The following is a 105000-nucleotide window of genomic DNA, read 5'->3' as shown; positions in this document are numbered from 1 at the left end:
ATATGATATAAGAATTGTCACTCTAGCTTTAAAAATGAACCCGCTACAGCCTATGAAAGACAGTAATATCAGCCGCAGAGAAAAAATGGCACACATCAAGGAGCAAAGGGGTATTTGCTTGCAAACACCCCCCCCCTTCCGCAACATGCCTGTTCCCCTATATTCAGGCTACAGTGGGCTATTCCACTTCATGTCATTTGACTTTAGCTTTTTTTAGCAACTGCATCAGTATAATAATAATAATAATCAATAATCATCATCATCACCCTCATCATCATCATAAATAATAATATCAGCAAAGCTATCTATGTAGCTACTTTGCTCAGCCTAAAGGTATAAAATGGATGGATTCAAAAGGGAAAGGTTTGGGATTCCAGGGGCCTGGGGGCCCCAAATCAATAAGTCTGTTACTGCTCCCGCTACCACACAGATTGTAGGCAGCTGATTGAACCTTGAGTAAAGGAGCCATCCAGTTAGGGCTGGGCGATATATCGAATATACTCGATGTATCGCGGCTTGTGCCACGTGAGATGTAGAAATGACTATATCGCGAACATTCGAGTATAATTGTGACGCATTGTTTATAACTTAAACCGCCGGCATGACTCGCTTCACGTTTCCTCTTGTCAGCTCTCCCTCTCAAGGGAGAGCTCATGTCACACTCAAAAGGGAGGGGGAATCACATGGATACGTTAAACGCGTCAAACCGCGTCAGACACACCCGTCCTTAACCTATGTGCGATTCGAAATCACGCGTCCGCACCATAGACTGGCAAAACATGGCCGCCCGCAGTGTGGCTGTTGAGAGTTTCAAATTATAACAAAACAACCACTATTGCTATTTGCAATACATGTCCCGCAAGGTTTCTGAGATTAGGGGAAAGTCTGAGCTGGCGTTACGCTAAACCAAACATGGGGAGGAGGCAGCGGATTTGTTTTGGCGTTAACGTTAGCTGTTGTGATGATGACTAACGGGGCTAACGTTAGCTAGCTGGTTAGGCTACCTAGTTGCAGGGCAGCGCTCCACAAGCTTGTTGTGACCAAAACCCCCGCATTTAAAGCATTTCATACTCCCAGAGCTGGCGTAAACCATAGAGAACCTCATGCATTAGCCTACTCAAAATGAAACGTCCAGGGTTTGTGTCTCCAAAAGGAACTAACGCTAACGTTACATGCAAGCTAACGTAGCTAGCTAGCTGCGGGGCAGTCATGATCTATTAAGGAAAACGAATGCGCAAGTGAACATCACATATGCTACGTGTATTTTCTTTAATCTAGACTAGAACTAGAGGCATCATTCTTCAGTCAAAAGTGAAACGACACAGATATGATGGCGTATAGTGAGGCTTTCCATGCCTCACTATAGAACTGGCCCCAATGCAAAATTCACATCTTATGTTGCCGTCATGCCAATAAGAGTCTAAATTTATTTTTTTATGTTTTATCTGCAGACTAAGCAGCTAGGCTTTCGGTTCTATAAAAGCCATTATTTTTTGTATTGACTATTGAGTGATACACTTTACTAAAACAAGCATATTATATCAGAAGTGTTGTTTGTGTTCACAGTGATGTCAGATTTGCTTAGGTCAGAGCTATGGAATATTAAATCATCTTTGCTCACTACATCTGCCCTTTCTTCTTTTTTACCCCAGGTGTGCATAAAATACTGGTTAAGAACTTATGGAAAAGTCATGGAAATCCATTGGTCAAAATGTGTATGAACCCTGAAGGGTTAAATTGAGCATTTATGAGAGATTTCAAAAATATCGAGATATATATCGTGTATCGCGATATAGCCAAAAAACATCGCGATATTCTTTAGAGGCCATATCGCCCAGCCCTACATCCAGTCATCACTTTGCCACTTTTCTAATATAAAACAAATCTAACAAATCCCACACCATTGTAGAAGCGTGATGCTGCTATCTATATGCAAATGTCTCACGAAAAGCTACAGTAGCTCAGTAACCTACATAAGAGACGTTTGTTGATAACACTGAACCAACAGACTTGTGTCATTAGGTATCTATTGAGTAATCGAGTCACGTTTTCAATAAGTTACAAAGAAGCTTTCTGCCATTCAATTCATGCCATCTCCAGCAGCCTCACACAGCAGGAATAATTGTCTTCCACAACAGTTATTTCATACTCAGTGATGTGATCTCATGAGGGTCGGGACAGGGGGATCCACACGCTGAATGATGTGCATGCCCTTCATGAGTAGTGGTCCCACACGCTGAATGATGTGCATGCCCTTCATGAGTAGTGGTCGAGAGGGGGATCCACACGCTGAATGATGTGCATGCCCTTCATGAGTAGTGGTCGAGAGGGGGATCCACACGCTGAATGATGTGCATGCCCTTCATGAGTAGTGGTCGAGAGGGGGATCCACACGCTGAATGATGTGCATGCCCTTCATGAGTAGTGGTCGAGAGGGGGATCCACACGCTGAATGATGTGCATGCCCTTCATGAGTAGTGGTCGAGAGGGGGATCCACACGCTGAATGGTGTGCATGCCCTTCATGAGTAGTGGTCGAGAGGGGGATCCACACGCTGAATGGTGTGCATGCCCTTCATGAGTAGTGGTCGGGACAGGGGGATCCACACGCTGAATGATGTGCATGCCCTTCATGAGTAGTGGTCGGGACAGGGGGATCCACACGCTGAATGATGTGCATGCCCTTCATGAGTAGTGGTCGGGACAGGGGGATCCACACGCTGAATGATGTGCATGCCCTTCATGAGTAGTGGTCGGGACAGGGGGATCCACACGCTGAATGATGTGCATGCCCTTCATGAGTAGTGGTCGGGACAGGGGGATCCACACGCTGAATGATGTGCATGCCCTTCATGAGTAGTGGTCGGGACAGGGGGATCCACACGCTGAATGATGTGCATGCCCTTCATGAGTAGTGGTCGGGACAGGGGGATCCACACGCTGAATGATGTGCATGCCCTTCATGAGGACAGGAGGATCCACACGCTGAATGATGTGCATGCCCTTCATGAGTAGTGGTCGGGACAGGGGGATCCACACGCTGAATGATGTGCATGCCCTTCATGAGTAGTGGTCGGGACAGGGGGATCCACACGCTGAATGATGTGCATGCCCTTCATGAGTAGTGGTCGGGACAGGGGGATCCACACGCTGAATGATGTGCATGCCCTTCATGAGTAGTGGTCGGGACAGGGGGATCCACACGCTGAATGATGTGCATGCCCTTCATGAGTAGTGGTCGGGACAGGGGGATCCACACGCTGAATGATGTGCATGCCCTTCATGAGTAGTGGTCGGGACAGGGGGATCCACACGCTGAATGATGTGCATGCCCTTCATGAGTAGTGGTCGGGACAGGGGGATCCACACGCTGAATGATGTGCATGCCCTTCATGAGTAGTGGTCGGGACAGGGGGATCCACACGCTGAATGATGTGCATGCCCTTCATGAGGACAGGAGGATCCACACGCTGAATGATGTGCATGCCCTTCATGAGTAGTGGTCCCACACGCTGAATGATGTGCATGCCCTTCATGAGTAGTGGTCCCACACGCTGAATGATGTGCATGCCCTTCATGAGTAGTGGTCCCACACGCTGAATGATGTGCATGCCCTTCATGAGTAGTGGTCCCACACGCTGAATGATGTGCATGCCCTTCATGAGTAGTGGTCGAGCAGCTGCTGTATTTGGCCTTGATTTTCCTACTAGAAATCAAGCGTGAGTGAACATCTTACATATCTGACATCTTACATTTCCCAAACACATTGGCTCAACACAAGGAGATGCATAATGCTAACTGGGCACATAGTTAATATACTTTGATATTCCTGCCAAAGCCTTGAAAATAAAAGTAATCTTGGACACTACAATGGAACTGATACAACTCCAAAAAGATGATACACTTATTTCAGTATCAAAGTCTCAGTTTTGAGCATTTCTGATCCTCTCAATATTAAAATCTACTTTATGCTTGATGTGATTTGCTTGGAGGCGAAAGGCAACGGTATTTTGTAGGTATTGTTTTGCAGGTATCCTCCCTCCCACAGCAATAACAAACCATCATTGAAATAGCAGATTATTACCAACAGCAAAACTTTGATATTATCTCTCTGTGTGAAATATGTGTGATGCAAACAGGAATGTCATCTGAATATTGACACGTGGGAGCAAACCGTTTTCAATTTTCAATTGCAAGTTGTTGTTCTCAAGCGATTGGTGAAAATGAACATGGTGAGATTCGGCGAGAGAAACAGATAGTTGAAGTGTGAACGGTTCGAGGGTGCAGAGATAACAAAACAAGACGCAGCTGATCCAGATGAAAAATGACAGCAGAGTGGAAACTGTTTCAAGTTTCCTCCTGAGAATAAATTGCCATGTTTGTCTGACAAACTGACAAAGACGCCAAAATGCATTGATTTTCAAAAGCCTCCTGTATTGTTCCTTGTAAACATGACACAGACATGACATAAGAGGAGACATTTCAAAAGGTGTTTCAGCTGCATAAAACAGCTGCATTGATCACTGTTAACTGAAGAACTAATGATGCTCAAGCCGTTACTGAAGAACTAATGATGCTAAAGCCGTTACTGAAGAACTAATGATGCTCAAGCCGTTACTGAAGAACTAATGATGCTCAAGCCGTTACTGAAGAACTAATGATGCTAAAGCCGTTACTGAAGAACTAGTCTCGCTGGCCAGCCTCCTCTCCCTTCCGTCCGAGGAGTCTCGCAGCTCTAGGGACCCCCAGGGGTCCTTGAGTGGGTTCCAGGGGGACCCCAGCAAAAAGGAGAATCATTTATTTTCACTATAATTCCATCCATAAGTAACACAATGACAGAATGTATGACTGTTTTAGTCATGGGTTTCATACACTTTCTGTAAAAAAAAAACATCTGAACACAAAGATTCATGGTCTAAATTGTGTCAGTTGAGGAGAGCTGTCCTTGATGTTAAAAAAAAAAGTTTGAGAACCACTGAATTAACACACCCAGCTACTCCCTGTGATGCTCCCTATGACCAACAGCTTGCATGTATTTCTGCAGACAGCAAGCTCATGTTCTCATAGGCTCAGACTGTCAGGAAGCAGTTATTCGTGGAGCAGCTGATAAGATGCTGTGTGGCTTGCAGAGACAAGGCATGCTATGAGGTCTTGTGAGTTATTTCAATACACCGTGAAACTTCAAATTAAATGCCTGATCTCAAATAACAATAGCCTGCCTCTTACAGCCGGGGAGATCTCGCTATTGACAGATAAACACCTGTCTCTGTATAACGCCTGTCAAAAGATTCTATATGCTACTGGCAATATAGCAGCTTGCACAGCCATCAAAACACGCACCGTGCTGCCATGATATGATCACTGCAACTTTCTATAGGGGACCTTCTGCCAATATGAGCAGAATATGAACATGAGCTTATAGCTGTCGCATCTCCATTTTAATGCTTGTCTCCAGTAATAGGCCGTTCGCCCTGCTGCTGCACACAGCTCTGTCGTCCCCCCCCCCCCCCCCCCCCAGCACAGAGCACTTTCTTTTATTAATATTGTCCAAATGGCACCAAATCCGACACTGCATGTCTGTGGGTACCCAGCAACACACCCGCCAAGTGTGAAGCTGATCGGAGCAGAAAGATATGCGCTGGACACACACACACACACACACACACACACACACACACACACACACACACACACACACACACACACACACAACAGAATCACATCAGAGATTCCTTCCTTTATAGAGCTCAACAGTCACGTGGCATTACGTGACGTCAATGTTCCCGAAGAGTATTTCCCATATTGCAGAATATTGTGTAAAAGGCTCATATTTTCAAACCACAGGTAGGCATACATCACTTTCATACAAGTCCAGCAGCATAGTGAAATCTTTGGCAATGAACTGTAGCATATTTGCAGCCATCATCACCATCCATCCATCTTCAACTGCTTCTCCAGGGTCGGGTCGTGGAGGTAGCAGTTCCAGCAGAGGACCCCAAACTTCTCTTTCCCAGGCCACATTAGCCAGCTCTGACGGGGACCGCGAGGCGTTCCCAGGCCAGCGTGGAGATAATCTCGTCACCTAGCCCCTCGGTCTGCCCCGTGGTCTCCTCCCAGCTGGACGTGCCTGGAACACCTCCCTAGGGAGGTGACCAGGTGGCATCCTTACCAGATGCCTGAAGCACCTCAACTGGCTCCTTTCTATGTGAAGGAGCAGCGGCTCTACTCCGAGTCCCTCACAGATGACTGAGCTTCTCACCTTATCACTAAGGGATAAGCAGGCTTGGGAAGTAACTGATTACATGTAATCCGTTTACTGTAATCAGGATACAAAAAAGTTAACTGTAATCCCTTACAGTTACAGATTTTTTTTTTAATCAAGATTACATTTACTGTACATTCAGTAAAAAAGGATTACAATTTAAAATACATTCGTGGTATATTCTATTTATTGTATATTGTGTATTTATCCAAGTGGGTGTGCACTGTAAATATTGACTCCTATTGTCTACTTTATGTTTGATATCATGGTGCAAAAACTTCAAGGAAAAAACATGGTTGAAAAAGCACTTCCTCCCACCGAGGCATTTATGATCCGTGCTGCAACCAAGTGATCATCATGTTACATTGTACAGTGATAATGATGATGAACTTGTTTTGACTGAATAGGTGTTTCAGTTCTCAGCCCTGGTAGCCGGTGCTGCTTTATCTCGCTCAACACAACACATTTTCTTGAAATTAATTCAAATTAATCGTTTTTGGAAAAATGTCCTCCTGAAGGAGCATGCCCCCGGACCACAGTGGTCAAATGCTGGAAATGTGTTCAAAAGCAATCAAAAAGTGATGGAAAGTAATCAGTTACATTACTTTTATATTGAGACACTTGGATTACATTACTCATTACAATCCCCCGCCCCCGATTTCCCCCCATTTTCTCCCCAATAGAGAGACAAAGTGAAACGTCACTTCCTGCTTTCTCCCTGTACCAGCGCTGAATAAATTATGAATGGCAGTGAACGGAGAATAACATTACTTTTTTATCCTGTTTGAATTGTGCCACAGGGTGCCAACGTAGATTTTGTCAATTTAAAACATAACTTTGCATGTAAAGAAAGTCGCCGTTTGTCGTCAAACTGAAACGTAGGGGTTAGTTTCATATAAAAACTACATACCGTATTTCCGCTATTAGTGGCCCCTATTCAATTACAGGCCTCTGCTCTAATATAGGACGGGGGGGCCGGCCTGCGCGGACAAATAAAGGCCCCTCCCTCAATACAGGCCGGGTCAAAAAAAACAAAAAATGAAGGAGCAAAAACTACGGTGAATACGGTTCTGTAAATTTCCCATAACACAACGCATCTACCGTGTGACGTAACCGGACGTAACGCAGAGACCAAATGAACCAGACGAAAGTTTGACGTTAAGTTTAAAGAGAGCGTTGTGCAATACCGTATGCAGCGGAACATTTGGTACAGTGTGATGTGGAATCAGCCCTTCAAGCAGAGCCTGCACGATGCCTACGACGAGTGGATAGCTGGGGACGCAGATAAACAGTACACAGCTGGAGGTGGAAACCTAAAAGCGCCTGCTCGACGCCTGCTTGTGGACTGGGTGATCGCCGCCTGGGACAAGCTGGACAAGGATCTGATCAAAAAGTCCTTCCAAGTTTGTGGACAGTCTGTGAAAACTGACGGGAGTCAAGACAACCTCATCCACTGCTTCAAGCAGGCACAGCCCTGCGCCGCTGAGGCTCTCGCCCAGCTGCGTTAGCGGGACCAGGAGAACAGACAGGCAGCCGAGGATGAGGAAGATGAAGAGGAACTGGTCAACAATGAACTTGTTGTTCTGAATGATGAGGACGCGGAGGATCCCGACATACTAGATGAGGAGGAGGAGAATACTGAGTGAGTGAGTGACCAATATTATTTGCGTTGTTTGGTTTTATGCAATATTTTGCAATAAAAGTCATGAAAATAAAGGAGTATGTCCATGAGAGTTTAATATTAAGAAATAAAGGCCTCACTCGAATACAGGCCTCTGCTCTAATATAGGACGGGGGCTCTCTGCGGCTCAGTAAATAAAGACCCCGGTTACTATTAGCGGAAATACGGTAGCTCGAGGGAAGCTCGTGGCATGTCGCCGGTCTTCAGCTTTGCCGGTAGAGAAAGTGACGTCACTTAGGTGACAGTGTATGTACCGGTAGTCATTCTGATTTATAACTTCAACAGTTTGGCGACAAACTGCGACTTTCTTGACATGCAAAGTTATGTTTTAAATTGACAAAATTAGCGTTGGCACCCCGTCGCACAATTCAAACGGGATCAAAAAAGTAACGTTATGCTCTGTTCAGCGCCATTCATATTTTTTCAGCGGCTGGTACAGGGAGAAAAGCAGGAAGTGACGTTCACTTTGCCTCTCTATTGTACTTGGCCAATTTCCCCCTGCTGCCCCGGTCGCTGCTCCACCCTCTGCCGATCTGGGAAAAGCCGTAGAATAGCACCATGCTTCCTCCAACACATGCGCAGTTGCCAGCTGCTTCTTTTCACCTGACAGCGGGGAGTGGCAGGACGTAGCACATGGGAGGATCACGCTCTTCCCACCAGTTCCCTTCCGCCCCGACCAGGCGCCCCGACCGACCAGAGGAGGCGCTAGTGCAGCGACCAGGACACACCCCCAATCCAGCTGCCCACCCGCAGACACAGCCAATCCTGCCTGTATGGATGCCCGACCAAGCCAGAGGGGTGCGAACCTGCGACCCTCGTGTTGGTAGGCAGGGAATCTACCGCACTGATTAAAATTTTTAACAGGTAATTAGTAATTGTATCAGATTACATTTTTAAAGTTACCCTCCCAACCCTGGGGATAAGTCTACGCTTGTATCCACAATCTTGTTTTTGTCGGTCATGACCCACCTTTCATCACCATAGAGTAGGAACAAAGATCGACCGGTAGATCGAGAGCTTTGCCTTCTGACTCAGCTCTCTTTTCTCCACAACGGTGCATCATCAAACCATCATCATCATCCTCATGCAGCCATCACCTTTTTCTAATACACAAATATTTGTACATTTATCTTGTTTACAGATGTTTCATAAAAGTAGTGAGGTAAAGAGCAAAAAGTGCTTTGCTCTGAGATCAATCAGTCAAGCCCATAGATAGATGTACCGGTAACTGCTCTGCCTATAGCCAAACATCTCTGTGTGCTTTCCAAGCTGGAGCTTCTCACTCGGCCCTGTGCATCCCAGATACATCCAGCGTGGCGGCGTGGCCCATCTGCAGCTCACCTGCAGGTTAGGGCCATTTGAACTGCAGACACTTATCAGATGGTGTTATCTGGGGGCTGCCATGTCCAGACCAGCACTGGGTACACACAGGACCTGATAAGGGGCATAAATGGCAGCTGGTTGGTCGTGTTTTTCCTCACCCCAATGGACCAGAGCATTTGGCAAGCCATGACCCCACGGGGGGAGAACGGCTGCGTGAGGGGGATAAAGAGGGCTCTGGACGTATTTGCTTTGGTCTGGGACGATGTGTAATAATGCATCTGTGCCGGCTCACCAGGAGGAAATAATGGAGATCGTTTCAGGGATGATACAGCTCCCAGTTGTGCCAGAAACCAGAATTTCTGATTCACCTCTCATAAAAACACGATTTCAGACGGACAAGCCCGTCTTTATTGTCACACGATTACAATCAACACATGCACGGAGGGCCACAACACACACATGCTGACGGTGGCCGGTGAAATTTGTCCTCTGCATTTAACCCATTGTACTCATTGTAATTCTACAGAATGCCCGCTACTTATGGATACAGCCAGGCCAGAAAAGGTGATATAGAAAACGGAAACATATACTGTTTAAGGCTGCCACGATTAGTCGACTAGTCGCGACTACGTCGACGATTTAAATCGTCGCCGACGAATTTGGTAGTCGACGTAATCGCATGTTTGTTTTGGAGCTGAAAAAAAGAAAAAAACGTTTGTTTTGTTTCCGCAAAGCTGCTGCCTGCGATGGCCTCACTGGCTGGCTTGGCATCCAGGCGTCTCCGTCCTGTCTTTGATGGACATGCGCAGTACCCATCATCCGGGGAAAATGTGACATCACCGTGACCGGAAAAACAACAAGCAGCTCCCAGTGCTTCTCCACAGAAAAAATGTCTAGCCGTCCTCATACTAAGTCCAAAGTGTGGGAGCATCTCACCCACAATAATGTGAAGTGCAAAATCTGCTAAATAAGCTGAACTCGCTTATCATGGCAGCACGAGTATGATGCGCGAGCATCTCAAAAGGAAGCACGTTGTGGCGAATGCAGATGAAGGCTAATTAGCTTGTTAGCTCACTGGCAACCGCAACGTTAAGTTTGAGCTGCTAACGTTAGCTAATGGCTAACGATATTAACGTTAAAAGCCTGCTGTATCGTTGTCATCATAGCAACGTTAAGCTCATGTGTTGCTGACGGGAATACTGGAAACCTCATTTTACTCCGCAGTTTGCACTCTACTACTTACGACATTTAAAAATGTGTTTGATGCCTGAGAAGACTGAAACAATTTATTTTTGTTGATATTTTGGTTGCAGTGAATAGTTTTTGGTTCCATTTCCATTCCACGTAGTAGTGCCCTAATTTTATTTTGCATTATTCATTCAATGGATAGTACATATTTCATTGCACTATATGTTTTCAATTTCAATGTGTACTATTTTGCAGTTTTGCAATTTGCACTATATTACATTTATTACATGCAAGTACATTGATGCCAGAAATAAATATGCTGCTACATGCTCTAAACTTTAAAGTTCATGAAAATATTATTTTTGAGTGAATTATCATCATTAATTGTCTTTATTTTTATTTGGCACATGCTTAAAACAACTTGAAGCTAAATTTAGAAGCTGATGATAGCTAAATCAGAGCGATTGAGTAATTGTGCGATATGATCCGATTAGTCGACTAATCGTTGAAATAGTCGGTGACTAGTCGACTATCAAAATAATCGTTTGTGGCAGCCCTAATACTGTTGGGTGTACCATTGAGTGTAATGTTACAACTAAAAGAGAAATGTGAAAATGGAATTGCTAAATTCAGATTACTAGCACATTAACTATCTTGTCTTTTGTCCTTGCCCCATGCTGAAGCTTTCCAAATTGATAAGAGCCTGTTCAATCTAAACAAAAAACACTTAGTGTTGGTTGTTTTCTTACTTTGGTGGCTAGCTAGCTGGCAGGCAAGCTAACTTAGTATGGTAATGTTAATATAGAAAATATTAGCATACTAGCCTAATAGGTACAAACCACCTAATGTTAGCTACTGCAACTCAGATGTGTTAAAGGGATAGTTTGGTTTGTTTGAAGTGGGGTCCTATCAGCTAGTTCGATACACTAACTTAATTAGGTACAGTGTTCTGGAGGCTGGGCGCATTGTGGAACGAGACCGTGCACTCAGTGCAGCAGCCAAACCAGCCTTTTCTCTGTAAGTACGGGAGGTCAACAACTAAAACGTAAATGTCTTCCGTTTGCCACATTTAAAATGGTAAACTCTGTTTCTATCATATTGTGTGCAAAAGGCAATACATTTGGTTTCCCAGGAGATGACAAACACTCTTGTGCTCAATTGTTTGGCTTTCACAGTGGCACACTCCAAAAACTGTTGACAATAGTTTCTCATTTAAATGTAAAATAACATGCAGGTGGTGCATGATCCCAGTCTCCTTGGGCTATAGAATGTTTGCTGTTGAATGATCAAAGCATGATAAAGCGGAGAAACAGTTTTCAAAGAAATTCAAACTGATGGAAAATATATGTGCGGAATATACAGTATGTATAATATATGTATGGAGCAGGAATAGCTGGATGTGTACACTGAAATTCATGTCAATCAAACTTACAGTTTGGGAGACATGGCTATATTAAGATGTATGTAATTGTAGTGCCCACTCTTGGACAATATCAGTGTGGAAATGCATAGGTAAGATGTGTCATTCCCGCAAGTTCTGCTAAAATTGGGCCAGTGGTGTCCGGAATACACCAGACAGATGAGCAAACCAAGGGCTGCCCACTGGAACCAATCAGTGGAGTTTTGTAACTGCCTGGCCACTTGTGATATGCATCATTGAGCTGATGCTGATTGAGATGTGTCACAGCATGGTGGACACTCCAATAAGACAGAAACACATCCTCATACGTTCTGCAGTGAAGGAGACCTGGGAGCCTCAGCAGCTGTGTAGTGCTATCTAGAGAAGTGGGGGAACGCACCTATATGGGGAACACCTGCACACGCACAGGTCCCAACAAAGCGCCCTCCCCCCCCCCCCCCCCCCCCCCCCGCACGCACACACGCTAACGTTCACGCAGCCTATTCATTAATTAATCGTTCCGGGCGGGCAATCGCTTATATCAACGAATTAAATGAGCAAACTCAAGGATTCCTCAAGTGCTGCAAACCACTGTCACTGACACACGACTAACTTGTGTCCTCTATAAACACTGCAGAAGCCCGTGACATTTGCAGCTCTGAAACTAAAATAAAACAGCAGAGCAGACTCAGTTATCAACACAAACAGCTAAACAATCTCTCAACCAGCGATCACACAAGTTGCACAACTGGCATCTGGCGATGCAAATTGCAATGGGGTGATTAACGCTAACTTTTGATTCAACCGCGTTGAAAAGAAACACGCTTTTAACATTGTTTCTTCATGCTTGTAAACGTACCTTTTTAGCAGCTGGTCCGAAAAATTAAAGGATGTTTGGCTGCCTTTTTCATCTTTACTTGTTATAGTGAGGTAGCCTACTGGTGGAAAAAAATATATTTTGATGCTGAAAAAGCCAGTATGTTTCAGTATAGCTTTTATTAAACTGAGGTTTCCCCCGCGCTGTAGCTAGTTAAGGTGGAATGTTTCCTTTTCCTTCAAGCCACGAGTTGATGCTGTGTGAATCATTCAGCCCACCTTAAATATAGTTAAGGTGGAATGTTTCCTTTTCCTTCAAGCCACGAGTTGATGCTGTGTGAATCAGTCAGCCCACCTTAAATATAGTTAAGGTGGAATGTTTCCTTCTTTCTTCAAGCCGCGAGTTGATGCTGTGTGAATAATTCAGCCCACCTTAAATATAGGACGAATGACAACGTTGTCAAGTTCACTCGTTTTATTGGCTCGACATGCACACACACACTGACACACACAAAACACCCCTTGGAGAAGTATGGGAACGGCGTTCCCACGCGTTCTGCCGGGACTACACCTATGAGCCTCAGTTGCCATGTTGGCATACAGTCCATTTCACTTTGATCAAGACACTAAGCGGTGGAGAGTTGTGCGCGCTGAGTAATCCATTTGTTACCTCTGTTGTTTCCAGTGAAATCAACAAAGTTGTTTTAAGGTCTGTTGCATTTGGTTCCATCTCACTATATAAGTCTGTAGTCTGGCTTTCATGATAATTCGTAATGTATACTAAATTACTCGTGAGCCTCAGTTTACACAACACATGACATGATGACATGACATGACACGACATGACACGACATGACATGACAAGACAACACATGACATGACATGACATGACATGACATGACAAGACAACACATGACTTGACAAGACAAGAGAAGACAATGACATGACATGACATGACATGACAAGACAAGACAAGACAAGACAGGACAAGTCTCATACAGAATTCATAATGCAAAACTTTGCTTGGAACATGATGTATGCATCCGTTTTGTTCATATTATGCATGATGAGTCTCGACTTATTCTGTGTAGGTGGATTTTTGTTGTTATTAAAAAAAAAATAGCCTCCATGAAAATTGTTACAAAAGATAATAACATCTCTCAGGGACCCAACACAGTAAATAACTTCCACAAAGTTCATTTCACGTCCATCTTCACCTGATAGCTAGTGACAATTGAAAAGCAAGAAGAGAACCTCAGCTGAACTCCACCAAACTTCTGAGCTATAAATAACATTTGTCCGAATATCTTATGGTTAAAAAAAACAGATGGCCAAAGTCAAATCTTGGCTTGGGGTGGTTATTGCAGTCAATAAAATCAATGCCTTTCATTGAAACAGCAACAACCTCCAGTCCAATGGTCCTTCTTCTTCTGCATATTCTGATGTGAAAAGGTCTACCTCTCGTGCAGAGGGGTCGTGAGCCCGGGGATGGCCAGCTAATGGTAAATGGCCTGCATTTACGTATAGTGCTTTTATCCAAAGTGCTTTTACAATGAGTACATTCACCCATTCACACAGACATCCATACACCGATGGTGGCACAGCCATCGGGAGCAATTTGAGGTTCAGTATCTTGCCCAAGGACACTTAGACATGCAAACTCACTGAAGGAGCCGGGGATCGAACCACCGGCCTGGGGAGTGAGAAGGGGTTGGATATTCTGCAGCATTTAAAAAGCTCAAGCTTTCCCCTACTTTCTGAGGGACTGTAGCACCATAATGCACATATATTACATTTTCAGGAAATGATTACATTATTGGGTGCTACAAAAAATATAGAATTGGAAAAATGACAGCAAAGATGATATAACCAACATACATTTACTAGTATTGTTGACATCAAGATGAAGATGATTTAATTCTGTGTCATTCCTTTGGTATGATGCATGTTTCCCTTCATTTCCCTCTGGAGAGTTTTAGGATGCAGTTTTAATATTTTCTGCTTAGATTGCGTTTCAGAGGCAGCACAACTCAACAGCCAGAGTGGGAGTGTATTGGCTGACTGGCACATTAAAGAGAGTTTACTGACAAGGTAAATGTTGGCCTTATAAATTAATCATAACAAGTAAACAAAGTGAGATTGCACTGCAATGAATTTGCATTCAACTTCCTCTTCTATTCATTGTGCTGCATTCGAATAAAGAGGGGAGATGCAGCTGTAGAACGAGACTCCCCTCTAGTGGAGAGCAGACCTCACTGCAGGCTTGACTTCCCTTCATGCTGCTGAGTTGACCTGAGGCCAGATACATTTACTCATCCAGCAGTCAGATTACCGGAGGTAATTTATGGTTCAGTGAGTGTTGAGTATTGTTCAATAAAGGGAAATCAGAAGGGCTCGTTCAACATGTTTCACACAAAAGCTCATTTGTGATTGACTGGACTGTAGCCTACTTAAGCTGTGTTCACACCGAGATATTTATTTTTCGCTCTGTCGCTTGATTCAACCCTTTGGAATCGCTCTGTCGCTCTGTTTAAATCGCTCATCAACAGGCACACGAAATGACGGACATGTGGGGGATATAACGTTACGCAATGTCATGCTGTTTGTCCACTACGAGCCACCGTCATTGTTTACAAGCTAAGCCTATCAGCGTGCTCCTAATGCGAGCTGCATACCGGTAGTACAGACTTCACTTCATGTCAGCTGTCAGCCTGTCAATGCAGTTTGTTGCCACACAATAAACCAGCGGTTTGTTCCAAGCCAGAGTGATCCTTGACTCGCTCTCACACGGCAGCCAATCAGTGTTGAACAGCGAGCGACTGATGCCAGCGTATTTTCGCTCGAGTTGGGATATTTCATCTTGAGCGACGAGCGTATTTTCTCCCTGTCGCTCTGTCTCTGCCGCTCGGACGCCCAGCGATTATTCTCCCAGGCGAATATACGCTCAATCGCTCGTTTGCATTGACTTTGTATGTAAACTCGACGCCAGCGACAAACTTTAATAGGTCGGTGTGAATGCACCTTTAGTAGAGAGTTACAGGGAAAGGAAAGAGGAGATGACAATCACAAAACGGTTTAAATCACAAGCCAAACTCCAATCTGCAAGTTTATGAGCCTTTGGCAAATACACAAACAACAATTTATTTATTTATGTATTACTTTGTTTGCTCTCAGTTGTTTTGTTCTCACATCAATGTAGCCCAGTGGTTCCCAACCTTTTTACACCAAGTACCACCTGAGAAAGTAGTTGGCTCTCCAAGTACCACCATATGACCGACGTTAAAATACAGTCTATTCAGCTATGCACAGTTCACGCAGGAGGCAAATTTATTCCAACCTGCAGCCTATGTGCAACCTGCAGCAGCTGCACTTGTGCTGGGTTGACTGCTGTCTTCACCTCCTTGTGCTTCATCGTTGCTGCTCTCCTCTACTACAGCTCTTTTACGATTCCCTCCCGTTTTGATCCACTTTAGCATCCCTCCTCGTCTTTGTTCACCACTTGTGTAACCATGCGGGGCGGGCAGGTAATTGTGCATGCGCAACAGGTATAGTGTCCGTCAGAAACAAATATTTGTTTCTAAATCTCAAGACAACAAAATAAACCTCAATTTCAATGATCACAAGTTTATTTTCATTCGTAGTATTATTTTGATAGATAAACATGTTTTACAATTGATTTTAAAGTTGGGTTTATTTCATAATTTAAACATTGGGATTCCAGGGATCAAGTACCACCAGCAGGTACCACCTACCTTGAGAAACACTGCCAATAATATTAATAATTATGATTATTATTTCACTTTCACATGTTTGAAAACTACTACTAATGACCACCATGGATTTTGCACAAAAACTAAAAAAAAAAAAAAAAAAAAAAAAAAAATTCACAGAGCCTTCCAAGTACCACCAGCAGGGGGCGCAAGTACCACCTACGGTACGCGTACCGTAGGTTGGGAACGACTGATGTAGCCAATTAAAGCACTTTGTATTTTAATTGGATTTGTATTTTAAGTGCTAGGCCTATAAATAAATAAACTTAACTTAAGTAATCTTCAGTAGCCTACTCTAGGTACGTTTTATCATTATAATCAATATGTATAATATATTTATTACATATTCATTATTTATGTGCTTCAGAGTGATTACAAAATAAGTCGGATGCAATGGTAAAACAATGTGATAATGTTTTTGTGCTCTGATTGCTGCTCCAATGAGCTTCCCCTATTTATATAAATATATTATATTTTCTGTGTGTGTTTGTGTGTGTGTGTGTGGGGGGGGGGGGGGGTTGAGGCTAGGGCTGGGCGATATGACCAAAATCTCATATCCCGATATAAGTCATTTCATATCCCGATACCGATATATATCACGATATAGCATATTTTCTGTAAATTCAATCGACAGTTTATATAAAGTGATCACATGGCCATTTATTTATGTAGCAGTTGAAGCAGTTAAAATGTTGTCAAACCTCACAAAGGATCCATGCATTCAGAATACAGATAAGCATGGCTATTCTTTACAACATAGTAAAAAGGCAGTGGAGCACATCCCACACAATAAAGCAGGTGCAGGAACCAAAAACAGTCAAATGTAAAAGAAGGAAGAAGGTCCGGCGCACACTGAGCTCCCCTTTACCTTTTAATTATTTAATTAATTGTTGCTGGATGGATAATTAAAAGGTAAACAGGAGCTCAGTGTGCGGACCTTCTTCCTTCTTTTATATTCTTTACAACACAAATAATAATTAGTTGCAGGGCAGTAGTAGAATGAAACACAAACTGAACCACACCACCAGTTCCATTTTCAAAGATTACATTAGAGCAAAACGGGTAGAATAAAAGTGATTTAGTCTATAGTTCAGTCCAGTTCTCTCAGTTTGTTTATAAAGGAACAAAAATGCTCCACTCCGGGATTTCACGGTTATGCCTACCCCACACTACAGGATAATTTGCAAGATTATGGCCAAGATTCCCCCCTCCCGATTTTCTCGGGGGTGCTCCCGATTTGAAGCGCGTCGGGCAGATAATCTTCCCAAATGATCCTGTAGTGTGTGGGGTTCAAAGATTCACAATCGGGAAGACTGCCTCTTCCCGATTGTGAATCGGGCATATCTAACATGTTAGATATTTACAACCCGACAGGCGATTGCATCTTGAGCAGAGAGCCAGTAGTAGCTGCGTTTTCATTACAGTTTTTCGCAAAATAATCTGGTCCGCGTCCGCTCGCAGCCCCGCACAGAAACAAAGAACGAGGAAATTGTCATCGAGGTGAAATACCCGTGCGTCTTTGAACAGGACGGAAAACTAAATGCTATACTGCAAAGCATGTAGCCTACAACAAGCGCTTAGGTCTCAGCTTCCCGCATCGGCGAGTGTCCGCACGGAAAAGTGAGTCAAATCAGCAGACGCGCCCCTCCACAAGACACCTGTGCAGACGGTTTTCGCCTGGCCGTGCACAGTAGGCCTACACCCCGAATGGACGCGGCTGTCCGCGCAAATATTAGTTAAACAAATCCTTTCAGTGCAAATGCATTATAAAAACAAAAAATAAAATTTGTTTAGAAAACGAAATGACACTACTACACCCGGTGCGCACACTGAATAGGCATTTTAAAAGTTAACGTTGAGCCCTGCTTCCAAGGTGAATCTTCAGCATAATCTTCTAGTGTGTGGGGTTGCGTTTGAACAGACGCGATTGTGTGTGTGTCCCAAGATTGAAATGTTAAAAAATCGGCTCTCTCTGTCCTGTAGTGTGTGGGCTCTCAAGATTTTTATAATCTTCAAGGATTTGAAAATCCTGTAGTGTGGGGTAAGCATTATCCAACCAACACAATTCTTAAACCCAGGGAAAGCTATAAGCTAAAGCTAACGATAGACGTTTTGTTGTCGGCCCTCAATGGATTTCCTTGGGATGATGAGAGGATGGGAGGAGATGTTTTGCCAGGTTTAACATTAGGACAGGCTAAAATATTATGCTGTGTGTGGTAGTTGAAACATAGCTTCAAGTTGATGTTTATTTATGTCTGTAGTTGAAACAAAAACATAAATACTGTAGGCTACATAAATGGAAATGGTCATTAATATCTACTTTTAGAAATGATATAGGCTGAAATCAAATCACTGTGCATAATTGTGAAAGTGTCTTTATTGACAGATGAAAAGGTTGTTATTTGCCCTTTGTCACCAGCTGCTGAGTAAATATATGTGTAACTAACATGTATCTACTTGGCGCAAAAAAGGTTGGGAACCCCTGTGTTACATAACTGGACAGTCATGTAATTCAGGTTACAGCGCAAAAAAACACGTTTTGGTATCACTAACCAAATCGATATTGAAATTAATCAAATCGGAATCGAATCGGGATTAATCGATTCGCAACCTTGTGAATCGGAATCGAATCGATTCTTGAAATTTGAACCAATACCCAGGTCTAATTACAGTTACTAATCAAACCATTTTACTTGCAGCATTACCTGCATTATTCTTCAACTATCTCTGCGCCTTTTCATGCAGTTGCCAACTTGCTAGCTGGAGCCGGGTTGCAGCATTTTGTAGGTTAGCACGCACACTAGCCTAGCCGTTAGCTACTCACTAGCCTATTCACCTAAACATGCGTCGCACACTATGAGTAGAAGATGGTAGAAGGGAGCAAAACAAACACTGCTACTGTACACTGCACACGTGTACAGTACCTGCGTGACGTACGTCACCATAATACGTACGTCGCCATAACAACAACACATTGTTTCTCAACAGCTGGCCGGCTTGCCTATCTCCTTCAGTATGTAGGCTAGGCTAGGCTACTCATCTCATCTGCAGAATGAAATGTTCAACAGCTTGCTGCCTCATCTGCTGCTCATATTGGGCACATTCTTGTCAAATATTTATTTGATATTAACACCAAAGTAAAACCAGAAATCCCAACATCGCAGGTGTTGCTCCATGGTTTGTGTTTTGCGGATTCACTTGTGTTGTTCAGTCAGCCTAGTGTCCTCTAGAGAGAGAGTGGCGTCAGCGGAGGACCAAAATGCGAGACTCATTAGCCAATGAACAGCCAGGAATGGGTCTCAAGTCTAGCAGAAAGGGCCCTCAGATTTTGAGATACCCCTACCCGAGGTAGAACAAATGCCAACAATGTTTTTTCTTATCTTTAGGGTCTCCCATTATCAGATGAGTGACTGTTTCGACCATGTGACATTGTTCAGAAAGTTTGGTGCTTGTGACAAATTGCTGTGTGAAAGTGAACCAGACCAAATGAAAAGTGAAACAATGTTGCAACTTCACCCCCCGAAGCGCACCGAGTCCACCAGCTTATTATGTGCAAGAGACCACACACACACACACACACACACACACACACACACAAAAACGTTTAGTTTAGGCCATGTCCACACGGAGACGACTTTAGGTGTATCCGCTAAAGTTTTTTGTCATATAGCCGTTTCGTCCAGATGGAACCGCGTTCTGGGACTATACGTTCTGGCCGTATACGCTAATTTTTCAAAACGGGTCCCAGAGTGATTAAATCTGAAGACGCCACCCTTGCATTTCCGTGTTTACAACCCATACGCATCTTTCCTGAAACGATGACGCCATAGCCCCACCTCTCTCCACCAGCAACAATAACAATCATGGCAGTAACGTTCGTGCTACAGCAGTGGGGATCTTGCAGCAAAATATAATGCTCCTCTATTACCACCGTCAGCAACAAGTGGACACGGAGAACAGCGTGTAGCCTACAACATCCTCAGGGCTCCACACAGCTGACTCTTCCCATCCACCCCTCCCCTCCCTTCATCGGATATTTCCCAGAAGGCTTAGCGGCGGCTACATTTTTACAATAACACAAACAAAATCAGGCTTAAGGTGTTAGATAGAAATTATATTTATTTTTAATACAACATGCAATTCTGGAATATTTTAATATTGGACAAAATGAAATGAAATGAAATCTAAACCCTGAGTGTAACCAACATACTTTCTTGCCCTATATATAGCCCTCGTAAATACAACGTGAATAGGGAAGTGAGAGGTTTGAGGAACATGCGGTTGCACTGTGATGTCTGTGATATCCGCTCGTGTCCACTCCAACAAGACTTTAGCTTACTTGACGCGACTTTTTCCAATAAAAACACATTTATGCCATGAGTTTATATAATGTATATTTATGTTGCATCATTTAGCCTGTGCTGTGATGTGCAGGAGCGGCCAATATGCTGGGATGTGTTTGCAACATGTCTAAAGATCATGGAAGTGGATGATATCAGGAATGTCACCGATAGTTAACGTTCTATATTGTAGGCTACAGGGAGACCATCAGCCCTGCTGAACAGCTCTGCATTTGCCTGTATACTGTAGGTTTCATCATTTTATTCATCGACATGGCAAACCTCCCCGCAAAGCCAAGGGTTTAAGCTGCTGCTACAGTGAGATACACATTATAGACTGTGCGTGCCTAGAGGTTGTATGCCATTATTGACGAGATTGTCTTTCTCTGTTATTCTACAGCGGTTTCAGTGGTTTCATGTGGATACACACATTTCTTGAAACGTTTCCATGTTTATGGAAAACTTTTCTGAAACGAAAAAAAAAAAGATAGCTTCCGTCTCCGTGTGGACATGGCCTTAGTTTATTTCGGATGAAAATACAAAAAGAACATCACAAATTACATTTATAGTAAAAACATTTTAAAAATGGTGCACATTATGTAAATCGAAGAAAACAATGATCCAAGGATAGCCCAGTAAAGTAGCTTAAAGTTGCGAACTAGAAGCCTACTTATTTCCACTGGGGTCCTTTCTGCCAATATGGCTGATATCACCCCAAATTGTTACATAAATAAGAATATGGCAGGTTTTTCATTACCTAAGTAAGTTGAAGTAGTTTCTTATGATGCTCAGTGAATGTGTACATTCTGAAAAGCTTTTATGTCAGCATCTATCTGCCAGTGGGCCATCATGATAAGAGTAGGTATAATAATGTGTTAATTCCACTACAGGAGAGACTCCATGGCTCTGAAATTAGGTGGAACAAATTTGCATATATATCGCCATCGGCAATCAGCCAAAAGGCCAAAAAGCAGACAGGGCGGCCCAGGGCGGGGTTACAGGATGTGGTGAGGTGCGGCGTACTCGGCCATGTTGGACAGTCCATGTGCCACACAGCAGCTGAGCCCTCTGCGTGGCGTCCTCATACTGCAGGCCTCGTGCCACTCGTTGGTGCTCTGGTCGTAGCGCTCCACCTTATTGGAGGGTTTGAAGCCTCTGTAGCAGCCTCCGCACACGAACAGCTGGTCGTCCATCACCTCAATGCCAAAGTAGCTGCATGGATTCAGCATGTCGGGCACGGCGCTCCACGTGTTGGTTAGCGGCTCGTAGGCCTCGGCGCTGCGCAGGTGGTTGGGGTGGTCATAGCCGCCCACTGCGTAGACGCGCTGTCTGTAGGCGATGACGCCCAAGCCGCAGCGCCTGCTGCTCATGGGGGCGATCTTCATCCACTGGTTGGTGTCTGGGTTGTAGCACTCAGCTGTGTTCAGGCTCCTCTTCCCATCGTAACCACCACAGATGTACACCTTGCCGTTGAGTACTGTGGCGCTGGCCTCGTTCCTCTCCTCATTCATGGGTGGGAGCAGAGTCCACTTGTCAGTCTGAGGATCATAGCACTCGGCACTGTTGAGACGGACGTTTTCATTGTAGCCTCCCATGGCATAGATACTGCCATTCAGTACTGCCACGCTGACATAGCCCCGGCGATTATGCATGGCCGCCACATCGTGCCAAGTACGGGTACAGAGGTCAAACTTCCGCACGCTGCTGAGACTGCTAAAACTGCTGTTGTAGCCGTAGCCGTAGCCGCCAACACAGTAGACAACGCCATTTAGGAAAGCGGTGCCGTGGCAAGCCCGGTGAGACTCAAGTTCAACGTTTGGTACGTTGACCCAGAGCTCGGCACGGGGATCGTATACCTCAATGCTATTTGTTAGCGCGCCACTGTCACTGAAGCCTCCAATGACCAACAGGATGGCATGAGGCAGGCGTGGGCGAGTCAGAGGGTTGGAGGGTCTGTTGGTGATGACATCATACATGGCCCTCTCTGCATCGAGGATGATCGCCTCACACTCGGCGTTGTCTTTAACCAGACTGTTGTTCTTCACCTGGTTGATGAAGTAGTCGGTGGTCATCAAGCCCAGGCGGATCTTAGGCAGCAGCACAGACATGTGACCTTCACGCTCCTCGGGCGAGTGGGCGATCCAGCGGAGGACGGCCTCGAACGCCGTGCTCTCCTGTCTCACGTTCAGATCGTCTCGTGCCAGGATGTCCGTCAGCTGCTCCAGAGAGAGTTCCAGGAACTCTTCAGAGGCTGTGGCGATCTGCTCAAAGTGCTCCAGGATGAAGAGAAAGGCCTTGCTCCTCAGGTCCGGGCAGTAGTACAAGTCTACAAACTTAAAGATGCCGATGCAGTTCTCCGGGCAGAGCCGCACCTCCAGGAACTCACAGCAGGAGCGGATGACCCCCATGATGCCGAGGTAGTCTGCTGCTATCAACAGCTCCTCCACGTTGTCCTCGGTCACCGGGACAGAGCCGGTGTAGGCGTACTCTATGAGGAGACGCATCATGTCTGCTGACACGGGGCCGGCGATGTCGTAGATGTTGTCCTGGGACGTCCAGCCATGGGTGAAGAGAGCGTGGAAGTATTGGCTGTAGTGGCAGAGGAGAGCCTTGGCGGTGTTGAATTCCACATCATCCACTCTGATCACCACGTCACACACTGATCCCTCCAGATGCAGCTCATCTGATGACCCTTCGTCTTGTTTGTTCATTTTGTTCAACTAACCTGGATGAACACCTTATACCTTCAACAGTACCTATGATTTACTCAAATATTTGGAGTCTGCGTGAGTTTTGTCCTTCTCCTGGAGCTGGCACCAGCTTGCCGGTCCTACTTATAGCCTCTGATGGGAAGGATTTATGACATCACTGATGATGTCACAATGTATATGATGTCATCAGTGATGTGATAAATCACTGATGATGTCACTGTTTAGGGATCACTGATTTATGATGTCATAGACATTGTGACATCATCAGTGATGTCATAAATCCTACTGAGGCACTGTGTGTGTGTGTGTGTGTGTGTGTGTGTGTGTGTGCGCCTGTGAGTGCGCGCGTGTGTGTCTGTAACTTTCTCATTGGACCTCTCTGGTTCTGTCTGCCTCATGTAATTTCCTAATCAAAACATTTCTTTCAGGGGATGCATAACTACCCGTCCAACCCTAGAACCTAAGATCATTTTTTAAGCAATAAACCTTTTTCACAGGAGCCATGTTGTGTCTAAAAGGCAGGAAGTAATACAGGTGCAAGCAGAAAATTAATGAGGGTCCAATTCATTTACTGTAGGTGTTTCAGTGCTTGACCCTCATTAATGTCAAACTAGGGGGTTTTCATGATTCTGAATCATTTGTTTTACCACTCCTTGTCATGAAAATGGCCACGCCCACTTTTCCTGCTCGCCCTGAACAATCTTTTTCTGTGAAAATAATTATTTACATGTTGAAAATCATCTTTTCAATGGTTTTTGGCCTACAATGCTGCACAGTACATGCTCTCTGCTACACAGTACATGCTCTCTGCTGCACAGTACATGCTCTCTGCTGCACAGTACATGCTCTCTGCTGCACAGTACTTGGTCTCTGTGACTACAATGCTGCACAGTACATGGGTCTCTGTGACTACAATGCTGCACAGTACATGGTCTCTGTGACTACAATGCTGCACAGTACATGGGTCTCTGTGACTACAATGCTGCACAGTACATGGTCTCTGTGACTACAATACTGCACAGTACATGGTCTATGTGACTACAATGCTGCACAGTACATGGTCTCTGTGACTACAATGCTGCACAGTACATGGTCTCTGTGACTACAATGCTGCACAGTACATGGTTTCTGTGACTACAATGCTGCACAGTACATGGTATCTCTGTGACTACAATGCTGCACAGTACATGGTCTCTGTGACTACAATGCTGCACAGTACATGGTCTCTCTGTGATGCTGCACAGTACATGGTCTCTGTGACTATAATGCTGCACAGTACATGGTCTCTGTGACTACAATGCTGCACAGTACATGGTCTCTCTGTGATGCTGCACAGTACATGGTCTCTGACTATAATGCTGCACAGTACATGGTCTCTCTGTGACTACAATGCTGCACAGTACATGGTGTCTGTGACTACAATGCTGCACAGTACATGGTCTCTGTGACTACAATGCTGCACAGTACATGGTGTCTGTGACTACAATGCTGCACAGTACATGGGTCTCTGTGACTACAATGCTGCACAGTACATGGTCTCTGTGACTATAATACTGCACAGTACATGGTCTCTGTGACTACAATGCTGCACAGTACATGGTCTCTGTAACTACAATGCTGCACAGTACATGGTGTCTGTGACTACAATGCTCCACAGTACATGGTCTCTGTGACTACAATGCTGCACAGTACATGGTCTCTCTGTGATGCTGCACAGTACATCGTCTCTGTGACTATAATACTGCACAGTACATGGTCTCTGTGACTACAATGCTGCACAGTACATGGTCTCTCTGTGATGCTGCACAGTACATGGTCTCTGTGACTACAATGCTGCACAGTACATGGTGTCTGTGACTACAATGCTGCACAGTACATGGTGTCTGTGACTACAATGCTGCACAGTACATGGTCTCTGTGACTACAATGCTGCACAGTACATGGTCTCTGTGACTACAATGCTGCACAGTACATGGTCTATGTGACTACAATGCTGCACAGTACATGGTCTCTCTGTGACTACAATGCTGCACAGTACATGGTCTCTCTGTGACTACAATGCTGCACAGTACATGGTCTCTGTGACTACAATGCTGCACAGTACATGGTCTCTGTGACTACAATGCTGCACAGTACATGGTGTCTGTGACTACAATGCTGCACAGTACATGGTGTCTGTGACTACAATGCTGCACAGTACATGGTGTCTGTGACCACAATGCTGCACAGTACATGGTCTCTGTAACTACAATGCTGCACAGTACATGGTGTCTGTGACTACAATGCTCCACAGTACATGGTCTCTGTGACTACAATGCTGCACAGTACATGGTCTCTGTGACTACAATGCTGCACAGTACATGGTCTCTGTGACTACAATGCTGCACAGTACATGGTCTCTGTGACTACAATGCTGCACAGTACATGGTCTCTGTGACTACAATGCTGCACAGTACATGGTCTCTCTGTGACTACAATGCTGCACAGTACATGGTCTCTGTGACTACAATGCTGCACAGTACATGGTCTCTGTGACTACAATGCTGCACAGTACATGGTCTCTGTGACTACAATGCTGCACAGTACATGGTCTCTGTGACTACAATGCTGCACAGTACATGGTCTCTGTGACTACAATCCTGCACAGTACATGGTCTCTCTGTGACTACAATGCTGCACAGTACATGGTCTCTGTGACTACAATGCTGCACAGTACATGGTCTCTCTGTGACTACAATGCTGCACAGTACATGGTCTCTCTGTGACTACAATGCTGCACAGTACATGGTCTCTGTGACTACAATGCTGCACAGTACATGGTCTCTGTGACTACAATGCTGCACAGTACATGGTCTCTCTGTGACTACAATGATGCACAGTACATGGTCTCTGTGACTACAATGATGCACAGTACATGGTCTCGAGGCATATGTCATTTGTCATTATGCCTCCGCCGTCCATCTGTCTGATGTTCGTTAACGCGATATCTGAGGAACGCCTTGACAGAATTTCATCAAATTTGCCTCAAACGTCGACTTGGACTCTAGGATGAACTGATTAGATTTTGGTGGTCATAGGTCAAAGTTCAAGGTCACTGTGACCTCACGACCGCTCATTTCATGCTCATTAATGAGATATCTCAGGAACACCTTGACGGAATTTCATCCAATTTTCCTCAAACGTCCACTTGGACTCAAATTTGGCTCAAACGTCGACTTGGACTCAAGGATGAACTACTTCGATTTTGGTGCTCAAAGGACAAAGGTTAAGGTCACTGTGACCTCACTAATGCCATTTTCAAGCTTGTTAACATGATATCTCAAGAACGCCTCCACGGACTTTCTTCCAATTTGCCTCAAACATCCACCTGGACTCAAGGATGAACTGATTAGATTTTGGTGGTCAAAGGTCACAAATGTCATTTTCAAGCTCGGTAACGCCAAAGTCTGGACAGACATGCATGTCAACTGCTCACTTGTTGGCGGAGGCATATATCTGCGGTGCGGTCGTTCCAGTTTGAATTAATGCAGTGTTAAATAAGATCTATTGCTATTTTGACTAATCTTGTACATTTGATTTATTAAAGATAACAAACAGGTTCATGCACCATAGTATTTCATCAAACCACCTGACTTGACATAATCAGTTATGATTTGCAGCTATGATCCTATAGACAATAGGTTACATACTGTAAACACAGATGGAACTGAATGAATGTGAGTCCTTGTGAGTCCTGAGTGTTAGCAAGTAGGTTGGTTAAACTCACTCTCCCAGTATAAAGGCACGTTAATCAGCTCCGCCAAGAGAGCTAGGGTGCAGTGGTTAGCGTGCGTCCGTCCAGCAAGCCGAAGGTCGGCAGTTCGAATCCACTCCTGGGCAAGCTCTTAACATGGGTTGCTGCAATTACCACCAACACAACACTGTTTGATGCCGTGAACCCGGATGCCCAGTGGGTTTGAGTTTGGTGGGAGTGAGTTTAGGGAGTGAGTGTAACCAAATGAATGCGAGTCCTCGTGAGTCGCAAGTGTTAGCGAGTAGGTTGGTTAAACTCACTCCCGAGTATAAAGGCACTTTAATCAGCTCCGCTTTGGTGCAGTGGTTAGTGTGTCTGTCCCTCAAGCCGAAAAGCTTCCAAATTATATAGATATGAATCTAAAAATAAAGTATGCTCCAAGCAGAAAGTGTAAAGACGAATGAATTGTGAAATGAAAAATGAATAGGAACACAGTGATTGGAATAAGAGTCAAATTGAAACAACTCGAAAAATCATTTCACAAATCCATTTATAGGTTCAGTGATTTATTAATTATGTAAAGGCAGAATAATAAAATGGAAGTATAAACTGACCGATTGAAAGAACATTTTCTTTTGAGCAGCATTTTTTATTACATATTTTTAATTAATGAATCACTTGATCAAATGTTTTTAAACATATCCATTAATTAATCAGTTATTAATCACTGAACCAGTCTATTAGCTCAGGTCACTGGAGCCTCCATAGGGCACGAGTGTGTGTCTGCGTGTGCATCCTGGTGTTCGGGGTGAATGAGTGCATAGCGTGCGTGTGTGTTTGTATCAACACGTGCTGGTTTGTATTCTCCTCGATACACACCTACTGAAAGTGACAGGGACTTCTCACAATCTCAGCAGCATTGTTTTGCACATAATCTTTGTTGTTATCTTCAAAGCTGAGAGAGCTCAAGGATACAAAACAGTGCTTGCGTTGCACAACAGCTGGTAGCATCGGTGCAAATGAACCGAAAAAGGCAGCAAAAGATCGATATAAAAATAATGACCAATATTCTTTGTTTCTGTGCATGAATAGTTTGGTTCACATGTAAAATGCTTTGTCGAGGTTTGCTCTCAGTGTGTTTGATTTGATGTTGTTTCATGCTGCAGAAGAAGGAAGTCATTCAGGGGTTAAGAAATACAATGTGGTTTACAAAGAAATGTATAGAATATATTTTACAGATCACGTTTGCATTAAATTCCTGTTTGAAGACAAGTGAAGACAGTGTGCTTCTAAGTGCATCTACTCCACCTATGCACCTGCCACAAGACTTCTCAGGTTTGCAAGAGACTTTGGATGACTTTCAGCCATGAAATTGACTCAACGTGTTCATGTCGGAAAATGAAACATTGTTAAATTGATCGCATCTTTTGTCATTTTTCAGCACACCAAAGAAGACAGGGCATTCTAGTCACATGGAGTCCATCTGAGCTGTGCCTTCGCAAGCAGGGTGGGGATGCTGGGACTATTGGCCTTGCTGAGGACTTCATAGGGATTCTGTCCAAATCACTGATGATGTCACAATGTCAACAGCGACATCACAATGTGACATCAGTGACTCCATAACATATTGTGACATCATCTGTGATTTATGCAAATAAATGCAAATAAGAGTATTGCAGGAATTATTATTCTGAAGGGCTGTATGAAGTGGGTGTCGGACTATTATTCTGAAGGGTTTATGACATCACTGATGATGTCACAATGTCTATGACATCATCAGTGTCTGAGACATCATCAGTGATTTATGACATCACTTTATGATTTGTGATATCACAATTTCAACAGTGTAAGGACAAATACACATCTTAAAGCAGGGGGGGTGGTGTGTGAAGGATTCTGGTCAAAATCTCCACATTTGAGTTATGATGTGTTATTCACTGTGGCACTTCCCACTCACGTTTTGGATTGATTAGAAAAACAACAATTCCAATCCATTGCCAGGTGCCACAGTAGGAGTGTCTGTTTCCTTCCTGTCATTCATATGAAATGACAGCAATTTGCAGTGTGGAGTTCTTATCATTTTGCTTCCCAGTCAATGAGCTCATTGTGGGACTTAGAGTCAAGTCAAGTCAAGTTTATTTGTATAGCACATTTCATACACAGAGGCAATTCAAAGTGCTCCACATAAAATGGTTGACAGGAAAATAAAAGAATAAGTGGAGTGGATGAAACTCCTCTGCCAACAAGTGTTGTGCTCATAATCGTGATGATGCCTTAAAGATCTTTCTGCAGAAAACAGGAGTTTCCTTCAATGTTTTATGCAGCCCCTTCTCTTTCCTTGAGGAACTGATATGGGTCAGTTAAGCAGAAAGTCAGGATTGAAGATATGCCCTGTGGACTTTTGGAACCCAATCCTTCCTCCCTGTACATTCAGAGCATTTTGGGGTAAGCCACATCTACTGTATTTCTTCCTTACAGCAATGTCTTGATGTTGAGCACCTCTTTGTCTCATTCTCCAGTTCAGGCCCGTGGGAAGTGGTTTGAAGTGGTGGGTGCTGTGAAAATGACGTTCAAAATACAAAATAAACGGTAGGCCACTAGGCTACCGCTACACACTGTTATGGGTGGTAGTATAGCACCACCCAGTGGATGTTAAACAACATTACGTGAGTCATGTCGCTCCCAGCAACTGACAACTAGAGCTCCTGCACGTTCAAGTACACAGGTGTCTGGTCTCGTCTTTATAGCACTACACCACCACGAACCCAAACAAACACACGTAACGTCGGGTACTGGCTCATGGAACCAGATTTACATAATAAACGAAAACGATTATGAGAAAACTGCTACAGATGCTGTCGTACTCGCAAATCACAAGTAGGCTACACACACACACACACACACCTCTTTTCTCGCGTCTTTACGCATGGTTACACAGTGCAGTAGGAAGGCTATATCTAGACAGCTCATGTGCATTTAGACATACAGTAAATTAAACTGCACGGCGGCAGTGAATGAAAAAATGTCTTACCTTATGCTGATAAAACTCCAAATGTGCGCTTTCGCTCTGGAGTGACACTGATGAAATCTTCAATCATGCCTCGAATGTCCAGCTTTTCCAGGACGTCTCTGTGAACATGGAGTAGGGTCAGGTGAGTCAGCCTCTCCTGGGACATGGTGCTCCTCAGCCAGGTTTTAAGAGAAACTTCTCTCTGAAGAAGCGACGGACAGGCACAGGCAGAGTTTTATGAGTTTCTCTACTTCTCCAAAGAGCTCTGGTTTGTGGATGGAGTTTTGAGAGATCTGAGGCGACATCCTGAACCCTCTTATTATAACATAAGGCCCATCATCACTCCCTCTGAACACGTCTCCCAACATCTGAAGATGAAGTTTCAGTCGGGCTGGGTCAAACTCCACGGGGGGAGGGGGAGAGAGAGACTGTGTCCAGTACTGTACGCAATCTACGCATGCAAAACAAAACACGCTGTCTGTCTCTTCACTGTAGTGTAGCCACTTCCATTTATCAAACCACCGAGCTTGAAAAGAACGCTTCAATGCTTCGTCTCCAAAACGCCTGGCAGGAAATGCATGGTGGCTTGGCTGACACAGTGTTAACGTGCTCGTTACTTCAGCATTTCTTCCTGCTGCAGCTCAGCTGCCACACTTCAAGTGGCCCGCCTTGTTTTTCGACAGCCGACAGGAACAGAACCGAACAGAACTAGGCCATATTGTGACTAGCATTTTCGTTTACTTCCGTTCCCACGGCAGGGGCACTACACACTTTTTTCTCCATAAAAGAGATCTATAGGTAGAAAGTACAAATAAAAAAGTTCTACTCGTGTTATCCTGCAGTATTTTTATAATCAGTGGTCAAAGACGGCACTATTTCTTACTAGGCGTACTAATCTGTGCAAGGGGAGTGGTGTGGTTTTGGTCACGTGGACCAATCGCGTAGCCGCTTTATTCCCTTGCCGTAATAATATTAGAGCCATGGCGACCACCAGTTCAAGCAGCGAAGAGGGGAAAAAGAAACCAAAACAGCGGAAAAAAGTGCGTAAAAGCCGGGAATCAAAGGACTCCAAACGATGCTATATGCACTTTTTGTCAGTACAGAATGAGGACGTGCAGGATTTTACCCAGACAAGGTGGGACACTTACAGGTCTGTCGTCAAACAGTGGCTTTGTCTGGACGGCGATAGTAAAGTTATCGCTGAAACTTTTAAACATTGCGTGGACGTGGATTTTGACCATGTTCCCGAGGACGCTGGATTTCACGCGACGTGTTACCGTCGCTTTATTTGTAAAAGACGTTTGGGTTTGGCTGAGAAACGCTGCACACAGATGGTGCAGGGGGAAGAAGAAGAAGAACCAGATGCAGCCGCAGCCTCAGACAGCATCGGCCCCGACGGAGCCACGTCTGAAACCCCCCGAAAGAAACTTCGGTCTCGGACAGGTTGCCCGTCCGTTCTGCTGGCCCTGTCCTTCCAGCCATCTGCATCATTTGTAAAAAGGTGGACAAATATATTACTGTTGGTGGAAAACGGAAGAAGGATCAACTTTCACAAGCAGAGACAGTGTCTGCAGGTAAGCGACCCCCCCCTCTTTCTCTCTATCTCACACACACACACACACACACACACACACACACACACACACACACACACACACACACACACACAGGACTGAAAAACATGGAACAAGGAAGTGTGCAGATAGACAGGCAGAAAAGGCGGTGGTCTTGTGATGTAGTTGATTTATATATTATATTATATTACTTATCATTGATAAAAAAAAATGTGTATCTACAGAACAGAGACTGAAAATCCAACTGCTGATTGATTCACTACTTTATTAGCTAACCCTAACCCAGGAATGCATGGAGGTCAAGGGGGCAGGTCACAAGTGCCAGCTGGCCCATTGTTCACTGTGTTATTTACAGCCCCCAAACCAACACACACACACACACACACACACACACACACACACACACACACACACACACACACACACACACACACACACACACACACACACACACACACACACACACACACACACACACACACACACACACAGAGAGAGGGAGCATTTTCTTTTATTGCCTTGATCTCCTTGCCCCCCCCCCACCTCTTTTTTCTTGTAATAACAATACAATGGATAAAAGATACAAAAACAAATGTCACCCACTTTTTTTTAATTATAAAATGTGTGATTTGACAGTAAAGCTGATTATAACTTTTTTTTGTTTTCAGGCCAGTTGCGGAAGGCTGCTGAGAAGAAGGAAGACTCTAGCGTTCTTTTGCATATCAAAGACAAAGACTGTGTGTCTCTGGAAGTGCGTTACCACAGGTCCTGTTACAGAGAATACACAAGGTCCTTGTCAAAGTCTACGGCAACACATACTGCAACCACAGATGAAGTGTGAGTTATTACATTGCATTAACACTGCACATTTCAAAAGTAAGGCTTTGACCTACAACAAATACTATTTTGTCTGTCTTTAGATACAATGTTGACAGCAGACCTCTTTGCACATGTTAAGTATTTTTTTGTCTGCGTGTGTGTGTTTTCAGAAATGAACAACCCTTTGCTGCCAGCTACAAGATATTCTGCGAACGAGTCATCCGTCAAAGGATTATCGATAAACAAGAAATCCTGAAATGAACCAACTAAGGAAGAAGTTCATAGACATCGTTAAGAAGAATGAGGATATTGATGCTTCAGACTACAGGTAACTGTGTCCTTGACAGTTCAGTAAACAAAAAAGAACCTCTTTCATACTGAAAAGTTTCCATTTTATTGATTTATTCGCTCACAAGAAAGGCTGACAGTATGTTTAAATGTATTTGTTTCTCATTGTGAAAAAAATCCCTTTATTTATACATTTGTGCTCGTCTTTTTCTATATTTTCATTTTGCAGGCAGGATAAACTGAAAAAGCGGTTGGCCCGTGATTTCCCCCAGCTGGTGTTTCACAGCCCTGCAACGCGCAACATCTCCGAACTGGTTTTTGTTGAAACATTATCAGCAGATACACTGTTAGACAGGCTACCGCATCCATCAGACACGACAACAACTGAGTCAACCGAGGTAAGCCAAGCTGAAAGTGACAATGAACACACATCTGGACAAACTACAGAGCACACAAGGACACTGTACAGTGCAGGACTGATATTGAAGAGACTTGTGAATGAAACTCCCGGGATGAAATGCCCCTGGCCTCCCACAGCAGAGGATTTGAATGTTTCTGACGCAAAATCTGTTGTGACAGTTGAACTATTCAATGTGATTTCCTGGATTATAGGTGCAACAGAGGAACCAACACTAGACCATTATGTTGATATTCCTGAAGATGTGAACCTAAAAGTTTTATCTGTTTGTCAAGACATTGTGTATCTTGCTTCTAAAGGTCGGAAGCAGAAGCCTAAGTCACTGTGTCTTGGTCTAACTGTTCGCCATTTAACAGGTTCATCCAATGTTCTGTCACTACTGAACAGATTAGGACACTGTGCTTCATGGAACACAGTTGTCAGTCTAGACACTAGCCTAGCGTCACTACAACTTCTAGAGGGCAGAGACAAAATCCCTAAGGGGTTCTCAAAGAAGGCACCAACCATACTGGTGTGGGATAACATCGATTTTGGGGAGGAGACACTGTCAGGTCGTGGAACTACTCACCATACAAATGGCATTATGGTACAAAGTTCTGTTGTTGAAACAATGTCTAGACCAGACAGACAGCCACTGCCGAAGTCAGTTTACACATTCAAAGCACCTCCTAGCATCCCGCTACAACACTATCCACAGACTAAAAGACAAGGGCCACAGAACTTGCTTCAGGATGAAAGTGTTCCATTGCAGGTGGAAACGTACAGGTTGAAGGGGTTCCTCTGCCTTTCCGACATGCTGCCACTCCGAACGTTAACTTCCATTATTGCCAAAACAGAACTGGCATATGTTTTAGTGAAGAACACAGATGCTGAAGCATGTACAGTACCAGGCTGGACAGGTTTCCACACAATGCTACAAAGTGATGCCACTCTACCTAAGTCAGCACTGTATTATCTTCCAGTCATTGAGGCTTCACCGACAGAGATGTCAACAGTTAACACTATTCTGAAGCGAAGTGTTGAACTTGCTGATCAGCTAGAACTGGACCATGTAGTGTTAGTTTTTGACCAAGCTATATATGCCAAAGCTCAGCAAATCCGCTGGAAAGATGATGAGTTGACAAAGCGTCTTGTGGTTAGACTAGGTGAGTTTCATACATGCATGTCCTTCCTAGGCATTTTAGCCATCATCTGCCAAAAACGTGAACGATGCAAGGTACAAATCATTTTGTACGGCATCATCAGCTTTGCCAGAACTGTCCATTCCCCCAACAAGTGATGCTCTCCACCAACATTGCAAAAGGGCAAACTACCAAGCAGCAGTGATGAGACGTTCTCTGACTAGTAGGATGTGTGCTCCTTCACCCATTGGCAATGGATGGGGCATGGAGGATGGGGAGTTAACAGTAACATGGATGACTAGAAATCCTGCCCCTGATAGTGTGTTGCAGGTAGTCCACTGTAATTGTAAAAAAAGCAAATGTGAAACTGGAAGATGTTCATGCATGTCTGCAAAACTGTCTTGCACTGATTTATGTCACTGCCAGGACTGTGAAAATGTGTCAAAGGAAACAGAAGAAAGAGGTACATGGGATGATGACTCTGATGAAAGTGATAGGGATGAGTAACCCAACATGTTACTATGTAGGCCTACTACTTGTTTTGTTCAAGAATTATTAAATTGTTAAAGAATTGCCACACTGCCTACATCCAGTTAAATGCAATGCATAAATGCAAACAGCACAGACTACTTACACAGCCAACAGAAGGTTTTATTGTGATGCATTTGTATGCTATTTTGTATTTTCATAATTTCCTTGGCGGGGGGGGGGTGTATAAGTGACAGATGCTGTGACACTTTGTGGTACTTGAATAAATGTTTCATACCATATGTTGTAATAATTCTGACCTCTAGTACTTTAATTTTTAGTCTTGTCCATTTTTTGCATTATTCCAATTTAGGGGGCGTGGTAACATTTTGATAGATTTTCTGCCATTTTGGTCCAAGGTGCCCTGATTTTCTTTTCTACCTTTCATTACACAGTAGGTTGAGACATTTTCTATGTATGAAACATAAGCTTTTGGCACAATTTACTGTGGAGGTTTCATTGTACTGTGTGGCAAACACTTAAGTTGAAGCATATTCTTTAACAAATATGCTACATTTCATGATCTAAATTCACATATGAGTAAACTAAAGGCACCAATACTTGTTTCAGATGTTAAGTATATGCATTTTAGCATTTATGACATTTGAGAAAGATTTTGTGTTGCCAAAAACACATTTTACAAGCAAAAACAGCAGCACAAGATTTTCGTTTTTTGGTTATAAACTGTTTATACATTTCTGGCTTGTGACAAAATACTGCAGGATATTATGAGTAGAACTTTTAACCCAAAGTCCAGAAGGGTATTGTCTATGAAAAAATGCATTGAATGAGTAGTGCCCATGACATGGGAACGAAACTCATTTTCTAAGCACTTTTTCATGGGTCCCAACACGGCCTAAACACAGAACAGGAAGTGTCGTGAAACGTGAAACGTAAAATAGGAATAATTTCTTTAAACTGAACTACTTAAACCCATTATTAGCCACTTACTGAAGTCAAAATATTGTTAGAATGTGAACATAACCAACAAAAATGTAATGAAACTTTTTTTTAATGATTTATTTTATTTTTTATTTGTAAACGTGCATCCAGCATCCACCAGAGGGTGCTGTAGCACCCCAAGCACCCCTACTCCCCACAGGGGTTCCTCTGCCTTTCCGACATGCTGCCACTCCGAACGTTAACTTCCATTATTCGGACTGGCGGTCGTTCACCTTAGAAGCCGCAATGCCGACCTTAGGTTTAGGCGTGGGGGTGGGAGAGGTTAGGTTTTGGGTTAGGGTCTGGGGGAGGTTAGGTTTAGGCATGGGGGGAGGTTAGGTTTGGCGTGGGGGCTGGGAGAGGTTAGTGAAAAACGGGGAATATAGACCGGACCCCCTTTCTGAGTGCCGATATTTCGGAGTGGCAGAACGTCGGAGTGGCAGCACGTCGGAGTGGCAGCATGTAACCCTTCCCACGGCCGGTTACATGCTGCCACTCCGACGTGCTGCCACTCCGACGTTCTGCCACTCCGAAATATCGGCATTCCGAAAGGGGGTCTATATTCCCCGTTTTTCACTAACCTCTCCCAGCCCCCACGCCAAACCTAACCTCCCCCCATGCCTAAACCTAACCTCCCCCAGACCCTAACCCAAAACCTAACCTCTCCCACCCCCACGCCTAAACCTAAGGTCGGCATTGCGGCTTCTAAGGTGAACGACCGCCAGTCCGAATAATGGAAGTTAACGTTCGGAGTGGCAGCATGTCGGAAAGGCAGAGGAACCCCCCACGGCCTTGCTCCAGTTCACATAACAGACAGGAGTGCTGCTGTGTGCTTTGGCTCGATCTTCATGTTGACCCTGAACTGCTTAAAGGCCTCACTCAGCCTGCAGGTGCCTTCACTGACCACACCTGGCATATGACTGAAGAAACTGGGAAGTGAAATTAATACAATTTGTTAAGTCCAGCTAATTCAATTGAGCAGCTAGACTCAAGAGGCTATAACAATAGGCCCCTTTTGACCGCATGGTACATTTCAAAACGCCTCACCTCACCTTTTTTGGCTTTGCATTGGTCAGAGGGAATCGACGCTAACGGTAGCTAGCTACCAGTTTAGTTTATCCTCTTGCGTGTCGGATTTCCCAAACTCTCCAGTGTTCTCAGCAGTCTTTTGTCTTGCTGCCTTCAGCCTATTCTGAAATAACATCTGTCTCCTTGCAAAGGTCTTTAAAGACACACCAAGGATGAATGCCATCAAAATTAGGCTTCAGTTGCAGAGAAAGGCAGTTCGAACAAATTATCTTTAAGGAACGAGGAAAATGCTAAATATCAAGTTTCATTGATATGCAAAATAGTAAAGGTTTCTCTCTCAAGTGCCCTCTCTCTTGCTGTCTCAGCTCTTCATGTGCACCAGCACTTTATGCTTCTGACCCTCATAAGCCCTCACTGTAATTCTTCACAAAGGACCAAGAATCTCTATAGCACTTAACAAACGAATGCTAGTGGAACTCTAATTCCAATATGGAGGTAACTTGTAGGGGTGAGCTATAAACCTTGCATTTAATTCTGATAGAAATTATATGGATTCAATGACTGGACTAGGAATGTGTTATACTAAGATGAGGAAAGTTTGACACAATTAACATTAATGCAAACGTAAAGCTGTAAATGTGTCTTTTTATTTGTAAACAAATGATAAAAAAAAGAAACATCATCCATAGAGAAATAACAATTGGGGGGAAACAAGCTTTGTGGAAATATTTCTGAGAGCAAACGTATTGTGGGAAGCCAGAGTCTGTCAGTCTGATGACTAATATGACTCTAGGAGAGATGGCCGATATGTCGCTGTAGAGCGGACGCCCCGCCCCTTCCGTCATTGTTTACAGTCCGACGACATCTCAATGCAGCTATTTATTATTATGATTATGATTATGATTATTATTATTATTATTATTATTAGCCAAAATGTCATCTGGATCTACAATCGATCAGCTCCAACTCCATTCTCGCATCAATTGGACTGTAAACAATAACCATGGCGCACGGAAGCTGAAGTCTTGATGTGGCTATCCACTATGCAGCAGAAACCCCAAAATATCGTCCGTCTGTCCCAGAGTCATTGGTCGTCAGACTGATAGACTGGGTGCCCAGATTCACGTATTGTTAGCTTTATAAAAATAGAAGAGCATTGGCATCTCATGAAGTTACTGTACAGATAGATAATTTACAATAATACAATAATCACGATAATCTGATGAATTAGTTAATTATTGATGATGACATTATGGGTCTGGTTGGACGGAGAATTTCCAATAACCAAAGACTCAGATCCAGGTGCCAGTGATGGGGTCATTTTACTTTCACTTCATTCATTAGAAAATGTAAATAGGCACAAGCATTACCACACAATTACTTTTCAAATCCATTGGATTAATACACTGACGAAAATTTTAGACCAAAGGTGTTTTCAATTTCAAGATATATTCAAGGTATTTTGTACATATTTGTACATATTTACTGAATGCACAAATGCACACACAAATGCAACAACATGTTTTCGCACATGCATCAAGTGCATACATATGCACAGATGCACATGCACTCCCAGAAACAAACATAAATACACACTCTGAAATATACAAACAGACATTGTTCCATGGAGAGGGGAAAGGAGGGTGTGGTTCCCCCAGCAGAGTGGATTGAATGAGCTCTTGCACTCTTCCAAGTGGAATAAAAGCCATCATTTCAAATCCTGCTAATCCATAATCCTACTGGTCCTTCATCGGCCCCATTAGTCCAACTGCAAGCCCTGGCCGACAATGCATAGGTCCGGGTGTGATGCAGAGCGTGGTGTAGCTCTGAGATCTGATTGGATAGTCCACAGTTCATCCATCATGGTTGGTTCATCCTCCAGCCTATGAGAATGAAGGGAAGATGTGGTCATGACGAGAGATTAGGGAGGTGGGCCGGGCCAGGTGAATCTGTGCCTGTTAGTGTGCGTCAACAAGATTAACCAGCTCTCAAGTAAGATGGTAGTTATGATGAGCTGTTTTCAGCATAATGGAACATAAGATATTAGATGTTCAAACCCCTCATTTTAGATTAGGAACACTCATTTGGGGAAATTCATCTGAAGTCAAATTTATTGTAGGTTTGATGAGCTGAATAATAATCAGATGAATAACTGTCACACAGTCAATTGAAAAAGGCAAACCCTAATCTGATTCCTGTGAGAAGGGAGAGTGTTTGTTACTGATTATAAATTGGTGCAGTATTACTGAAAACATCAGCCGATCCAGTACATTGTGAAGATTTACTGAGATTATCATTATTGTGACCAAAAGCTCTTGATTTCACTTGAGTTAAAAAGTCAAGACATGACATCATGACAATCAAATAACAACATTTTCAAATCAGTGCGGTCTCAGTAAATATTACAAACAAGATATTTGTGGCAACTGGCAACTATGTTTGTGTATACATATAGTCATGTCACAGTCATGTTAACCACACAGATTTTGTTATGTGTACTATAAATTTAGTCAGATGGATTAATTTTATGTGACATTATCTATTCACCTTTGTAGCTATGATCGATCAAGGCTTTGATTGATTTATCTCAATGTTTTGGGAAAAATGAACAGTGTCTGCCTAGATAATTTTGACAAAAAACAAGTACAAACAAAAATAAGTCATGTGTATTTTTGTCAGCCATTTTTTGAGAGACAGAGAGCAAAACAGTGAGATTATTAGAGTGGCCATGAATCATTTTCTGAGTGAACTGTGAACAGCCTAACAGATCATTATGAACCTGTGTAGTATTTATCTTCCGCTGCAGATTGTTTGAATGGGATACTTTATCATAGAAAACTCACCCTTGTGTATTTATTGCTGGCTCACTCCCACAAGTCTGAGCCACTGAGACGCGAGGTGATCGTGGAGGCATACTCTGGCTGGGCCTTCGCTCTGAATGGCTGCGGCGGATGAAAGGTCGAGGAGATACTGATACAACAGATACAGGAAACCTGCCACGATTCCCCCAGGGACGTGGGAGGACAGAGACCCCCGTAGAGGTCCATGCTTGGGGGGGTCGGGGCTGGGCTTCAAACAGAGATGGAGATGCAGGGCAGAAAACAGAACGTGCATTACTGATCAACCGAGAAATAGATGATTCTTCACTGCTGTTCTCTCTTGACCACCGTTGTACTTTCGGTGATGCTGGTGGAGACGGTGCCTTGAAAGAGTAGGAGGAGGCTGAACCTGAGTTGAAAATGTTGTGCCTTGCAACAGGTGGGCTAGGTAGTCTCCTCTGCACTGCTGGTGAGGTGGGGAGTTTCCGGCTAATAGGGGGACTGGTTGAACAGGTAGAAGTAGAAGAAGAAGTAGAAGTAGACGTAGGCTGCCTTCTGAAGGTGAGGGGACTGGGAAGTCTTCGGTGTAACCTGCTTGGAGTAGAAGGTGTGGATGGTAGCATCCGTGCCTTAGACATCGGTGGGGTGGCAGGTGGTTGGCTACTGACTGCTGAAGAAGGAGGCACTGTAGACACTGTAGTGTTAGGTCCAGCCACTGGAGGGCCTCCACCATCTTGTTCCTTTGTTGAGTCTGCTCGACTGGGAGATGGTAGGTGTATGACCTTTCTGGCTTGCTTGTAGAGAGAGACGGCCTTTTGTTTTTCTGGATCGATCTCTGGCTGAACATCTGGTGGGTTGCTCTTTGACTGAGCAGAAGTGTCTCGTTGGTCAGCCCTATGGGAAATGACCTTGGAACCTTGTGGCAGACTCCCTTTGCTTGGCAGCACTGACACAGACTGAACAGAGGCCCTCAGTCGCTGGCGTTGCGATACCACAGCCCTCTTTGTAAGAGGTGACATTCCCCCTTTTGTAGTCCCATCATTTGCTACACCAGCTGGAGGACTCTGGGCACCTTCAAAGGAATTGTCCAGTAATACTTCCGGTGGAGGTGGAGGAAGACTATCCACATCTAAATCATCGGTTTTGTCAGATGATGTGGATTCACGTCTACAGCTGCTTATCCCAGCACTAAGCACGGCTTCTACATTTCCTAAACCAGGTAACACAGGAACACCACACTTCCGCACACCTTTGAGAGGCCCCAAAAGCCTGTGACCCTCTTGTTCCTCTATACTTTGACTGAACGTGTCGATCAGTTTTTTGACCGAATTCCTGCCTCTGGAAAGGCCTGAAGATGGCCGTGATGATAAAGGAGGGCTCGGGGGTGGGGTGGCTCTCATAGGTCCCTTGGATGTTTTCTTATTTCGCTTTTTCTTATCTTCCATATCACCGGTCACATCCTGTTCTTTACTGCTGCGCCCCATAAGGCCTGCCTTGTCTTTAACTGGTTGAGGATTGTTGTTCCTCTCTAGCGACGGGCATATACGATTTATTGCTGGGGATTGTGCTGGAGAGTTTCCTTGTGTTTGTTTAGATGTAATGATTGCAGTGTTTCCTCCTGGCCTGCCTTTGCTCATCCTATCTAGCCGCTGACTTAAGGCCTTCTGGGTTCTTTCCAATTCAAGCAGAGTGGGATCTTCAGCTTTGCTCCGCAGAGACTCCGCTGAGCGAGAGCGGGAGGTCTTCTTCACTACCCGCTGAAGAGGTGCTGCTGTCTGAGGTCTCTTTGGGGCTTGTTCCTCATCTGTCCATTGGCGTCTACTGGTTTTTGGGCTGTCCATTCTTTTGGCTTTGCCACTAGCATGCAGCGACGGGACAAACTGTATCCTGCCACTTATAGCGTCTTTCATTTTCAAAGTCATTTCTACATTTCGAGGGTTCTCTATGCGCTTCGATGGTAGGCGTCGATGCTGTTGGTCAGGCTGAACAGGCGAAGAATGTGAGCGCATTCTAAATCCCACGGGCGTGTCTCCGGCGCCTCCAACCATCTCATCATCATCGTAATCTTCCTCACCATCATCTAAGGAGACTGATCCCAGCAGTGACTCTGAGTCTTTTTGTTCCTGAGCCATGAGGGTGCATGTAGAATCAATTGAGTTGAGGGAGACACTAGGACTCATTTGGCCTGTAAGCTTTCGCCTTGAGGCTCCTTGCCTCATATGCATGCTGTTGTATCCCAGGGGACTACAAGGAGTGGTTCTATTTGTACCGGTGGACTCACAACTCTCTCGTCTATGGCGTCTTTCAGATCCAGCGAGGGATTCACTTTCAGCCCCTATACCACTGTCCTCACTGAAGAGAGCAGAATCCTCTGGCCCAGGCTTCCGTAGCGAGGCACTTTCAATGCGAGTCAAGAGTCGCATTAGCCTGGTCTCTACTGCATGCTTGACTTTGAGTTTCTCCTCTAAAAGCTCTGAGACGGAGGCAAAGTACTCCACTGCCTCCTCCAAAGCAGAGTCCCCTATTCCGCCCACAGTCTGGCCCACATTCCACATTCTCTGTGTGGTATATTGAAGCAGCTGCTGCAACAAATCCGGCGGGGGCTCAAAATGAACAGAGCCAGACTTCAGAGGTGGAGAAGATGAGAGGTTTTTCATTTGGCTTGGCCAAGTAAGATGTTCTCCATATTCTTTCAGAAGTTTATCTCCTTCATCTGCCATTTCTTCCAGCCCCCGAATGATTCCCTCATAGCGTAGAGTCATGAAAGCAACCATAGGCTGCACAGACACCTGAGTTTCGGTTGCTTGCTCCAAAAGTCCTAGTAGAATGTCATATTTATTTATGCTAGGATTCAAAAAGGCATAAGCGGCTTGGTGAGCCTTTACCAAAGGTTCTGGGAAGTCCACTTTCTCCTCTGAGAGTGGGGCTTTCTTTTCCTTCTCTTTCTTTTTCACAGGTTTAATACCTCTATTATTTTTCTTTGGCTTCCTGCCAGACTTTTTGTCTGTCATATCCTGCTTGTGCCCATGTTTCTCTTTTACCTGTGTCACTGTGTTGTTGTCGTCCATTCCTTGACTTCCCAATTTATCCAAGTTGACCACCTCTGCGGCCAGCTCAGATGCAGAAGATATCTTTTTTTGCTGTGTCAAATGAGCCTCCCTTTGCAATGAGTGGGTTTGCCCGGGTGCCTTCCTCTCCTTTGTATCCCCATGTGTTGATGTGGCATCCCGGCTTCCTCCGTCTTCAGATGGAGACTCTCTTGGACCTTCTTGGGTCGCAGGCAGTAGCATTCTGCTCCTCCTGAAGGAACCCTGAATCCCCAAATGATTACCCTTAGATGGTGAGCAGCCCATTTCAGATGCGTCAAATAGTTGATGTTTATGTCCTCTTAGTCCCACCAATACAGCAGTGGAGAATGTGCCATAAATGATTCAAAAACAAAGGCCAGGGTGGCTGAGGTTGTCGAGTCTAACAAGCTAAAGAGTTTCATGAGCACGATACCTAAAACAAAATATTGATAAATCCAAAAAGGCCAAATAAATCCACAGACGAGTGGTCATTATGATATAGTTCCTGGTCGCGTGCTCTGAGACACTTTCTTCTCTGTATACCTCGCAAAGGACAAGCAGCTGAAAGGATTAGTGAGGCTTTGAGCTGTGCACATATGTCACGTTAAAGCACACCTCACCTACTGGTAAGACCCTAAGCTCATTTAGCTAATGAGGGCTTTTTATAGCCTGCACAACTATATCTCCCTATTTAGACCTTTGGACCATTTACTGCCAAAAGCAAAACATTGAACAACAGAAATATTGTTCAACATACTGTATACATTCAGTAATGACATTGAAAGTGTTTCCGGTAGTTGTTACAGTAGTTCAAATGTATTATTTTCCCTGTAGAGAACATTCTCCAATACTTGCCCTTTCAAAGTTAAGCTATCATCAACCGTTTGGAGTAATAAAGGGAAGAATCATTACATCATCATTCACAGATTGACAGACATATACTGTAAAAGAGAGAAGAAGAGCATGAATGAGAGAGAGAAAGGAAAATCGACATATAATTATACATTGGCTAGTTATGATGAATATATCTTTGTTATTGTGACATGATTTCACATGGATGACATAAAGCAACAAAAAAAAAAGTCCTGTAAAATATCAGAATCATTATCCACTTTCCACTTTATATATATCTATATCTATATATCTATATCTATCATATATATATATACATATATATATATATATATATATATATATATATATATATATATATATATATATATATATATATATATATATATATATATACATATATATATATATATATATATATATATATATATATATATGTGTGTGTGTGTGTGTGTGTGTGTGTGTGTGTGTGTGTGTGTGTGTGTTGTGCAGACAGCAGTGTCTGTGCAAGATATTAATGTCTGAGTATCATACCCTGCACTGAAAGTGGAGAATGTGTATGGATAATGCAAGTGTGATGATAATATGAATGAGTAGAGTTAGGAAAAAATACAATTATGTTGTTGTTGTTGTTGTTGTTGTTGTTGTTGTTGTTGTTGTTGTTGTTGTTTGCAAATCCCAGAGACATGGTGACTATACTATTGTATAACCTGCCGGCTGATTACTGAAGACCTCAATCAACAGGTAAAGCCATCATCCATAATACACAATTAAAATGCTTCACAGTCATTGAAAGACAGTCACAGTTCTCATCAGAATTTTCTAAATAAAATCAATATTGACATATCCTATACTTACTTCCAAAATTGTAATAAAAAAATACATGTATAAGGGGAAATCTATAAATGAAAATAAAACTGTAGTCTATAACAATACACCAACAAAATCTATTTATTTGGCAAGGGAACAGAAGTTAGAATTACACTTGCGTACAAGCACAAAAGGTATGTTGAATGCTGTTTTACATTACTAGCTCGCCCTGCAGCCTGTCATGGCCTCGCCTGCACTATTGGCATGCACGGGTGTGTGTGTGGGTTACATCCATCGTCTTATGACATCACTGATGACATCATCAGTGTCTTATGACATCACTGATGACATCATCCATCATCAGTGACTTATGCACAATGCACAATTGCTCAAGTGACATCACTGATGACATCACTTATTACATGATCAGTGATTTATGACATCATCAGTGGGTATATAGTTAGATTCCAGTGTTGAAATTAAGAGAGATTAAGGTCAACACACACACACACACACACACACACACACACACACACACACACACACACACACACACCTTCTTTTTGCATGCAGCTGTTAGGCCAGGTTGTGTATTCTATTATTTTGCAGGCATGTTGTTCCATTGTGATTCTCAGAAGAGACAGAATGGAGACAAAGACCATCTGGCCTTACGCTGGAAGGCCCTAGTGAAAGTATAAAAGGAAGAAGGTTTCACGTTCCGTCACCTTTGTTCAATGTACTTTTGTTGGAATAAAACAAGTTATTGCTACATAAGCTAACTTTAGCTTAGGATATCATGGTGCTACACGTTAATGAGAGCTATCTGGCTTAAACATTCAGTTTTTTTAAGCTGTTAGAAATGCTCTATCATGTGCATTTTGATTTGATTTTATTTGATTTTATTTTATTTTATTTGACGGTTACAAATTGAAATACAGTGTACTAAACAAAGTACAGACACGGATCTCAAGGAATAACATCAAGGATAAAGCACAATAAAGTCAAGACTTATTTCCATTGTGGTCCTTGGTCTAAAACAGGTAGATATAAAAAACAACAACTACAAAAACATGAAATAATTAACAGAAGCATTCAATACAGTATGATTTATGCAATGAGAGATAAAAAACATACATATCAAAATACACAAAAGAAGCTGTACATCAGAGCTTAGGCAAGGACTTGTTCAAGAAGCCACAATTTTACCTTCTTCTTGAAAACACCTTGGCTGCTTGTACACTTTAAGTGGAGGGGCAACATGTTCCAATTTTTAGCCCAGATAAATTTAAAAGAGCACTTACCTAGGTTTGTTTTAAAGCCAGGTAGACGTAAGTCAGCAGTACTGGCTCTAGTGTTGTGGGAGTGTGTATCTCCACTCCTCTGAAAGTGATTGCTAAGATATTCAGGGACTCTGTTGTTATAGATGTTATGGACAATGTTAAGTTGGAGCTGGACATATCTAGCATCCATTTTCTTCAGGAACTGAACAGCTGGAACTCAATTGTGGACTAGCACCTTAAAGGGACTTTGTTCGCACCCTTTGCCTAATTTGGGCAGATGGAAAGATGCCAATATTCCTTAATTTGTTTACTTTTTGGAGTGTTGAATCAGAGTCTGTGGGAAGGTCTAGAATGACTTGTCCAAAAACAGCAGAATTAATGGTCATTACTGAATTACGTGATGTAATCACCAAACCGTCCAAAGAGATATCTGACAGTACTTTGTCCATGCTGGTGCCTGAGAAGATGCGTATATTATTCAGGTAAGCCTGCCTACTTACGTCTTCCTTTTTCTTGCAGAGGATCATGTAGCATTTGGGGGAAAAATGACAGAAAATGATGCCAAAGTTGCAGACAACAATGGCACACGCCTGGACAACTGAGCGCTGCTGAATTTTGGTCACATATATAGGGATAAAACAGATCCAGACAAAAAGATAAATGATCATACTGAGGTTGATATAGCATGTTTCATTGAAGCGTTGGGGAACCCTTCTACCTTTGACGGCAAGGATGAAGCAGACGGCAGCAAGAAGAGCAATGTAACTTAGCATCATGCCAAAGCCCCAGTTAGATCCTTCATTGCACTGTAATTCAATGTCCATGGTTTGTCTCTTGATGCGCTCCTCAAGCTTTGGAGAATCAAAGATCAACCACAAGATGCAGATAAGCCCTTGAATGGCTGTACCACAGACAATGATGGCACGGGGTTTATAAAATTTGTCCAGCATATACTGCTGATTTCTGTCCATAAGGAATGCAAGGAATGTACGAAAAGCTTTGACTAAGATGCAAGAGACAGTCAGTGTGAAGCCAAGTCCATACATGCTTTGACGAAATCTGCAAATGTGATCGTTGGGCCTGCCGACAAACAAGACTACTGCACCAAAGCTCACCACCAGCCCAGCTATCATTGCATAACAGAGTTTTCCACCTGCAACTTTGAAAACCACACTTTGACGACCATATAGAAAAACAATCAGAACACAAAATAGCAGCATACATCCTATCCCAGTAACAACAAGCAAGGAAATAGCAAATGGTTCATCCCATCTGAAGTAGGTTTCTGTCCTTGGCCGACATTCAGTCCAACCTCTCAAAGACCAGGTTCCATTTGGACATATCAGGCAGTGTTGAAGGTCTGTACAAAAGATGTTTATATATGAGAGCCAACATTTTCATCTGCATGCAAAAAGACAGAACACGAAGCAGCAAAGAATGGAAAAGACTCACTTGAAACATTGGTATATGTTCCCTCTTCACACTCGCTACAGTTGTAGCAGCAGTATATCATGGAGATTTTCTTTGATGTTCCAGGGGGGCAGGATTCAGAGCATTTTGACTCAGGAATCTAACAAAAACATTTTTATTTTATTAACTTTTATCAAATCCCACTGTAACATGAAATGGAAGCAGGCATTACCTTACCGTTTTGTTTGGAGTTCCCCATTCTATACTTGCGGCATGGATCTCCACGACACTTTTCATCACGTTATACTCTCCAATAACTTCAAAATGCCTCCCATCTCTCCTCCTCACCCAGTTGATCAAGTCATAGCCATTTGCAAAGTTACCATTTTCATCAAAGAAAAACTGCCTTTTCTCAAGGGTGAAATTAACCTTCTTCAGTTCTTGGAGAAGCTGAAACAAATTAGAGCGTAAGTGGCACATCAAATGTCATTAAAATAGACTTGTACAATCTAGAACTGAATATGTAAATTGTAATTATAAGAAACAACTTACTTTCCAAGGTGGAAAGTTTCTCTCTCCTGAACAAATAGAGTGATTGCATTTGAGAAGAGCTCGTAGGGCATAAGCAATTGACCATGCAGCCACGCCATGCCATGCCATGCCCAAATCTACCACATGTGTCAGAAAATCATCGTTTGCTTTCTGAGGGTCAGGCAGCTTGCAGGCAAACTCTGATTTCAACTTCAGAGAGTCTGGCAAATGACACTCGACAGCAGGTTTCCTATTGAGGCAGTCCGTGTGTTTTTGTACATCTGGAGAACACCCAAACCTGATGTCTTTGTACTCCTCAATGAACCTATTGACCGCACCTGGGCCTGCTGTAAGATTGTTTAGGAATTGCTTGAACCCTGGGTTTGGACCTGACATGAACCTAAACCCAAAGATATCTCCAATCATATTGATCCCTTTCATTGTAGCCAAACGGTGAGACGTGGACCAGGAATCGCTGGCAATCCAGGTCCTGGAGATCCCCTTCCTCATCATCACCTCAAACAGCTTTTCAACCAGCTCCCGCTTCAGGATGAGCAGGACCACCTGGGCTTTAGAGGACTGGATTTGCTGTGCTACCTCTTGGATCTGCTGTTCGCTGCCACTGTGGCCCAGGTAATGAGGAAGGACTTTGTGAAAGGCAGCACACACATTTACATCTTGAGCATCTTTTAGGAAACTCTGGAGAGCCGTCCTCCCATACTCATCATCCCCTGACACCACACCCACCCAGTTCCACCCAAAGTGTGCTATGAGCTGGGCCATGGCCCGGGTCTGGTGTACATCACTAGGTATGGTGCGCAAGAAGGATGGGAAACGTATCTTATCATCAAGAGTTGCTGCAGACGATGTGGTGCTTATCTGCAAGGAAGAAGAAAGTGTGAAGACTTGTGGTTGGTTCATCTAATTTGTACGTTGCTTACACAAAATGCAATTACAATGTCGTATATGCTCACCTGAGGGACCAGATTGAGAGCCAGAAGCCTGGCCACAGCAATGGATACTTCTGAGTAAGTTCCCCCGATGATGGCCTTCACTAATGGGCGCTCTATAAGGTCACACTGGACTGAAATGGTATTGTTGATGGATAACAGGTGCACAACACTTTGGATGGCCTTGATTGGATCTGAGCATGTATCACAGATAACATACCCAAGGTGAATGCCAGGAAGAAAGCCAGATTCATTGATTGTATCAATAGTGTGGATGATAGCCAAGGTCCGCACGAATGATCGTAAATCAAACCTAGATGGAGGGGGGGGAAATCAATTAGAATTGACAGTATTTCGTAACAGTGTTTCTCTCTAGTGGTTTATATCCACAAACTATGAGAGCCCTCTCAGAGAGCTCTTATCTTAGCCTACAATTCCTTAGCAAGGAGTCCCAGTTTAGGATTGCCTGGGGCCAGACACTCCACGGAGTTGAGTTTGGCTGCTCTTGGTCTGGCCTCGATCATGGCTTTTTTCTGGTTTCACCAGCGATTCACCAATCAGCGTCGAGGGGGACTAACGATTGACCAATCAGCGTTAATAAACAGCCCAATGGGCGGGACTAAGCTGTTGTCAAGACTGCACCGAGGTTAATAACAAATATGGCTTTGGCCACTGCCTGCTATCGAGGCCGATTTGAACTGATTAAAAGTACCAATTACTTTCAAATCCGAAGGGCACACTGCTTGGAGGGAATTCTTTCAAAGGGGAGATGTATTTCTTTTCCGTCTGCCTGACTGGAGTAACAAGATTCAGGCCGATCGATATATTGGCAGTGGTGGCCCAACGGTTAGAGAAGCGAGCTCATGACCGGAAGGTTGTCGGTTCAATCCTCGGGACCGACAGGATAAATCTGGGGGGTGGGGAAAGTGAAAAGGCAGTGCTTGCCCCTCCCTCATTACCACCACTGAGGTGCCCTTGAGCAAGGCCCTTAACCCCAACCGCTCCAGTGGAGCTGCTCAGTGGCCAGCAGGTCAGACTGTGGTTGTACTGGTCAGCTTCCAGGTATGAATGTGTGTGTGAATGTGAACAGGGCACTCCTGAAAAAGAGAGCATTGCTCTCAGTGAGACTCCTCTGAATAAATAAAGGTTTATATATATATATATACATATATATATATACAGTATATATATATATATATATACCGGTATATATAGTCTCTAGTGATTGGTTGGAATTGCCCTGGGGGGGATCGTTACATCTCTATATCTATATCATAGCTGCTGTTGTGTCAGTGCATAATGCGACCAGCAGGGGGAATTAAATACTGTAGGTAACGTCACAATAAAAGGCTGTGAAGGAGCTGTGATTGTTCGTGTCATTGTTCTACTACAGTATGTGGTTGCATAAACCTAAATTGTCACTGCTACACTGTTTGGTGTTGCTAAATATCCCAACATTGTGATAACTTTATAACTGAACAAAGAATTCATAACAATAACAATAACAATAGCATTAATGTGTCTTTTCTGTAGCTTTCAGCCATTTCTCCTCTCCTGAAGAAACTCCTAAGCAACTAAAAGTCCTCCTCTCTACTCTGAACAGTTTTCCACCTTAGTGCTCTCTTAAGGGCTAAGGTGCTTTGTGAATAGCTTTTATCTTTCTATTAGACAAAAATCATTATCACTCTCATAGTTTCTAATTGGCTTTGTAGATACAGCCCCAGGACTAAATGTGATATTAATTTAAATCTGTGATCATTTAAAGAATAGGAGACTTACGCCACAATCACACTTGCCAATAAAGCTGTCAAATACATTTATATCTGCAGGATAGTCTAGGCTTTTACATACAGTATGTCATATCAATTATCATTATGGAATCTAGTCCAGAAATAACCAAATTGATTTGTTTGTGAAAATAACTGAAATTGGTGTATCTTCCCTATCAATAGAGTCCTGCAGGGAAGGATTTTTGTAGGCTTAACCAGAAATCGCCACCATTTTGGTTCATCAGGAGAAAAGTCTATGGGGTTTTGGAATGAGGATTTCACTTAAATGCATAAAATAAGGTCTGTGGTTAACAAAAGTTTATGGGAACGTGAATTTGGGTTCAGCAGGATAATCTTTACAAATCACTTTTATGCCTTTTGAAGCGTTTTCTAAAAATCACATTTGTGTAGATTATCCTGCTGATCCCATTCACGCTCCCATAAACTTTTGTTAACCACAGACCTTATTTTATGCATATAAGTGAAATCCCCATTCTAAAACCCCATTCACTTTTCCCCTGACGAACCACCCGGAAGTATACTTCCGGACTCATTCCTGCGGTGCTCTATAGCAGTGGTCCCCAACCACTGGGCCGCGGACCGGTACCGGGCCGCAACGCATTTGGTGCCGGTCCAGCCGTTTTTTTTTTTATATATAAACATAGGCTATAATATTAAAGGCTGTGTGTGGTAGTTGAAACATAGTTTCAAGTTGACATTTATTTATGTCTGTAGTTTAAACAAAAACATAAATACTGTAGGCTACATAAATGGAAATGTTTGATCATTAATATCTACTTTTAGAAATGATATAGGGTGAAATCAAATCACTGTGCATAATTGTGAAAGTATCTTTATTGACAGATGAAAAGGCAGTTATTTACCCATTGTCACCACCTGGTGAGTAAATATATATGTAACTAAAACCATTAAAATTGACAACCGGTCCGCGACTTTTTTCCCATGTATCTACCGGCCCTTGACACAAACAAGGTTGGGAACCCCTGCTCTATAGTATAGAGTATATAGTATAGAGCAAGAGCACTAGCCTATAGAGTCTATAGGCTAGTATCAGAATACAAGGTACAGTGTTGTAGGCTACTTTTTGCCACTGCTCCTGTACCTTTCGTTCTCTATACAATAGGCTACATTGGGTATAAACGTTGAAGTATGAACTGGTATCAACTTACTCTGTGCAGTTGAATCTCCCTGGCTGGATTCGCTTGTCCAGGGTCTCCACTTTAGCATGGCAGGGGCTTAACACTCCAATTACAATGTCCCCTGGACTTCTTGCCCCACATGTAGACTCAGAGTAATCACAGGAGGACCCCAAGTCCAAGAGAAGACTGACAATAAGTATGTGCCACTTCACCCAAGGTAACATTATCTCGATTCACTCTGTCCTCTCACTATAAAACCCGCCCGTTCCACTCCCCCTGCTCCCTGGTTATCCGATCCTCTCCGCACTCACCGCACCCAACTTAGATCAGCCGAAAGAACCTGGAAGAAAACCCTCAACCCCATTCATCTCTCAGCCTACCACCTCACTCTTTCAAACTTCACCTCTGCAGTCTCCAAAGCAAAAACCTCTCTCTCATTTCAACAATTCAGTCCTCTGCCTCCAACCCCAGGAAACTTTTCTCCACTTTCTCCTCCCTCCTCAATCCCCCCTCCCCCCCCCCCCTCCCCCCTCACCGCAGATGACTTTCTAACCTTTTTCACTAAGAAAATTGCAGACATCAGCTCGTCCTTCCCCCCTCCTGTCCCTCACAACACGTCTCCTTTCTCAACTTCGAATACTTCATCCTCCCCTCTCAGTTTCCATTCCTTCTCTCCCCTCACCTCTGTAAAAGTACTACAACTGATCAATTCCCACCGTGCCACCTCCTGCCCCCTAGACCCCATCCCCTCCTCTCTTCTACAGTCTATCTCTCCTGACATATTGCCCTTCCTCACCACTCTCATCAACTCCTCTCTGTCCTCTGGTACTTTTCCGTCGGCCCTGAAAACTGCTAGGGTCCGACCCCTTCTCAAAAAACCATCCCTTGACCCCAACACCATCCACAACTACCGTCCCGTCTCTCTCCTATCCTTCATTTCCAAAACACTTGAACGCGCAGCCTCCGACCAACTATCTATCCATCTCTCCAACAACAACCTTTCCGATCCCCTACAATCCGGCTTCAAACCTGCTCACTCCACCGAAACTGCTCTCCTCTTGGTCACCAACGCCCTCCACTCTGCCAAAGCTTCATCCCTTTCCTCTGTTCTTATACTCCTTGACCTATCCGCTGCTTTCGACACCATCAACCATCATATTCTGCTTTCCACTCTCTCCGACTTGGGTATTACCGGCACTGCACTTTCCTGGTTCTCTTCTTATCTTTCTGAGCGCACTTTCCAGATGTCCTGGAGAGGGTCCCTTTCTAACCCCTGCACTCTTTCCACTGGTGTCCCCCAGGGCTCTGTTTTAGGTCCTTTCCTTTTCCTTCTATACATGAAATCACTTGGTCACATAATCTCATCCCATGGTTTCTCCTATCACTCTTATGCCGACGACACCCAACTTTACCTTTCCTTTCCCCCCTCTGACACTCTAATTGAAGCACGCATCTCTGCCTGTCTGAAAGACATTGGGGCCTGGATGGTTGCTCACCACCTCAAACTGAACTTAGAGAAAAAACAGAACTTCTCTTTCTCCCTGCCAAAGACTCTGACCGACCTCTCTATCACCATCAACAACTCCATAGTATCACCCTCCATAACAGCCAAGAACCTCGGAGTCATACTTGACAATCAATTATCCTTCTCCCCTTTCATTGCTGCCACCGCACGTTCCTGCCGCTTTGCCCTCTATAATATCAGAAAAATCCGTCCATTTCTCACCATAGAAGCATCACAACTCCTGGTTCAATCCCTTGTCATTCCCCGCCTTGATTACTGTAACGTTCTGCTTGCCGGTCTCCCTGCCTCCACTATCCAACCACTTCAACTCATTCAAAATGCTGCAGCCCGTTTGATTTTCAATCAAAACAAATTTTCCCATGTCACCCCCCTCTTCCGTCATCTACATTGGCTTCCCATCCTGGCTTGCCTTAAATTCAAGACCCTGGTTTTAGCCTACAAAGCAATCTACCAAACAGCCCCTCCATATTTACAGCCACTGGTCAGTTTCCAAACCTCCTACCGCTCCCTCCGCCCCTCCACTAGTGCAGGACGTCTCGCCCCTCCCTCCCTGCGCGGCCCTACAGGTGGCGCTCGCACAAGACTTTTTTCAGTTCTCGCCCCGACATGGTGGAATGAGCTCCCCCCTGCAGCTAGAATGGCCACATCTTTGCCCATATTTAAAAGAAAACTAAAAACTCATCTATTCACCATCCATTTTCCTATCTCTCCCTCTGCTGTTCATACACTGTAATAATCTGCACTCTTGATCACTTTTATCTATGCATATTTTTATCATGATCACATATTGTCTGTTTTAATCTATTTCCATTATTCTGCTATGTTTAATTGTGTGATGTATTTTAATCTGTTGTACGTCGCTTTGGATAAAAGCGTCTGCTAAATGACAATAAAGTAAAGTAAAAGTATTGTAACGGATCGGGTATCGTATTATGCAGGTAGCAAGCGTTTCTTTCACAGTGAGCCAAGAGGATATTGTCAACTTGCCAGTTCAAGCCTCTGTTTTATAGGCAGAGCTGCCGTCTTCACCACACCCTGCTCCTTATCAAGCCCAGTTCAATGGTGTGCAGATCAGGGGCTGTATCCACAAGTCATTGAAAATGTCTCCATAGGCCTCCAATCATTTTAAGAAAGTCGAACCTAATCGATACTAATTCCAGGACTGTATGCCTGCCATTCTCGTATCTCGAGAACCATAGGTTGCGTTGATGTCTCGTCATAGACGCTGGGGTAGCTGGCTGGGAGCGTGTTCAGGGTGGGGTAAATCCCCCGTTATAGTTAGCATTTAGCTGCTAGCCCAGCCCAGGCAGACACGATCGAAGATTTAACCCCCGCAGGAAACGCACATCTGAACAGACGTCTATGTACCTGCTCTAGAATCCCAAATCCTGTACTGTAGAGCCGCAGCACCGCCCATTGAGATATATGGGGGGTTTTACCCCACTCGCACACCAGCCGTAGTGGGCGTTCCCACACAGACCGACTGTATCTATTCGTTGTTTGTCCGATCGACTTCAAACTTGGTGCGTGTGCTGCTGGGAACCCGAGAAAGTGCAGTATCAAATTTTGTGCAGTTCGAACGGGGTGGGGGTGGGGGTGGGGGGGGTTGTGGCGGATGCTGGGGTTCAAGAGTGAGAGAGCATGATGTGAATGCAAGGGGGGAAGGGGAGGGAGGAGAATGGGCACTACACTACACTAGTAGTAAATGCACTACAATAGTAATAATCTTATATAATTGAAGATGTGGACTTTGTTTCAAGTTCTGTGTTCGGCCACATCTACACCGTTTTATGTGCGATCGGGCTGAAACCTTCAGGGTGTGTGTGACCTGACGGAACCGGATTTTTGATGTGATGTCATCAGTGATGTCATCAGTGATGATGTCATCAGTGATGATGTCAAAAGTGATGTTATAAGAGCGCATCAGTGATGCTGGTCTCATGCATTCATCACTCTCTATAGACGGCGAAGCTACATCATCATCATGTACTGGTCTAACAGAGCTGCCTACCCTGATGGTCCTACCTACTCCCCGGTCTGACGTGTGTCACTGTGATCAACGAACTGGCGTGCTCAACCCAACGTTTTAAAGGTGGTTACTGGGTGTGGGTGCCGATCCAAACATCTCAAAAATTAAATCAAAAACAGCACTCACAGATGTCTATAAAGTTTAGTAAAAGTGTGTCACTGTGATACATGTGAAGGAGAAAGGAGGTGTGATGAGTTCCATAACTTATGGGAACAAGGCTATGAGACTGTTTGAAGAGCAAGCCCCCATACAGGAGGGCAATCTAATCTGTCTGTCTGACCCAGAAATGGAGGAAGAGTTCATTGAGGATGATGATGATGAGACATACATCGATGATGATGAAATACATGAGGCAATTGATGTCTTTATTGATGATGCCTATGATCCATCCCAGAATTATTATGGGTATGGCTATGATTCAGAGGACACAGACCCCAATTGGGTGCCATAAAGTGTAGGGCAGGCAAGGCCACACAGCAGTCAAGCTGCGGGCAAGCTGTGAATGCGAGCAAGCTGTGAATGCGAGCTCCAGGACAGGCGAGGCCGCGCAGCGGGCGAGCCTAGGAATCGAGCGTGCTTAGCGCGCGAGATGCCTAGTAATTCCAAAATTCCCATAATATATGATAATCTGATCATTTTGTGACACTTATTAGTTGTAATTGATATACTAATATGGATCCTATGTCTGTCTGTTTATACATGTCTTCTCATAACGTCTTTGCAGCCAATCATGCATTCATGTCCCCTAGGACAGTGGTTCCCACTGTCCCCCCGGGGGGTCCCTGGGACACATGATGGGTGGGTCGCGAGATGATTTCCAGAATGTGCGAAATTGACCTAAATAATGTGTGAAGTACAGAATGTGTGTATGAAATACAATGTAAAAACTATTACAAACAGCATATTTTAACCATAATTGTTGTTTTGTTTGCTTTGTTTACTCTATTTAGTGCATGTGCACACAAACGTTTGTATGCTTCAACCACCTCCGGGGGTAGTGGGGTCGCGAGGCTGTGGCACCATTATTTTGGGGGTCGCGGGCTGAAAAGTTTGGAAACCCTTCCTTGCCCTATAGGACAAAGTGTAGGCCTACATAGAGTGCTGGAATTTCCTACCCAAGTATTATTATTATTTTACTGTTCCTTTACCTCAGTGGAAGACTTGGAAGTAGCCTACTTACTGGTGTAAAATCTACTTTAAAAGTAAAAAGCACCTCATTTAAAATGGAAAGTTGAATGTTGTGTTGTGATTTTTTACCTGAGATTTAAATCATCATCATCATCATCATCACCATCATAATTAAAATTGCCTAAGTGGGCAGGCGGTGTAATAGTCACGATTTTGCCGGCTGTGTCTGTTTGTGACATCATCAGTGATGTCAAAAATCAGAGGATTGTGATGTCATCAGTGATGTCACTTGAGCAATTGTGATGTCATCAGTGTCACTCGAGCAATTGTGATGTAATCAGTGATGTCATAAATCCTTCCTGGCTGAGGCTATAAGTGGTGGAAGATGCAAGGCAGCCAAGCCATAAGAAAAACCAGACGGTCAGGTGAACTCACATTTAAATGGTGAAATGAAATGTGAGTTCACGTGACCAGCTGGTTTACCCATGGATGGTTTAACCCTGTAGAACCCAGACATAGTAAAACATAAAAAAAAAATGTTTTTAAACCTTTCAGATGTTGTTGTAGGAGGCCTTTGGAGATGAGTGTTTGCAACAACAAAAAAATGTTTTTGTAAGGTTTTATGGAAATAATAATATTTATATAATATTTATAATAATATAATATTTGGGGAATGTATATGGGAGGGGGGAGGATAGGGGTCGCGAGCGGTCCACGTTTGGCGCGTATGTATGACTGCAAACCAGGGCGCGCGCTTGTCCTCCAGCGCGTTTTCAATCAAACGTCAGTTTCCCCGCTCAGAGGGGAATGAATGACTGCTTTATTTTCACTTTTCTCCTGTAGTCGTGGGGCCCGTCGCCATCGTCACACATCTTTTCCATATTGGGACGCTGTTGTTGTCCGTGACAGTCCGTCACTCGATAGTTGTTCTGCCTCTCAACGCCAAGTTAGTAACTTGTGACTGAAGTCAAAGGAGGATCTGCATTACAGACAGAGGTGAGCAGCACTGATCTCTATAATGTCAATGTTACCTCTGGCATCTAACAACGCTACAACTACTGTCCTGCTGTTACCATAGACCTGTTGATAGACAAGTTCACCGACGTCACTTACAAAAGCACACATGGCATGAAACAGCCTGAAACTCAGGCCGACCGCTGTTTTGCTAGCTAGCTAACTAGCTATTAGCTATCTGACAGCTGGGTGACGTGTGATGGTGGAGCAACAAGTCAGTGGTCGAATAAATATCCCTATCCTGACTTTAACGTTAGCAACACAAGTACAAGTACACAAGTTTGAATTGACCACAATACTTAAGTAAGGAGCAAAAGGAAAAAATGATTTTATTCAGAATGGCCCATTTCAGAATCATGTTATTGGACTATTAAATATCAAAAGAAACTAGGTTGGGGTTTGCAGCTACTATGGTTTTGCAATATATCAATATTAACGTTATATATTGATATCATGATATGAGACTATTATATAGATGGCATTCTGCATCGGCATTCCGTGTAAAAAAACAAAAAAACAAAAGATTTTTGGTCCATATTGCCCAGGCCTATTTGCAGCTAACTACTTTAGTATGATGTGTTATTAGTTTCTCCTCATCCCCCCCCCCCCCCCCCCCCCCCCTTCCTTTCTCTCTCCCTCCCATTTCCTTTCAGAACACACCGGGAGCCTTTTGAAGACCCGAGCTGAATCAGCATGATGAAACACCAACACACACACAGGTGGTGCCAGACCCCCCCCTCGGTCACTGTACGGATGAAGCCCAACACCGCACACTCCCTCCAAGTCCAGAGAAGTCTCCGGCTCAAAAGACCCAACGGCCAGGGTGCCCAGGGCCCACCGGGAAAGAGCCAGGCCAGGCAGCGTCCAGGTGAACTGTACCACGCCACCCAGACCTTGAGCCCCACTCTGGTCATCCAGCAGGAGGAGATGGCGGCCTTCTTCAGACTTTTTGGTGAAGAAAAACATAGCCCAAACTGCTGTTTTTCAGTTGCATTTAAGTGGCAACTGGCAAATATTCTGTTAATTTATGTTGTAAGCAGTGTAAAGAATTAGGGATGCACCGATATGAAAATGTTGGCCAATACCCGATAACCAAAATTAACATGGCTGTTGGCTGATAACTATATTTACAGATGTTGATAGGATCAGTATTAAAACTAGTTTCTATACTAAAATGTTGTACATACTAAATCATGGATTTACCGCATTGTTTCCTCTCAATATGAAAATGTTGGCCGATACCCATTAACCAATATTAACATTGCTATTTGTCATTGTTATTTTGCTCATTGGACGATATATTAAAAAATGACAAACGTCGGCCGATACCGATGTGATTGCGATATATATCGTGTATCCCTATAAAGAACATTAACTCTAATGTTGAAAAGTTGAAAAGTAGAAGTGGTAGGTTGAGTAACAGTGTTTGGTTGCAGATGATGACCTGATCCAAGACTTTCTCTGGATGGACCATTGCTGTAAGCTCACAGACAAGGTGAACTCATTATTTGGCTGAAAGTGCCAAAATATTTTGTGATGATTTTAATGCACTAACTTGTTGCCTCTCTGCCTCTTCCACACATCAGTACCTCCTAGCCATGACCTTTGTCTACTTCAAAAGGGCCCACTTCAGCATCAGTGAACACAACAGGATCAACTTTTTCATTGCACTGTAAGAAAAGCAAATCAAAAGTCGACCCATTAGACTACAAATGTACTGCTTTCACACCTTTTATGCTTATTTTACTTAATTTGTTTTTGTGTTGTGTAGCACAATAACATTAGTTTTGAATGAAAAGTGCTATATATTAATTAAATGCATTATTATAGAGCTCGACAGTGACCGCCCTTTTGAACGACTCCGGTTCCAGGAAGTGAATTTACCATTCATTCGATCATGGGGTTTCAGAAAATCCTTATATAGAGTCTTAAGCCTGGAACCAAGCCAACCAGCTACGAGATAAATCGTGACCATAAACATTCGATTCAGATAAAAAAAAATTGGAAATGAGGGGGGGGGGGGGGGGGTCAATAAAACCAGCTTTTTTCAATTTCTCTCCCCTGTGATTCATCTGGTAGCTGGTTGGCTTGGTTCCAGGCTTAACATTCTTTATGTAAGGATTTTCTCAAACGTCAATAGAGAAATTAATGGGAAATTCATTTCCTGGAACCGGAGCTGTGGAAAAGTGGGCAGTCACTGTTGAGCTCTATAATTACTGCTTTTATCATCAGTATTATTCAGCAGTTGCCCTATCTTCTGTTACATCAGAGTTTGTAGAAAATATTTTAACCCCAGAACCTGATATATTTGAGCTACAGCTACCTGGCCAACACCATGGAGGAGGATGAGGAGGAGAGCAAATTTGAGATCTTCCCCTGGGCGCTGGGCAAGAGCTGGCGGAAGCACTTTCCCCGCTTCCTCAAGCAGCGAGACCAGCTGTGGGCCCGCATCGACTACAGAGCTGCTGTCAGCAGACGCTGCTGCGAAGAGGTACTGTACACGCAAGTCGAAATGCCCATGGAGTTCAATAATAGCTCGTTGTAAGGGAATTTTCACAAGTGTTTTGATTGAGTTCTCGTAATACAGTGCGATTCATTGGTTTCCAGAGCCAGAAGCTCCATCTCCATCGTTGTGTATCTTTACGACAGGGATGTGATTTTTCATGCAGAGAACTCCCATAGTGTGAGCTTGCTTATCCTGATCACATCCATGTTTATCACACTGACATGCTGCATCTTTGTGATTGCCTGCCCCTGTCCTCCAGGTGATGGCCATCATGCCCTCCCACTTCGTGTGGCAGCGGGAGAGGGCGGAGCACCACGGCGGGGCCCTGCGGCACTATGGCGAGCGCGAGCGGGCCCGTGTGCCCCGCGGGCCCTCAGCGGACCCCGCCCCCTGTGCCCTCTGTGACCACGGCCCCAGCTTGAGGGTCTCTTCTCTCTCCAGTGGCTCCCCTGAGCAGACCTCCAGCTACGCCTTCTCGTTCCCGCTCGCCCTCTCTATGAAGTGCACCCCACCCAGGGCTGCGGCCTCGCGCAGGAAGGTTAAGAAGACCAAGGTGCAGCGCTCCTCTTGCGGCTGTGCAGAGGAGGTGCCCAGTAGGTATATCATATATATGACCAAACTGCTCTGAATCGACTTGGAAATCAGTGTAAACATTGAATCTACTTTTATTTGTCTAGCTCAGGGGTGTCAAACTCATTTGAGTTCACGGGCCACATGTGACCCAATTTAGTCTCAAGTGGGCCAGACAAAGAAAATCAATGCATAATAACCTATAAATATTAAAAACAACACATCCAAATGTTCCAGTTTCTTTTAGTGTAAAGAATTACAGGTACATTTTAAGAACATGTTTTCACACATTACAAGTGATGGCTAAAGGGTAGCCTACTGAACATAGTTGAGTTACCATTTAGTGATGAATACAGAAAACATGAATAGGCTACTTAATATTTAAATTGCTGATGAAACCTGCCTTAGCCTTTACAAGTGCATTACATTGGATTGAAGGAGTTCTCAGTGCAATTTTCACACTTTGCAAAGTCATCCTGTGATACTTAACTTGCGGCCCACGGGCCACATGCGGCCTGTGTGGCCCGTGATGGAATTGCAAACAATTTTTTTTTTTTTTTTACAGTGCACCTGAATGCAACATGCAAGATACCCGCTGAATAAGTGTCCAAATGTTCATGTCATTCTGGCCAATACTCCACTTCTGTTATAGCATTTCAGTCTGGAATATGGAATATCTTTCAATAATCTATGATTTAGCTGCTAAATTGTCAAATACCACCGTCTGCTTGCTACCCAGGCACTTATGTATGTACTTAACCTAACTAATTAACCTAACTATCCGGTGTGCACAACATTGTCAGACTAAACTCCCGCTGACACCCCAAAAACCTACAATCCGCTACAGAAAAATGTATATTGATTGTTTATTAACTGGCCCCTGGCCTTCTATCATTTCATGAAAGTGGCCCCCGGGCAAAGCAAGTTGAGTATCCCTGCTGTGGGCGGACCCTCTGGAGGGCTTGTTTTGGCCCCCGGGCTCAGGCTGTATGTTTGACACCTCTGATCTAGCATGAAGTTGATTTTTTTTTTTTACAAGGATGCTACTATCTGAGCTGCCAGCCACCCATTTGATTTCCATGCCCCTGGTGGGATCACACTCAAGTTTATTTCCATTATGTAGTTGCCACTTTATGTAGAGTGGAGAGACATTGTATTTACACTTGGCTGTAAATACAATGCTAAATGTGGCTCAGACCACATCACTTAAAAGTGATTGGATCTTCAATATGTCTTGGGTGCATTTACACCTGGATTTTATGCATTTTTCACATTACAATGTGATCACCCAAGATGCATGTTAGTGACATTAAAGGGCCTCCCCCGGGATCAGCTTTTTGCCTATTTTAAAATATCTGAAATGTATTCAGTGACTTTTTCCATGATTTGTTATCAGCTGTACACTAGGCTGCCCTTCGCAAACCATCTTTCGAAGCAAAAAGCTCATCTTATGTCAGTCAGACTTCCCCTCCAGTATGTCAATGATATCATTTGAGAGAAGATGGGGGAGAGAAGCACTTCTTCACCTGAAAATACATGTATCCAACTATCAATAACCATTATAAGCTTATGTAGTTTGGCTGTTTATCCTCACTTGGGGAATGATAGCTCACCTTTAAAAAAACACTGCTGTAGGTAACAACTTTCTTATATATTCCTTTTTGATTTGTTAGGGAATGAGCCTGCCAGTGGATCCACAGATTCCACACATGACCCATCCATGGACTGGATGAACGAGGAGTAGAAGATGACCCTAAATCGACAGTTTCACACAACTACCTTCTTTATGCCGATGTAGAGATACTGCACTCATATCAGTGGAACACAATGTTTCTCCAGTACCAGTAATTCTCAAAGTCTGAATCACAAGTGCAACTCAACAGTTTGCATTTACCTCCTTTAATGCAAACTTGGTATTGTTTCATCGTTCAAATACAAGCATCATTTAATTTGTCCAACACAGGCTGCCCAGTCAGAACACATTTCATACTGTACTGTAATAAGTACCTGTTAATAAGACTAATCTGATGTCATTCCATATATTTCTCTCCATTATTTGCACACACAAAAATGTGTTATGTTAAGCTTTTCTGGACCGCTTTTGTGACTATGGTCAGATACCATATACCAAACCAAACCAAAACTAGATGGAAGGGATGTCATAAGATTGACGTCAGATGTTGTCTGCAAGCAGAAAATAGTTTTGTCTGCAAGTAGAAAAGTTTGTGTGAGTGTGCCAAGCACATTTAATGCCATCATTAGTATTTATTGTCAAGTTTGTTTGACCAACACTGAGTTCATGGTATTTATTTATTTACTGAAGCACTTTTTTTGATTGTCAATAATATGATGTAAAAATGCTGCATTGTTTACTTTAACCACTGATGAATACATGTGCTCAACATGTAATTCAACTGGGTGTTTTTGGTATTGCTACCACTGTTCCTGTTAAATGATCCACGACTGCCTTTTGAGTTTTGAATAAAGGCTAGATCTTACTTTGTTTTCTTGAGATCCTTTATTCTACTTAGTTTTATTTCTGACTTAATTCAGATTTACAACAACATCGAATGGTTTCTGTACAAATATACGCAACTCCAACATGGACTAACGCTTTGACTGATCCCAGTAATTGTATCTATCACCCTAATGATGTACAGAGATAAGTTGGTTGGTATGTTTATTTGTCCAAGTACAAAACCATCACTTTTGATCCAGAGGTCTTCACATGCAGAGCAGCTACTGCACACACTTCCTCAGTTTGATCCAGAGGTCTTCACATGCAGAGCAGCTACTGCACACACTTCCTCAGTTTGATCAGGAATGCTGAAAGTGAGACAGTAAGCCATGAGCATAAACACAACAATGACATCTGTCAAATGTATTGGCAGCGGTTAAAATGGGAGGAATATCTCTGACCTGTGTGGCCCATTTGTTCAGGGTGAGGTCTGGCGATGTAGGGGACACTCCCGAAAGGTGGACGCTCCTTAGCGGCCAGCTCTTCTGAAATGAAAACATAATGTTATATATGCTCCAAAAACCACGTGCGCCCCTGTCAAAAGCACACAACATGGTCGTCTAGTACTCTACTATTTCAAATCACCTTTCTCATCCACCACATCCGACTCGTCGCTTTCCTCTCTGCGGCCTCCATCTGGGACAGGAGACTTCCTGACGCAGAACCGCCCGTCCTTCTGGAGCGCCGGGGCCACCAGCCAAGCCCGGAGAGGAACCTCGATGATGCGCTCGCACAGCAGGGGGAGCGGCGAGCAGCGAAGCCCTTCCAGTAGGTCAATGACCTGTGTGACACTGGGTGACAAACAGTGAGAGCCAATTTGAAACCAAGCATACAGTATGTGGCTGTCGGTGCAATTGCACACCCTGCAGGCAGGAGGGCAGAATGAAGGCTTCAGGTGTGTGTGTGTGTGTGTGTGGTGTCTTTACTTGAAAGTTTGAGACAGTTACACACTTGGCGAGGTAGACCGCACACACAGCCCCCGGGTGGAGATGTGGAATCACAATGGGTAAAACCAAGTGGGGGTTGATCATGTCAAGAGCAACCTGCAACAGACACAATCATTCTGGTCACTATATACAATGGGGATGAGCTGGTGGCCTAATTTACATACATCCACCAGGGTTCCTACACATGTTCAATGAAGAAAATTCCATACTTTTTTCCAGACCTTGATTTGTTTTTGAAGATTTTGTCTGGTGTTCAATATGATACACGCAGGTAGACATCTTGCCCCTGCTAACTAGATCATGTCACTGTTCTTCAAAGCCATACATATCAGAATACGATATGTGAGATGATTGTCAGGGTTCCTACACACTTTCCATTTTTAAATTCCATATTTCCCCCCTATGTTGTTGACTGGATTTGATTTTGGTGGGTATTTGGTATCATGTGTGCCGACAGTGTCTGGGTCATCCCTCTATCTGAACATTATTCTTCACATCAACAAAAAATGTGGACTGAAAGCGGCTCTACAACAACATAAAAGCTATAATGATGTGTGTATGGGACCTGATGTAACGGTAGCCAGCAGTCGTGCTGTGCAGTCAGTAAACCTCAAGAGACGCTCTAGCGACAGATGCTGGAGCTCATGGGTTTTAGCCTCCTTGCTAGAGAGCGTCCACCTCCCATTGCCGGAGATTGCAAGTTCGATTCCCAGCTGCGGGGGACATTACACAACGCAGGTTACACTGAACCACAAAATTTTCCATACTTTTCCAGACATTTTTTCTTCTTCAAATTCCCAAACTATTCCAAGACCGGGAAATTATCAAAACATTTTTTTTTATACTTTTCCAGACTTTCCAGACCTGCGTAGGAACCCTGATCCAATTATCTATTAATTGATTGTCTCTGGTGAGTGTTGGGGCAAACTCCAATTCAGTTAAGACAATTCTTCCACCGGACTGACCGAGTGGAACCCTCGGCCGGTGAGGAGCGAGGCAGCGGAGCAGAGGTCGGCCCTGTGGAAGTGGACGTTGTCGGGCCACTCGTCCCCGCGCCGCAGCCTCCACGACGCGCGCCAGCGCTCGTAGTTGCGTGCCGCTCTCCTGAGGTGATCCTCCCTGACCTCCACACTCAGCACACTGCCCCCGGAGCCCACTGGGAGAAACACAAACACACACAGTACTCCAGATCAACACTCATAGCTCAGCTTCAGACAGGCATTATGATTAAACATGCAATTATACAAAACATATATTCCAAGCTTTTCTGTACCACTTTTATGACTATGTTCAGATAACATATACCAAACCAAACCAAAACTAGAACGACCGCACCGCGGATATACCTGCCTCTGCTCAACAAGTGAGCAGTCGACATCCATGTCTGAAAAAAAGAGAGATACGCACATCCAAACCCAATGTAGGGGCAGGTGCTGAGCTAAACTTGTACAGTGAAACAAAAGAATAAAACTGCTCGCACACTGCAGGGCTCCTTTAGTGGTCTTTATTGCACCAAAGCAAAGAGTGACGTTTCGAGCTAGATGCTCTTCATTAGACTCAGACTTAGTCTGATGAAGAGCTAGCGTCTAGCTCGAAACGTCACACGCAATATCTCTTTGAGATATCACGTTAATGAACTTGGGAATGGCATTCATGAGGTCACAGTGACCTTGAACTTTGACCACCAAAATCTAATCAGTTCATCCATGGGTCCAAGTCGACATTTGAGGCAAATTTGATGAAATTTCCCTCAAGGCGTTCCTCAGATATCGCGTTAACTAACACGTACGGACAACCCGAATCCAATCCATAATGCCTCCGGCCTGGCTATTGCTGGCGGAGGCATAAAAATGGGGGAACGCTGATTTTGACCTCAGCCACTTTCTTTTTTATAGTGACCAAGAAATGTGTCTGGTCTCTCTATAATTAGTCTGTTGAGAGGGAGTAGGGATAGGACAATATATTGCAATACAAAAATGTGACAATACGTATCGTGGGGCAGAAACATTTATTGTTATATATCATTTCCATTTTATTCTGCCGTAGTAGTCGCAAATGATACAACTTGACCATCACAATTTCACAAGCTCTCAATCAAAATTACAGTATATTATTGTCACTTTCATTTTTAAATTGTTTACATTCTAGAAAGATTTGTGACTCCGAAATAAACATAATTCTGCACAGTCAAGACTGTTGTGACTGAGCTTTTATTTATTGAATCGCAAATCTCATCTTGTATGGAATCATATCTTGAAATAAGCATAGCCCTATGAGTCACTGTTGTGTTTTCTTCCCTGCTCCACCCGTGTTTCCCATTTGGGGCAAATTGAGTCTTGAATTTACAGATTTCACATTTTGGACAAGTGCGGCCGGAAAATTTCAAATAAGTAAATAGTAACGGGAGAATGATCAACTTCATTATAGGGTAGGATGAGGTTATAGTGGGCGGTACAGACCTGCCCGGGACAGTAAGAGCGACATAGCCCCTGACCCAGATCCTGACTCCAACACGCAGTCTCCTGCTGTGACATCCATCATCATCAGCATGGTACTGGCATCCTGGGGAGAGCAGGTGAAAAATGACTTATTCATGTTACTTGTAGTGGAATAATTATTGGTACACTGTTATTGGTTATTGGTTGGTTGTTATTATTGGTATGAGGCTCTATGCACGTCCTGATATCGCCGTGTTGGTGTCGTTCCTGGACCAACATTTGCTCCTAGTACGGGCCAGTGAATGAACGAGCTGTTTCCGCTGCTTGTTTCCTGTCTAGGGCGGGATCTAGGCCGGAAACAGGCCGAGTGACAAAATCCCTTGTAAACGGAGGCCAGGCTCTTTCTCGCCGAGAAGAGCATGGTGACGCGAGGTTAGGAACAAATGTTGATCCAGGAACGACACCAACACGGTGATCAGGAGGTGCGAGGCGCAATACCTTTGGGTAGGCGATGGCTGGCCCCCTCTTCATATACAGCACATAATCCTCCAGACTGGCACGCCGTATGAGGATGGGCATCCCGCGGTGGGTCCTCACGAACCTGCCCGAGGGCTGCACGGCCACCTCGTCGTGCCCGATCGTCCCCCAGCTGCTCTGCAGACGTGCCCCCTCCTGCAGCTGGAACATCTTCCTGAACTCCACTCGCTCCTTCTTGCGGTACTCCGCAACCAGCAGCTCCCCGAATGCAAGCAAGCGCTCTCCGGGGAGAGTTTCCACAGCCGGGTCACATGCGTCATGCTGAGCAGGTGGACCTGGACCATGTCCTGGGTGCGTCTCAGCATGGCCACTGTCTGCATCCTCCTCTGGTTCTTCCTGGCTTTGCTCTCTGAGCTGCTCCACCTCAGGGCTCAGGGCGTCCGAGGGCAGCAGGCGGGTGAGCCTCTCCAGCGGGGACAGGGGGCGCCTCCTCCCAGGCAGCAGGCCGGGGTGAAGGGGTGGAGGGGTGCAGGTGTCTTTCTCGTCCTCCTTGTCATCGCCATTCTTAGAGTTGGGACTGTCTGAAAATGTCCTCACTCCCCTCGTCCGTTTTCCTAGATGATATAAATCCCTATATCTTGTTTGATGTACTTGGCCAGATATGCAACTGCACACCAGTCTGTGCAAAAGCATAACGCTACTTCCTCCTAAAGGCATTTGTACAACCATGGTTTCAGGTTATAACAGTTAAACCTATGCAGAGCTTTCTCACTTAATACATTAACAATCAGCCTAATGAACCAGTCTCTCATCTTGTGAAAACAAGCAAATGTCAGCTGCAATTGTTAACTACAATATTGATACATGCAAAACAATTCAACATCAAAGTGAATATGGAATAGCAGTAAAACTAGCTCGATCGTTGAAATGTCTCTTACTCCATTTAACGTCACATGTTCATCGCTGTAAGTTTGTTATCATTTTCTTCTAACGTCGGGTGGTTTACAGCATGGATTACAGTGCTTTGGAGGCTTTGGAGGTCGCCTAGAAAAACACACGTGAATTACGTCATAAGTGAGCGACTTCGACTTCTTCTTCTCTCGATTTAATGGCGGATCACAAACGACTTTTAGGTGCATACCGCCACCTACTGTACAAGAGTGTGCAACATCATGTCATATTTGCTTCTGGTATTTTAAATCCTTCCTACCAATCTTGTATCTATTTTTTTTTTAAAAACAGTGCCTTCCTGGTGATTCCTACGACCTTATTTCCCTCTGTTGTAGCACCACACGTTTAAAATACAGTAAGTTTGTACTAGGGGCTGCTTGTCACTTCTCTCTCACACACACGCAAGCGCGCACGCACACATACACGCGCGCACGCACACATACACACACGCACGCACACGCACACGCACTCACTCTCTCGCTCTCTCTCTCTCTCTCTCTCTCTCTCTCTCTCTCTCTCTCTCTCTCTCTCTCTCTCTCTCTCTCTCTCTCTCTCTCTCTCTCTCTCTCGCTCTCTCCCCCCCTCATTTTTATTTTTGATTATTTGTATTGTAAGAATGCTTATTAGTTAGCAATGTGGGGGATCATCGGGGACGTCTGGTGGTCACCTTAGCTGCATGTCATGCTAAATTGTTCTGTAGTGTCTGGACTGCTGCTGCCTTCAAGTGACTGTCAAAAGCTTTGTAATTAGGACAGAGTGCTCATATATGGCCCATCAGAGTGATAACTATGAGTGAGAAAGCATTTGTACCACATAGCCTATATATTTACATGTTAGGCTACAGGTTTTGCATACTTACAAGTTGTTACAACTTACAATAAACGAATCATTCTGCGTCAAGTCAAGTTGGAAGTTCCAATTTGAGATTTGATAAATGGAACAACTCAGGTGTGACGTCACTCAAAAAGGCGATATTAATGTTCCCAATGCAAATGAAGTCTCCCTACACTTACTTTGAATATTTTCAATTAAAGGAAACCCCAAAATGCATTTTAAAGCTGTCAAGACAATATATTTTTATTTTTATTTTATTTTATAAAAATAAATAAATGGTTGTCTAAGTAGTAGACGACACACTTGCATGTCTTCACTGGCCATTACATTTCCATTGAATATCAAAGCAATAAAAATAAATTGCAATTATACAAAAATGTTGCTGCTAATATAATCATGTTTGTCTCTATTTTTTCCCTGAAAAGCTGCATTGAATTTTCTAAGAAATTTCAATATTTACACACGTCCCCCAAGTTTGTGTCAACCCCGAGCCGTAACACTATATTTCCCCATATAGGACGAATCAGCGTGACGTCACTTGCCACCCAGAAATGCGGAACCCTGTGGCAGTTAATAGTATGAGTTGTGCCAAACAAATGTTAATATGTCAAAAACTATCACATCACATCGCTTCTATTTTGACATTCTGAGTGAGAGCAGAATTAGCTCAAGTTTGATGTATAGTAATATATGCATGTCGTTTTAAAGTTGTGTGAACTGTCTAGAACTGTATGACATCATCAGTGATTTACTGCTGCCTTTATCTGGAAGTCATGAACTCGTGTTTATGAGACCGGAGGTCACACAACATGCGTGGCATTCAAGTGGTCACCATGAGCATACACAGTTGACTAGAAGCCATTTAGCTAATGCTAGCTAGCAAGCCGTTAATGCAGGAAATGCAAAGGAAAAAAGATGAGATCGTTGGGAATATCAACATGTTCCTCAGACATGCCCCCTTTGCAGCATGTTGTTCAAAAGAGTTGTGTGATGTCAATTCCTCCAAGTTCATGTTACAGGGTGCTGATCCATTATTCTTATACGAGGGATCAGCCGAGCAGCATTTTGGTAAACAAACCGTGTCACTGGGTGACAACGGCAATGGAACCCTACCCTATGTAGCCCAAGTGGCGCGAGGCTTGAGTGTCCGACTCTAGCCAGCTAACTCTGTTTACATTTTAAAAACTGCATCAGTGATGATGATGGGATGATGTCATACCCACTGATGATGTCATCAGATGAGCAGTGGTGGCCCAACGGCTAGAGAAGCGAGCTTGTGACCTGAAGGTCATCATCACTTCAATCCCCGGGAACCAGCAGGATAAATCTGGGTAGGGAAAGTGAAAAGGCAGTGCTCGCCCCTCCCTCATTACTACCACTGAGGTGCCTTTGAACAAGCTAACCCCAACCACTCCAGTGGAGTAGCGGTGTGGCCAGCAGACATGGACTGTATATATAAAGCAGATCAGACTGTGGTTGTACCTTTATTTATCTCAATGGGTTGTACTGGTCCAACTTCCAGACATGAATGTGTCTGTGTGTGTGAATGTGAACAGGGCACTCCAAAAAGAGAGCATTGCTCTCACTGAGACTCCCCTGAATAAATAAAGGTACAAAAAAATAACGCTGATATTGTCATGTATGGACATAGACATTGTGACATCAGTGATTTTATGTAGAGCGTCTATTTTGTCATTATCTCCGACCAAAAGTACTGAATTAACCGACGGGTCGTTCTACCTTCAGATCTGGGAGCCGCGGAGTTGACTTGAAGGCAGCATGGAACAACACGCCTGTCTGGCAGCAGCCAATGGGAGGCCAGAGGCCACGTTGCTGACGCGATTACGCGCATGCCTGTGGAGGACCAACACGTGGTTTCTGTAAACCACGCACACAGACAGACGCAAGCGCTTCACAAATGGCGTCCGATGGTGGTAGTTCTTCGCTGGGGCTACCCTGCGTTTTTTCACCCAAATCACGACAGTACCTAGCTTTGTGTGCCCAGGATGGCAGACTTCGCATTTGGAACACTGATAGTAAAACACTTCACCAAGAATATGTGCCTTCTGCCCATTTGAGTGCCACTTGTACCTGCATAGCTTGGGGACCATGCCGGACAGTCAAGGTATGTATTGCTTCTGCCTAGCTAACGGTATTTAGGCCATGGTGAGCTGGCTGTGATAACAGCTCTCAAAGTAGTGCGCACGATTAAACAACAAAATGTCAGTATTGTTGGAGCAGGTGGGACAGAAAGCTCAGTGCCCCCTCTGGCTATGTGTCCATGCAGGTGCGTTCATTTGTCTGAAGCATTGAAACAGTCGTGTTTAAGGTTAGCTAATTAGCCACGTTAGCTGCTAGTTAGCTCGCTTGCAACAGCTGCGCAGGACGCACATGTTAGTCCCACATGGCACGTTTAGTTTAATAAATCTCATTGAGTGCCGTTAGGTTATTTCAGAATGAGCCAACTCGAAGGATACTTACCGCGTAACAAATGAACACGACTGGGCTCCCCGTAACTAACGTACTAATTTGCCCCCCGCACCACAAATAAATCAGATATTTCAGTTAGCATTAGCCCGCTGCCAACCCCCGAGCTTTAGAGACGCGTGTGCGCCACCATGACACTTCTGGCAGTTGAGGCTCAAAAACACTTTTGGCAATAACGCTAAAGTTAGCATTATATGATTAGAATGAAAAAACGTTAACAGCATATCTAAGCTATCTAACGTTATGCCACTCGATATTAGTTATATGTACTCCAGTTCCAGTTAGACAGTTTTCCATGTGCTGTACATGTTCAAATCACAGTGGTTTACGGGGAGGGAAGATTGCAATGTAAAGATAAAGACTATCAAGACGCACCTTGCATCCCAGTGTTGCAAGTATTACTGTCATTGGCTGAAATGTATGATTGTTTTAAGTTAAATGACAATATGAACCATGTTATAATACAAACTCTTTATGCTTTCTCAATTGATAGGCTGCTTCACTGTGATTGTGTGTTTTTCTCAGGAGGGGCCACAGAGGAAAAAGAGGAAATCCGAGGCAGGGCAGGTGCAGGAGAGGGCAGACCTGTTGGCGATGGGCACAGCAGCGGGCAGCGTGCTCATCTACAGCACAACAAAGGGGGCACTGCACTGCACTCTGGTGAGTTAGAGCCTTTCTGACATTAAAAGGAGTTTTTACACCTATGGTCCACGATCAAACCTTTTTAGATCAATTTGACCACATCTCCGGGGCCCATTCACTCTCAAATGTTATAGAAAACAACTCTGGAGACTTTGGTCAGTAAAAAGTAATATCACTCTGAAGGGGAAACCATCAGTAGTATTTTGAGAAGTTGCATCACAACACTAACATCAGGCTATGAAGTTTTACATTCTAAATGGAAGAAAGAAGTTCCAGTTGATATAGAGAGCCGCAGGGATGACGTATTTTTGTAGTCAGAACGCGGAAGTCCCGGACTTAATGGTTCTTCACTGTTTCTGCCTATGGGATTTTTGAATGGGTTTTTGGCGCGATGCTTCAAATAAGGTCTCTGGGCAACGCAAGCTTAATCAAACGCGAACCAGTGTTCAGCGGGATAATCTTCACACATGACGACCACTTTCATGAGTTTTGAAGCATAAATGCGAGCCCTAGAAGTAAAAAGCTCGTGCTAAGCTAATCCAGAACTACACACAGTGTCGCATAGGCTTCCACGTCACGTCACCACTCAACCTGGAGTGTTGTTGATGTGTGCACTGCTGTGCACTGATTACCCCGGGCTGAACCAGGTGAGGGAAAGAGAATTTCCCTGTTCGTCCTTTGAAGTGATGACGTTATTGACGTATAATATCCCCGTCGACTCAACAGTGTAGTTTTATTTAGCCGTTTGCTAGCTAGCCGCCCTTTTAACGGCACGTAAAAGCTTAAAAACTCATAAAAGTGGTCCTCATGTGTGAAGATTATCCTGCTGAACACTGGTTCGCGTTTGAATAGGAAGCATCGCGCCAAAAATCCCATAGTGAAGTGAAGAACTGGGAGTGTTAGCATTGATGTTTTCCGGACTCATTCCTGCGGCTCTCTATGAATACGAGCATTAGGGAACACCTGGAGAGCTGAGATGAGACCAGAGGGGGAGTCTTCCTGCTTGTCTGATTCTGTGTCTTCCTCTCCAAAATGTTTCAAACAATAGCTAATGTTCTCTGCAGTTACATTAACCCATTGATACCGGATGCAGCATTTGCGTGTATATCCCTTTAACACCGACGGCAACGGGCGTGTCATTTTACCTTTCATGCCGGCTGCGACGCAGACGTGTATATCACTGTTTCAAGACATGTGACCGATTACATGCATCATGATTTGCTGAAATAGACGTGGCGGAGGTGAAATGCATTGTGGGTTTTGTATTTTTTTTTTTTTATTGTTGCCTCGACCCTGTGGACAGTTTTTCAAAGCTCGAACTACACAGAATATCAAGGAAGGTCCAGCAATACTTCCCATTAAACTTTAGGATGAAATTAATGCTCCTGACCTAATTTCAGATTTATTTATCTCATGTTCCAATCTGCAATAGCCTCAAGGTTTTACTGCATGTTCTTCTGCTGCACGGGGGCAATTCTGCATGGCCGCGTCTCAGACAGTAAGCTAAGTGAATGCTAACGCTGATGAACTGAACGGAGTATAACTTACTTTGAGGACGAAGACATCAATGAATAAGAAGATTCCACACCCATATTATGATGTGACTGTTGACACGCTAGCCAAGGCTCATTGGGTGAGTGACTTCAGCGCCCAGGACACTGTACCTATTTCAGTTAGTGTATGCAACTAGCTGATAGGACCCCACTTCAAACAAACCAAACTATCCCTTTAAGACCCGCCTTCTGTCAGTCACATCCCATTCAAGCTAGCAAACAAACCACAGCAAGACTTTCTCTTTCCTATAATCTATAAACCTGAGCAGAAAGCAAATGTGATTTTACATCATTTTGGGTTAAAATTGGTGCCCTCTTCATTGGTAGTACCTTTGTGATGTTTAGGGAGAAATGGCAAATATTTCATAACATGACAAAAGGAAAAACATTACAACGCTGCAAAATATTAAGGGAGTACAGGAAATAGGAAAAACTTACATCATGTGCGAATTATCATTTTAAATAATCCATAATTGCCTGAGTTCACATGTGTACTCGTTTATTTCGTTACAAATTCAGCAATATTCCCCTTCCTGCTCCCAAGTCCTCGTGGGCAATAAGAGACCTGTGCTCTACTGTGAATTGAATCATTGAACAGTTTGTTTTATAATTGTATGAACTGTCTGTCAGGACGGAGGCCACAGTGGAGGGGTGAATTGTGTCCAGTGGCACCCCGAAGACGGTCTATTGTACAGCGGCTCAGATGACACACACATCATCGAGTGGGACCTGCAGACAGGAAAGACGCGCTGGTCAGTATCTTATACCTCCATTCAGATGCGATTGTTAAAAAGAAAATGTTTGAAATGCGAAAGACAGTTGGAAAGCCTTGGGAAATGAGACCTGGCTCCAATGGTTTCCACAATCAACTGAAACACATTTAGCATATCGCCGCTGTCGTTCCAGGACCTCGAATTTCCAAAACAGAAACTTTTCAGGAAGTAAAAAAAACCTGTTTGCTCTTAAACTACTGAACCAAATGTCGTCAAAGTTGGCACATGTCTTAATTATAGTTAGTTTCCCGCTGAATGTGTCATTGCTTTATTAATATCTTACCTGGATAAGCTCAAATTATGTTGTTTATATTATCAGTCCGACTTGGAAGCGCTTTCTCATGGCCAGTCAAGCGGGAGGCAGCCGCATCCTCATGCACGAGCCCCCAAGCTCCAGGCCGCGGGGGCGCGCGCAGGAGCAACAGCATTGCCTCTCATGGCCGAATGGGGGCTTTGGCATGGGCTGAGAAATAGTCTGACATAACGTAACGTTAACGTTACTTTATTCTCGTCAGAAAGCACTCCGATTTGCATGTTAAAACAAGTTTGCAGCCTAGGAATAACTGGAAAACATTTGATTGATATATTAACGTCAGAGGAAGCCAGGATTAGTCAAAACGATATGAGAAATACACAGCGCGTCTGCCGTGTGTCTTTTCCGGGTTTAGTGTCCTGCGTGGGGGGGTACACACGGAGGTAGGGGGGGAATTTCGAGGTTTGACTGACAGATTGAGGGCGAATGGCGTTACGAGATTTACTCACAAGCTCGTTTTAATGCTTTTCCATTGGTTGCATTTGTTAAAAACCACACAGAGACGTGAAGGGTGACCAATGGCATTGATTCATGACAAAAAGTAAAAAAGTGACATTCGAGGTCCTGGCCCGACACCGACGATATAGAGTTCCATGCTCCCAACTCCATAATCTCACATTTAACCTATGTTAAAAAAAAAAATCTGTGTGGGCCAAGCTTGATACACTTTCTTCCTATTTAAAGTATCACTCGCCACGTAGGCTACAAGCATCTAGCAATTTGCTGATCGCTGAGCTGTCATTGGCTGTTGTGCTCTCTCAAAGGCGTTTTTGGCTCAAATATGCGGCTGGTCGCCTAGGTAACCTGTGGTGGATACATTTTGGTTTTAATCTTTTTTCTTTTTTGCTTGAAAAGTATCATTACAAAACAGTGGCAACCCTGATGTTGCTAAAGTTTATTATGAACAACATTGCAGTTTGTGTAAGTGTTCTTTTTCATCTTCTGGGAAACGGCTTGCAGGGGCTGAGTGTGTTAGAGATGGAAATTCAATTAATTGAATGAAAATAAAATCCAAATCTTGGTGGCAATTTTTGCCCCTATGTCACCGTTTTTGGGGCGTTCTGAAATTTCTTGGGGTATTTTTGGCCTTGAACCTCCTACACTGAAAATACTGTTGTATGCCGTAAAACTTCATTTAAGACCGTAGACCTATCTGTGCTGTGCTGTGATGAACATGGAACAACAATTATGTTTTCCTTGACATCATGAATTTTGCCATCTAGATTGCTCAGTGCAAATCACTTCTCTGAGGCCCCTCTATGCCTATCTGTGATTTGGTGTACACCTACAGCAACAATCACTTGAACAATGTTCATTCGGATAAATTGCCTGGATCCTAGTCTCACCTGGATTGGAGCTGTGCAACCCTGCATTGCGACGCACGGCGAGCAGAAAAAAGAAACAATCTGTGGTGAGCCCCTGTTGGACCTAGGCAGCGGCTGCGGCGCGGATTCTGGGCAAATGTTGACATGTCTGAAAGTTATGCTTCTACGTTTTTATATGTTTCATAGTGTAGGTTATGCAATGCTGTGAGAAATATACAATATGTTGCTGCTGTATAAATAAAGGTTTTATTGAGGAAAAAATGCATTTGGTATTGTTTGGATTTATTTATTTATTTGAATTACAATTACTCGATTGATTGATTAACGTTACCAATGATCGATTCCGGAATTTGTGGAAAATGTGCATCCCTAGATTTCAGTGAGTGTATCAATCCTTTTTGGGTCTGAGTTTTCAATATAAAACTTGGTGAAATGATTTCTGTGAGAGTATTAGTACTTTTTGAACATTTTCAGCACATTTGAACAAACCGTAATAATTTTGGTCACTATAATTGTGATATGATATGTTCATATCGTTCCATCTCTAATACTTATACCAAGGCTATATATCACGAGCTATTGGGAGAAACCAAGCAATTCTATGTCAAATCAGAAATTCTGCACCCCCATATACCCGGAATGGAATTGTCCTTGTTTCATAACCACATTTTGCGAACTATTCGACTGAGATTGGCAGTCGTATCAGGCTCCTTCAAACGAATCGTCGACTATTTGCGGTCACTGTATTCCAAATTATGAATAAACCTTAATTGGCGAAGATCAAAATGTGCCCCAGCCATTGCCATGTTTTCCTGGAAAGGTTTGGATGACTGTATTTGACTGTTTCCACAGCAAGTGGAAGGCAGACCGGGCGGCGGTGATCAGTTTGTCTGTGAGCCCTGATGGCAAGCTGCTCCTCTCAGCAGGGCAGACCATCAAGATGTGGGACTTGGAGACCAAGGAGGTGTACAGGGTGAGTCCTTTAATCAGCTGGTCCCTGTCTGAGACCAACCATCAGTCTGTCTAACCCTCATTTAGTTCAGCTGAATATAGCCACAGCCAAACTCCAACATGGAGTCCAACACGTGTCCCTCACATTTAGAAAATAATTGAATAAACTGTGTTTCTTGTCTTTCTCTCAATAGAAATTCACAGGCCACTCCACAGCTGTGACGTACCTACGCTTTGCCACCACGCGACCCCCCGACAGCAACGGTCTCTACTTCCTCTCCGGAGCAGCACACGATCGACTCCTCAGTGTATGGTGAGTGCAGTCCAGAGATCATCTGCTGTTAGTGTTAAGGAGTTTGCACACAGTCTATTCTTTTTGTTTGCGTTTTTTTTAATCCGTCATCCGGAAAAAATGGTCACGCACAGAAACCTTGCACACTGAGTCTTCATTATGATGTTCGTCGTCCTATTCACAATACGAGACAAAATATTAGTCCTCTCCTGTATCCACGTTACGACATGACTGACAGGCAGCAGCAGCTCATCTGCAGCAGCAGTGATGTGGACTGGAGAAGGCAGCTGGCAGCAGGTCGGGGAATATCATACCGAACACATGGGCTCCATCAGTGCTCACCTTCACCTCGCCAAGTCGGCTGTGGTGCGCTGTGCCCCAGGGAGAGAGAGCAGTGAGGTGGAGCTTCCCGGGGAGAGTTAGCAGAGAGGGGCCAGTGAGGTGGAGCTCCCCGGGAAGAGGGCCCAGTGAGGTGGAGCTTCCCGGGGAGAGGCAGCAGAGAGGGGCCAATGAGGTGGAGCTTCCCGGGGAGAGGGCCCAGTGAGGTGGAGCTCCCCGGGAAAAGGGCCCAGTGAGGTGGAGCTTCCCTGGGAGAGGCAGCAGAGAGGGGCCAGTGAGGTGGAGCTTCCCGGGGAGAGGCAGCAGAGAGGGGCCAGTGAGGTGGAGCTTCCCGGGGAGAGGGCCCAGTGAGGTGGAGCTCCCCGGGGAGAGGGAGCAGAGAGAGGCCAGTGAGGTGGAGCTCCCCGGGGAGAGGCAGCAGAGAGGGGCCAGTGAGGTGGAGCTCCCCGGGGAGAGGCAGCAGAGAGGGGCCAGTGAGGTGGAGCTCTCCGGGGAGAGGGAGCAGAGAGGTAAGGTGGAGCTCCCCAGGGAGAGGGAGCAGAGAGAGGCCAGTGAGGTGGAGCTCCCTGGGGAGAGGGGCCAGTGAGATGGAGCTCCCTGGGGAGAGGGAGCAGAGAGGGGCCAGTGAGATGGAGCTCCCTGGGGAGAGGGTGCAGAGAGGGGCCAGTGAGGTGGAGCGAGCCACTGCCTCTCCACTCACACTGGAGTCCCGCTCGGCCTCTCCTCTGTCTTTCTCCCCCAAACACAAACACAGACACAGACGGGTCCAACAGCTCGCAAAAGGCTTTTGATTGATGCGGGGGAAAAACGCAGAAAATCGAACCTTTTTCCGAGAACTTTAATGACGGACGAAGGTTTTGGAGTCTGTGTAAACGTGAGTGACACATGAGGTCGTATTTATTTTTATACTTGGGACAATTTCGGACGAAAAATACAGACTTGGTGTGCAAAAGGCTTTAACCATGTGGGTGATGCTCTGTTGTCATGTCACACAAAGCCTTTAACCATGTGGGTGATGCTCTGTTGTCATGTCACACAAAGCCTTTAACCATGTGGGTGATGCTCTGTTGTCATGTCACACAAAGCCTTTAACCATGTGGGTGATGCTCTGTTGTCATGTCACACAAAGCCTTTAACCATGTGGGTGATGCTCTGTTGTCATATCACACAACATGTGGGTGATGCTCTGTTGTCACACAAAATATTTTGCTGATGGGAAGTTGTCTTCCTGTAGGCAAGTGCGAGAAGACGGCAAGGACAAGAACTCAGTGGTTTCCTTCACACTGACCGATGAGCCCCAGCACATCGACCTGTACACCTCCAACAGCAAGGAACAGGTCAGCCCTGTTTGTACTGGCTTTAGTGCTTTGGGTGGATTGATCAGTGTAATATAGCACTGATGAGCCAACCCACACCACTGCACCCACTTCAAATTAATGTACTGGGTGCAGAATTTATGAAAATGTCTTGCTGGAATCGAGAGGTAGCCATTTAATCTTTGTGTGAAAATCTCTTTTCTGTTGTGCAGGCGATGAGGCTGGCGGTGGTGTCCAAGGATGGACAGTTGCATCTCTTTGAGCACTTTTTAAATGGGTAAGAGCCTTTAAAGGTGACAGGGACCGGTGTTAAATGTGACAGGGACTGGTGTTAAATGTGACAGGGACTGGTGTTAAATGTGACAGGGACTGGTGTTTTGGGTAACGAGTAGGCCAAGGTCGTTTTTCTTATTTTTTTTGCAGATTGTGAAAGTGCAGATTCTAAGTGTTCAAATGATGTGGCAGACATTGAAATGTGAAAACAGTTGAAGAGAGTAGAAGATATGCATATTTAAATGTCCATCCTAAAAGCAACATTCAGCTAAATTCGCCCTGAAACTTGGTGGTGACTAAGTTGGTGACTAAAGCCCCAAACACACAGGGAGCATCAGATGCCAGTGCTTGGAAGCCCACCCATTGTTTTAAACGGCCGAACACGCACCAAGAGCGTTCTGACGCGTGTCAAACTGCCTTGACGCCCGTACTCCGAAGCTGTTTAGATTTTGGAGCGTCAAATGAGGTTCCAGCAGCGACCAAAGCCTCTGAGCTCCCTCCTCCCTCTCTGCCCACTTCCATCCCCGTGTCGTCTGTCTCGATAATCTTACCAGCTCAGTGGCCTTGTGGTCTGAGTGTCGGCCCTGAGACTGGGAGGTCGTGAGTTCGATCCCTGGCCGAGTCATACCAAAGACTGTAAAAATGGGACCCATTTGCCTCCTTGCTTGGCACTCAGCATCAAAGGGTTGGAATTGGGGGGTGAATTCACCATGTGATTCCCGAGCGCGGCGCTGCTGCCGCTCACCGCTCCCGCAGGGAATGGGTCAAATGCGGAGAACACATTTCACACATTGTGTGACAATCAGTAGGACTTTACCTTTACCGTTATCTCAAACAAATCTCACGGCAGTTTAAATACAGCAGGCATTAATACGCTATACTAGCAAGAATACAATGTGACAATAATGTTCTAAACACATTGGCTAGCAAAACATAGCCTATCCCTGGATGTCATGATAAAATGAGATTACCGTAGATTAAGTTTGGACAGAATTGCATCATTTTTCCCCGCAACGCTGCCTTTTCTCTCTCCCCCTCTGCCCCACGGGAAACAGGTAGGATGATCCAACAGCCTCTATCCCAAGCTTGCCCAGAATGACGTGACAAACAAAATAGGCTATATTTCCCGCTGCAAAGTCGATCTCTGAGAAGAATACTAGAGGAATACCGTAAATGCATTCAAAACATATAATTTGATCCAGAGGAGAGAATTGTAGCCTACCTTTCCTCTGCAGTAGCCAGGCAGCAGCACTGTGCTCCAAACCGCGCTGGAGCTTCTCCCCATGTTTAGAAAGTGATTAAGCGGTTTATTGAGTCATGTCTAGCAGGGTAACTGCGGCGGATAGTCGGACCTGATTCTACGCTTATAATCCGCAGTTCATGTTTAGAAGAGACTTATGACAGCTAGGGGCTCAAAACTACGGTATAACAACTTTTTTTTAAATCGGTCAATTGTGCCTGATTACATATAAATTAGTGGCCTTTTCCCCCAAATAGTGATGGTTCTGTCATTCTGTGGTGTATACATTTCAGATCGGATGCTTATAGGGGCAGATCTTGACGCGCGTCAAGATTCGCTCCCTGTGCGTGTCGGGGCTTCAGACATCAAATCTTAGCTAGGGCAGCTCAACTGAACTTTGTATATCGTGTTGATGTTTGGCCAAAGAAACCTGCTCATGGCTCCATGTCCCTCCCCACAGGCCCTGTAAGAAGCCCTTGTCACCCTCCTGTACGGTGCAGATGTCCAACACAGCTGACTCTCCAATGCCTGTCCCCCTGCTGGCGGCAGCCCTCGGGGCGGACACTCGGACTGTGCTGCTGGCCTATGGCAGCCACCTGCAGCCTGTAATGGAGAAAGTTGTGAGTGCCACACCTCCATAAAAACACTTATTTTATTTTAATACGCTTACTCACCTTTGATTTTCCCTTACCATTTATTTCCTCCTGTAGGAGATCAACACAGAAAAGAGACACGTCTGCTTGACCCGGGACATGCAGACCACCCTGTCCCTCTCCATGGAAACCACCGTCTCCAAGGTAACACTGATGATGAGGTGAAGCAGAGGCTTATGTGGCTTTGGTTCACTTTCACTGAAATTCTCCCATCTTATTCACCATTCAAGTGCACATCTTATTCACCAGTCACGTGCACATCTTATTCACCATTCAAGTGCACATCTTATTCACCAGTCACGTGCACATCTTATTCACCATTCAAGTGCACATCTTATTCACCATTCAAGTGCACATCTTATTCACCAGTCACGTGCACATCTTATTCACCATTCAAGTGCACATCTTATTCACCAGTCACGTGCACATCTTATTCACCAGTCACGTGCACATCTTATTCACCAGTCACGTGCACATCTTATTCACCAGTCACGTGCACATCTTATTCACCAGTCACGTGCACATCTTATTCACCAGTCACGTGCACATCTTATTCACCAGTCACGTGCACATCTTATTCACCAGTCACGTGCACATCTTATTCACCAGTCAAGTGCACATCTTATTCACCAGTCACGTGCACATCTTATTCACCAGTCACGTGCACATCTTATTCACCAGTCAAGTGCACATCTTATTCACCAGTCACGTGCACATCTTATTCACCAGTCACGTGCACATCTTATTCACCAGTCAAGTGCACATCTTATTCACCAGTCACGTGCACATCTTATTCACCAGTCACATGCACATCTTATTCACCAGTCACGTGCACATCTTATTCACCAGTCACGTGCACATCTTATTCACCATTCAAGTGCACATCTTATTCACCAGTCACGTGCACATCTTATTCACCAGTCAAGTGCACATCTTATTCACCAGTCACATGCACATCTTATTCACCAGTCAAGTGCACATCTTATTCACCAGTCACATGCACATCTTATTCACCAGTCAAGTGCACATCTTATTCACCAGTCACATGCACATCTTATTCACCAGTCACGTGCACATCTTATTCACCAGTCACATGCACATCTTATTCACCAGTCAAGTGCACATCTTATTCACCAGTCACATGCACATCTTATTCACCAGTCAAGTGCACATCTTATTCACCAGTCACATGCACATCTTATTCACCAGTCACGTGCACATCTTATTCACCAGTCACGTGCACATCTTATTCACCAGTCAAGTGCACATCTTATTCACCAGTCACGTGCACATCTTATTCACCAGTCACGTGCACATCTTATTCACCAGTCACATGCACATCTTATTCACCAGTCAAGTGCACATCTTATTCACCAGTCACGTGCACATCTTATTCACCAGTCAAGTGCACATCTTATTCACCAGTCACGTGCACATCTTATTCACCAGTCACATGCACATCTTATTCACCAGTCACGTGCACATCTTATTCACCAGTCACGTGCACATCTTATTCACCAGTCAAGTGCACATCTTATTCACCAGTCAAGTGCACATCTTATTCACCAGTCACATGCACATCTTATTCACCAGTCAAGTGCACATCTTATTCACCAGTCACGTGCACATCTTATTCACCAGTCACATGCACATCTTATTCACCAGTCACGTGCACATCTTATTCACCAGTCACGTGCACATCTTATTCACCAGTCACGTGCACATCTTATTCACCAGTCACGTGCACATCTTATTCACCAGTCACGTGCACATCTTATTCACCAGTCAAGTGCACATCTTATTCACCAGTCAAGTGCACATCTTATTCACCAGTCAAGTGCACACACTGGACACACCAGTCAAACTGTCAGTCAAACTCACACACTGGACACACCAGTCAAACTGTAATTGTGCCTGAGATAAAAACGAGAGAATTGTTCATGCTTTCAGGTGAAGACCCCGATTGTCAATGCCAAGAGCAAAATGTTGGTCCCAGGGCTTCCTGGTCACCAAGCACCAATCAAGGGAATCTCTCGAGGCTTAGAGAAGAGGAAAAAAGACACAGACACCAAAGAGGTATGTTATCTTTAATTAAAGAGACACAGAGAGTCTTTTGCTGACGATGCACCAGACTAGCTCTACATCGGCATTGATTTTGTGGTGATTGGCTTAGACTCCTAAAACCCCAGTGTTGTAGCCTAAATGATTAGAAATGCACCGATCAATTGGCAATCGTAATTTGCCAATAAGCATTCTAAATAGGTGGATGAGCACTGTTTCAACGGTTTAAATTTATGCTCCTTTTGCCATTTGACGGTCATTGAATAAAGCTTTTTATTTCTTTTTTAATTGAAAATGGGCCCATCTATTCTTTAACTGGCCTTGCCATTTTTAATTTCAGCATCGCTGGCAGCGCAGCGTGAAGAGAGTTGGTCATTTCATTTTGCTCGTTTTGTTTTGTTTTGAGAGTGTTTAATTACTGTATTCACTGAAAGGTCACATACATTTCTGACACTTTTTTTTTTGGCCAGCGCACGCGGGCCCTCTATCTGGCTTTGTCCAGTCCAATTTGCGTGCCGATGCTCGTGAACGCTTTATCGCGCTGGCCATATGCTAGGTTCCGACCTAGCCTTGTTCTCCATTGCCGACTCGATTGGAAACCGTTTTATGTATTGGAGAGAAGGCATATCCTATGCTGCCTCAAATTTAAAAAAAAAATGTGTGAGCTATATTTGTCCAATGATTTGCAATTCAATAATGTGAATCGGCCCAAATGTCTGAACAGCATGTCCCTGCTACCAGTCACTGTTCACCTGAGATGAACTGTACAGTGAGTCTGCTACACCAAAGGTTAGCCCACTGTTGTGACTCTCAGCAATGCTTGTCCCATCTGATGGTAACTCTGGTCACCATGACAACCTTTTCCCCTCTAGATCTCAATAGCAGAGCGACTAGGCGAAATCGATCTGTCCACAGTCTCCGCTGTGAAGGGAGGCCCTAAGGGGGCGCCCTCCTTACAGACGGACAACTTTGCAGTGCTGCTGGTGCAGGGTTTAGAGAGCAGTGACGCCAACATCCTCAATGTGAGTATTCTTATCAGAGAGTCTGGTCTCTGCAACGTAGCATTTAAATGTAGCGGAAGTAAGCTATTGGAATGTCAACTAAAACAAAAAAATTGTAATGCAGTAGTATTTTGAATTCTGAGCAATTAAATGAGAAATACAACCAGACCTGTCCTTACTTGACCCCGGCTCATCTGGGAGTATTGACCTCTTCTCTTCCTTACCAAATTATCTTCTTTCGCTTATACAGAAAGTTTTCCAGACCCGCAAGGAGGCTGTGATAAAGAAGACGGTCGCTCGGTTACCCCTCCCTGCTGTCCTGCCTTTGGTGGAAGAGGTGAGTGTCCGATTTTGTGGTATTTGAGAAGTTGTATTTACCTTAAGATATTTTATGTATTTATTTATTCTTTATTATGTTGAGATATCAGTCTTTTTAACTCCGTTAAATGGATTTACTCCAGTTTTGAATCCTGTCATTTATCTCCTCCTCTCTAGATCACAAAGAGGTTGCAAGGGCACCCTTTTACGTAAGTGAAAGCTTCACAATTCACAACTCTAAACACGTATTTGGCTTATCTCAACATGAAAGTCCATAGAGCATCTCTGTACACGCATCAGACTGCCACTGCTGCAGACACTGCTGCCCTTTCTACTTTTCATGGTGAAAATGTCATTGATTTGTATTGGATATCAACCATAACGTCATCTTAATATGTATTGATTTACAGGGAACACTCAGCTGTAACCTAAGTGGTTCATGAGTAACTGTGAGAGAAGTTATAATCCCTTTTATTAGGAGATGTTGATGCATTACAATGTAAATACTTAACAGCACATACCTCTGCTGCCCCCCGCAGGGCGGTGCTGATGGTACGGTGGCTCAAGGCTGTGCTCATGCACCACACCTCATACCTGTCTTCGGTGAGTCCACTCTACAAATGGCCTGTGTTCGTCCTGTGCTCATGATACAACATACCAAAATGTATTACATTTATTGTCATGTTCAACTGTGGTAATTGAGTTCAGATTACATAGGTTTGTCTTTTAAACCTCATTAAAATGTTACACACCTGTATTAATTTTGGCAGCTATTTTAGATTTAGTCTTAGTCTTTTGGATGAAAATGCTTATTAGTTTTAGTCACATTTTAGTCATTTCTCTCCTTGATAGTTTTAGTCTATGAAAACTCAAAAGGTTTTAGTCCAGTTTTAGTCGACGAAAAGTCATTATATTTTAGTCAACTTTTAGTCATTAGTTTTAATCGGGGGAGGGGGGGGGGGGGCGGATCTCTCTTGAAACTAATTAAATTAGGCGGTACAGGTATTGGAAATTGATAGGTTGTATCAAGTGTTGTAATTCATAAAGCAACTGTGCTGTTCCCCGGTGTCTAAATGAACAGTATGTGGCTGCTGTAACGTTAGCAGTACATTTTTAGCCAGCATGTTTATATATATTTGGACAAGCAACTTGTAATTATGCTCGACCCATTTCATTCAAACACAGGACAATATACAGGGCTTAAAATCAACGTGGGATTGCGAGAATATATATAAATATTTTTGTCAATTCCTGCAGATTTGTAATTTATAATGCGGGAGAAGTCGCGCAATTGTTTGCGTGCTGATTATTATTATGTTAAGACGACGGTGCGGAACCAACATTGCTGAATACGGGCGACTGGTCGGACACACTTGACGACGGACTGTTTTGCTGAACGTAGCGTAGCCTCCCCACTCGACAAGCAGCAAACCGCTTCTTGTGACCAAATATCCCCGCGTTCAAAGAACTTCATACTCCCAGAGCTGGCATAATCCATATAAAAAACCCTCGTGTTTTACCTGAAATGAAACGTCCAGGTTTTGTGTCGGTCAGTGGCTCCATAAACAGCCGTAATTGTTGTAGCAATTTCTCAGAATGAGGAGCTCCCAGGCAGGGACCTCCCTTTTGTACGATTACATTTTGTAATCTTCATTTTAATGAAGTAATTTGTGGTGTTTTGATTTGTATCCTCTGAAGATGTGCTCTCTGCAGTTGAAGCAGTGTTTCCTCTGTGTACTGATCCATGTACCTGTCCAACAGCTTCCAGACCTGGTCACCCAGCTGGGAGTGCTCTACCACATGATCGAAAGCAGAGTGAAGATGTTCCACAAACTAACAAAGCTGCATGGCAAACTGTATCTCCTAATGACACAGGTATGTTATGGTATATTTTGTCCACTGGCCAAATGGGTAGTAGATTTGGCCAACTGTTTTAAGTTAGCTGATAGAAAATGGCTGTCATTTTTACCTCCGTCTTAAGCCGAAAATCTATGTCTCTATGCTATGTATTGCAGCAAAATGCTACATTTCCACTTCACAGCACACTTTCTGACCCATTCCTGATTGGCTACAAAGTTAGCCCATTTAAATCGCAGTCTTCCATCTCACTCTTGAGTTCAAGGTTAAGATGCGAGTCAAAATGTGTTTTTCAGAAGTTGGATAGTAATAACATGTTCATCAGTATTCTGTCAGTATGCTTCAATTTGTGATCAGTTTTGATTGAAGTGAGAGAGAGAACTGGTTGGACAAACCCGTCTTTATTTGTCACACGACAACCCAACACACGCATACGGCCACACACACTCTCATGCTGATGCTGGCCGGTGAAATAGTCTCTGCATTTATCCCATCCAGGCTTGTCCTTCCTCCGGGGGGCAGGCTAGGAGCAGTGGGCAGCTTTCCTTGTGTACAGCGCCTGGGGACCAACTTTAGTTCTAGTCGTCACTGGTCAGATGATCTTCTGCATGTTTTTAGTGCGGGTCCATACCAATGTTGTATGGAGGAACCTCAGGCCAAGAATAAATGTTTGCAAGCAATGAGTTGTCTAATTTTAGGATTATTCGGACATTATGTGGACAGATCACACTTTCAAGTGTTTTTACTTTTATTTAGACATCCAGACTAAACCGGATGGACAAACAAACCCCGTCTTTATTTGTCACAAACACCATTTGTCATGCACACACGTGCACGGCAGCCAGTACACACACACACACACGCATGCTTTTGGAGGCGCCGTGAAATTTGTCCTCCACGTTTGACCCATCCTGGCTCGTCCGCCATGGTTCAGGCCAGGAGTGATGGGCAGTTGCAGTGAAGCGCCCGGGCACCAAGTTCTTCCAACCGCCGCTGGTCAGACGACCATCTTCTGCATGTTTTTAGTGGGGGGCTTATATATGGAGGAAGCACGGGGAGAACATGCAAACTCCACACACAAAGGCCCTTCCGACAAGATAGCCCACCTGGGCAATAGACACTGAAGACATGGGGGGGGGGGGGGGGGAGACACACTCCGCGTCCCAGGCAGGAATCAAACCCAGGACCTTCTAGCTGTGAGGCGACAGCGCTACCACTGCGCCACCGTGCCCCCCAGATATTGGTCACCTTGTCGCCAAGCTTTTTCAAAGTACACAACCTGACTGTCAATCACTACAGTGAGAGATTTTAATAATGTATGCTTCTTCAAACTAAATATAACTTTCTATTGTACCTGCGATACAAAACACATACCCTTGCTAATTTGATAATACATTGATTGTACTTGCCATCATGGTAACTCTATAGATGACACCAGAGTAAGAAAATGGGATGTACTGTAGGTCTGCAAATGCTCCCCTAATGGATATAAATACAATACTTTCTTTTCACCACCAGGTGGCGACAAGTGACAGCAGCAACGCAGTCACGGATGTGGACCACACAGCTAAACTGGTGTATGAAGAGGGTGAGTGTTGCTTCTTCTCTTGGGCCGCATTGACACTACAGGTCTTGATGCCCAGATCCGACTTTGTGATCCGACCATCTGCATTTTATTTAACCTTCTACTTTTAAAAGTGACCCATAGCCTACATTAGCACAGACCAGACGATGCAGCACAAGTCCCTACAGGAATATTATAGAAATATTATAGTAAGGGACCACAGGAGAGAACAACAAATGTGCTTCCTATAAACTCACTCTTGAGCACCACTGACTCTCCAAGTCCAGAAATATTAAACGGATATTAAATCCTCATGATATTAAACACATGCAAAGAGCTGCATGGTAAACTGTTTCTTTCTAACAGTAGGCATTTACCCGGTGGGAAAATGTCCACACTGTGGCATCCCTAGTCCAGTGGTGCTGACAGAATTCCTGAGATACTTCAAAACTCACACCCATCAAAACGATGAGCCATCTATACCAGTCACAGTCCAGTTATAATTGGGTCAGGTTGAAATTGACAGGAATAAACTGTTGAGCCTAATTTGCCACCTAAATCAGCGATCTTTTTAATGTGAGTGCAGCATATTTCAGATGATTGACTGGATTCACTTGAGCCCACTGGAATGCAACAGGTCCCATTGATGCTCTGTAGAAATTGCTGCCCTGCCAGTGTCTCGTTTTCTCATTATTTTGACTGGCGTTCATTATCTTTGTCAATGCAGTTTAAATCATTTGGTGATGCTTTTTCTGAAAGAGTGCACCGAGTGGGTAAAGATTTATGAAGGCAATTTGCTCTGCCATGCAGCCACTCTTGACGATGCACCACACGCAAACAAGACTCCTGTTGCCTGGCAACCTGACCAGCAGTGTTCAGATCCTCCCCTTAAAGCAGAACAAGGCCCTGCTCTGTCCCTCTTGCAGTAGCCAGACGTAGATGGATGCATCTACGTCTGCAACACAACTCTGAAAACTGGTTAGCGCCCCCGTCCCCCAAGTGAAAAGAAGAAAAGGATGCATGACAGACATGAATTGACCAACCACGGACCTCGAGGGCGGTGCATCCGGAATGCGTTCATCATCTAAATAGATCCCGGGTGAACACGCGTAACTTCCGTCACAGCCCAGCCAATCAGATTTCTCCCACATCATCTTGAGGGATTTTGCCGCAAGTCTCCCGGAAAGTTGATTTGTGATTCAGACCCTCCGTTGCTGGAAGCTTGCTGACGTACGATGTTGGGCTCGTTATGGGTCCGTCAGCAACCCAACAGGGGAAGCTGAAGATTTCCACTGTGGAACAAGGCGTATGGTCATAGTTTGTTCAGGTTAATCATTAGGTTTTAACTGGTCTTTCCATTGCAAACGTGTATCCTACCGTCTAATTGGTTGTTGTCAGGCTTCCTTCACCTGTTCATAGTGTGAGATGGGCTAATAAGAGGAACTGCAATAACGCTCCTTTCAGGACAGCTGGCAGTTTGGATTTGCAGGTTAGAATTAGGCCTTTTCCAATGCAAAATAATCACCCAGAGGTGAGGCAAATAATAGGGCTACCTGTCTTACATTTGAGACATGTCATAATTTTTTATGAGGTTACTCATTCTCTACATGCAGCAGCACTGTTGAGTAGGGGTGGGACAAAATATCGATACTCACGGTATCGCGATATTTCCACTTGCGATACGTTATCGATACACTGGCACCAAGTATCGATATTTTATTAAAATATGCAGGATCTTGAAACTGATTCCCCCACAGCCATTTTGATAAACCGAGTCCTAGGGTTGTCAAATATTGATACTTAGGTACTTAGTCGATACTAAACATTTTAAACGGATACAATACCGGTACTCATTTTCTACAGTATCAAGTTTATCGATACCAGCAGCGCTTCCTCTGCCTCCTCCACACAAACGGACACCTGCTTTTTGCCTTTTAGGGGTATTTTTTTCTCTTCAGTTACACAGATATCGTGATGTATCATAGGTTAAATTTCTTCCAATATATCGATTATTGCAGAATCGCTGTATCGTGATAATATCGTTATCGAGGGCCAAGTATCGTGACCGTATCGTGAGTTACTCCACGATTCCCACCCCTACTGTTGAGCTAATTTACCTGAAACTCTCACTGGTTTCACTTATGGAGTTGATTGACACATATCACAAGTAATGGTAATAAGCTGTGGAGTTGACCTATTTGGTCCTCTACTTTGCATTCATAGCACTTCCTCTTTTAGTAGAAATATGTGCATTTTTCCATGTTAACCATTGTTAACCAAGCATTGTATATGAAATCTTGTAAATACAAAAAATCATCTTAATTAAGTCAATTACATTATGTAATTTCTCAATCAGTGAGAATAAAAGTGTCTATTATTCTGCTGCTGTGGAGTGATGGTCAGATTGCCTACAAATTAGTTTTCCATGTTCTTGCTATTATACTACATCAATGTACGGTACTTATTTGATTGATCATTACATCTGCCTTCTGCCCTCACTTCCTTGCTCTATGCAAAAGCATATTTACAGTTCTGACATAGATTCATACTTTTTCATAATAAATTGACTCGTGACTGCATCATACCTCGAGGTGGCAGCAGGAGATGCTGCCTGGCCTCTCGGAGCAGAGCAGACTCTCTCAGCAAATCATGTTGACATCCCGCTCTCCTGGACCACAGAGTCAGTGTTGTCATAACCGAATGCCTCCGTTATGGTATTGAAATGCAAATAGCTGAGATAGATCTCTCCCTCCATGGAAGTTCAAAACAAATGAGATCTCTCTTCCCAGTCCCACCTCCCTCCCCGTCACCTCTACTCAGGCCTGTGTGGGATGTGTGGGATTTGTGCTTCTGTTTATGTCATGAAATCTCTAATCTCTCAAACATCTCATTTTCTGGCTCTGCAGCATCACAGACTGATGATTTGTTTTTCATTTTCCTCACCTTTTAGAGTCATCTGATGAAGATGAGGCCTCCGAAGGTCTTCCTGATGACGACTCTGACGTAAGTTATGACAAACTGATCAGTCAAGAAATGTGCAGCCTAGATGGAGTATTGGCAGGGTCCCCGTGAATCCTTGACAAGTCTTAAAAGGTCTTCCATTTCGTTGTTGATGTTCAAGGTCTAAAAATGTCTGGAATTGTAGGAGGCGAGGCATGAAATTTGATCTCGGGATGAGTGAGCTTGTCTATTTTCTGGTCAGTTTTTATCATTTATTTGACAGAAATTGTATATCCCACAACAATGACCATTTCCCCAACATCTAATACCTACACTAGCCTATTTGTCTATGTCAAAAGGTAACGTGCACTGACTCTGCTACGGTAGATGGTGGTACACCTTTATGTGGCTGTGATCCACACAGAATTACCATAATATATCAGTTGTGGTTTGCAAGTGTTGATCAACCGGCAGGCACTCCACCGTGACCTCACTGCTACCTAAACATGAAGCAGTCTGGCCCATACTCTGTTTGGTTGGAGAGGATCCACGGCCATCTTAAGTTCACCACTTATTTGTCAAAAAGCCTGACAGCCCGCAGTAAGAAAGCTGCTCCAAAGCCAGACTGGATATTGCTCCAAAGGTGGAGGTGCTTCTGAATGAAAGCAAGAGCGAAGGAGAGTCGGCCTTAAGCGGAAAACATACTTGTGCGTCAGCCTCGACTTGGAGCCCTGCCTGCAGCAGCTAGTCCCATATGCTCCAACATCACTATTCATCATTCATCTAGTTTGACAGTTATTGAGAGTTGATTTGAGTTAATGAGTTATTACGGTAATTTGAGTTAGTGTGGACCAGTGATGTCACTGGTCCACACTTTAACACTCAATAACTGTCAAATTAAATGACAGACTTCAAAACAGTTTACAGTTTTCTGATATACTACTGATGTTCTAATGATACAAAGCTGGTTGAAAATGGGCAGAGTGTTCCTTTAATGACGCAAGAGTACCTAGCTGCACATAAATGTCTCAAGCAATATGACAACCTGTTGCTAAGCAGCTAAAGGATATACCGGTAGTTGGTTAGCATTAGCTATAGCTTGAGCTGCTAAACCTCTGGGTTAACAGTGAATGACTAGCTATTGATTCCACCTGTTAGTTGACTTCATGTTTTTGCAATGCGATATGTTTCCACTTCACATGCTGAACTGTAGCACTAATTGCCTAGATGCCATGGTCGCTGTTGTGAGAACACCAGTTACTTTGTCAGTTTCATACCAGCATACTGTAGCTCAGGGGGAGGGAGAACAAAAAACCTATGCAAACAAAACCTATGCAGGTGATTGGAGAAATTAGCGGATGTCCCGCGTTATTTCCGTTTTGACCCAACTTTCTCCTCGATGAATTCCAGACAGGTAGGCGGAAGCATTTGCAAATTGCGGGAGCAAACGCGTCTGCTTTAAGAGACTACTAAGAGGCCCGTGTTACTGATCGCTTAGCCTAATTACTTATTTGAATTAAAAAAACAACAGGATATCAGTTGTGAGTTATTAGCCAGTAATTTGCGTAGGTCTGTGTTGGCATACTGCATGATCCATGGAACCATATAGTTCTGACAGATTGATTCAGGCCCGAATGAAATTGATGGATCATTACTGGATGTTGGGGAACCATAGAGTGAAATGAGTGGGAAAGAGTGTTTCTGAGCAGTTACTGGTCGGAGTGACATTAAAACATCTCAAGAAAGGTCTTAAAAAGTATTACATTCAACCTGCAGAATAGATACCCTGAAGCTAGGATAGGAGCTGAGCCCTGAGGTGTTGATTTCTTTACCCTCTCAGAATTGGGAAGAGGAGGAGGCGATGGAAGAAGATAAGGAAGGGCCAGCGGGGGAGGAAGACGAGGATCCGGACAGAACGGACTCCAAAGCGAACGGAGAGGAGGACATGGAGCGTGGGAACGAGAGCGAAGAGGAATGAAGCGTCTGGAAATGCCAAGCGTACACAAACTGAAAGAAAAAGAAATGGACCTGAAAGATTTATATATACTTTCATTTTATTTTCATGCTTTGGATTTTATTATCAGAACAGATTATGGTTTTTACCAGATCACACAAGCAAGGGACAGATCACATCGGCACTCGGGCGGCGCGGGCCCCCCTGCCACGCCACGACATGGTTCAGCCACTAGGGCGGTGATGTCATACTCCCTCTTCTCCCCCCCCCCCGCCCCAATCTGAGCGGTGATGGCTGTGTTTGTGGAGAAAAAAAACATTCTGCTGATTCAAATCTATGTAATTTCTCCCTCTTGCATTCTTAATTTGCTCTGCATCCCAATTCCCCAATGCAGCCTGTTCTCATGTGCCCGTGCTTCACCCCTATGGACTTATATTGAAGATGACGGGACAAAGAACTTGGCTGCGTTCCAGTTTGCCTACGTTGCACTTCCAAATCTCACACATTGTACTAGGACTATTACAGTATATTCTATGCCCCGCTTAACAGTAGATGACACAGCACTCTGCCAGTGTTTGGTTGATCTTAACGCAGCTGCTATGTAGTGTACCTGGAGCGTTTCCTAGTTGTGTGGGGGAGCACACAAATCCAACCGCTAGGGTCAGTCTGGAATTGGGATGTAGGGTCCCGGGTTGTTTTTGTTTTGTACAGAATACTGCTTGATCCAGAAGTGGCCATACATCATGCCCACACAGTGTAAATCTGTATGTACAGTGCAGTGTTTGTATGAGCTCTTCCCTCTACAGCTATCCCCAGAAATCCTTGGGATTAAAAAAATTCCTGTAAAGTCTCGTCATGAATTATTATTTTTATTGTTTTTTTCTCCACGTTTCATTTTTGTTTTAACTGTCCTCTTTTGTGCATTTAGTTTTGGGGTTTGTTGCCTTGAACCCAGAGCCACAGGGGCAACTTGAGGAAAGGAAAATGTGAACTTTGCTCAAATAGGTGATTAAATGGGTGTTTTGAAATGGCCTTACTGTGTCTGAGAGGGGATATGAAGTGTAAAAGCATCACTAAGGGACAAATGCACTAGTGCTGTACAGGATGCTGTTGATCTATATTTGTATATGTATGTTGCTTGATACGGTCATGCGAGGGAAACTCATGACTGAAATGTGATAAGTATCAGGGCCCAGTTGCACAAAGCACCTTAGGTTAAGATTTCCTTTAGAGTCAGAGTTAAGGTGTCCATAAAATAGACTCGGCTGCACAAAACACCCTTAAATCTTCTCCATAAGGTTCAACATTTTAAGGAAAACATAAGTACAAGATTTAAGGGTGTTTAGTGCAGCCGCTTCTATTTTATGGACACCTTAACTCTGACTTTAAGGGAAATCTTAACCTAAGGTGCTTTGTGCAACTGGGCCCAGATTCCCTGCTAACATTGGCTTGCTGGAGAAGTGTAGGTATCATTTAAAAAGCTTTGTCAGACGGTTCAAACGTAGCCAAAGGTAAATGGGCTATGGGCATTTTGCACCAAAGCCGATTGTGGATGTCCATCTGGTTCAGATTTGTCTTGATGCCACTGAATGTTTGGTCACAAAGACAGACTGCTCAACATGGATGCTCACTCCAAGATTTAAACTGAAGAGTATTAAATTAGTGGTCAACTCGGTATGGGTTTTCCAAATGATTATAATGCAGATATGAACTTAAATATTTATCACTAGTGTGCCTGCATTCTCTGTTTGCTTTTGTAGATCTGCACTCTGTCTGCAGCTCACTTATTTTAAATAAAAAAACATGTCTACAGGTAATCAAAAAACAAAACTTTGTAAAAACTGTCATTGTGCTACCGCATTTATCAGCAGATAGCATCTTGTTTCTGAGAACAAAAATGTCTGAACATACCAGTGTATATGTATATACATGTATATATACACGTATACATATGTATATATATATATACATATATATGCATGCATATATATACATAATATATACACGTATAAGGGCTGTGAATCTTCACTGGCCTCACGATTCGATTGCGATTCAGAGGGCTACGATTCGATTACGATTATCGTTGCATCTTGATGCATCTTAAATCGATGCATCACTTTTTTCCGCAATACATGATTTATTTTTTCTCACTTTCTTTTTTCTCACTGTGTGGCTACTTTTAAAATAAAAGTGCATTTGGAATTGCATTGTATTATGATCCATAATCTTATAATCGATTATTTTTGACACCCCTAGTATAGACGGTTTTCACCAGAGCGCAACCCCACAGCACTTCCTTTTTCTCAGCATTCGGCAAACTGCAGAAATATTCACTTGACATCGTTACTTTTGTTTTCGCCGCTCAGCTGTATAGACGGTTTTCACGGAATGGTCAGTCCTGCACTTGAATGTTTTATTTTATTTTATGTCCATAGCAAACACTGCAACAGGAAGTGAGCGGGGATTCAATTTAGAATGTTTTTGTTGTCAAGTTAAAACCGTCTATATATATCCCAGTTAAGAGCAGACATTTTCTGTTTATCAGCCTTGTGAGCACAGGCATCGACTGATACAGATTATCTGAATCTGAACAGGTGACGACCCGGAAGCTGATTTGACGTTCACTTTCCCTCACTTGTAAATCAGACTTATGCAATCTCCAAAATGTATACTCTATAATTTAGGCCAATGGAATTTAAAATATAGCAAAAGATTAATACTTAGGTCCAGTAGGGTGACGTTGCCTGTGACTAGGCAATGTTACACATTGACAACAAGAGGTCACTGTTTGAAATGTAACAGCCTTTATTGTGCAGAAATACTGTAAGGTGATGTCATGTAAACTGCTCATAGCACATTCCTGTTGACCAACCCTGCTGCTCTGATGCTTCATACTAAACCCTGCTGCTCTGATGCTTCATACTAAACCCTGCTGCTCTGATGCTTCATACTGAACCCTGCTGCTCTGATGCTTCATACTAAACCCTGCTGCTCTGATGCTTCATACTAAACCCTGCTGCTCTGATGCTTCATACTAAACCCTGCTGCTCTGATGCTTCATACTAAACCCTGCTGCTCTGATGCTTCATACTAAACCCTGCTGCTCTGATGCTTCATACTAAACCCTGCTGCTCTGATGCTTCATACTAAACCCTGCTGCTCTGATGCTTCATACTAAACCCTGCTGCTCTGATGCTTCATACTAAACCCTGCTGCTCTGATGCTTCATACTAAACCCTGCTGCTCTGATGCTTCATACTAAACCCTGCTGCTCTGATGCTTCATACTAAACCCTGCTGCTCTGATGCTTCATACTAAACCCTGCTGCTCTGATGCTTCATACTAAACCCTGCTGCTCTGATGCTTCATACTAAAGGGCAGAGAAAACTTGAAGTCACAAAGATCATTCCAAAGTGTAAACCAATGGGAGATCACTTATGGAGAATGAAGGTACTTTTATTTGATTGGAACTATGAAGTAAAAGTGATGAGCTTTTGCCTTTTGATATAAAAAATACAAGATGTTTGTGATCAATCTTTGGCATAAATTGTCAAATACGTGTATTAGAATGATGTGGTGACCCGCCCCTTATTTTTCTCTCCATTTCAGTGTGACTAAGCCAGTCAGGGTTGAGGCTATTAGCAATATAGCCACCCACATCCATCTGTGAGATGAAAGCCTTTGTTGACTTGCCATGGCACAAAACCCGGACGTGTCAAAAGGTTCTCCCCATGCGCAAATCAAGACATCTGTCGTCTGGATCTACTGGCCAGATGCCACAGGCGTTGTCTTTGGTTTTGCACAGTGGCTCTCCTGAGGTGGGATGAGTGAAAGAAGCCCAGTTCATGATCCCAGGCAGGGGCCCAGAAGGAGCTGTTGGTGTCGCGCCATCATGGCCGCCGCTTCCCAGACCATGAGACCAGGTAATGGAAGGGATAAGAGATAATAGCTCATTAAAATAGCTTGTAAAGACTGTTGTTAGGCAAGTGAAGCCTGAAGAAGAGAACGCTGTGTTTTTATAAGTAATGGGTGATGATTATCATGACCATGGGCCCCTACTGACCTACACACGCAAATAGTAGTGTGGTTGCACAACTGCAGGGTCAACCCACAACCACACAGCATGTATTACTTTGACATTGTAGTCTCTGAAGCCAGACTTGTCTCCTACATTCTGGGAATATTTAGGAGCACAATTGAATACAGAAGTAATGTACATGTGTAGGCTACACTACTACATCTTCAATCAAATAAACACGGGCAACAGAACGCAACGTGTTTCAACCTCGCTGGTCTTCGTCAGGCTGTCCGTACACATGTACATTACTTCTGTATTAAATTGTGCTCCTAAATATTCCAAGAAGCTCCCTTTTCCCCCTCCCTCTCTTATATAGCCTATAGCTAGGCCTACTGCTGTATTGGATCAAATGTCCCATCTGTTTTAGAAAGGGAAATGTAAAAATACCGTTTACAATGATAAGACTGTACATGACAGGAGGAACATGGGATCCTACACTAGCCAAAGATGAATGGAAAGCTCATCCAGCGTAATGAACTGAGTGACAAACAGGACACTGCACATCAACCAGGCAAAAAACTACATTTGAAGTTTTCACTCGAACCAACTGCTTTGCTCCCCCCCCCCCCTACCTTCCCCCCACCTAACTCCATAAATAATACTGAATCCCTCTCAAAGGTGCCTATATGCGATGTCTTTTCCCCTCCAGCTTCTGTCTGCATGGATTGGGAGCATGGGAAAGTTTGAACTTGCCCACCGGGTGGCACTGCGAGCATTATTAACTTCATGTCTCCGTGTAAATCTAACTGGATCCACCAGGCTGCAGAGGGGATCACAGTCCCACAATGCCACAGCACATCTGTCAGAAAAGCCCTGGATGTGGCTGCTTTGGAGCAAACGCCCCAATGAATTTCTGCTTTGTCCCATTTCAGCCGAGCAAAACACCGCAGATGAAAGGGGCAGAGGGCAACGCTGGATGTGTGCTTCAACTGCCAATGGCAAATGTCAGTCCCTCTCACAGACGAGGGATACAGTAACAAATAGTCCCTCCCATGTCTTCACAAGTCCCTCTCACAGAGGAGGGATACAGTAACAAATAGTCCCTCCCATGTCTTGACAAGTCCCTCTCACGGACGAGGGACACAGTAACAAATAGCCCCTCCCATGTCTTGACAAGTTCCTCTCACAGACGAGGGACACAGTAACAAATAGTCCCTCCCATGTCTTGACAAGTCCCTCTCACGGACGAGGGACACAGTAACAAATAGCCCCTCCCATGTCTTGACAAGTCCCTCTCACGGACGAGGGACACAGTAACAAATAGTCCCTCCCATGTCTTGACAAGTCCCTCTCACGGACGAGGGACACAGTAACAAATAGCCCCTCCCATGTCTTGACAAGTCCCTCTCACGGACGAGGGACACAGTAACAAATAGCCCCTCCCATGTCTTGACAAGTTCCTCTCACAGACGAGGGACACAGTAACAAATAGTCCCTCCCATGTCTTGACAAGTCCCTCTCACGGACGAGGGACACAGTAACAAATAGCCCCTCCCATGTCTTGTCAAGTCCCTCTCACGGACGAGGGACACAGTAACAAATAGTCCCTCCCATGTCTTGTCAAGTCCCTCTCACAGACGAGGGACACAGTAACAAATAGTCCCTCCCATGTCTTGACAAGTCCCTCTCACGGACGAGGGACACAGTAACAAATAGCCCCTCCCATGTCTTGTCAAGTCCCTCTCACGGACGAGGGACACAGTAACAAATAGTCCCTCCCATGTCTTGACAAGTCCCTCTCACGGACGAGGGACACAGTAACAAATAGCCCCTCCCATGTCTTGTCAAGTCCCTCTCACGGACGAGGGACACAGTAACAAATAGTCCCTCCCATGTCTTGACAAGTCCCTCTCACGGACGAGGGACACAGTAACAAATAGTCCCTCCCATGTCTTCACAAGTCCCTCTCACGGACGAGGGACACAGTAACAAATAGTCCCTCCCATGTCTTGACAAGTGACGGCGGCTGTAGAGAAAAACATACTTTACCTTCTCCAGAGAGAAGAATGGTGCTTGATGTGATGAAAAGAATAACTGTTGCCCTTGTGAATGTTTGTATCTCATCTACAGTAGCTCTGTAAGACAAGCATCTTGAAATGTGGGTTTTGACAACGCTACCTTACATATTTCATTATTCATATTTCACGCCTCAGGCGGTGCCGCAGTACCGGCATCAAGTGTCACGAACAGAAGACGGATGTCAGCTTGGATTTCTGAGATACTGAACATCAAAGATTGGATTTCTCAGCTGGCATAACTTATTATGTATGTTATGTACTATGTTTTTTAATATTTAATGGCATTTTTTATAACACCACAAAAGCATTAAGTAACGTTCAAAAATCATGAATAATATGGATAACTCAATATTTATCCATTTTGCCATTGCCTGGTCAAAGAACTGTTTGAGTGCATCACACACACATACACACACACACACACACACACACACACACACACACACACACACACACACACACACACACACACACACACACGTCAACTAACTTTATAATATATGACATCCTGTCATTGCAACTGTCTGGCATGTACATGGAAATCCACGTTTTATTCAAAGGCAGGTGCAGGTGGGTTTGCAGGCTAGGGCTCCTTGGTCTACTGACAGGCTCATAAATATGAATGGTGCTGGGTGGATTTACAGGATGACATAGCATGTTGGGCAAATTGTTCAGACTGAAAAATCATGGATACCATTCAATGATGCATGAGATTCATAAATATTCACTGGTCACATTTTTTGAAGTTTGGACTGAGATGGTAAAAAGCAAAATAGTTATCTATTAGGACTTTTTGGAATATACACCATGCTAAACAATTGCAATACCCTAGTCAACTGACCCTTTTTACACCCATAATGTAATATTATTATTAGCCTACTGCAGCATCATTATATTTAAGGTTTTGCTGCCTTTATCCAATATCAGATTGCACATTCTTCTCATAAGAAGGCAGAGGATTTAAGTCATTCTGTGCCACACAAAAAATCCTCCAGGTCCACACTGTCAAGTCAAGTCAAGTCAATTTTATTTATATAGCACATTTCATACATAAAGCAATTCAAAGTGCTTCACAAGACATTACAGACATAAGAGAATAAAAGAAGATAAAAAGACAATAAAAAGCAAAAAGCAGTAAGATGCTACACGTTTGGTCAATACAGGAAAATAATAGGATAAATAGACATTTCAGCAGTTAAAAGCAGTGCTAAACAGAAACGTTTTTAGACCGTTTTTAAAAATCGGAAGTGTTGAGGAAAATCTGAGGGCCTCAGGCAGGTTGTTCCAGCTAACAGCAGCACAGTGTGTAATGGTGGCCCTGCCCTGGTTTGAGTGGATCCTTGGGACAGCTATTAGGCCGGACCCAGCTGACCTGAGAGGTCTAGTTGGTTCATAGCGAGGGAGGAGATCTGCTATGTATTGTGGGCCTAGGCCGTTGAGTGATTTGTAAGCTAAAAGAAGGATTTTAAATTTAATTCTGTAACCTACAGGGAGCCAGTGTAAAGATTTAAGAACAGGGGTAATATGATTAGCCCTCCCAGTCCTAGTTAGGACCCTAGCAGCAGCATTTTGAATGAGCTGGAGTTGTCGAAGTTCTTTATTTGACAGACCTGAGAAAAGGCTGTTACAGTAGTCTAATCTACTGTAAATAAAGGCATGAATTAGTTTTTCCAAGTCCTGACTGGACATGAAGCCCCTAATCCGAGCAATATTTTTTAGATGATAAAAAGCAGATTTTCTGACCGACTTAATGTGTGAGCTGAAATTAAGATCGGAGTCGATAGTAACTCCAAGGTTTTTTACTTGGTCCTTTGGCTTAAAGGAAAGAACCTCGAGGCAGGCTGCAATTTGAAGTCGTCGTTCTTTCGGACCAAAAACGATCACCTCAGTTTTGTCTTTATTTAGCTGGAGGAAGTTTTTACACATCCAGTCGTTAATTTGATCAATGCACAGACAGAGTGAGTCAATGGGAGCATGATCGCCTGATGAAAGAGTTATGTACAGTTGTGTATCATCTGCATAGTTATGGTAGGCTATATGGTTTCTTTGCATAATTAGAGCTAAAGGGAGCATGTATAAGTTAAATAGAACAGGCCCCATGATGGATCCCTGAGGGACCCCACATATCATTTGAGTTATGTCGGAGGTGTAATTGCCAATGGATACCAAGTATTTTCTGTCCTGGAGATACGTCTTAAACCACTGGAGGGCCGTACCAGAGAGCCCCACCCAGTTTTCTAACCTGTCTAATAGAATTGAGTGATCGACGGTGTCGAACGCAGCGCTGAGGTCCAATAATACTAGAATTGAGTTTTTTCCGGCATCTGAGTTTATTCTAATGTCGTTGAGAACCTTTGTGAGTGCGGTCTCAGTACTGTGATGGGGACGGAAACCTGATTGGAATTTATCTAGTAGATTATTTGTGGATAGAAATCTGTTTAGTTGAAGATAAACAGCCTTTTCAATGATTTTGCTTATGAATGGGAGATTTGATATTGGTCTATAGTTATTAAGTAATGAGGAGTCAAGACTACGCTTTTTAAGTAAGGGTTTGATTACTGCAGTTTTGAGAGATTCAGGAAAAGTGCCGGTCAAGAGGGAGCAGTTAACTATTTGTACAAGGTCAGATGAAAGGCAGTTATAGATGCTTTTAAAAAAGCTAGTTGGGAGGGTGTCCAGGCAACACGTGGATGACTTAAGGCCATGCACAATTTCATCCAAAGTTTTTGGATCAATTGCGCTAAAGTGAGACAGACTTATTGAGTTAGTTAGGATCGGGGGGGGGTGGTGGACTCGCATCATTTTTCAGTGAGGAGCCACTGATGGCTTGTCTGATCTTGATGATTTTGTCATTAAAAAAGGCAGCAAACTCATTACATTTATCAGTGGAAAGGAATTCAGGTGGTACACATAGCGGGGGGTTAATCAGTCTATCAACAGTGGCAAAAAGGGTACGGGCATTGTTTACATTTTTGTTAATGATGTCAGAGAAGTATGATTGTCTCGATTTTTTTAGCTCAAGGTTGTAGGAGTGAAGGCTATCTTTGTAAATAGTGTGGTGGACATGCAGGTTCGATTTGCGCCATTTACGCTCAGCTTTCCTGCAGTTTTTCTTCATATTCCTGACAGAGGCAGCATTCCTCCACGGTGCTTTAAGCTTGCCAGATAACATTTTTGTTCTAACGGGCGCCACACTATCAATAACATTCAGGACAGTTGCATTGAAGATAACAAGAATGTCATTGACAGAGGTAGGAGGAGTAGAAGAGGAGGAGGTTGTTAAAGGAGAGAAGAAATTTTCCATGAACAGAGAACTGGAGCTAGGAGTAATGTTACGTCTTTTGATGGTTTGTGATCTGGGAATGGTTACAGGGGAGATCTCCATTACAAAGAAGATACAGAGGTGGTCGGACAGGGCAACATCGATTTTGGAGATAGATGAACATATAAAACCCCTCGAGATGACTAAGTCCAGGGTATGGCCTCTGTTGTGAGTAGGGCCAGAGACATGCTGGGACAGTTCAAATGTCATGGCAATGATATTTTCTTTGAATCATTGCAGAGCGATGAGTCAGACGGGACAATGGAGGTGAGCAAGATTCACATCTGACATCTCAAATATGAATATGTAACTGTCCATGATGAGACAAAGAGAGGTGACACGCAAGCTCGAACCTGCGACCCTCGTGTTGGTAAGCGGGGAATCTACCACTGCACCACCTGGATGCCCGTTTCATGATAAATATGAATTATCTGGCTAATTGAATAATCCATCTTCATGCAATGCCCGCTGGCAGTTCTGCTAGCGGGAAATGGCTCCTCAAAGGCTGCCTTAGGATTTGCTGAGTAAGACTTCTCATTCAATTATGGTTAATTGGAGTCATATTAGAAAAGTTCATAGACTAAAGATCTTTATGGCTCTCGAATATATAAAATCCATATTAACTCCAGTAATTCAATATTAAATGAAATATCAACTCCAGCTGCTTTCAGTTCTGTCGCAGAGCTCCACGAGTGCTCAATTTGTGCCGGTGTTCTGATGATCTGTGCTATTGAGATGTGCTACCGTAGCGGGAATCGTTACAATAGCATGAATCAGAGAGCAGTCAATCAATATGCGCTACCCTATTAAAAATGCTACCTTTGCTTAAGTAGCCATATAACCCATTTTCATTCAGATGAGATGAGAGGTCAAGGGACCCCGTTGAAATTGTTTTTCCCTCGCCAAGGTTTTGCCTAACTTTTGGAGCGTTATTTAGCCCCCTTCCCGCCAAGCTAACATGACATGGGTAGGCTACCAATGGAAACCTCCAGAATACAGAATGAATGTCATTTGGTGGATACTTTTGTCCAAAACACCACACAGTCTGTGCCTAACTGGCCCAAGTGGGAATGTAGGTATGCTTGTACCATTTTCTATGCAGTTCCTACACAGGTCCAACGTTTGCTTTAAAAAAAAAAGTTTTTGTTTAATTCCAGTAATTTCAATAAAACGTCATCTACTGTATTAACTATTGCCCTGAACTGCAAAACTGAAATTTAACAACACAGACTGAAGTAAAACAAGTGTGAAAACATACCAAATATACTGCAATGTCAGCACCCATCTCTCCTTTTCTTTGCATTAGTGGGTTTTCACACCTCAAAATTGGCCAAGAATAGACTTTTCCCCCAGGATATGATTATAGCCTTTACATTATATCAGTTAGATTACGTCTCAAAGGGTAGGAATGTTGTTTCACAACAAATATACAGATTGTTGCATGACTGATAATCTCCTGAAAAGGGCAACTTCAGAAATTGGAATTTGAAGTTATTGATTTTTGCAACAGGCTGTAATCTATATGAAAAGGCCAATAACAACAAATGATGTGTAACAGCCTATCAATATGTGACTTATTCTGAAAGCGACAACCTCAGTGAGGTGGTATGCGTACGTATACCAAAATCTATGGATACCGACCTGTCAATATTTACCTGTTATAGTGATAATTGCTGACAAATGTTGAGTGATAGTATAGGCGACTACTAAGTAGGCTACTACTAAGTAAAAAGAATGATCTTTTGTTAAAAGGATGATGATGATGAAATCATTAACTCAATATTGCTGATGATGACCACCAGGTTTATTTTGGAACTATGTGAACAACCATGTATTCTTCCACTATGCAGTGACTTTTAGCTGCACAGCCTCCCATTGCCCGCCATGTTCACTATATGGAAACAGAGAAAATAGTGTGTAGCTCTTCTCTTCCTGTCTGGCAATTTCCATGTTATCATTTCAACATTATAATGCTGAACAGGAAATATAATGATGCAATTAAACCATGAAATGATGTCTGCTATACCATCTTCGTCCATCTCTAGATCTCCAGAATCTCCTCCTCTCTCCTCTTTGACGCCCACTCGTCCTCTCACTCTCCCTCCCGCCAGGTAACGGCTCAGTGTGGGCTCACCTTGCCTGGGTGGCTAATGCATTTTTCATGTCCCTGTGTGGTACTACAGAGGAATGGTGAAATCCTGACAGTAGTGCTCTTGTGTGGGTGGGCATGTCACTCCTTACAGATGGGGGGGATCGATTAATGGGGGTGAGAAGTGGAAACAATTACAGGCTGGATGGTGCTGATATGGGCTGGATGTGTCAGTATGAGGCAAAGTGAAGGGGTTGGGGGTTCAAACTCTAATCCCGGCCACCCGTAGCCTGGTTAAAACCATCCGCATCTGTGAACTCCCGTTCGTTTGTGGATCCGTCTGGACTCAGTGCTGTGCACAGTCATTTCAGTGGGTGGAAGTACTAACCCTAACCCAACCCCTTCAGCCAATCAGTGTCAGATCCAGTCAAATCCACTCCAGAGAACGGTGAAAACATATTTTCCGCTGAGAAACTCTGGTGTTGCATACTCATTTACTTGTTTAATTGTTGTTATTGAGTATATTTCTGCAACAACCGCACTTTATGGCTGTGTAAACTCGACGTTGAACTTACTGCTCGAGGCAGACAGACAGCCATGGAGGCAGCCATTACTGTGTTGCCAGCAGCGTTCCTGATTGGCCGGTCCCTGATTGGCTAGTGCCCTTTGTAATTTCTGAAAGCGCCCACCCCGGGGCACGGGGCAGAGGCATGGATGTATTAAAAGAACGGGGCAGGTGCCAGGTGGTCTCGTAGAACTAGGGGTGTCACGATACACTCCGTTCACGATACGATACGTATCACGATACTGGGTTCACGATAACGATACGATACGATACGATTTTAACAATATTTTTTTAAACTTGAATAATGACAATATATGACTGGAAAAGTAGTATTTTATTTGAAATGCACAAATACAAAACATGCTGTTGTGGGAAATTGTTATTACAATAACAACTAGAAAAAACATGAGATTGGAGATGAGGCTTATCTTGAAATAGAATGAGTTACACCGTCACTTAGATTTACTTTGAACTAAAAGGTTTCTCAGCAGTATAAATTCTCATTATGCATCTTCAGTTTTTCTTCAAACTCAAACAAC

At 43.9% G+C, this 105000-nt stretch overlaps 6 protein-coding genes across 7 annotated transcripts; 2 read left to right on the top strand and 4 right to left on the bottom strand.

Moving 5' to 3' along the window:
• Positions 1–38710: 38710 nt before the first annotated feature.
• Positions 38711–43123, bottom strand: pcare1 (photoreceptor cilium actin regulator 1; the record flags this gene model as incomplete). The annotated part of the gene is made up of 2 exons (XM_083633462.1): positions 38711–38834; positions 39795–43123. The coding sequence occupies 2 exons, from the start codon at positions 43121–43123 to the stop codon at positions 38711–38713; spliced, it is 3453 nt and encodes a 1150-aa protein (XP_083489588.1).
• Positions 43124–45168: 2045 nt separating this feature from the next.
• LOC310773304 (G-protein coupled receptor family C group 6 member A-like) lies at positions 45169–47449 on the bottom strand (the record flags this gene model as incomplete). Its single annotated transcript, XM_083633184.1, has 3 exons — positions 45169–45183; positions 46221–47140; positions 47428–47449. The coding sequence occupies 3 exons, from the start codon at positions 47447–47449 to the stop codon at positions 45169–45171; spliced, it is 957 nt and encodes a 318-aa protein (XP_083489310.1).
• Positions 47450–47624: 175 nt separating this feature from the next.
• Positions 47625–51824, bottom strand: LOC310773303 (G-protein coupled receptor family C group 6 member A-like; the record flags this gene model as incomplete). Its single annotated transcript, XM_083633183.1, has 4 exons — positions 47625–47640; positions 47825–48600; positions 48696–48984; positions 51631–51824. The coding sequence occupies 4 exons, from the start codon at positions 51822–51824 to the stop codon at positions 47625–47627; spliced, it is 1275 nt and encodes a 424-aa protein (XP_083489309.1).
• Positions 51825–57989: 6165 nt separating this feature from the next.
• spdya (speedy/RINGO cell cycle regulator family member A) lies at positions 57990–62116 on the top strand (the record flags this gene model as incomplete). Its single annotated transcript, XM_083633182.1, has 6 exons — positions 57990–58248; positions 58733–58791; positions 58883–58968; positions 59616–59787; positions 60062–60395; positions 62046–62116. 6 exons carry the CDS (start codon positions 57990–57992, stop codon positions 62114–62116), a joined length of 981 nt encoding a protein of 326 aa, XP_083489308.1.
• An 850-nt stretch (positions 62117–62966) lies between these two features.
• Positions 62967–67766, bottom strand: trmt61b (tRNA methyltransferase 61B). Of its 2 annotated transcripts, XM_083633643.1 has the most exons (7): positions 66774–67766; positions 66297–66399; positions 64803–64993; positions 63842–63933; positions 63476–63681; positions 63292–63375; positions 62967–63198 (listed from the first exon to the last, which is right to left on the bottom strand). In XM_083633643.1, exons 1-7 carry the CDS (start codon positions 67479–67481, stop codon positions 63164–63166), a joined length of 1419 nt encoding a protein of 472 aa, XP_083489769.1. In that variant the 5' UTR covers positions 67482–67766; the 3' UTR covers positions 62967–63163. The 2 variants fall into 2 exon arrangements, with proteins under 2 accessions (XP_083489769.1, XP_083489770.1); XM_083633644.1 differs by lacking the exons at positions 62967–63198; positions 63292–63375 and having other exon boundaries at positions 63563–63681; positions 63817–63933.
• A 2683-nt stretch (positions 67767–70449) lies between these two features.
• wdr43 (WD repeat domain 43) lies at positions 70450–94217 on the top strand. Its single transcript, XM_083634222.1, has 18 exons — positions 70450–70662; positions 71550–71684; positions 73850–73971; positions 76483–76603; positions 76776–76894; positions 78447–78549; positions 78741–78805; positions 80502–80661; positions 80752–80838; positions 82645–82770; positions 83628–83777; positions 84007–84093; positions 84252–84283; positions 84614–84677; positions 85836–85949; positions 87450–87519; positions 90446–90498; positions 92276–94217. The coding sequence occupies exons 1-18, from the start codon at positions 70456–70458 to the stop codon at positions 92411–92413; spliced, it is 1953 nt and encodes a 650-aa protein (XP_083490348.1). The 5' UTR covers positions 70450–70455; the 3' UTR covers positions 92414–94217.
• The last annotated feature ends 10783 nt before the right edge of the window (positions 94218–105000 follow it).

The sequence above is a fragment of the Poromitra crassiceps genome (assembly GCF_964638095.1).
Source record: "Poromitra crassiceps genome assembly, chromosome: 3".
Classification (NCBI taxonomy): domain Eukaryota; kingdom Metazoa; phylum Chordata; class Actinopteri; order Beryciformes; family Melamphaidae; genus Poromitra; species Poromitra crassiceps.
This window is presented reverse-complemented; position numbering and strand designations above follow the sequence as displayed.

Coding starts and splice junctions, on each gene's coding strand:
- trmt61b (XM_083633643.1), bottom strand. CDS start 67,481: ATGGTTGTACAAATGCCTTTAGGAGGAAGTAGCGTTATGCTTTTGCAC. Junction 63,376..63,475: donor GGATGTGGTGGATGAGAAAG/GTGATTTGAAAT, acceptor TTTTCATTTCAG/AAGAGCTGGCCGCTAAGGAG. Junction 63,199..63,291: donor TGAACAAATGGGCCACACAG/GTCAGAGATATT, acceptor TCTCACTTTCAG/CATTCCTGATCAAACTGAGG.
- wdr43 (XM_083634222.1), top strand. CDS start 70,456: ATGGCGTCCGATGGTGGTAGTTCTTCGCTGGGGCTACCCTGCGTTTTT. Junction 76,604..76,775: donor AGACCAAGGAGGTGTACAGG/GTGAGTCCTTTA, acceptor TTCTCTCAATAG/AAATTCACAGGCCACTCCAC. Junction 85,950..87,449: donor TGTATCTCCTAATGACACAG/GTATGTTATGGT, acceptor TTTCACCACCAG/GTGGCGACAAGTGACAGCAG.